The sequence below is a fragment of the Tripterygium wilfordii genome, chromosome 2 (assembly GCF_013401445.1).
Source record: "Tripterygium wilfordii isolate XIE 37 chromosome 2, ASM1340144v1, whole genome shotgun sequence".
In the NCBI taxonomy this organism is placed as follows: domain Eukaryota; kingdom Viridiplantae; phylum Streptophyta; class Magnoliopsida; order Celastrales; family Celastraceae; genus Tripterygium; species Tripterygium wilfordii.
In genome coordinates this window covers 1,886,433-2,009,484 of record NC_052233.1, presented here as the reverse complement: position 1 = coordinate 2,009,484, position 123,052 = coordinate 1,886,433, and the positions used below count along the sequence as shown (strand labels likewise).

The 123,052-nt window shown below is 37.0% G+C and overlaps 9 protein-coding genes, 1 non-coding gene and 1 pseudogene across 15 annotated transcripts; 5 read left to right on the top strand and 6 right to left on the bottom strand.

The window, feature by feature from the left end:
• Positions 1 to 17,429: 17,429 nt before the first annotated feature.
• On the top strand, positions 17,430 to 35,431 carry LOC120008894 (CDPK-related protein kinase-like). Of its 2 annotated transcripts, XM_038859269.1 has the most exons (11): positions 17,581 to 18,078; positions 20,589 to 20,719; positions 20,847 to 20,888; positions 20,985 to 21,093; positions 21,741 to 21,819; positions 21,914 to 22,210; positions 22,287 to 22,399; positions 24,351 to 24,458; positions 24,554 to 24,616; positions 24,711 to 24,878; positions 34,892 to 35,431. In XM_038859269.1, exons 1-11 carry the CDS (start codon positions 17,581 to 17,583, stop codon positions 35,030 to 35,032), a joined length of 1,749 nt encoding a protein of 582 aa, XP_038715197.1. In that variant the 3' UTR covers positions 35,033 to 35,431. The 2 variants fall into 2 exon arrangements, with proteins under 2 accessions (XP_038715202.1, XP_038715197.1); XM_038859274.1 differs by lacking the exon at positions 34,892 to 35,431 and having other exon boundaries at positions 17,430 to 18,078; positions 24,731 to 24,878.
• A 2,139-nt stretch (positions 35,432 to 37,570) lies between these two features.
• On the top strand, positions 37,571 to 40,645 carry LOC120012996 (pentatricopeptide repeat-containing protein At5g39710). The gene is made up of 2 exons (XM_038864590.1): positions 37,571 to 40,155; positions 40,503 to 40,645. Exon 1 carries the CDS (start codon positions 37,645 to 37,647, stop codon positions 39,892 to 39,894), a length of 2,250 nt encoding a protein of 749 aa, XP_038720518.1. The 5' UTR covers positions 37,571 to 37,644; the 3' UTR covers positions 39,895 to 40,155; positions 40,503 to 40,645.
• Positions 40,646 to 41,550: 905 nt separating this feature from the next.
• On the bottom strand, positions 41,551 to 43,893 carry LOC120013005 (protein ALP1-like). Its single transcript, XM_038864600.1, has one exon. The coding sequence runs from the start codon at positions 43,634 to 43,636 to the stop codon at positions 42,278 to 42,280; it is 1,359 nt and encodes a 452-aa protein (XP_038720528.1). The 5' UTR covers positions 43,637 to 43,893; the 3' UTR covers positions 41,551 to 42,277.
• Positions 43,894 to 44,312: 419 nt separating this feature from the next.
• On the top strand, positions 44,313 to 49,489 carry LOC120011449 (zinc finger protein ZOP1-like). 3 transcript variants are annotated; one of them, XM_038862574.1, is made up of 6 exons: positions 44,313 to 44,455; positions 44,574 to 44,774; positions 45,857 to 45,953; positions 46,553 to 46,648; positions 46,762 to 47,155; positions 49,258 to 49,489. In XM_038862574.1, exons 1-5 carry the CDS (start codon positions 44,447 to 44,449, stop codon positions 47,121 to 47,123), a joined length of 765 nt encoding a protein of 254 aa, XP_038718502.1. In that variant the 5' UTR covers positions 44,313 to 44,446; the 3' UTR covers positions 47,124 to 47,155; positions 49,258 to 49,489. The 3 variants fall into 3 exon arrangements, with proteins under 3 accessions (XP_038718502.1, XP_038718495.1, XP_038718509.1); XM_038862567.1 differs by lacking the exon at positions 49,258 to 49,489 and having other exon boundaries at positions 46,762 to 47,300; XM_038862581.1 differs by lacking the exons at positions 46,553 to 46,648; positions 49,258 to 49,489 and having other exon boundaries at positions 46,762 to 47,300.
• A 5,151-nt stretch (positions 49,490 to 54,640) lies between these two features.
• Positions 54,641 to 55,973, bottom strand: LOC120005823. Its single transcript, XM_038855672.1, has one exon. It carries the CDS (start codon positions 55,896 to 55,898, stop codon positions 54,933 to 54,935), a length of 966 nt encoding a protein of 321 aa, XP_038711600.1. The 5' UTR covers positions 55,899 to 55,973; the 3' UTR covers positions 54,641 to 54,932.
• A 6,130-nt stretch (positions 55,974 to 62,103) lies between these two features.
• On the bottom strand, positions 62,104 to 67,915 carry LOC120014237 (polyadenylate-binding protein RBP47B-like). Of its 2 annotated transcripts, none has more exons than XM_038866161.1 (6): positions 67,361 to 67,915; positions 66,027 to 66,519; positions 63,554 to 63,636; positions 63,349 to 63,479; positions 62,988 to 63,073; positions 62,104 to 62,468 (listed from the first exon to the last, which is right to left on the bottom strand). In XM_038866161.1, exons 1-6 carry the CDS (start codon positions 67,706 to 67,708, stop codon positions 62,449 to 62,451), a joined length of 1,161 nt encoding a protein of 386 aa, XP_038722089.1. In that variant the 5' UTR covers positions 67,709 to 67,915; the 3' UTR covers positions 62,104 to 62,448. The 2 variants fall into 2 exon arrangements, with proteins under 2 accessions (XP_038722089.1, XP_038722084.1); XM_038866156.1 differs by having other exon boundaries at positions 62,977 to 63,073; positions 67,361 to 67,913.
• A 7,300-nt stretch (positions 67,916 to 75,215) lies between these two features.
• Positions 75,216 to 75,322, bottom strand: LOC119983885. The gene has a single exon (XR_005464773.1). It is a non-coding gene; the product is annotated as a small nucleolar RNA R71 (small nucleolar RNA).
• Positions 75,323 to 93,139: 17,817 nt separating this feature from the next.
• Positions 93,140 to 94,358, top strand: LOC120005688 (probable carboxylesterase 12). The gene has a single exon (XM_038855478.1). The coding sequence runs from the start codon at positions 93,276 to 93,278 to the stop codon at positions 94,236 to 94,238; it is 963 nt and encodes a 320-aa protein (XP_038711406.1). The 5' UTR covers positions 93,140 to 93,275; the 3' UTR covers positions 94,239 to 94,358.
• A 3,463-nt stretch (positions 94,359 to 97,821) lies between these two features.
• On the bottom strand, positions 97,822 to 98,918 carry LOC119980800 (annotated as a pseudogene).
• Positions 98,919 to 104,302: 5,384 nt separating this feature from the next.
• On the top strand, positions 104,303 to 105,735 carry LOC120008978 (cyclin-dependent kinase inhibitor 7-like). 2 transcript variants are annotated; one of them, XM_038859401.1, is made up of 4 exons: positions 104,303 to 104,654; positions 104,967 to 105,016; positions 105,108 to 105,260; positions 105,401 to 105,735. In XM_038859401.1, the coding sequence occupies exons 1-4, from the start codon at positions 104,361 to 104,363 to the stop codon at positions 105,465 to 105,467; spliced, it is 564 nt and encodes a 187-aa protein (XP_038715329.1). In that variant the 5' UTR covers positions 104,303 to 104,360; the 3' UTR covers positions 105,468 to 105,735. The 2 variants fall into 2 exon arrangements, with proteins under 2 accessions (XP_038715329.1, XP_038715320.1); XM_038859392.1 differs by having other exon boundaries at positions 104,308 to 104,654; positions 105,105 to 105,260.
• A 3,484-nt stretch (positions 105,736 to 109,219) lies between these two features.
• LOC120007268 (protein CHROMATIN REMODELING 25) lies at positions 109,220 to 119,848 on the bottom strand. The gene is made up of 21 exons (XM_038857473.1): positions 119,613 to 119,848; positions 118,730 to 119,104; positions 118,299 to 118,385; positions 117,950 to 118,190; positions 117,758 to 117,883; positions 117,603 to 117,659; positions 117,417 to 117,503; positions 115,734 to 115,829; positions 115,512 to 115,562; positions 114,239 to 114,313; positions 114,035 to 114,121; positions 113,157 to 113,248; positions 112,933 to 113,065; positions 112,330 to 112,449; positions 112,111 to 112,224; positions 111,918 to 112,001; positions 111,741 to 111,818; positions 111,603 to 111,661; positions 110,591 to 110,774; positions 110,405 to 110,503; positions 109,220 to 109,814 (listed from the first exon to the last, which is right to left on the bottom strand). Exons 1-21 carry the CDS (start codon positions 119,807 to 119,809, stop codon positions 109,458 to 109,460), a joined length of 2,799 nt encoding a protein of 932 aa, XP_038713401.1. The 5' UTR covers positions 119,810 to 119,848; the 3' UTR covers positions 109,220 to 109,457.
• Between the last annotated feature and the right edge of the window lie 3,204 nt (positions 119,849 to 123,052).

The window sequence follows — 123,052 nt, the reverse complement described above, 5'->3', positions numbered from 1 at the left end:
TAAATTTTGGGCGAATTTTGAGGGACAAAGTGATTTGAGAAGCAAGAGAAAATCACGATATGACTAGTTACCAGTCAAGAACAACCAAGCTGGGCAATTGGCCATTCAGTTAGTCATTCTAGTTGCAATGAGCTTGGTTCTTACTATTGGCTCTGCTTTAGGTTTTGTTTTTTTGGTTTTTGGGTAAGAACTCTGCTTTGCTTTTAGGGGTTTGGCCTGCAAGATAGCAAAATGTTCCCTAGCTGGTTAGTGAATCTTCCCTTAAAAGCACCAAGCACAATGCGTTCAGGATTTAGGACTTCTGTTGATGTCTCATTCACCTTCTGCTAAGCTTATGAGTTATGACCCACAAAGTGAAAAACATAAAGTGCGTGTCTGTTTGTACTATTACAAGGTCAAATCAACAAAAATCTCCTCCCGTGCATTAGTTATGATATTTACTGAAGGCTTTTGCTTCGAAAAGGCACCTGAATAGTCCAAGCCACTGGGTTCTAATGGATTTTTGCTACTTGCTACTACCTTTTGAATCTGACATCCATGATTTCTTTACCACATGCTGCATTTGTACTGTAAATGTTACCTGAATTGCATCCATGTGCTCCTATTTTACATCCAAATAACAAATATTGAATTATTAGTCTGAATTTTTGTGGTTGGAATCATCTTTATTATATGTCTGATGCCAATGGTCTTATAATTGGATATAGGGTTCCATACACCCTTTATGATGTAGCAGAAGGCTATGATTTGTGTGGTCCTTCTCTAGTGAAAGTGATGAAAAATGTGTTGTGTATTGAATATGGTGTGACTGGCTGTCCCTATATATGCCAGTATTTTTAGATGGTACGTAAAGTAAGGTTCCTTTCTATATTATTCTCTGGGACCGTATCGTATGTACTCGAAAAAGTTTTTTGAGTTTGATTCTTATTGAGAGTAATACTCTTGTGGCCGTACGCTCCAATTTATCATGTCGTGAAATGTGGAGGAATTTTTTGCGTACAGGTTTAAACTCCTATTGTTCTCTTCCTAGGTTAAAATAAAAGTCTGTGTGGGACCGTATGTGCATCGCACGTATACCCATCATGTATGGGGGCCATTGATTCATCATCCTCATCAATTTTATCATAATGTGGTGCGGATAGAAACAAATAAACAGCAAATGCTATCATACTATGTCAATGTGTGAATGTTTGACCATATATTAAAATATATATATATATACAGAAAATACGCATCATTTTTTAAGGGTGTGGATGAGTGAAATGATAATTGAGATTCATTGTTTTGGGTTCTACAGATTTAAGTGCGTAATTTATGTGCGTATAGGAAAATTACTATATATATAATTATGTTTGTGTGTTTTCAATAAGGACACAGGTTTTTAATAATCTTTGTCTTTTTGTTAATATGTGTGAATTGTTATATGTTTGTGTGTTTTCAATAAGGACGGAGGTTTTTAATAATCTTTGTCTTTTTGTTAATATGTGTGAATTGTGATGTTCAAATCAAGAAAAAAAATAATTTATGTTATTGTAAACAATGTCCCAATGAAATGTCTTCCTTTGAAAAAAAATATTAAACCAATGAATTGACTAAATCATTTGATTTTGTTGGATCATATGGAAATTAAATTTGTTCAATTGCTCATATATATGGGAAATGATAACCAAAATTCACTCATAATGCGAAATTAGGAGAGATTTTAAAAATTGTGAGTTTGATTCTTATCGAGTTTCGTAGGTGAAATTTTTATGTGTTTTGTTTGATACGAGTGATTTGCGAATTATTGTGTGAGACTATAGATTTATTTAGTCTACATAAAAAAAAGTAATGTTTGCGGGTCTCATACATTGTCAGAAATTCACACTTCATACATGTTAATTATTATCCGCTTTGGGATTATGGTTCCCGTTGATATATCATATTACTCTCACGGGTTTGTTTATCCGAAGCCTTGCAAGTGGGCTAAGCCCAACTCATTAAATTTGGGGAAAGGCCTAGATGACAAGTAAGGAGTGAGCTTGTCCTTATTAAAGGTATTATATCCACAATCTATTTGATGTAAGATTCTAACACACACACACATATATAGGGTTTCTCAGGTGCGGGATCTCACACTTTATTTAAAGTGCGGGATCCATCTAACACCATTCACGCACGGACCCCATCACGTATGAGGGTCATACTTACACATAATGAATAGTGTTAGATGGATCCTTCATTTTTTTAAATAAAGTGAGGGAATCCCTCACTTGAGAATTTATATATATATATATATATATATATATATATAGATCACCCAAAACTTTACAAGAAAATATTCCTCCTTTAATCTTGCATTGATGAAGTTGCAGAGACAGTAGTGGTGTGGTGGATATGATCATAATTTTAGATGCAGGTCAAAAACATGTTGATGAGTGAGAGAATGTAGGTGGTGCATTCCACTAGCTCTCTCAATAAGGGAATTTCTTAGTTGGGACTTGGGATCCCACTCGTGTTGAACATAAATTATGAATAATCATGATAAACGCGAGTGAGTCAATCTAAGTATACAAAAATTTTATATGTAATTATATTATAGCAGTTGAAGATAGAGGTTTTAATTAAAAAAATTGAGGATAGAGGCTCGTTGGACAATGATTCGACGGTGTCTAGTGTAATATGGTGTTGTCCGACAATGTCTAACGATGTTCAGTTTAATGTTTGTGTTTTATTACTTTGTTCTTGTTTTTTTAGTTCTTAAGTTGTATTCCACCTTTATGATGGCCCCGAGTGTCTACGGGCTTTGATTACTCAATTTATTGGGTAATCTAAAACAATGAGGTCTAAATCAACATAATTATCACAAAGTCGCAATAAAAACCAATAGCATCAACAACTTCCGTTTTAAACATCTAAATCAATATAATTATCAACTTCGCTTTGTCCCTCTCCTCTCTACGAGAGACTCAATTCAAGAAATTAAAATGTCGCATGAAGCCTTATCAATGTCTAGACCGACAAGCCCTTTGAAAACATATTTTTCTTGGAGAAATTTCAACGAAACGATGTAACAGTCTTCGGGACTAAAAATATCTTCCAAATCAACGATTGAGCTGTTTGGAATGTGAAGTAGAAGATTCCAATGACGCTTTATTCAAATTTTTAGTAACCCGACGTGCCACCAGGACGTCTCTGACTGCTCCTCGCTCGCGATGAAAAAACGCAGTTGCACCGTATAAGTCACACGGGTTCCGACCAACGTTGTTGATGGCATGATGATGATGTGTGTGAAATGAGAGTAATGAGAGGTGAGAAATGATGGATTGTGGAGTGTTATTCATATATGATATATATGTAATGAGATGTTAATTGTGTCGATCAAAATACTCTAAAAGCTAGCTTTTTTTATGTTGGTCGAGGTATTTTTGACTTCTTGCATTTTAAAATTCAAAATTCGAATGGGGGACTCACTCACGGGTTGGACCCAATTGGGTGGGTTTTATTTTATTATTTTATTTTTTAAATTGTATTTGAAATAACACTAAATAAATTAAAACTATACAAAAATTAATTCCGTTCAAAATAAAAAAAATAAACATTTTCTCATAACTTTATTATTTCATTTGCGAAACCCTAAACTTATTTATTTTTTATTTATCTATATTTACCAAAAGTACACAAATACCCCCCTCAAACTAGTTGTTTTTTCCCAGCACTATATAATATATAGGTTAAAATTGAATCTTTTTATGTTAGTTGTTTATGGGTTTAACAGTTTGACTTGAATTAACTCTCCACCGATGACCCCATCACCCATGTCTCGACTGCAAAACGAGGAAGAAGAAGAAGAAGTAGAAAGTGGGAGAGGAAGAGACGAGGATGAAGATAATTATTTCTTAGCCGTTAGATTAATCTGACGGCTAGGATAGTCCATTGATTGAGTCTAGTGTTTTTCAATACTGGACTTACTCCCGATTCAACATCTTCAACGTATATATTGTTGGTTTGCATGCATTCTATGGAAATAACGCAAGCATATTAAAAATTTATGTATGGTTTGATTGAATAATTCCAAAATCTTGAGATTGTCTATATCTGACCTATAGAATTTTTTTTAGATATGTTAACTTTTAATAACTCAACACTCATAATCATATATCATCGCAGGTCATGTAGTTGACCTATAGAATATTTCTTTCGATCTTAAAAGAATCTTTCAAACTTTGAATGTACTCCTCTATTCCATCCTCTTATTTTTAATCCAAATAGTTACATTTTAACTAATATCTCCTTCATCTTGAAAAATCGAGTGAATATATTTTTTACTTTTTTATTATTCCCCTCCTATTATGTTTAAAACTAGTGCATGCATGCGTTTATTTAAGTTTAAAACACACACATATACATCCACATATATATATAGTATATATAAATAATCATGTATAATATATAGGTGTGTGTATTAATATTATTATCAAATTCATTATTATTTACTCGAAAGAAGAGATTATTTTTTTTTAAAAAAGAGGTCATAGACCTAATTGCATTAAGTTACCCAATAAATTGAGTAATTGAAGCCCGTAGGCACTCGGGACCACCATAAAGGTGGAATACAATCTAAGGACTAAAAACTACTGTCCAACGAGTCAGACTCCCCTGGTCTAAGCCGGGTAACAAAAACTAAACAAAAAAAATAAACACAAATTGCAACTTGGATCTACGACACGGATCTTGGTTTCCCCTGTAACAAGAGAGGCCAAACTCCCTCATATATGAAATCTCGTCACTAAAATTCTGAATAGATGTCGCCGAAGCACCGGTAATGCCAATGATCAAAAATCCGCAACAGATGAAGAAGATCGAAATCCGGAGAAGAGAATCCCTGTAAAATCCTTATTCAAAACATAAAACATCACAAAATGAAACAGATTTGGACGGAGAAATGACAGATCTAACCCATGGGAGGAAAATGTGAAAGAAGAGGGGAGAATAGGGGAGAGGAGAGGGGGTGGGGAGAGTGTCTTTTTATTAAAATGCGCATTCAAAAGAAGAGATAATGTTAATCTCTCTCTCCCTCTCTCTCTCTCTCTCTATATATGTGATAATAAGCATTCAAAAGAAGAGATGTTAACCTCTCTCTCCCTCTCTCTCTATATATATGTGATAATAATAATCTATAACGTAGATGCAAATGGTCAAAAAGTAAAGTATGGTCCCCATGTAAATAGAATTTTATAGTTACCTAGATTGAGTATCGATTGTCATGCAAATTATTATTGCTTAATCCATGCAACCTTGTTTCAATTCCCATAAAATATTACACATCTAGACGTACGACTTGTTATGCCACCAAACAACGCAAACAAAATTAATTTTTATTTTTTTAATATGTCATAATTAATAAATAACCTCTTTTAACATGCATGTTATAGAGTTAATGAAGATTCTTTTCCATGAAAAATATTAAGAAAGAATAAGACTTTACTCTAGTTTACTTTAGTTCATTTTGAAAATTTTACTGAATTGGATGCTGCATTAAATATGAAAGATGGAAGTTCTTTTAGATAATTCATTTATGAATTCGGACATTAATGTGTGGAAGAGATTTTTACATTTTAGAAATCTAGTTTCTTCTATGATTCCATAGTTAAAAATTTGTGCTTTAGGTTTGCTTACTAGTTCATGTATCAAACTAAGATTCTGTTTGGTATAACATTTAAAAAAAATACGTATGCTTCTTCAAATGCTATTTCAAAACGAAATGTTTGATTACAAAATAACATATATGCTAGAATATAGTATATATACTACTTGAAATGTTCTACAAAATGGAGCATAAGATAAGTATGATCTGCCAAAATTATCGTGATAGTATTAAAATATCCCTCTAATAGGATGTTGACATGTGTCATCATTGTACTCGAAGAAAGATATATAGATCGGATTAGGGAGCATTTCGATAAAGCTTGGTGTCATCTTGGTTGAGACCCCTTGGGAACCTAAGTAACCAAAACACCTCGGACACCAAGAAGACTGTCCACCGAATAGGTAGAAGATCTATAGATCCTAGGAGGATCTCAAAAGGAATTTTAGGGGATTCACCCCCTAGAAATCTCTCCCACAATCATAAGAGAATTCGTATTTCAAGACTTATATGAAAGGGACCTTCACTCAGGTAAAAGTCTTAATTTTTTCATTTTCAACCAGGGGCAGACCCACGCTATAATCTATGGGGTCAATTGAGCCCATTAAAATAATTTTTTTTTTCATATACTTATATACAAAAATTGAACTTTGACCCCACAAGTTTGCTGATTTTTACCCCACTAGTCATATTTTATACATCTTGGAAGGTTAGTTGCGCCATAAAAAATTTAAAAGAGCCCAATAAAATAGTCTTAGTTTTGTAAACTATTATTATTATATTGGGAAAATTCCAGGCCGGTACCTATTGTGAAACTTTTGGACACTTAAGTTCAGTCCAAAAAATTTTATCCCTCTAGGTACCACTAGTATACTAGTTACTTTCTTATCCTTGTCTTCTTCCTCTCACAATAAGTACACTTATCTTATTGTTGAAAATTTCACAATTTTTTTTTTTGAGTACAAGTACAAACACAATATACGACACACCACCAGATCAAGCCTATGAAGGTACAGGTGTCAACAGGCCCCACGCAGGAGGCACAAATCAAGCCCACGTAGGGGCAGACGAAGCCCACACACCTCCTTGTAAATATTCGGAGGAGGTGAGACTAGAACCCATAACCTCAGTCAGGGACATGCAAAGTCATTGCCACTCAACCAATGGCTCATTTGCACAATTTTTTTATTTTTTTTATTTTGGTGAAATTCACAATTATATATTCACTCACTCTCTCCTCTTTTATTGATTTGGATCGAAGATCGAGCTTTATCGAATCGATCGAGACAGAAAAGCTCTCTAATTTATTTTGATTTACGAAAAAAAAGTTAAACTTTGGTTGGTATCTTGAATTGAGAGACGAGAAGCTATGGATGCCGACTCATGGAGCGCTCGTCTTTCATCGTCCTCTAACTGTAAGCAGTATCAATCTGCTCTTCAATCGCGATCTGGTGAGCTCGATTGAGACTTCTCTTCATGTTGTTTGTTATCAAAGTTCACAATTTTCTAGAAATGATGGGATTTTGAGATGTTGATGTTCAGAAGTACCTCACCATAAGACAAAAGTCTTAGATTCGGTCGATTTTGGTGAGAATTCGCCACACCACCACTACCGTCGGACTCCCCTCACTGAGATGCACAATGCCCAACCATGTACAACCCAAAACGACAACTGGATATGGTTGTTTTAAAACAATTACATTGGTCGGTCAATGTTACTGTTTCAAAACAGTAACATTGGTTGGCCAGTGTTATTATTTGGAAAAAACTTCAGATCTGATCGATTTTGGTGGCGGTTCGTCATACCATCATCACAGTTGGACTCCCCTCACACAATGCCCAGCCAGGTACGGCCCAAAACGGTCACTGGATATGGCCGTTTTAAAACATTAACATTGGTCAATGTTACTATTTCAAATAGTAACATTGATCCGCCATTGTTACCACAAAATAGTAACATTGGTCGGCCAGTGTTACTATTTGGAAAAAACTTCAGATCCGATTGATTTTAGCGACGGTTTGCCATACCACCAACCCATTAGAATCCCCTCACTGAGACGCACAATGCCCAGTCAGGTACGGCCCAAAACGGTTTTAAAATAGTAACATTGATCGGTCAATGTTACTATTTCAAACAGTAACATTGGTTGGCTAGTGTTATAATTTGGAAAAAAATTCAGATCCAATCGATTTTGACGACAATTTACAATACCACCATCACCATTAGACTCCTCTCGTAGAAACGCATACTGCCTAGTCATATTTGGACCAAAACGACAGCCATAAAAAGAGATGAGAGAGAGAGAGACGTAGTAAAGAGAGATGTAGTAGAGAGAGAGAGAAATTCAGTAGGAGAGAGAAAGTTGTTGTGATGAGAGAGAGATGCAGTAGGAGAGAGAAAGTTATTGTGATAAGAGAGAGATGCAATAGAGAGAGAAGATGTAGTGAGATAAGAGAGATGTAGCATATAACAAGTGAGAAAACTATATTATATCTAATCCTCTTTGAAAAATGACAAAAAAGGAATAAGATAAAATTTAAATTATTTAAATATTATAAAAAATAAAAATGAACTTGTGAGGGATAAAGTTTTGGGAAATTTTATATACACACCACTAAACTACTATCTTTATACCACTTTTTAAATTTTTTTATTTTACATAAATATCCTTGTTTAGAATGACATATTAACCCTTTAATTAAAAATAAAAAATATATATATATTTACAAATTTAATTAGACAATACTCAATTTACGTCAGAATTCTAAAACTAAATAGAATTCTATCATGCTCAAATTCCCTAGATAGGGGTAGGTTGCCATTCCTTTAGAATAGCAGCCCCTGCCATCACTTAAATCCGGCCCGTTAAGAGTTATCTAAATGCTATAGTTGATGACACCAAACCCCCAAATTCTCTCTCTATCACCATCTCCCACGAATCAAGTCCAAGTAAAATCTCTCTCTAACATGCAATTCGAGTGATAGCAAGACCAAGTTGAGAGAGTCGGGGGAGGGTGATGAATCCTTGAACCTATTTGAGTTGAGTTCACCCCCTCAAGATGAAGAAGCAGACTCAGAGTTTGAGAATAAATCTCGTTTGTATTGATTTTTTGATAATCCTCATAGCTTACAATAGGAGCTCCATAAATAGCCCATGCAATAATAACTACCGGGATATTAATCCTTTATTTTAGCCTACCATATGGCTTAATTGCTTAATAGAATACATACTATTAATTGAAAAGGTCAACATCTCATTATGTCAATCACCGCCCATAATTTCAGCTTGTCTCTCATGTAATTATTGGTCAAATACCTTTTGAATTCAACTCTGTCTTCTCCTTAATTGGTGCTGAATCTGTAATAATTACTGCTGTTGATTCAGGACCGAACTGGTCTTGATTCCTACTGCTTGAACTAGCAGCTTGGGTTTCCTTAATCTTGAGTCTCCTTGCCCGATTGTAGGCCCGTTTCATAGCCTTGCTTGGATGTTCATCATTCCTCCCTCCTTGGGCTGAGTCCTTGTCCTCAAGGACTAAGTTTGGAAATTGTAACTTCAGCATGGTTAAGTCTTCCCAAGTGGACTCTTCTTCAGGTAAGGCCTCCCATTGGATCAGCACTTCCCACCTATAACGACTTCCCCTTTTTATCCTTCGATACTCCATTGCTTTAAGTGGTTGGATGATAATCTTTCCCTCGGTATTCATCGGAGGCAGTTGTGGTGCAATTAAGTCAGGGTCTCCTACCCGTCTCTTCAATTGTGACACGTGAAAAACAGGGTGGATATGTGTTTCAGGGGGTAAGTCTAGCTTGTATGCCACGGCTCCGATGCGTTTGACAATCTTGTATGGACCGTAGTACCTACTGCTGAGCTTGTACAAGGCTTTTTGTGACAAGGATTTCTGTCTGTGTGGTTGAATCCGTAGATACACTTGATCCCCCAACTCAAACTGCTCATCTCGTCGACCTTTGTCATGATGCATTTTCATGCGGTTATTCGATCTTTCCAGATTCGCCTTGAGTTCACGAAGAAGTTCATCTCTCTCTAACAGCTCTTTATCAACTTCATTATTGAAGGATCTTCCTTGTTGATAATGGACCAAAGCCGGCGGTGGTCTGCCATACAAATACTCAAATGGTGTCCGTTTGGTCGAAGAGTGATATGTAGTATTGTACCAGTACTCAGCCCAGCCGAGATGATCCTCCCATCGATGTGGATTTTGGTGGACGAACGCACGAAGATATTGCTCGAGAGAGCGATTTGTCACCTCAGTTTGTCCGTCTGTTTGTGGGTGGTAAGCCGAGCTCATAGAGAGTTGAGATCCTTGAAGTTTGAAAAACTCATTCCAAAAATTACTAGTGAAGATACGGTCCCTGTCAGTGATTATAGAGCGAGGAATACCATGTAGTTTGGCAATGTTAGAAACAAAGAGGTGTGCAATGGACTTAGCTGTGTAGGGATGCACCATTGCAATGAAATGAGCATATTTGGTGAGCCGGTCTACTACCACCAATATTCCATCGTACCCATTGGATTGGGGTAATCCTTCAATGAAGTCCATGGTAATATCTTCCCACACCATCTCCGGAATAGGCAACGGCTGCAGTAATCCGCCTGGTCGCCTAGAATCGCTCTTGATTCTTTGACATATATCGCAAGAGGACACATAATCTTGAACGTACTTCTTTAAACCTTGCCAGTGGAACAAGTGTGATACTCTTACCCATGTCCGAAATACTCCAGAATGCCCACCTTCAGCTGAATCATGGAAATGGTGCAGTATCCTCCTTGTTAGTTCGACATCATGTGGTACTACCGTCCGCCCTTTATAGGTGATATAGTCTCCACTGGTCTTGTATTCGGTCATAGTGCCCGGACTGTCTTTCATCCTTTGTTTGATCTCCGCAATATAGGGACAAGTACAAGTAGCTTCCCTGATTTCGTCCCAGACTGCACAAATCGGTCCAGTAATGGCTTGCAACTCTGGTTGTTCTGTTCTTCGAGAGAGTGCATCAGCTACGAGATTGATTCGTCCGGGGTTGTAGTAAATTTCAAAATCGAACCCCAAAAGCTTGGCCACGAATCTTTGTTGTTCCGGTGTGCCTACCCTTTGTTCAAGGAGGTGTTTAAGGGGTTGTTGGTCCGTAAAGATTTTGAACCTTTTACCCATCAAGTAAGGCCTCCATAAGCGCACAGCTTCAATGATTGCCAACATCTCCTTGGCGTACACCGACCACCCTTTCTTCTTTGGACCTAGAGCCTTGCTCAAGAAAGCTATTGGCCTCCCCTTTTGGACTAAAACAGCCCCAATTCCGGTGTCACAAGCATCAGTATAAACTTCAAATTCCTCGCTAAAATTAGGCATTGCAAGGACGGGGGTCCTAGTCATTGCACCCTTCAGATTGTGGAATGCCGTGACCTCTTTGGTGGACCATTAAAACCCTCCTTTTTTTAACATGTCGGTGAGAGGTTTAGCAATAATCCCATAGTGCTCCACAAACTTCCGATAGTACCCAGTTAATCCGAGGAATCCTCGAAGTGCCGACACATTTTTGGGAAGTGGCCATGATTGCATTGCTTCTATCTTTCGTAGGTCCACCTTGACTCCTTCACTTGAAATAATATGCCCCAAATACTCTAGTTCCGCTTGTGCGAACGCACATTTGGAAGGTTTGATATAGAACCTGTGAGATATCAAAATCTTTAACACTACCCGCAGGTGTGATACATGGTTATCCAAAGTGTCAGAGTAAATGAGAATATAGTCAAAAAATACAAGAACGAATTTTCTCAGAAAATTTTGAAAGATTGAGTTCATGGCATACTGAAATGTTGATGGTGCATTGCAAAGGCCAAACGGCATTACCATATACTCAAAATGGCCGTTATGCGTGCGAAAAGCCGTCTTATGGATGTCTCCCTCATGTATGCGGATTTGATGGTACCCCGCTCGTAGATCTAACTTGGAAAAATATTGTGCACCATGCAACTCGTCAAGCATATCATCTACTGTTGGTATAGGGAATCTATCCTTCACGGTGGCCTCGTTGAGTGCTCGGTAGTCGTTGCAAAATCTCCACGACCCATCCTTCTTTTTAACTAGCAATACCGGCGACGAAAATGGACTATTACTAGGTCGAATCAATCCACTTTGAAGCATCTCCTTCACTTGCTTTTCTATCTCATTCTTTTGAAAATGGGCGTAGCGATAAGGCGCCACATTAATTGGCTTCAATTCATCCTTCAATGGAATTCGGTGGTCATATACTCGTTGCGGGGGTAGGGACTTTGGTTCTTCTAGAATTTCTTTAAATTCCTCCAGCAAGTCTTGTACCTCATTTGGAATTTTGTTCTCCGGCTGTTCAAGATTTTCCGCTAATGGTGTTATTTCCTGGATAACAAAACAATGACTTCCACCCCGCCATTCTCGTTCCAAGACTGCTGCCTCCACAGTTCTGCTACTGTCAGGGGTTTGTGCAATTAATTTCACCCATCCATCTCCCCATAAGAACTCCATGGTCATATTTTTGTAATCTGACACTACTCTTCCCAGACCTTCTAACCATTGTACTCCGAGTACCACATCAAGTCCAACTAACGGTAACACAAAGAGATCCACCTTCATTTGAATGTCTTGAATTTTCAGCATTGTTTCTTTACAAATCTCCTTGCATTGTAGACTTTCTCCATTGGCCACGCGTACTTCGAAAGGATCTATGGCTTGGATTCCCAACTTTAATACTTTCGTCACCCTACAATTGATGAAATTGTGTGACGAACCATTGTCTATCAAAACCGTTATTGGCCTATCTCGGATCCGTGCCCCCAACCTCATGGTTCTGGGCCCTTTTACTCCAGCTAATGCATGAACTGATATTTGCGAATCATTGGGTCCTTTCTCTGGTGTTTCAGCATTCTCCTCTTCCTCCCCCGATATCACTTCTTCATCTACTGGCTCAATAAGAAATGCTTGTGCTATCTTACAACGGTGCCCCGGAATGAACTTTTCGTCACAGTTGAAGCAAAGGCCCTTCTCCCTCTTCTTCTGTATCTCATCCCAAGAGAGGCGCTTCGCCCCTGGTGGTATGTTATTGGCTGGCTGTAGAGATGGTGTTGCGCTGGCTTTCCATCCCGATGTTGAGCTGCTTGGTTTGCGTTGGTCCTTCCACTCTGGTGTTGAACTGACCAGTCTGAAAGGTTCTCCTTTCCCCCCTCTTTTTGACTCCATTAAGTGCTCGTTTTCTAAGCGAGCATATTCGATGGCCTTCCGGACACTTTTTGGCCTGTGAATTTTTACCCCACGAGCAAGTTCAGGCTTCAGACCCCCAATGAATGTTCCAACTAAGGCTTTCTCCGGCCACCCGTGCACCATGGTGGATCGCCTCTCGAAGTCTTTGAGGTATTCTCTTAATTCTCCGATTTGTTTGACCCGAGACAAGGCTTCATCGTGGTCAGTATACCCCGTCGAACCAAATCTTGCTGTCAACTCCTTCTCGAACTCCTTCCAACCAATTGATTTCTTCTTTTTACGGTATGTGCGAACTAACCACTGCCACCATAGGTTTGCTTCCCCTTCTAAGAAGAAGGCTGCATAATCCACCCTCTCCGCTCGCTTGATATTTTGGAAAGCAAAGAATTGGGTTGCTCGGCTGATCCAGGCAACTGGGTCCTCACCGTTGAAAGTTGGAAAGTTCATTCTTGGCTTGTATATCTCTTTATTTCGCCTGGGATTTTGATTGGTCTCCTCTTCTTCTTCAGATGAATCCTGCGTTGACTCTGACCCATCACTTGTGTCACTTTCATAGTAAGATGATGATGACCCTCCTTCACTCTGCTGTACTTCTTTCTCTTTCTTGCTCTTCTGTCTTTTCTCCTTTGTGGTTTTCTTTCCTTGTAACAAGGCTTCCAGCTGGGAAAACCTCTGTTGCATCACTTGTTGGATCGTTTGAATATCAGTGTTGATAGCTTGGACATTTGATTCGAGAGCCTCCATTCTTTCCTTTTGTGTTGCCATAAGAACAAGAATTCAACCGTTGTTATCTCTCTCAACGAGAGCACCAATGATGAATCCTTGAACCTATTTGAGTTGAGTTCACCCCCTCAAGATGAAGAAGCAGACTCAGAGTTTGAGAATAAATCTCGTTTGTATTGATTTTTTGATAATCCTCATAGCTTACAATAGGAGCTCCATAAATAGCCCATGCAATAATAACTACCGGGATATTAATCCTTTATTTTAGCCTACCATATGGCTTAATTGCTTAATAGAATACATACTATTAATTGAAAAGGTCAACATCTCATTATGTCAATCACCGCCCATAATTTCAGCTTGTCTCTCATGTAATTATTGGTCAAATACCTTTTGAATTCAACTCTGTCTTCTCCTTAATTGGTGCTGAATCTGTAATAATTACTGCTGTTGATTCAGGACCGAACTGGTCTTGATTCCTACTGCTTGAACTAGCAGCTTGGGTTTCCTTAATCTTGAGTCTCCTTGCCCGGTTGTAGGCCCGTTTCATAGCCTTGCTTGGATGTTCATCAGAGGGCCATCACCACCAAAATCTTCCACATTGTCCTGAAGCATGGCGGCAACCACCTGCCACCTCTCCAAGGTAAGCAAAAAACCAAAAACTAGATCTGAAAATATTATGACAAAGCTGAAATTTTCATTTCAAATGGACAACCATAAAACAAGATTGGGATCAAAACTACAAAAGGATTCATATCTGTGAGCGATGAACATTGCAAAAAAGGGCTGAGTGAAGATAAACATTCAAATATGTGAGCGAGACAATATGTATAGTCGATGAAAGTGTATAATCGGTAGGAGTAATCATTTGGGTTGGGCAATGTTGAAATCGGTAAGAGATGGTGGAATTTCAGGGGTTAGAATTGGGGTTTAGAGAGATTGTGTGTGTAAACTTAATAATAATAATTTTAATATTTTTCAAATCAGGGTAGAGTCGTCTTTTCATTATAATTTTTGTGTGTAAATTTATAATGTTTTGTTGTAAACTTATAATATTCAAAAAGTGGTGTAAAGATAGTATTTATGTGGTGTATAGATAAAATTTCTCTAAAGTTTTTTGGAGTGGACCTAGATGTCCAACAGTTTTGAAAGTGATATTAATATGTTATTTTTCATATTGTATTTCAATTTTAAAGGCCCATTAGTTATCCTCTATTCCTTCCATAATTTTTAACTATAAAACGTGTCATAATTTTTGTAGTTTTGTCATTGTATTTTAAAATATCTAAATAAAATATGCTTAGTCTTGTCATTATATTTTAGAGGTCCAACATAATTAAAAAAATTAAAAAAGACTCATCACTAGGTGAATTGATTCCAACAAAAAGCTCATCATAGATTAATAATTCATAATAGAGTCTTTGTAAAAAAGCCCAATAATTCACTTTCAAAATGTAAAAAATTATCGACAACATTTGTAGATCAATTTTCAATTATTATTTACATTTATCCCATAATATTTTGCTTTTTAGTATTATTTTTCATACTTTAAAAGACATAATTAATAAATAATTAAAAAAATTTCCACGGGACGTTGCCTTGGACCCCTGCAAATACTTTTTTTAATTATTTTTTCACTTCCTATATAAACCCGACCCCATGTACTTAGGAGGTTGGGTCCGCCCTTGCTTTCAACCATTAGCTAAGGAGAGAGCTCTCAATACCAAGTTATCTCACTAGCCTTATTTTCTACCTAACTAACTTGAACGTGGGAACGTCCCTATGAGGTACACCTATGGGATCCCGTAGTTCACGTTTATTACGTGACATCTACTTCTTAATGCCAAGTCTCATAAACTGAGCCGATTACGGAATAGCACTCTTGCTACAATTAAATACCAATATAACACTGGTACAAAATTTATTACCAATATAGCACTTCACGCCACTTTAAGTGGCGTGACTAGTGTATTGGTTTTACAGTCACGCCATTGTAATTGACGTCATCGTTTTTTGTTCATTCACGCCGTTAAGAGTGGCGTCATTCACATTTTTGTTCAATCACGCCGTTGTGAACGACGTGATTGACAAAACAAAAAGTTTTTTTTGTGTGGGTTTTTGTTAATCTCATCCCAATCAGATGCCAAAAGAAACATTCAATTGCACTTCTCACCAACAGTACTCATCACAATCATTCTCCTCCACGATCGCGACTCCCTCCGACCATGGGACCAAGTTCCATCTGGGTAAGCAATGATTTGGGACTCGGTTTGGGACTTCGATTTGGGGCTTGTTTCTGATTATTGATGAATCTCCATCGCTGCACCAAAAGCATGCTCTGTACTCCAATCTAGTCTACACCCTCTTTGATCTTCTCTGTTCCACCCCATGACCACCCAATCTTCTACCGATCCCTCTCCGTTGCCTCTTTTTCATGGGATTTTCTTTATTATTTGTCTCCCTCTCCGTGCGGGTATCGTTTGATTTGCATAGATGGGTCGGTGTCGATAAGGGAAAGATTTGCATGATGCGTGATTACAATAGGTTTTACTGAATATTAGTCATTACCGTTGAAGTTGATGATAATCATTGCAGTTGAAGTAGATGAGATTATGTTTTGCTGAATTGTAGTCAAATGGGTTTTGTAGTATCAGTTTATCAAGATAGAGAGAGGTAGGAGAATGGCCAAGCAAAAAAGCAATAATAGAGATAACGCCAACAAGGTTGGCGTGATCTAAACAAAATATTGATCACGCCAATCAAATTGGAGTGATTCATGTGTAAAACTAATGACGCCACTCTTAACGGTGTGAATGAACAAAAAACAATGACTCCAATTACAATGGCGTGACTGTAAAACCAATACACTAGTCACGCCACTTAAAGTGACGTAAAGTGCTATATTGGTAATAAATTTTGTATCAGTGCTATATTGGTATTTAATTGCAGCATTGGTATTTAATTGCAGCAAGAGTGCTATTTTGGTCAAAAACTCCACGTTTATTACATGACATCTACTTCTTAATGCCAAGTCTCATAAACTGAGCCGATTACGGAATCAAGCAATCTATGACCGAGCAGTTAGTAAGCCAGTCCGATTTTTCACGTCATCATATTAAATTGGTCAAAACATTTATTACGTAATTATCCTCTTACCACATTGGAACTTGACATATTACGTAATGCAAGCAAGATAGTAATTAATGAAACACATAAGAACAATTGGATTGACATTCACAGACAAACCGACTAAACATTATCTCTTAATTTAGTTAGATAGCGTGGGGACTAAAACCCACTCATAGCTCCAATTTTACACCTTATCCCTACATTATTATGATTTACAACCCAATCCACACTTTTATGGTTTCATTATTTCCATGCTTATTACCTAATCCCTAATTGGAATGCCTCTTTTATAGGGGTTGCAAAATTATGTTTGGTTTGGATGATTGAATTTGTCCGACCCGATTAAACTAAGTTTCAACATAAGTTATATGTTCAAAATCCAGGTTCAAACATAAATTTTTTGTTCGGTTTAAAACTAGGTTCGAGTCCGAATTTTAATCTGATTTAGGTTATTACACGATTTACTCATCCATATTTAAACCAATCTAGATTTGATCAATTAAGTACGTTCAAAATCCTATCAAGATTAGAGTCCGGATATGTAAATATTTCGTAAACATGTATTATTGTCTGATCCGAAATTGATTTTTTGTCACCCCTACTATTTTACGTGCAACAAATCCACACAAAAATAAACAAATAATAAATAGTAAGATGTCTAACTGTGAGTGCCACGTGGCCAAGTGAGATCCTCCAGCTCAGTTATCTCTCTACACTAGCCAGCATGTGACATGCCCGTCTAAACACTACTTCCTCATCTCCTCCTCTTCCTCCTCCTCTCTATCTACTCTTTCTTTCTGGAATCTTAATAAAACCAGACCAACAATGGCGTAACCGCGAAACACTGAACTATGGGAACCTGCGCCTCCAAGCCTCCCAAATCAAACCCTTACGCTGACAGAGATCAGCCAAGTGACCTTCCTGAACCTGCGCAGACTCCGAAGTCCCAGGCGGACCGGGACCTTCTCACGGCCATCAAGCAGTCTCCGTTCTTCCCATTCTACACCCCGAGCCCTGCCCATGGCGTCAAGGCTCCGAAATCTCCGGCCAGCTCCACTCCGATGCGGATCTTTAGACGGCCTTTCCCTCCGCCTTCTCCGGCCAAACACATCAAGGCGGTGCTCCGCCTCCGGAGGGAGAAGAAGGCGGTCGCGATTCCGGAGGACGAGGAGAGTGATGAGCCGGCGGAGTTGGACAAGAGATTTGGGTTCTCGAAGGAGTTCACTAGTCGGTTAGAGGTAGCGGAGGAGCTCGGTCGAGGTCATTTTGGATATACTTGCTCCGCCAAGTTCAAAAAAGGTGAACGCAAAGGCCAGAAGGTCGCTGTCAAGGTCATCCCCAAGTCTAAGGTAGGCCGTTTCCAATTTTATTGACCTCTGCATGTTTTGCTTGTATATACGTTTCGACTTTTACTCTCTTAATTATCATTTTTTTTTCTTTTCAATTCTTGGATGGATCGTTCATTTTCTCGACTTTTGGTGTTAGTAATAAAATAGAAATATTTTCTTTGAATTGAAAAAAAAAAAGTAATCATTTTTGGGTGCTCAGTATGAAGCTGGATAATTCAGAGACTTTTGTTTTAGTGGGCATGAGGGAGTGGTTAAGATTTTAGGACTATAGTGTTTGGAAGTTACTATTCGGATTCTTCTCCAGTTAGAGTACTGGTCCTGGTTTAAAAATAGATAATTCTTAAGGATATTTGAGCCTTGAATTTTGTGGACATAAAGACTTCCATTCTTTTTCTTTTTTTGTAAAGAAATTATTCCTTTCTTTGATTTTGGTCAATTGTGAGAGGATAGCTTTTGGCCCACCTGTTTCTCTTTGATGGTCTTTTGCTACTTTGCTTAAGAGCAACTCACAGCACTTTTGGTCTGATTTGAATAATGGTCGATAAAGCATGATTCACATTATTAGCTTGTCTGCTTGGCACTTGGTGAAAGTTCATACTAAAGAGCAAGGTTGAAGCTATTGTTGAGCTTTCTCAATGAGTTAATTGTAATCACTAATCACTTCATCAAACATGAAGAAAGGAGATGTTTTACTTTTAGTGGCTCAGTGGGCCTAATCTTAGTGGGATTAAATATCTCGGCTTACCATGGAAGTTGATCATTTGTAGATCCAGTCAACTAATGCCCTCTGGCCTTTACCAACTTGCGTTACGGTCAACCCAGTGGGACAAAAGCTGTGATTTGGTCATGCACCACTATCTCTGCTTGAATAGCATTACAGAGTTATTAGTCTTGATATTTTTTAGAAGATATTTTTTAGAATAAGGTATGTTATATGGTCTTACTTATTCCAAGCTAAGTTGATTTTGCAATAATTTAAAAACAGAAGATGATGCATCCTTTTCATCTATGAGAAAAGTGAAACCAGACAAGGAAATAAAGGGAAAAAGAGCCTTAAGTCAGGACGAAGATCAATTAATTAATTTTTTTTTAAACTTTTTCCCCTCAAGATGGAATGAGAGAAGAAATGAGTCATCTTTTTTTAAAGGCAAAAATATGGTAAGATATGAAATAATTCATCATGGACCGTGCTTTCCTTCATCAAATGGCTAAAAGTAGGAAATAATTTTTTTTTATGATAAATTCTCGACTAGGTTCACACTCATAACTCTGGATTTATGTGAGAAATGTTTTCTAACGTAAGAAAAAAAAAAATTATCATCCTTGTGGGAATTATCTTAACATCGATGATGAAGACTGGAGTAAGTGAATACTCAATCTGCAGTGGTGCCTTATGAATGTGACGGTACCTCACGATTGAGCACGTGCCTTGGGAGGAAATGTCTATACTTCTTTTTGGTGCATTACTTGTACTAACTTTCCTTGATATATTGTGATTTGTCAGACTAGCCACAGAGATTGTGTTGAGAATGGTGTTCTTGAGTTTTCAAGGATATTTTTCTGTTTCTTACTGCTTTGAGTGGAAAATGTTACTGGAGGGCTTTTTGGAAGAGTAAGATGAGGGGAGACTCGATAATCCAGCTTGTAAGTGGGTTTGAGGAGCCTCCTATCCAATCATAGTAGGTTATATATCAAACACCCCATATTGAGAATTTTTGGAAGTAGTCCAAAAGACTGAATCCCCTCTACTTACTCTCTTTCCTAGTCGAGGCCAGCCTCCATGCATCTTCTTCCTTCCTTCCTATTAAGGTTATCAATCCCCATTCCTTTCAATTCCAAAAACCTTTTCATAAATAAATTCCAAACCCTCTCCCTCCTTACTCTCAAGCATAGCCTTAAGGCTAGTATAGAGGCAACATTTCCTGTTAAATTGATTTTTTTTTAGTTTTATGTTATCCCTTGAGTTTCTATGCAATCTTCTGTGCTTATGTTCTTCTTCCTTTATTAAATTAATGAAAGGCATCTTATATTTGTCAATCTAAGGGGGTTGAACTGGTTAAGTGAGAGTGCGATTGATATTGTTGACTGCAATGAAGTCTAGAATAAACTTGCTAGCAACAGGGTCACTGGAATATTGTTGACTTTGTCCATTCATATTGAATTACTGAAAAAGGAATACGAAAAACAGAAAAGATTTCTATGTAAGATCGTTTACTTTATCCATTCATATTGAATTACTGAAAAAGGAATATGAAGAACATAAAAGATTTCTATGTACTATTTACCTATGGATGTATTATTCTGTTAAAAAAAATCTATGGATGTATTATAAGTAGTACAGTCTGTGTTTCTGCCAATATTTGGGATGCTGACTTTGGTCACTAAGTAATTAATGGTAATTTCTTGTTGGAAGTTTTTTGTAGTGACATATTGTAAATAATTGATAGTGCTTACTCTTTTTGTTTCCTTTTGAAATTTTGACACCATAGTGATCTATTCCTTGTTTCCAGATGACAACAGCTATTGCAGTTGAGGATGTAAGAAGGGAAGTGAAAATTTTACGCGCCTTGACAGGACATAACAATCTTGTACAATTCTATGATGCATTTGAAGACCCTGAAAATGTCTATATAGTTATGGAGTAAGTTTGAAGCATTCACTTCTCACATGATCATCTCACGTTGGGCTGTTCCTTTTCTTTTTTTGATAACCATTGAGTTATGCTGTTACATGTAGTATTAGTTAATTAACCAATATGGCTGTTTCAGGTTATGTGAAGGAGGGGAACTTTTAGACCAAATACTTTCACGGTAATCTTTCAGTAATAGCTGTGATGATATTTTTCAAACTTTTCCTTTAGGCTTTCATTATCTTATTGTCTAAGCAGATGTTATGTTGTTTTTCAGTGGTGGGAAATACTCAGAAGATGATGCCAAGACTGTCTTGATGCAAATACTTAATGTGGTTGCATTTTTTCATCTCCAGGGTGTGGTTCACCGAGATCTCAAACCAGAGGTAGGAGGCGTTCCTTTTCTTTTCCCTGTATGGTAAAAGCATTGTATGCCTGCTATAACTTTTATTTGCTCTTAACAAGGGCTGCAAGGAAAATGGGGGTGGATTTACATGTTCTTGTTCTGCTTGGAACTGAATATGAATTGATGGAAATGCTTGTTTCGAAATATTTAGTGGTGCATCATGCACATTTTACTTCCCTTGCACTTTTTAGTTTGGAAACATCAACTTTTGTTTGATTCGGTTGGCAGGACCATTTGCAATGGGTTACTGTTCATAAAATAACACAGAACTGGCAGCCTGATTGTATATCTATAGATGAATGAGTTGTAAATCTTTTGATCTGAAGGTGAGAGAAGTGCAAGGGAAAATTGATATTTGGTGTAGCTTTTAAAACTGAAACATTTGATGGTATCTAAAGTGTAACTATGTGAATACTTAAACCATTTGTTCCTTTCAAAAAGCAATGTTCCTTTCTTAGGCCCTGTTTTTTGTAATCTAACATGGTTCTATTGATAATCACTTTAGGCCAAGTCATAGTCATATGTTTGGACTGTTTGAGGAGTCTGAAACTTTAAGCAATGTGTGTGTGCGCATGTGTAGTTCGTTTATCTTTCATATCATCCAAGTTTAATCACTTTCTGGTCCAGAACTTCTTGTATACTTCTAAAGATGAGAATTCCAAGCTGAAAGCGATAGACTTTGGCTTGTCAGATTTTGTCAGACCAGGTTTGTCCCTTCTGTCCAGAGCCATGAGTTACTGCTCCATGTTATCTTCTGCCGTTTGGAGTTTGAACATCTTTGATGCTTATGTGTTCTGCAGATGAAAGGCTTAATGACATTGTAGGAAGCGCATACTATGTGGCCCCTGAAGTTCTGCATAGATCTTATAGTACAGAAGCAGATGTATGGAGTATAGGCGTAATAGCATACATTTTATTATGTGGTAGTCGTCCATTTTGGGCTCGGACAGAGTCTGGCATTTTCCGGGCTGTCTTGAAAGCTGAACCAAGTTTTGATGAAGATCCTTGGCCTTCATTATCTTCAGAGGCGAAGGATTTTGTCAAGCTTCTATTGAATAAGGACCCCAGAAAGCGAATGACAGCTGCTCAGGCTTTAAGTGGGTGTCAATTTCTTCCATGTCATAAGCATGTCATCCTCATTTGTCACTGACTGTAATTTTTTTTTATTTGCAGTTCATCCTTGGATCCGGAATCATCGTGATGTAAAAGTTCCGCTTGATATTTTGATACTTCGACTCATGAAGGCATACTTGCGATCATCATCTTTGCGTAAGGCTGCTTTAAGGGTGTGTATGTGATTTATTGCGAGAGAAATATATTTTTGTTTTCCTCTACAATATCCCCTTCTTAGCATTGATTATTTAATTTATTTTTCATGTGGTCTCTGTGCTATTAGTCAAAGTTATTGGACTACTTTTCTGATCCTGTAGATTTTATTTTATCTTTCTGAATGTGGAGTTGCCTTTTCTCGTTTTTATTCTCATTTACAACATTGGTATCACGATAAGTTTTCCTCCTTAAAATTGTTTTAAATTTTTTGTTAGGTGCAGATTCAGTGAAATTATAGAACACTGTTCAGTTGATGACTTCCCATTATATTTTGCATTTTTTAATTTCTGAAATCAATCATTGAGGAATGCTTTTTTTACCTCATTCCAATATTGTTGTTGGTAACAGCAAAATTAGGTGACTCGTTGAATTTTAAGCTTGTGTTTATTCTTTTGTCTGCATAGAATTCATTGGGTTGACAAGAAAAATCTCTCTTCCAAAGCTTATGTGACACTTCCGTTTCACTGCTTCAAGTTGTTTTTAGTCCTTTTGGTATTTTGATAGGGGCTAATAATATGAGATGGAAAAGGAACCAAATATGAAAGAAGAGATGAATATTGGCAGCAAATTGTGCAAGAATCTTAAACACAATCACAACCAATAACCAGTCCGTTAGGAGAGGACAAAGCTCCAATAGATAATATTAACAATGATGTGATAACCTCCTAAACAAAGCCTATAGTTATTTATACTAAATAGACAAAAACAAACTCCTAGAAAGCAGGGAACAGTTGATGAAAGTGGAAGTGGAACTGCTGCAGTTAATGAAATGGCTTGAGTGGAACTGCTGTCATTGTGGGATGATTATGGAGGGACTTGGTTACTTAAAAACTGATCTCCATCTTCAGCACGTTTTCTCCACCTTTTTCGTGAATAAGTCCGCAAAGGCGGTTCTGTATCATATTTCTTGTCCATTTTTTTCTTAAGGCTGTTTTTTTTTAGTTTCTTTGATTTCTTTCCTTTTATGTGTTTCTCTTCAATATTAAACACGTCTTTGGTGTCTATTCTTAAATACTATTGTTATAAAGATAAAATAGTTTATTTTTGGGTGACAACTCTTTGGCACATAACAACCTCCTTGAGTCCTTGGGCGCCACAAAGGTAAGGCTGTACGCATCTGTGCTCCCTATATCCCAGAAGAGCTGAAGCCTTTCGCTTTCAGTTCGCCTAAGCTAACCCTAAACAACCTGGGTGGAAAACAAATTGCTTGTTGGAACTAATTTTCAGAATATGAATTTTTTCAAGTGAAGCAGTTCCCATTGTACTCTTCTAGGTGCGTTGACTCATGCCCTCTTGGGATCTTGTTCTACATTTACTTACTTAACCATGGTTTATTAGTCATTTTCTTGCTTTAAAGATTCAATTTGGGAGCATTTTTATTGTTACATTTGCTTGTTTACGATTGTTTAGAGTTGCAGGGTTGCAACCTAGAGGTCACATGTTCAATTCTTAGAAACAACTTCTCCACATATTATGTGGGGTAAGGTTTGCATGCATCTTGCCTGTCCTTGACCCCGCCTACTGGAGAGTCTTGTGTGTTTTTCCTTTTACGATGTATTGACAATCGACTATATACAAAAATGGAACTTGGCCGTCTTTTTTGAAACTGTCAAATTGTTTGTGTTCATCCATGTTTGTTGGATGACATTGCATGGAGAGTCTTGAGCTTAAGACGAGGGATTATTTATTTCGTGCTAGTGGATTTAGAGAGAAAGAAATAGATCCACTTTTCTAATTCTCTATGTGTTGAGAAGTGATTGCGTTCAAAACATGTAAAAAACCTACTTCCATTGATTTGACGAAGTCTTTCTTTTTGTCAGTTATTTTAAACCAACAAAATATTTGGGTTATTTTTCATAGTTTATTTATTAATCCTAAATTCCTTATCAATCCTACTGTTTTATGCAGGCTCTGTCTAGAACGCTAACTGCCGATGAACTCTTTTATCTGAAGGAGCAATTTGCATTGTTAGATCCTGAAAATAATGGTAGCATAACCTTAGAAGATATTAAGATGGTTGGTTCCTTCTATCTTTCCCTCTCTATCTCTTAATTGAGTTTGGGTAGCCAGAAGTATCCTTTGAATTCATATCTTTTATCCCTCTTTGACAGGTTCTAATGAAAAATGCGACAGATTCGATGAGGGAGTCTCGCATTATTGATTATCTTCTTTCGGTATAAGTTGTTGATCGCTTGAGCCTTCTCGTCGTATGTTTATTGGCTTGTTGCTTATATCTATGCCTGCAACCTATTTTTTATTTGGTAACAGCTAAATGCACCTCAATACAGAAGAATGGACTTTGAAGAGTTCTGTGCAGCTGCATTAAGTGTCCACCAGCTGGAGGCACTTGATCGCTGGGAACAACATGCCCGTTGTGCATATGAGATTTTTGAAAAGGATGGGAATCGGGCTATTGTGATTGAGGAACTTGCTTCAGTAAGTTGAAATTTTTTTGGATGGTAGAAAAATTTCGTATTATTTATTCAGCGTACTATTTTGACCTCCTAGCACATTGTCTTATGCATGGGACGTAACCATCATTAATAGTGAATGGTGTTCTCTTCATGTCTTATATGCTGGTACGCAGAAAAGTTTTCTGTAGTTGGTTTTTCATGAATGAAGTATGATCAGTACGTACTTAATAAAGGGACCATTATGGAGGAAAGACTCTTATGTAAACTAATCTTTTTCACATTCGTATGGGGCTAGTGACCAAAATTTCTGAACCTAGCAAAGCTAGAAAGATTAAACTACGGTTGATGTAGTTTTTGAACTATCGATGTAGATTTTGTGTAGGATTGAGCCAACCAAAACCTTAACCCCCAAATTAAGCCCAAAAATTAAGAACCCTAGGACAAAATTCACAATTCCTAGGTCTGAAATTGGAACAAAATTCTTGGATTTTTTTAATCAAACAAAAACGACCCGGAATCTCTCAGGTAGGGTTGGATAAACTCACCTTCCCCTCTCAGCCTCTCACCGAGCGTGTCTAAGGAATCTCTCCTTTAGCAAATTTGTATAAAAACTCTCATTATTGAATTCATGACTTACATCCATATATATAGTCTTCTAGTAATCCTAATTACATAAGAAACTTCCTTCAAATAAAACTAGGATTTCTAAAAGTAAACTAATATGACTCCAATTATAACTATGATTTGACTTAGGAAAAATAACCTAATAAAGGACTCATAAAACAAATAACTAATACTAAATTCGAAATTCCAGCACAAGCTGAAATTCTGACAATACCCTTACTATGAAAACTAAAAGAAATTTAGTTAAAATAGACCCGATAAAAGACTAACTTATAAAAGACTATATTAGTGGTCCTCCTGCATCAATTTCCTCTCTCCCTCAAGAACTCGACTCCGGCGAGTAAATGGAGAAATAATTGTTGATGTGGCACTAGCTTGTTCCAGCAACTCGTCTTCACAAATCCAGTTGTAGGAATGAACTCGACCCACAACCATAATCTTCGTAACCTTCAACATTGTAAAGCTTAGTTCTTCTTGGAGTTAGTTCCAAAAATTGTAGTCTGTCGTCCATAATTTCACTCAAGCCAATAAACTCATCTGGAATGACAAACTCAATAAATTCTATAGGCTCCTTCAAGTTGATTTGATTGGCAGATTGAATCTTGAAATTAGGTCCTTGCATCTTAAGCATCTGTAACTTGTCATCACTTTCTTGTAAGCTTAATCTAAAATCAGATTCTGTTATGGGTAACAATTCTGGTTTGTCCACTTCTTTCCACAAAAACTCACTTTTCAACGCTCTAAGACTGATTCTAAGATCTGGTTGGAAAATCTTTGGGATGACACAATGTTGTCCAGTGGTATCTTTCATCAAAATTTCTTCCCCAACAAAATATGCTTCCTCACCAGCCTTGTTTTCTTGAAGTAGATTTTCATTGTAAAGCAAATTTGAAGATTTTTCTGCATCAACAGCTGACTGTAATAATGCTTCAATATGTGCTCTTGCCTTTTCTGTGGCATCGTTCTTGTCCATGATGTGCTGGTAAGTTGATTCTGGGTCTACTAATTCAAAATCAGCCTTGGTCAGTAGTAATTTCACCCTTTTATCATCTTGAACAAGTAAATCTTGAGGAATGACGCCTGATTGGGTCGATATTTGATTAGTAAACATCTTTTCCGCCTCAACTCCAATGTCATCAATTTCAATTTCTGTACTTGTGCATTCTTGTTCAATCTTTTGTCCAGAAAAAGTAGTTGATTGTACAGTGTTGGCATCACTTTTATTTACTCTAAGCTGTCCGAACTCAGTTTCTGTCACAGCTGCAAAATTTTCCTCTATAGCTTGTCCTTGAGATCTCAAATTGTAGAATTGTTGTGTGTACTCAGCTACATAAATAGGCTCTTGCTTCAAGACTGCATATTTTCTATAAACTTTTCTGTGAAAGTTTGGTGGTGAATACTTTTCCTGTAATAGTTTCTTCATGAGCTCCCATCTTGTGATGTTAAACCCTTTCTCACGCCTATAGTCTGATTCTACTCTGTCACCATTCACTAGCTTCACCCTTAAGTTTCGGAATGACAAATAACACCATTTGATCTTCAGGAAACTTTGAGAAGTTGAAGAAATCTTCGATGGATTTTAGCCACTTTGTGAAGACTTATGGGTCAGTAGAACCATAGAAATCTGGTATCTCTAACTTCACGTACTTGTTGGCTGCACTGTTAAAATTCCCTCTAGGTTCATTATAGGTCTCAAAGTTAAGCCTCCTAGACGATTCTTGCATTCTGTTATGACTGACTTTGTCCTGAAATTCCAGTTTATGAGTTCCTTCAGCAACCCTTTTGCTACTGCCTGGTCCCTCTTTCTCAAAGCTAGCTTCTTTGTTTGGCTCACTAACAGATTTGCTCCACAAGTGGTCTACAAGCTCTGCAGTGCAATTCAGTTTCTTTACCAGGTAGTTAATAGATGTTGCAATAGATTCTAGCGTTACATCTAAGGACTGTTTCTCCCCCTCAAAAGACAGTTTAGTCATCAGCCCAATCTGAAAATCCTAAGTCAGTCATTCCTTGTTAACATAAACAAGTTAGAGAAATTGTAAGTTGCTCGGAACCATGCTCCGATGCCAACTGATGTAGTTTTTGAACTACCGATGGAGATTTTGTGTAGGATTGAGCAACCAAAACCTTAACCCCAAATTAAGCCCAAAAATTAAGAACCCTAGGACAAAATTCACAATTCCTAGGTCTGAAACTGGAACAAAATTCTTGGATTTTTTTAATCAAACAAAAATGACCTTGAATCTCTCAGGTAGGGTTGGATAAACTCATCTTCCCCTCTCAGCCTCTCACCGGGCGTGTCTAAGGAATCTCTCATATAGCAAATTTGTATAAAAACTCTCATTATTTAATTCATGACTTACATCCATATATATGGTCTCCTAGTAATCCTAATTACATAAGAAACTTCCTTCAAATAAAACTAGGATTTCTAAAAGTAAACTAATATGACTCCAATTATAACTATGATTTGACTTATGAAAAATGGCCTAATAAAAGACTCATAAAACAAATAACTAATTCGAAATTCGAAATTCCAGCAAAACCTGAAATTCCGACAATACCCTTACTATGAAAACTAAAAGAAATTTAGTTAAATTTAGTTAAAATAGACCCGATAATAGACTAACTTATAAAAGACTATATTAATGGTTCTCCTGCATCAACGGTTCAGCTTGCAATTATATTTGTTCAGAAATAAAATTTCATTCACCTCAAGCTCAAGCTACCTTAGTTGAAACCTTTTGGAGATATTGAGCATAATAAGAAACTAAACCCTAAAAACATAAATGCAAAAGATGGGGAATGCTACGCGCGCGTGAGATTCTCTGAAAATGGCTTCGTTCCCATTCTCCCTCCCCCCTCCGTACCAAATCACACCATACCCATACCCACCGCTGCAAATTTACCCACCATACCCAAACCCACCACCACTATGCCCGCAGCCGCAAATATACCCGACATACCCCTCACTTTATTCTCATCCACAAACACAGATCTACCCTTTTCATCATCAGATTCCTTCCTATTACCCCACACATCCCCCACTACCAACATCCCATGTACCTCCACCACCACAGCCTTCACAAGCCCTTTCAAGACCTATAACTCCAACGCCGACATCCCCACTATCCCCAAATACAACAGCCCCACCACCAATCACAAACCCAATTATGACAGAACCACCCATTCATGATCAGCCCATTCTACCTCCTCTGCCACAAACCACCAATCACACTCAGCCTAGAACTGATGCGTCGTGGGCATCTCTTCTATATAACTCTCTTGAAAAGCTAAGGTGGGAGGGGGGAAAGGAAGCTAAGGGTCGTGTGGAGCTGCCTCAAAAGTCCTGGGTCAGTTCAGGGAAGAAGGGAGCAAGGAGATTTGTTTCGATAGAGCGAAAATCTTTTGACCTTGTTTTAGAAGGCCGTAGTACTGATTCCCTGCGTATAACCGAAAGATGTAAAGGCCGGAGAGTCTCAGTGTTCTTCAGTGTTCCTGGTCTGCATTGGCTTTGTATGTGCTTGGATGATTTCAGAAGTATGTCCCCCAAGTCTCCCTGGTATCGCAGCCATAGAATAGGTGATAAAAAGTGGGTTTTCCTCTTTCAGACCAACCACCAAGGTAGGTTATGGTCAATTACCGAGATTCTAGGGGTTAAATCTTGGACTATTCTAATACCGGAGGGCCCGGGAGGTAATGGCTGGAGGGAGATGGAGAAGGCGGTTCAGGATCTGGCTATGCTGGTTACTGGTGGACCATCTGATCTCTGCAATAGCCAACCACAACCAATAGGAAAACAAGTGCATAATTGTCCCAACTGTGGGTTTCAGCTAATTGATGCTTATAAATGGCCTGCCTTGGGCAAGGAGAACTACCAGCGGATTAGAAATCATGTTCTGCCGGATAAGGATGCCGCCGGTGAGGGAAGAGGTGGTACAAAGCCTCCGCCTGACAAAGGTAAAGGGAAGGCTACAGAGTTGTACGGAAGAGGTGTTCGAAATTCAAATCATCTTACAGATAAGTTGTGGGCCCCTAGAGTCCAAGCCAAAAAGATCTGGAGGCCCATTCAGGCTGGAGAAGGCCCGAGTTCTAATATGGGTGTAGGGCCAAGTTCTAATTTGGGATCAGGCCCAAGTTCTTTTGGACCCTCGTATACCAACCTCTCGTTTGCTATCAATTATTCAGGAGATAAGGAGGTTGGTAATCCAATCAACAGTGATCAGATTGGAAATCAGGGTGGTGACGATATAGTTCTAGTCGATGAAGAGGAGATAGGAGGAAGCACAACCAACGATGGTGATCTCTCACAAATCAGTACTCCTAGATCTTCAAGGTCTATAGAGCCAATCTCTGAAGTGGGCAGTGAGGAGATACAGCCTGCGGTGGTAAGCGAAGGATGGCACTTTCGGGCCAATATTGAAGATTTACTCGAGGATGTCCATGAAAATAATTCCAAGCTAGTGAATTCTGGGGGGAGAAAATCTTATGAAGACTGGCGACTTTTCCAGCGTTATCTAGATCTCCCGCAAGAGGATCAACTCTACATCACCAATCAGTCTGATATGGTTTGCACTTTTCCTGACAAAAGCCTTGAGCCGGTGCCTATTAGAATTGATACTTCCAATGCTATTTATAGGCGCCAGAACAAGAATTTAGGCCAAGAGCTTCTCCTCGAAGCCGGACATGATCTTGCTCTACCTTGGGAGAACGACGCTATGGTCCCAACACCGCTGGCCATTATTACTTCTGAAAATGTAGAAGGTAACCGACTGTTGAACAGGGAGAATCATTCAAGATGGATTATACAGAAGCTCCAACATATGAGGAAAACTCTGGGAATTACCTATTATGGTATGGAGGATGATGCTATTGCTCTCTTGGTTGAAATTGAGCGGAGAAGAAATTCAGATAAGGATAAGAAGGCGGTGACTTCTGACACCCAAAGAAAATCAAGGGATAGAAGCAGGGAACTAAAGAGACTGGACTGGTCAATAAACTATGAGAGACAGTATAATAAGAAGGAGGGATTTACTGAGAAGGGCCAAACTTGTTTCAATGCATATTAAAATCATTAGCTGGAATGTTAGAGGTTTGAACAGCCAAGATAAAAAGGCCATCGTAAAGCATTTTTTAGGTGATTGGAAGGGGCAGATTGTTTGCTTACAGGAAACTAAGCTTACAGAGTTTGATTCCTCTTCTCTCCGGTCGATTTGGGGTATTAGTTCTGGTGATTGGCTCTGCATCCCAGCAAAGGGAGCCTCTGGTGGTGTTGCCTTGATGTGGAATTGCAACCAGTGTGAGATCATTGATCATAAAATTGGAGAGTTTTCTATTTCAGCCATCTTTCGATCGAAGGATGACTCTTTCGAGTGGGCTTTTTCTGGTGTGTATGGGTCTCCTTCCAAGAGGAATATTGTGTTATGGGATGAGCTCTCTATTTTCAGATCTTTGTGGAATGGACCTTGGGTCATTGGGGGTGATTTTAATGATGTTTTGTACCCGCATGAGAGAACTGGTGCTACTGGTGAATCAGCGGATATGAGGGACTTTCAAAACTTTGTTTTCAATAATAGTCTCCGGGACCTCCCCCTCCAACATGGAAAATTCACATGGTCAAACCTGCGTCTTCATCCTTCCTTCTCCAGAATTGATAGATTCTTCATTAGTACTGATTGGGAAGATCATTTTGGGAGTGTTGCGCAGTCCCTCCTTCCTCGACCTACCTCAGATCATTATCCAATCCTTCTAGAGGGTGGTATCATGAATTGGGGTCCCACCCCCTTTCGGTTTCAGAATCATTGGCTGCATCATGAAGATTTGGAAGATCTCATTAGAGAGTGGTGGAACTCTTCTCATATTAATGGTTTTGCTAGCTTCAGGTTGATAGCAAAGCTGAAAATCCTTAAAGCTAAATTGAAGGAGTGGAGCAAAGCTACTTATGGTGATGTTAGTTCGAAAATCAAAAGCTTAATGGCTGATATCAATTCACTGGATGAGCGAGAGAATAGGGAGGGGAGTCTCACGGTTGATGACATGACTTTAAGAGATGCAAATAAAAGAGTTCTTTCAGAGCTCATTAGGGTGGAGGAGGTGGCTTGGAGGCAAAAATCCAGAATCAAGTGGCTCAAAGAAGGGGATAGAAACAGTAAGTTCTTTCACAAAATGGCTTCTATTCACAGAAACCGAAACTATATCAAGTCTATGAGCATTAATGGGAGAACCATTACTCAAGAAAGGAACCTGAAACATGAAATCCCAGCCTTTTTTAAAGGGCTTTTCGAGGAAAACTTTAACTGGAGACCCTCTTTTGATGACTTGCATTTATCTTCTTTGAGCATGGAGGAGGCCCAATGGCTTGAAAGACCTTTTGAAGAGGAAGAAGTCAAGGCTGCATTAGACAGTTGTAATGGGGAAAAAGCTCCTGGTCCTGACGGTTTCACCATGGAGTTCTATAAGAGATTTTGGCTAGTCATCAAGGCTGATATAATGGAGTTTTTCAATGAGTTCCACAAAAACGCAGCATTTGTTGACTCTTTGAATACCACTTTTATTACTTTGATTGCTAAGAAAGCTTCAGCTCATGACATCAGAGACTTTAGGCCCATTAGCTTATTGGGCAGTGTGTATAAATGGCTGGCAAAGGTTCTCTCTAAGAGATTACGGGCTGTTCTGGGTGGTATTATCAATGACGCTCAGCATGCTTACATTAAAGACAGGCAGATTCTTGATGCTTCTTTGATTGCAAATGAGATTGTGGATCTTTATTCTAAGCTCAAGTTATCTGGTGTCTTGTGCAAGTTAGATATGGAGAAAGCCTTCGACAATATGAACTGGAATTTTCTTCTTAAAGTTCTCGAGAGGAAAGGATTTGGGGCAAAATGGATTTCTTGGATCAAGAGGTGTCTGACTTCTGCATCTTTCTCTATTTTAGTCAATGGGGCTGCAACTGAGTTCTTTCATTCCTCCAAAGGGGTTAGGCAGGGTGATCCCTTATCGCCCTTCTTATTCATTCTGGGCATGGATATTTTGAGTTGTATGTTGGATAGAGCAGTTTCGCATGGTCTGCTTGATGGAGCCAAGATTGAAGGTAGAGCTAATTCAGTCTCAATTTCTAATCTGTTGTATGCGGATGACACGTTGTGTTTTTGTGGAGGCAGTGTGGAGCAAGTAGCTAATCTTCGTGCCATCCTACTAGGCTTTGAAGCTATCTCTGGTTTGAAAGTTAATCTGAGTAAGAGTAAAATCATCCCTGTTGGAAACACTCCAAATGCTGAGCTCCTTGCTGAGGTACTTGGGTGTGGAGTCTCCAACTTGCCTTCAAGCTATCTTGGGCTTCCCTTGGGTGCTAAATATAAAGACCAGAGTATTTGGAATCCCTTGGTGGAAAATTTTGATAAAAAGCTTTCAGGATGGAGGAGGAACTATCTATCTAAAGCAGGGAGGCTATCTCTCATTAAAAGTACACTATCTAACCTCCCTGTCTACATGTTGTCTATTCTCCCCATCCCCTCCTCCATTGCTGGTAGGCTTGAGTCAATTATGTGTAGATTCCTTTGGGGCGATTCAATGGAGAGTAGGAAATTTCATTTGGTGAATTGGAATTGTGTTAAGCTCCCAAAAGAGGTTGGAGGCCTAGGGATAAAATGCTTGATCACATTTAATAAGGCCTTACTGGGTAAATGGCTATGGAGGTTTGCCATCAACAAAGATCAGTTGTGGCGGAAAATTATTGCTTGCAAGTATGGCACTGGTATCTATGGATGGTCCACGAAGCAGATCAAAGAACCATATGGCTGCAGTATGTGGAAATATATAATGAAAGGTTGGGAGGCTTGGTCTTCTCTAACCCGCTTCCAAGCTGGCAGGGGCAACTCAATAAGTTTCTGGAACGATCATTGGGCAGGAGACACCTCTCTGAAGGACTCTTTTCCTAATTTATACACTTTAGCAACACAGAAAGATGCTTCAATTATCCAATTACTTCAAGTCTATGATGGAGGCTTTTCCTGGAATATCAATTTCATTCGTGAGGCACAAGATTGGGAAGTGTTGACTTTCACAAACTTCTGGAGCCTTGTCTATAGTGCAAAGATCAATCCTGTTTGTGAGGATAAAATTTGTTGGGAGGTAGCAAAAAACAATCTTTTTTCTGTGAGTTCATTCTATAAGGAACTTCTGAAAGATAAATTGCACAATGGGCACTCTCATTTCCCTTGGCAATGGCTTTGGAAATCTAAGGCTCCCCCTAAGTGTGTTTTTTTCTGCTGGGAGGCTGTATGGGGTAGAATCCTAACAATGGATAACTTGCAAAGGAGAGGCATTCCGTTGGTAAACCGATGTTGCCTTTGTAAAGCAGGTTTGGAATCTATCAGTCATCTTCTTTTGCACTGCGAGTGGTCTTCTAAAATTTGGGCAAATGTTCTGAGGCTGCTGGGCATTTCTTGGGTCACTAATTCTTCAGTGGACAAGGAATTATTGGCTTGGAAGGGCGTAAGCAGGGACAAAAGGCTAGGAAGTTTTATCCAATTAATTCCAATTTCTGTGATGTGGATGCTATGGCTGGAAAGGAATAACAGAGTGTTCAAAAGCAAAGAATCCTCCATAGACACTTTCTTAGTCACCTGGTTTGATTGCCTTAGGTTCTGGGGCACTTCCTTTTCTGGGAACATTTTTGATCATATGTTTATCCCCCCTTCTAATTTGTTTGGGTTGCACCCCCTTGGTGCTTGAATAAAACTTTTTTTCATTCAAAAAAAAAGAAACTACAGCAAGAAAAGGCTCACAAGGCCTCCCATTCTCCCAGTGTGAATAGTGGGCCGATCTCTTCCACTCTTGGGTTCGGATGATTTAAGCTAAAATGTAGGATGAGGCTAAGGTTGCGCTTAGTTAATTGTTTCTAAGAGGGAAGTCCCATGGATTTTGTAATTCAAGCTCTTGTAGCTTGTACACCAGCCTAGAAAGTAGTCTTGGGGGCTTTTGGGTAGTTAATGAGTAATGACAGGACCATGGTAACCTATCTTGGGATTGTATTGCAGCCATATGAGGTTGATTGAGTTTCCCTTTCATTTTCTCTAACACTGATACAGTTACATTTTCATAATGAGTGTTGGCTTTCCTGCCTCTTAATCCTGAAAAATGAGGGATGTATGCTACTAATTTATGTTCTAACTTCAGTTAAAAAGCCATTAGTTTCAATTATTGAAGTAGTCTGGTGTCAATTGTCATGGATACTGCCCCTATTATCGTACCTAGTGAAGTGACTCCTCATAAAGATTGACAGCCGTAGACAAAATAAAATGCATGTCTTATTCTTCATTTTCTCGTCCTTTATTGACAGAAACTTGCAATGTTCGCTAGATCCTAAGACTATTAAACCAATTCTGATTGTTTATTGAAAAATTTCGTATTCAGGAACTTGGGCTAGGCCCCTCCATCCCAGTTCATGCTGTTCTCCATGATTGGATTAGACACACTGATGGCAAGCTAAGTTTCCTTGGTTTTGTTAAATTGCTCCATGGTACATCCAGCAGAAGTGGTACGAAGCCACATTGAAGACTTACGGTTTGTTGCTTGTAAGAGAAAATAATTGCTAATACTTCTTGGCAACAAGTAATGTACAAGATTGGTCTGCATGTTCTGCAATTGGTGCTTCCAGGTTGGGATCTTGGCAAGCGTAGTCCTTTATGACCATTTTCAGTAAAGATTACAGGTGATCACTGTTTTCAACAATCTATTGGAGGAGCCAGAACGTCCAGAACTTGCAGGGCTGTCGATTGTTTCCTGAGAAGCCATGAAAATCTTTGGCTCTAGGGTGTAAAGATGTAGGGATAGTGTTGCCTGAACAGGTGAAAAGCATTCCACTTTTGTTGGCTGATAATGCTTTATTGTTTATACACTTTCCATTTGTCCTGTCTTTAACTTTTGCTACCTGCTGGACAGCTATATGAGAAACTGCAGGCTACATTCATATAGTATATCACATTCCTTGAGGAAAGAAGGCACAAGAGCTGAATTGATTTTCTTTTCTGTGCACAGTGAACTATGAAGTGATTGTTTTGTTGGATCTAGGTGTATGAGAAGAGGGTGAATTGTGTCTCCAAATTCCAAATAGGAATCTCCTAAACTCAATTAACAAGGAAAATAGTAAATAACACAACAAACAAGGCAAATAATGAAAGCAAGCAAATCAATGAACACAAATATTTCAGAATTGTTGGAGCAAAGTCTCCTATGTCCATCACCTAAGTTCACTTAACTTTAAACTTGCCACCAAGAATTGAAGGTCTTACAAGGCCATCTACAACTTCTAGGCTCTCGCAAGTTCATCCCAAAATTTGACAAAGATTTTTAGATCTCCTTAAAACTGGAAGTTTCACAAAACTTCCCAATTTATCACACTAGGGTTTATGCTCACCCAAAACTTTCACAAAACCTCACAATGGTTGGTTGCTGGTTAAGGCTTTACAAGTGTTTAGCTCAAGGTAGTTCACTTATTGTTTGCATTCAACAACCTAGGAGGAACATCTAATCTCTTACAAGGTGAAGGTCTCACAAAAAAATATTTAGGATGAAAAACAAAGAGAAGCTCATAAGTTGTATGAATTTTTAGATGTAGCACAAGTAAAGAAGAATGGCTTGAATAGCTTTGATTTGAGATGAAGAACATTTGATCTAATTCTTGAGAGAAGCTAGTCGAAGAATGATTGATATATGAGAGTAAATATTTTTCGATTGATATATGAGAGTAAATATTTTCATACAATTTTTGCAAAAGGCTTCTCCTAGAAGATGTTGGAAATTTGAATTGGAAATTGATTTTGGTATTCATGTTACAAAGCTTGTAACATTTTTTGTATTTAATGGGATTTTACAAAATATATAACTGACCTAATAATCTTATCAAAAAAATAAAAATAAAAAAATAACTGACCTAATAATTCCTATTTAATTTTGATATTATTACCTTGATTTTCAGTTTTATTTTAGTGTTATATAAGGCTATGTTTAGAGGAGGCTATGTTTTGATTTATTTTAGTCTATTCTTCTCGAGAGAGGGGCACTAAGAATCTTGATTTGCTGTTACACCATTATTTATTACCTACCACAGGTTCTTGTAGTTGTTACACAATATCGTCTCGCAGGTCTACTCAATCACACACCAATGATAACATAAAACAATGGTGTAACAGTGAATCAAGATTCTTAATGTCCCTCTCTCAAGAAGAATATACGCATACAAGGAGAGGAGAGAAGCAATTCATTGGAAACTCATCAGTTTGCAATCAAGATTCTTATGTGGCATTTGATTTTAATTAAATCATCGAAAATCTGAGCCCAAAGGTTCGAGCTCAAGCTCATCACCTCCTAGGAAATCATATCCACCTTAACAACAATAGCTTGAAATTTTCGTCGTTGATCAAAACAACAAAACTCAAATGGAAGAAAAGTCATAGAGATCCCAGTAAAAAACATACCAGTAGTGAATGTGTCACTATCTTATTCAATCATTAGGTTTTGTGGACCCTTATACTTACATCAATTAAAGGACAAAATCCACTATTGGGACGATTGAAATGTTTTTTACTGGGATCCCTAACATTTTTGTAAATGGAAAAGGAAAACCAAGTCTCAAATCAAATACGGATTTTTAGGAACCCAAGCATAAATTTTTTATCATTTATTTATTTTTCAGATAAAAATTATTTTAAAATTTTATTTTGAATTGTCACGTTAGAATATTTATGTTTGATTTTTTTTAAAACAATCCACGTCACTAAGCCACATCAGTGAAAATTAAAAATCAAATGCCACATAAGTAATTTTCACAGAGGATTGCCGGATTTTGATAAATTGAAATCTGATTAGATGATAAAATTTAAACTTTTTAAAATTTAGTAACTAAATTGAATTAACTATGATAATTCACTGATTAAAAATGATGTTTCTTCTATTTCTAATTATGGGTTTAAAACCAAAATACGAAACATATAAAAATTATGGGTTTAAGACCTAAACCCTAATTATCATATTGGTTTTATTATTATTATTATTTTTTGACCGAACAAGATAATAAAAAAAATTGGAAAAAAATTATCAACTGAGAACTTCATCTTCCCCGATAGTTCTCAATCTTCGGTGACCTAGCTCCCCAATCCATCCCCGAAATGTCTCTCTCGATTCCTCGCCGTTCACTCTCTTCTCTGGCGTCTCCCCAAGACACCCTTCTCGCAGACAAAGCTCTCACTCTCCTTAAACGCCATCCTTACCATCTCAATTCCGTCTCTTCCTATTTTACCCCTCAAGCCGCCTCCCATTTACTCCTCCGTACCCAATCCAACAAATCCCTAATCCTAGAATTCCTCAATTGGGCTCAGCCCCTCCCCTTTTTCAATCTCCATTGCAAGTGCCTCACCCTACACATCTTGACCCATTTCCAGCTATACAAAACTGCACAGTCCCTAGCAGAAGACGTGGCTGTCAATTCGGTTGATGATACTGGAAGCACTGTATTTCAATGCCTAAAAGACACATACTACATGTGCAAGTCAAGCTCCTCGGTTTTTGATTTAGTGGTAAAATCTTACTCTCATTTGAACTTTATTGATAAGGCTTTGAATATCGTTAATTTAGCTAAATCTCATGGCTTTATGCCTGGTGTTATATCGTATAATGCAATCTTGGAAGCGGTGGTTAGGTGTAAAAAGCCGGTTAAGTTTGCTGAAGAGGTGTACAAGGAAATGATTAGTAGTGGGGTCTCGTTAAATGTGTTTAGTTATAATATTTTGATTAGAGGTTTTTGTGTGGCGGGGAATTTGAAAATGGGTTTGCGATTCTTTGGTGAAATGGAGAGAACAGGATGTTTGCCTAATGTGGTTACATGTAATACTTTGCTTGATGCCTATTGTAAGTCGAAAAGAATGGATGATGCGTTTGGGTTGTTGAGGTCAATGGCACTGAAGGGTCTAGAGCCAAATGTGATTACATATAATGTGGTAGTTAACGGGTTATGTAGAGAAGGAAGGATGAGGGAGACTAGTGAGGTTCTTGCAGAGATGAGTAGAAAGGGATATGCACCTAATGAGGTGACTTATAATACGCTTGTCAATGGGTATTGTAAGGTGGGTGATTTTCATCAAGCACTTGTTTTGCATGCGGAGATGGTGAAAAATGGGTTGTCTCCAAATGTTGTGACATATACTACATTGATTAATAGCATGTGTGAGGCTGGTAATATGAACCGAGCTATTGAGTTTTTAGATCAGATGCGTGTTAGAGGACTTTGTCCAAATGCGAGGACATACACAACATTAATTGTTGGATTTTCACAGAAGGGATTTTTGAATGAAGCTTACAGAGTTCTGGATGAGATGACAGTGAATGGATTCTCACCTTCGATTGTTACTTACAATGCCCTTATTAATGGGCACTGTGTTGTAGGAAGGATGGAAGAGGCTATTGGAGTCTTACAGAACATGAGGAAGAAAGGCCTGGCTCCTGATGTTATAAGTTATAGTACTATTATATCTTGGTTTTGCCGAAATCATGAGTTGGAGAAAGCATTTCAATTGGAAAAAGAGATGGTTGAGAAGGGTCTGTCACCCGATGCCATTACCTATTCGTCACTTATTCAAGGTCTATGTGAGAAAAGGAATCTCAGTGAAGCTAGCTATCTTTTCGAAGAAATTTTGAGTAAGGGTCTGAAGCCTGATGAAGTTACTTATACATCCTTGATCAATGCTTACTGTGCAGAAGGGGATTTAAAACAGGCTCTTTATCTTCACAATGAAATGATACAAAAGGGACTTCTTCCTGATGTTGTTACTTACAATGTTCTTATTAATGGACTTAACAAACAAGCTCGTACAAGAGAGGCAAAGAGGCTTTTGCTCAAGTTGTTCTATGACGAATCTGTGCCCGATGATATCACATACAACACACTGATAGAAAACTGCAGTAGTATTGAATTTCAAAGCGTGGTAGCTCTCTTAAAGGGTTTCTGCATGAAGGGCTTGATGAATGAAGCTGATCGCGTTTTTGAGTCAATGCTTCAGAAAAGGTACAAGCCTGATGAAGCAGCTTATAATGTCATTATACACGGTCACTGTAGAGGTGGAAATGTTCTGAAGGCGTACGATCTCTACAAGCAGATGGTGAATTATGGTTTTGCCCCTCATGCTGTGACTGCGATTGCTATGGTCAAAGCACTTTTTTCGGAGGGTATGAGTGAGGAATTGAGTCAAGTTATTCAGAACATGCTGAGAAGCTCTAGTATTACTGATGGTGAGCTTGCAAAAGTACTTGTGGAGATCAACCACAAAGAAGGAAACATGGATGCAGTTCTTAATGTGCTTGCTGAAATGGCTAAGGATGGCCTGCTTCCAAACAGTGGACGCACCAGTTATGCTGGAAAATAAACTGGAAGATGACCACTGGTGGTCTCTGTCGCTGTCTGCTGTCAGCGACAACTGAAAAGGTTTTTGTATTCCGTGGAGGTGATTGTGAACGGAGCTTAGCTCCAAGAAATATGACCAATTCTTCTAGATGTTATGGGATCCATCTGAAGAGACGGTCATTTATTTTGTTTCCATTCATCTTTGATTCTGTCAGAAAACTGCAATGGCACTGGATTGCTTTTTTTGTGCCTGGCTTTCCCTTGCCAGCAAATAAACAGACATGTAAGTGAAAACATTGTTGTTTGCTATATATTCTGACGTGTACTGTGTTGTTTGAGCTATCTTTTTCCTGCTTGCATTGCTACTGAACCGAAGTAGTGTTAGTATGCATAGAGGACTTAATTATGTTTAGATTCTTAAATGTGTGGTATTTTTAAGTTGACACTGTTCCACTTGCAGAATATAGAGACTAACTGCAGAGTACCCATATTTTCTGCTGTTTTCTGCATTTTGATGAAAATAATTCCTTCATTTTAGCAGCTAGCATATTCTACTATGGAGGCCATTACTTTCATGTCTCTATGCTGTTATGAGCTTTAATCCATTTCATTATGTGCTTGTTGTTGCAGGACGCTTGTCAACTTGTTGGGCCATTATTCAAAATGTGCAGTTATTCAGTTGTTGCAATTGGCATAAAGTTTAGGAGGAAGGCTATATTGATACAGGAGGCATCGCCAGCTTCACGCCTCAATCTTTGCGAACAACTCTGAAAATTTTGGGTGCAATGAGAGTGGCTACTCCATAATCCTGCATATTTTTCCTGTTACTAATTCAGAGAAGCTAATACAACCTGTCACCCTAACTCATTTTCAGTCGTCAGCTATTGTTGTCGCTCAGATCTCTTCGGGTCTCGAAGGACTATTTAGGAGCTCATCAAGTTTAATGCAGCTCCAAAGAAAATTAACGCTTTGTAAATGAGTTGGTTATTGCTTGGCCTGATGTGGCCGATCGGGATCTGAGGAGCTGCCACAGCTTGTATGCTTGATGCAGAAATAGATTTAGGGATAGTGCTTGATAACCTTCGATTTCTTATATTGGTATCGTTCATTGACAGCTAAATCTCATAAAGTTTTGGTTTTCTGCAGATTGTAATGTATTTGTAATTTCCTAGAAGACATTAATCTTGCCCCATCTTGATGTTCTTGGGAGGCATCTCTAATTAAAAAAAAAAAAAACTTTCATTAAAAAAAAAAAAACCTGCTAATTCTCATACCATCCACATCTCAGAAGATGGAAAAGAGACCACAAAAAAAAAAAAAAAAAGGATGGAAAGAAGAAACTCCAGTAACATGAAGACTTTGTTGATGCATATCATGAATACAATCTTCACATGGTACGCGTCTAGGAGCCCAGGAAATTTCCAGTCTGCACTGCAAGGTACACAACACTTTGTCCCCAGCTCATAAAAATCAAGAGTTGAACTACATCATTTTCTATTCCCTCGTTCGTTTGGTTAACAAATAGGGCACCGACTTTCCCCATCAAGCCAGACATGCACCAACCATCAACCACTTCCCATATGCATAAATTAAAACAAGTGCTCTATTTTACCCATGTGTACGGAAAAGAGTTTTCAATCTAGAACCAGATATCTATTCAAAAAATTTGAACCGGGTCTCTAGAATCATCAGTGACAATTCAGTCATCTTAGTGTATTTTCATCAGCAGAGAGTTTATTCAAAATGGTGATGGCAACAAAAAGCAACAGCAATGTTGGAAGAGAAAAGTAGCAATTAGGAGAAGAAGGTTATATCATACAACAATGGAGTGCATGCCAAAAACTGTATTTTACAAGGTAATGCTCCCTATGCTCCTCACCATAACAACAAACCCCCCAACCTTCCAGTCCTCTTAAATACTAAACTCAAACAGCAAGTTCAACTAATGTTCACAGTCCAGTCGGCACCTGATTTTTATTACAAGAAATGCAAGAAGTTCACCTGATTTTCCTTCCCTTTGCTGGTCAGTTTCATGAAATCATCTTACTGCAAGTTCAGAGTAAACCTTTTTATCATATAAGACCATCAGTCACTTCTACATGGCAGAGATGTCAGATGAGATGAACAATGCCCAAGAGCTATGAAAATTGGACGATGCCATTTTCTCAAAGTCATACCTGTTCCTGATTTCATTCCTAAGCTGGCTTGCCTATCAACTACAATGTCAAGTTGTCAACTGGTCAAATCACTGCTTCAGGTTCCTCCGGAAACAATAGAGTACATTTGCTGCTGCATAACAACTTTACTAAATCAAAGAGAGATGAATTGACGATGTACAAGAAACTCAGATATCCTCTGGCCCTCCTTACAGTTGCGAGGCCAACAAAGCCCAAAGCTAGAAGCTCCTATCTCGATGAAAGCCTTTGGTGCAGATCATCAGCCAAAGCCTGCCTCAAACTTTCCCCGTAATAATGAAACGACTTCTCAGTCTCCATAACCCTTGGAATAGGTCCACCCTCATCGGGCTCCTTCGAGGGCTCCGGCTCTGGCTCCTTGGCAATCTGGCACAAGTTATGCAACACACAGCAAGCAACAATAGTCTGTGGTGCATGATTAAGATCCACATTCAAATCCTGCAAAATCTTCCACCTCCTCTTCAACAACCCAATCGCGTCCACCACTACAGACCGCCCTTTCATCAACATCCCATCAAACAAGTTCTGTGCTGGTGTCCCCATCCCGTTGGGCGAAAAGGGCGTCATCAAGAATGACAACAAAGGGTAACACCAATCCCCAACTATATACGGCCTCACATGGTGTCCCCTCACATTAATCACCTTATCCCACACAACATCACCTGAAATCAGCCTATTATACAACAAACTATCCCTCAAATGCGCAGCATCGCTGGTTCCACCCGGTGCCTTCACGCACACATCCCAGAATATCTTCTTATGATCAGCCACAACCTGCAGCAAAACCGAATTATACCCATATTTGCACCTATACGAATTATTCATTTGATCGGAAGATTGCCTTAAATTATGGATCTTGACGGGGCTCCCATCAATGGCACCACAGATGTTAGGCAGCGAAGTGAGCTCTTCAAATGCTTGCGTCGTTTCAATCAAACGACTACGACTCACAGGAATCTTGACGAACTCAGCATACAACTTGGTGGCCAATAAGCGAGTGACCATGTTCGTGATCTTGGATATCAAATAGGGCTCCAGAGAGTATCGAGAAGCTAGGGTTTTGGCGGAGTAACCATGGGCAAGCCGTGAGAGTACCATCGCGACGGCGTAATCGGAAGGGAGGGAGAGATTGGAGGCGGCAATGAAGGGCTTGAGCTTGTCAACAACGGTAGTGAAGACAGGGTAAGAGAGTCCATACAGGGATCTCCATTGGGCGTCGCGAAGAGGGGGATCGAGGGACCAGATGTGATCGGTGGAGAGAGCACGAAATGCGGAGACGGAGTAAGGAGTGCCGGAGTTATCAGGAGATTGGGGGGGTGAAGGGGATTTCGATTTGGGGGTTTTGGAGGAGGCGAGGAAGGAGAGGAGTGCGGCGAGGGTGAGGAAGAGGAGTGGAGCTGGAGAGGAGGAGGAGAGGAGAGAGGTTGGAGAAGAAGGGGATTGGAGAGGGGAGGAGGTGCCTGTGGTGATGGCGGCGGTGGAGGTCGTGGAGATGAGGGAGGTGGTCGGGTCGAGCGAGTTGTGAAGGTGGAGGAGGTTCGATAGCATCAGCAAGAAAGATTCTTCCATCTTCGCTTCTGTCAATACGTCTTCCACGAAATCTCTCTTCACTCACCTGAGATTGACTTCGCCGGTGGACGAAGGAAAACAACAATCGAGAATTGCAGAGAAAAATTCTCTGAAAGGTTCACAGTACAGAACACAGTTTGGGTTGAGTTGGTGACTGAACAATGTTGACAGGCTCCTGGGCCTAGTTTTTCCTAAAAAGCCCAAGAAGCCCAAGCCCAGCCAAAAAGAAGCCCGTTTGAGTTGTTTTCCTCGTTACCGGGTTTGGTTATGGAACATACACTCCGCTTCCTCAAAAGATTGATAAAATTCTGTCCGACTTGAATGATTGAATTTGCTCGATTCGGATAAAATCAAATTTGATATTTGATCTAGATGACCAAATTTATCCTATCCAAATTAAACTAACTTTAAACATAAATTATATATTCAAAATTTGAGTTTAAATACAAAAACTTTTTCACTTTAAAACTGAATTGAGTTTCATAACATATACATGTGAATTTTGTCTCAACTCTAATCTTAATTAGATTATTTTTGATTTATTTATTTATATTTAAATCAATATGAATTTGATCAATTGAATACATTCAAATTCAATACGAATTAAAATCCATGCGGTCAATTAAATATTGCGTAAATAATTATCCACCCCTAACTTTCACTCTTTCAGTTCAGTCCGATCTGAAAGAGATACAATGCACAGACATTAATAGAAACACAGAGGTTGTTAGGGTTTATATCTCGCGTTAATCAACTGAATTTTCTTTTTCTAATTTCTGGGTCTTCGTAAGCAGCTCGTAATTTGGAGCCATGACTGAGGTATGTCATCATCGCCACACCTAAATTTTCGATTTTTCGAACGCTAATGGCGATGTATCATATTATGTACATGTGCTGAATATTTTTTTTTCGCGTCTTCCTTCTCCTGTATTTGCAGTATTGGGTTAGCCAAGGTAACAAATGGTGCGACTTCTGCAAAATCTACATATCGAGCAATCCTTCCAGTATAAGGAACCATGAGCTTGGTCAACGTCACAAGGATAGTGTGTCCAATCGTCTTACTTCTATGAGAAAAGAGAAGGCTGCAAAGGAGAAGGAGGAGAAGGAAGCTGTGCGTGCGCTTGAGCAAATTGAAGCAGTAAGTGTGCATTCGCATTTTTCTGCATTTTAATAATTGAATTTGTGTCTTTGAACAATGTTGGTTGTAGTCCAGTGTATTGTAGCATCATTACATTCTTGGGCTTATGCAATTCGAAACCTCCTGTGATTATGCTTTTCTTGCTGCTTTGATGTTTTGCCATTGCAATCTTAAGATTCTACGTTGATCGTTTTTATATAAACCAAAATTTGCTTCCTTTTCCAGCTTTTAGTATGTTAGGACGCGTATCTTTTGAGGTTCTCAAATCTTCTGATAGAGAATTTACTTTTCTTTTGTTAGTGAACGCTTTTGGAATACCTGTTTTAATTTTAATATATTCTGGGTATTTTGAAGGAGGATTTTTAGTATGGTCGTTTGTAGGCAAAGAGTACCAATCAGCCGGTGCTGCGACACATAATGACATTTATAGTGACAAAACTATGAATACATGATGACGTCTTTCTCTGTAGTCCAAACTATTGAATACATCATCTTGTGATTTCTTCAATCATTTTTTCATTCAGCTATTATTGTAAGATACCTAAAAACCACGTTCCTTGGTTAATTTTTTCCTAACAGATGATAATTAAATAACATCAAGAACAGAACTACTAGAATTATTTGGTGAAAGGAGACAAATTTTGGTAGTTGAACTTTTTTCTATGTTATTGTAGCAAGTTCATTTTTCTCTTCCATGGTACATCAACTATCCCGAGTGTTATGTACATATGAATGAATTTCCCAATTCCCACGCACTTTTAGTGGTGAAAGTAAATTGGTATAATTAGACATTAAGATTTAAATTTTGTCATAGTTTGCCGTTTTAAACTTTCTATCAGTATCGTATAACATTGTAGGGTTTTCTCAATAAAAGTGCGTGGTACGTTAACATTTTTTGCCTGTTTGAAGTATGAATATTAACATTTGTTATTGTTGACAGCATTTTTATTTTTATGTTCTCTTATCCTTTCTTTGCAATTTTCTTTGTCTCCTATGCACAATGTCATACGTAAGGATATTTGGGCTATGCATTGTTCTATTTATCCTAGATGCTAAATGTTATAGTCATAAATATGTCTCAGAAAGCAAAGCGCAGCTATCAAAAGGACATAGCAAAAATTCAGGAGGCCAGAGAGTCTAATGCACATGCACCAGATTTTCTAGGGGATAACGAGGAGGGTAAGTATGAAGCCTTGTATTGTTTTAATGTTAGCTTTATTTGAATGAATAGTTGTGGAATGGCCTTACATTAATCAGATAATTCATGAATCCTCTACTCAACTTCTGGGCCTATTTTCAAGAGTTTCTCACTCTTATGAGTGTTTGATTATCTAATCTTTATTATATTATTTGTGTCTATATTTCTTTCTATACCTTTGGTGAACATAGTCTAAGGCTATTGTTCTTTTCCACTTATGCATGATTGTTCAGGCTCGTAATGTCTTGATAAATTTGAAATTATTAGGTCAATTATTTCTCATAAATATTTATACTTCTATGTTGTAACATCAGTTAATGCTTCAAAAGGCAAGGAGGAAATTTCTCTGTTTATATTGCCTATGTGCTAAATTTCTAGCTGGTACCTATTAAGTGAGCAAAATGGATATGGCCTTGAATTGCTATCCATTTGTCCATTTTGTATATGTTTTAATTAATTTGTCAGATATTTTCAAATTTTCTAAGCACCATAAACTCTAATTGGTTTATACACACACACACACACACGCATTTTTCTTGATTGTGGAAGTGTGCAAACTTATACAACTTCATGATGACAGATTGGCAGTATGACAGCTCGTCTGGTTATCACTACAATTCAGGGAATGGTTTATACTATGATCCAAACTCAGGCTTTTATTATTCTGATGCTATAGGTATGGAGATATGCAACATTACATTAGCAGTGTCTTTCTTTTTTTATGTGCGCATTTATGTCAATTTAGTTATATGTTGAGTACGGCCTTTTTTCCTGTAAGGGATGCAACAGGCAAGTGGGTGACACAAGAAGAGGCATATGCTTCAACTGTGGTATTGCCAGACTCTAGACGTAAAGAATCCACTTTAAAAAAGCCTACGTCAACATCAGAGGCGAGTTCAGTTAACGCAAAGAAAGGTCCTGCTGGAAATGGACCTGCACCGGGTCCAGTTGTAGCAGCTTCCTTGAACCCTATGAGATCTGTCAAAGGTGTTCCTTCATCATTTGCTGTTAACAAGCGAAAAAGGCAAGATGTGAAGGTTAAGCCAAAAACCATTTCTGAAGAAGAGAAAGCTGCACTTAAAGCTAGGGAGGCAGCAAATAAGAGAGTTGAGAATAGAGAGAAACCATTACTTGGTCTTTACAAACACTGACACAGATCCATGCTGTTCCTTGAGCCAAAAAGGTGGTATGCATTCAACATGTATGGTTGACCATTTCTACTTTATGTTAAGTTGAATAATGAGGAGATGTGGCTTCTTTTTGTGTTAACATTTTATTCAATCAGCCACTTCCCTTTGTTGCTAAGCTGATTTATTTTTAGTGAGCAAGTTTTTTCTCGGGACTGTCATTTCTTTTTAATTGATTTGAAGAAGGCTTATGATAAAGTTCCTGAAGTATGTGGTGGGGTTTCAAGAAGCAAAGGGTCATGGTTATTTGTTAATGCAATAGGTTTAAGTGCAGAATCAGTATTGAGTCCCATTCCATTTGCTACAGTGATGAATTGGTTTACAAGATCCTTTCAAGGTGATGTCATTGTTTGTTGTTCGCAAGAACATTGTCTTCGTAGATGAGACCATAAGTAGAGTTGGTCCACTGTTGGAAACATGGAGAACTACCCTGGAATCTAAAGATCTTAGAATAAACTTGTTGGGAATAGAGTATCTGAATGGTAAGTTTAGTAAAGATGGTAGAGGAGATGGGAATCTGTTTATAATATGTGGGAAAGAGTGTTAATTTGGAAATGACAGAGAGATTGTGGTAGTGGATCCCATAGAATTAAAGCTGGTTGGCGAACTGAGAGTATAACCTCATATGATTGAAAAACAAAACCTGCTTGAAAGTATACCTTTCATGAAAAAGAAGAAAAAATAAACCCAAATTTAAGTTTTCAAGGAGCTCGAATTGTCCTATTGGTGAAGATTTTGACTGGATTTTTTAGAACACAAAAAAGGATGGTATAAGAAATAAGACCACTCAATCTAAGGTATATGTAACTTCCATCTAAGATGAGAATAAATTGTGTGCAATGGTTTAGGAAGTACAGTGTAGAAATCTTCATGTTCCAATGTGGAAAGTTGAGAAAATTAAAGTAGAAAATGCTAAAAAGATAAGAGGGATGCTTGAAAAGAATTGCATAAAAAAGCTATAAAAAATGATATTGAAGCTCTAGAATTTGTGTAGATCTTACCTTCAGATTAGATTAAACTGAAGGAAAATCCATGCAGTGGATCCCAACTAATTTTTCTTACTTATTCGTGTCGCCAACCCCAATAGGTTTGGGAGTAAGATGTTGATGAAAATGATGACCTCTGTCTTTACTCTATATACGCTGCAGGCTTCACTCGATTGTGCGTGTGCCTTGTATTACATGAATTCTAACAGTTGACGGGTGGGGTTGATATAGCGTGGTGGCTTGTTTGTTGCTTTTTTCCCCATATAATTTACATTTTATTTACATCGAGAAACTGAACCCCCTGTTATTGTTGGATTTGACCAGTGAATTGAATTTATACCTTTTCATCATGTTGTTAAACCAGAAAATCTCCCGCTTTTCTTGTAGCAGGAGAGGTATACTTAATTAAGCTTGATGCATGTTACAAGTAGAGATAAAAAGTAAGAAATTAGATGATTGAAGGGGAAAAAAGGAGTACTACGATCCTTACATTGTAATTAACCATCATAGTTTTGTGAGGTGTTGTGGCGCTGTTTTAGAACTATAGATTTTCTAGAGAAATGTAGTTGGCGGTTAGAATTTGGGGTAAGACATGTTTCTCTGATTTGTATCTGAATTGATGATATTAAGTTTCTATTTGTAGTTGTAATAAATCATCGTTGAAGTTGAATATGATGCCAGATATAAGAACTCATCTGACTGCTAAAAAACCAGCTTGAGATGCTGTAGTGCCTGCCTGCACTGTGCAACTCATAATCTTTTTTCTTTTTTCTTTGCTTGGAGAATACTTGACGACTGTAAGAAATTGTAAGTGCAATTGTTTTCTTTTGGAGAGGAAAAAAACAGTTTTGTCAAGAGGCCTACAATTGCACTGTACTCTGGAATGGTTGACCTGGGACTTGCTAGTTGTTAGTTCTACCGATGGTGGATAAAAATATTATGGCTACCTCACACTGTATGTTACTTTCCAGCTGCTGCTGCTTGTGCTGCTTTACATGTTCTTCATCACCTTTGTTTTATTTCCTCTTTCTTGTTTCCCTTCTTTTTTAGATATCATTATTTATAATTTTTATTTCTAGATTTGCTCCTAAGACTTCATTTACATGTCACAGAAAGGTGGAACTGCCACTCTTTCGCTGCATTGCACTGCTATCTTGACAAAGAACATTGAGAAATGAGGACCTGATCATTTTCGTGGCTGACGCCTGACGGTGCAGTTTCTCAGGCTGTCTCTGTCCAATTTAGTCGACTGCATTTTACTGAAAAAAAACTCCATTATCCTCCTATTCGAAATTTAAGTATCGATTTGTATCATATGATTGTTTTGCTGTTGATCCCTTGAGAAGCTTTGTAGAACGGATCTGGAAGGAAACACATAATACTTTGGTTTACAAAATCTTTTTTTTTTTTTTTTCTCCTTTGATAAAATTCCCTCCTTATTCTGCTGTGATAACTAATGAGATCACAAGATTCAATTTTGGTTGTGTCTTAATTCCATGTATTATTTCCATGTTCTTTTGTTGTTTCCTACTACGATATTTTTGTGTGGTGTTAGAATATTTGTGAATAATGTGAAATGTCTCAACTCAATCAATTAAATTATTAGATTGAATGACAAAGTAGCATCAGAACGGAAAGGTCTAGAGTTCAAACTTAAACCCCCAAGTGGGGTGAGGGCTTAGCCCTAGTATAGTTGGCTTTTGGTTAGTATTTAGTGAAGAGGGCAAAATTGTGAGGGATTTTATAAATTCAGTTGGGGCATTGAAGTCCATTATGTACCACAGGACTCCTGCAATTGTTGAAACGGGCCATAAAACCCAAACCTTGTGCACACATCAAAGGCACGGACTTGCAAATTGCAATCAATGAGTCCGACACATATGAGCCCTACATCTCTCTCGTATTCACTGCACATCATTGACTTGGCATGCAAAGTTTGAACTGTAAGAGTCATAAAACACGGCTGGGCCAGAGAGACCAAAAATTAGTGGAAGACATGCCCATCTGTAGTAGACACGCCATATTGACTTGTTTATATATGCTGTGACCACCTTTGTAGCTTGTCACACCGTCAATTTACAAATTACAAGAATGTGGAGACTAGTCAATAACCACAGCTTAGGTTAGACAAACACTTTGCATGTGTTCTCTGACACTCTGCATCTTCTTGTAATCTCTCAAAGTCTCACACAAAGAATCCCAATTACACAAGATTTCTCATAAAGCCTTTCTCTACCTTCATCTCTCTAACCCTTCTAGAGAAACAAAACAATAGGAATAAAAAAACTTACAACCCTAAAAAACAAGTTTAAACCTATCCGGACGCCAAACGGTCTGTCTTGACTTTTCTAGGATCCCTGTCCGGATACACCTGTACGAACAATTCTTCAACCTTACTCAATCCAAATGTTCAATAAGGGTCTTCTGCCACTCCACGCACCAGAGTTGTCTGGATGACTATAACCCCCATTTGGACGGCAACTCTAGAAACACCACCATACAACAACAGAAATAGCCTCCACACTCAATCCGAACTGACTCGAATTTATTGATCAATCCTAACAATCTCCACCTTGATCGAAAAATTCCATAGCTTTCGCTATAACATTGTCTTTATCAATAGTCACAACTCTCAACACAGAGAATCGTCATACTCCACCATAAAGAGAACAATACCCACTCAAAATTCATTATTGTAAGAATTTTCCTTCGGCTCATTTCGAAAAACTTGCTGAAAAATTTTGGTGCAACCCCCACATTTGGCTTTCCCGGGAGTTCGCCAACCCTCGACATACTTTTTCACCACACACCTTGCATCAACGCTAAACCAATACCCGTGTGTAAATTGTGGACCCGCTAACAGTAACACATCCTCTTTCATGACAATATAGAGATAAATCAACATGTCAGAAGGATAATCAATCTCTTATGGAGAAAAGAGACTCACCGTCAGCGACAATATCATTATCTTCATCTACTGACTTGGAGCTTTTAGTCGAACATGCTTCACCTGATAATTTTTTTTTACAAGTGTCAAGATTGTCCACACCTCTTCAATGAGTCAACCTTTTCTTATAAATTCCTGGTTTCGCCCCTATAGCTAATCATATTTAGGCCACAGAAATTTTTACGTATCCTTCGAAATAAAGCGAGACACTTAACACTCTACAACTTGATACTTGAGGAGAGTGAGAAGATCTAAATATTTGAGAATTTACGCAAAACCATTAAAGCAAAACAGGAAGTTAATATATTACTCTTTATAATTTGGTCTTTCATTTGTAGAACCATTTATGACTCGTCAAAATCATGATTTTGGTCCCAAATGCTTCCTCTAATATATCTTTTAGGTTCAATCATATGCATTTCGGTCTTCTTTTTTTCACATGAAGATAAATCTTCAAAGGAAAGTAGGTCAAAAATTTGCAGTCCAAGCAAAGTGATGAAGAGGATTGATCTCTAAAAAAAGTAAATTATGAGGGTGAACCCTCACTTTACTTTGTGTTTTATTAAGCGTGATTATGTCTTTGTCAAGCAAAAGAAGATAGAGATGTGCTCGCTCGCATGTCATTGATATCATATATGGAAACATTTCCATATTGATTAAAGTTTGTTTGGTTAAATATTTTTGGCTATCAATTCCCATCAACATATGGAAGCCATATTTCACCTTTAGCATCGAAGATTTTAAAATAATATTTCATGTCCAATGAATATGTTTTTCCTTAACGTTTACATAGTAACACTTTGTGCGTTTTGAGTAGTGATTCATAGTGATCCGAAAGACTTTGTCTTCCTAGGCCCAACACCAACCTACATTAATTTGAGCTCAAGAAAAATACTCGTTACCAGTTTGGAAGTTTGATCTATTATATTATGTATTTTACATCTTTTCTCGGACAATATGAGACAAGAAATTTAGGTCCATCGTCACTCAGTAACTCGCTCAGTACCACCAAACTTAACATTAATTGTAGAGGTTTGTGATCTCACCAACTTGAGCCGGGTGCTACACTCATGGTTCTCCGGTTATAAAAATAAATTAAAAAAAAAAACTGTCATTTGTAGTAATGGTAATAAATAATTGGATTAGAAGTTGTTATCACCGATCCTAAGAATTGGACAACATAGCATAGGGTATAGAATTAACAGAAGAATTAATTGGACTCCAAATAAGAAACATGCACTAATCAACATAAGCATTGTCGTTATCACCAACAACCATACAAAGTGGTAAAAAGAAATTTTAAAAAAAACCCTCCAAACATCACCACACATATAAATATATATATATATACCAATTATGCGTACCAATTTTACGCACTCGAAATCCAATGACTGTAATAAAGTGGGGACCACACATTTGTCGTGAGACCACTGCATCTATGATTAAAAAATAGATAGGTATAGTTGGTGTGTACGTGAAAAGTGTTATATATGTGTATTTATAAATATATATTTATAAATTATTTATTTATATATGTAACCATCATTGATGTCATCACTTCTTGTAAGTGAGACAAATTCAATTGATACTCGTCGTTTCATTCAAAATCATAATCTTTTCTTCTCCTAACTTTAACATAGCTTGCTTGCTTTTTCTTGAGGATTTTGGTACTCTTAACAACCCTCAAAGAATAAAGTGGAACAAAGAAAGCAAAAAGAAAAAGTGGGAATAATTAGAGGATTTCATGTGTGGGTCTCCTAAAAATAACATGCAGTGTGACATAACTAGCCTTTTTATAAAATCAAAGCTTACTTAGCATGCATGGTTGTTTCTTTTCCCAACAGGACATTGAAATGCATTAATATTTAGAGAAATCATGACAATTAAGCTGTATATATATAGATATATGATCATGATATCTGTTTCTCTTTAATTTATTTTCCTTTATTTGAGACTTCATTTCTGTCTCTGAAATTATGCATGTGGTCCAAAATATGCAGTAAAATCAAAGTTAGATAGGACTAATTAATGACATAAATATCTTTTAAACAAAGAAGTTTTGTTTGGATGTTTGGTATGGTGAAATTGACTGTGGTAACTCTTTACAAATGCAGTAGGTCGTAAGTTCAATTTACACACCCAACAGTTTCGATGTTATTTCCTTGAAAGGCCCATGATAGGCTTTCCCTGCACAGGATTCGACCTAAATTTCCTGTCCGATGTTCAGTGAGGAGACTGGGTTGGTGGCCCGAGTTTAACAGTACTAGCCTAATTATCTAGTGGACGTGTTGAGTTGGAAAATTCTCGATTACCAAAAAACATTAAATATATTTTTATATGGTTTTTAACAAGATAACCACATTCTTTTGATTTTAATTATCCTTTTGGTATTAATTTATTGATTTATCTCTCTCTTTTGCTTTCTCCCACCAGTGGAATTATTTACAGAACAGAATTTTAGTTTTTTTTTTGAAATACCGTTGAAAGATTATACTTCTCATTGAAATTAAATCTTGGACACACATATGCTTAACCCAACTGATCCATGTGTTGATGCATGTGTCTACTTCGCCAAATAAAAAAAATAAAAATCAATTCTCATTCGAGTCACCTCTCGTTGGTAACAGATTAGGGTAGTTGATTTTCCGGTATTGCACATGTAAGCAAAAATAAAGTTTGAATAAAGAAAGGCCTTCTTCCAACACTTGATCATTATAGTTTGACACCATAAATGAATTATAAAGTGCATGCAAAGACTTTCCAAATGTTTACAGTTGATTAATTAATTTAAAAAATTTCTGTTTTGTTTGAGCAATTAGTGCATGTCACCGCAGATTACTCAACAAATAACCTTTTACACTGTATCATCATCATTATTCCACAAACCCAATCATCATGCCACATTTCTCCCGCTGTTCAAACTTTATAATTATGCTCTCTACCCTTCTTAATTAATTAATTAATCCCTATTTTTTAATTCCTAATCAGTTTATTTAATTCGTGCACGTAATGAATATAGTGTAAATCAAAACAAAGATTATTCTTTGGTTTAGCAAAACTGCAAAGCATACGAATGTTTCTTTCTTTCTTGTATTATTCTCTTTTTCTTTCAAAAGCCTTTGCCTCCAAACGTTTTAACTTGTGTTATTATAATTTGAAATTCAGAGGGATAAAAGAAGAAGAGAGGTTTTGTCCAATCCAATTCACTTGAGATATTGTCCGCTCTTGGCTTAAGAACCGCACAATTTTGTCCTTTTAAATAACTCTCAAGTGTTTGAGGTTGGACATTATTTGACACACCACATCACTTAGGTTTCATCAGATCTGTATTTCTAGTTTTCAATTTGAACAAACTTGCTTTGCCAAAACCATTTAAATAATATTCTAATTATTGAATCTCTCTAGAGTATATAGACTCAAGAGATTCTGTGTTCGATTCCCACTAGGAGCAATTACACGTTGATTTTTTCATCATATTTACTTATATCAGATGTCCAAAGAACAAGTTTGTATGTTATCGTTCTATAAAATTATTTTGCCAACTAATATTAATTCAATGTTCTTATCACATTCCATCACAAACCAATAATAGTCATTTACTAGATACATATGATATGCAAACAAAAATAGCACCCTGCCAGACATTACATTTTTTCCAATTTGTGATCCAGTGTATGTCCTTTTTTTCATTCATTATTTTGACTTCAATTTCATGCAATTAAATCCCTGTCATTGATACTGACCCCATTAATTTATAAAAATCTAGCTAACAAAAACTAACGTATTATATACGTTTGTAAATTCAAAAAAAAAAAAAAAACTCCTTGAGAGGGATCTGGATCATCCACGTGTCAAGGATCCAACCCCTCTGGAAATGTCATGCATGCCCGCCGGATTGAACCCCAAGCAACCCAACAACCCACGATTGTACGGCAAATACGTCTTCCTCTTCAACTCCTCCGAGACCGCCCGGTTCGTCGTGTAATGCAGCTCGTGAGCCGAAACCGGTGGTCCCCTCCTTCTCGAAACCGAACCAACACTACCTTCCGTGGACCGGAAGCTCGCATTCTTCGCATCTGCGGTCTCTGGTTCTCTTCTGTTCAGAACAGAGTATTTCGTCAGTGGCTCTCTCCCCTCCGACGCGCTTCGGAATAGAAGATCCTTCAATTTCCACTTCTTGTAACCTTTTGAGAAGGAAATCGCCGACAAAATTGCTGATGCGTACGATTTCGAATTGCTTGTTTTGGATATAACCGCTTTAGTGTTCTCTGTTATCTCCTCCTGTTCGATTAACACATCGGAAACCCTAAGTGGAGGAAGAGATCTGCTCTCCCTCCGCGAGTAACTTGAATTTGACGGTGTAGAAGAAGACGAAGAGCCAGAGCTTCGTTGTCTTCCACGTGTTTGTGTATTTTCCTCTGAGAGTGCGTCCTCTGTTTTTCGAGTCGAATTGGCTGCAAATGAGTGTGGTCTGAGAGGTCGGATCTTACCGCCGTCGAAGAGTTCATCAGCTGCGGATATTGAAGGTACATGCAACGGTCCACTGAAATTGAACTCGAAATCTTGATCATCATCGGTTAATAATTTACCTTCTTCTTCTTTTGCTTTGTAGATTCCAGATTGTTCGGGGAAATTACAGTACAAATTGGAAGGTGCGCGGGCGGAGGGGCTGGTAGGTGCACTGAAGAAGTAATTGCCGAATCTCTGAGGACTAGAAGGAGCAGTCATGTAAGGGGAGGAGCATGTACTGTCGAAGTTAAAGTCCACGGCGGCGGGCGGCCCAGGTACCATTACTTCCACCTCCATATCTGAATTATACGTATAGAGAGAGAGAGAGAGAGAGAGAGAGAGAGAGAGAGAGAGAGGAGAGGAAGAAATTGACGGGGAGAGAGAGGATTAGCTCTAGTGAGGAAGAGCCGTCTCTTTATATAAGTAGATTTTAATTTACTAAAATGCTGGCGTTTGATGAATGCGATAGGCCCACTCTCTTTGAAATTTCTTTTTTTTTTTTGTATTTTTTTTTTCGTTTTCTTTTCCTCCCTCTTTTATACCTAATATAGGTTGTGAAAAAATAAACAAGATGATTACAAGAGTTCGGTTTATTTATAAACAAACTTGATTTGTTTATTTAAACGATCCCAAACTAGGGGTTTAGAGAAGTCATGTTTTTACGCTTTCCTCCCAAATTTACTTTTATAGAAGATTTGGTTGGCATTTCGAGGGGGAATGACGCGATATGAAGGTGTGATGGTGTGAATCATCCATTCCCTTGTTTGATTGAGTTTGAGATGGTGAAATCCTAAATTCATCTCACCCTCATTCTCCCCTTGTGAAGATTAGTCAAACTCACCAAAAAATGATGAGATTGACTAATTTCCACAAAGGAGAATGAGTTTTGATATTCAAAAGATTATTCTACCCCTTATTAATAAGTCATCACAACCATTAAATTGTTATATTCTATTCTTATTTTTATGTACAAAAAATTGATAATATGGTTTGCTTCACCCTCGCACTCGCACTCATACTTGTCTCATTGGATTCACAACCAAATGCCCCTTTAGGACGTGTTTGGATTGAGAGAAGGGAAGGGGAGAGAAACTCATTAAAGGAAGATAAGAGAATAGAATGGAAGGTAGAATATTTTTTTTGGTTATTACTCTCTCATGCATGTTTGGTAAATAAAGAAAAAAAGGGACAAGATATGTTGTTTCTCTTGTTAGGATAATAATCATAAAAGAAAATAATGAAATAAAATTGGTTTACTTTACTAATATATCATTAATTTTATATTAAAGTATTATGTATAAGGATAAAATATATTTTTAACCTATAGATAACCTAATTCAACCCTCTATGCAAATGATCCCATTTTGGGAGGAAGTATTTTGATAAAAATTTAATGAAATATTTCCTCATTTCTCTTCAAATCCATCCCTTTATTTTTTTCCTTTCTAAAATCGGAAGCACTAGATTTCCATAATTTTGATATCCATAATCTATGTGGCATGAGAAGAAGTGTAGATGACCATTTTGTATTAAATGGTCTCCCACACTTCTCCTCATGCCACCTAGAATATGGACAATTATGGACACCAAAATTATGGACACATATCATTTTAGTTATAAAATATCCAAACTACTAAATTGGGAGGAAACTCATTTCCATTATCTTACCTTCTCTCAAATGTCTCAATCCAAACATACTTTTAGAGAAATCATCTTGTGTCGTGTCCCCACCCGCACCCCCTTTTTTTTTTTTTTACTCTCTTACAAGTTTTACCGTTCGCTTAGGGGCATTTTGTCCTTTTATGGTATAGGGTAATTAACTTTTATCCAGTTATAGTTCTTCTAATGATTGTGGGGTTATGTTATTTTTAATCATACAACACTATGGTATTATAATTTTAGGTCAATGTATTTATAATAATTAATTTGATTGCGATGTTTAGAAGTGGTCAGCAATGTATGGCTCTTCCCTTGGCATTAAAAATTATGCCTTCAATATAATTAATATAATATAATATTTTGGTCCAATGGAAGTCATATATAATGCAATTTACTTAAACAAAAGATAATAAAAATAGCCATTAATAAAGAGTTGGCTTGTGGGCTATCAATAAATCATAAACGTCCGTGAGAGTACTTGTCAATTTTTTCTTGTGATATTTTTGAAAACATATTGTTCACAAGTGACAAAATAATCTTGATACGAATTAGTTGACAATTATATTCAGATTACTATTGCAAATTGTTTTGTTTTGTTTTGGTAAGATTTAAACCGAGATACACTCAAGTCACTAGTTGGAGTGGTAAGGATCGTATGTATCACCTTGATGATCAGGGTTCAAATCTTCCCTTCTCGTGTCCAAAAAAAAAAAAAAAACCGGGAGTGATACACTCTGACAGCCAGTGTTCAAATCAAATCTCTCCTCCTCGTTTGAAAAAAAAATTAAAACGATATTTTCTTATGAAAGCATTGTTATTCTTCATGTTGTGGTAGGACGAAATTTAAGACAAACTAAACCAGATGACTTTAATTCCATTGAGGAAAAAAAAGAAGTTGTTAAGACTTTTCATTTTTCAAGTCCATCTCTCTCGTTGGAGAATGGAGTGTGAGATGTTTTGCCAATCACATAACTAAATTAGCGGCACACACGACTTAATTTCTCACATAAATTATCATAATTCGTCATTGTCTACGAATTAATTGACATTTTTTACAAAGTTTATGAACAGATTAGAAGGCAAAACGTAAACATCGCGTCATCCTCACATAATTAATGTATAAAGACTCTATAAACATATAGATGTTAATACTGATTTGATTCTAAAATTCTATTCCAATAACATGTATCATGTATGTATATATATATTGAAAAAAATTATTTCTATATACAGAAATTTGTATTTTGTGTTGGGAATTCTCCTGTATTGCGCGGACTCCATACTAATTAATATTATTAATATTTAACAATATATATAGATAATACATTAATATTTATCAAATGTAAAAAAAATGATATGATACGTCTAGGTTATTTGGATATCTGGTGGTTACTACTCTCTCTTAATTTTGATTGTTAGATCAAATGTATAAGTGATGAGAGAGTATTGGAGTGTGAGTGTTCAAATATCAAATTCGTTGTTACATTGTCTAGTGGACTCTAGATGTTTAGACGATCACCCGAAGACCCTTGATAGATATCAAGGTTGGTTTGATTGTTTGATCTAGGTGCACACCCAACAAGATCGTCATGTGAAAAATCCTTGATGGATTATGAGGTACAACAAAGGTAGATTCCTATTGTGAGAAATATGCACTGGATTAAGGTGGGTAGTGTTAGAAGTACTAGGGTTCTACACATTGTAATCTTTTTCATTATTAGTAGATTGTTTCAAGATTAGTCACTTTATAGACTCGAGATTTTCACCCTCTTGAGTTTTCTCGTAAAAAATCGTGGTGTTTAATCTTTGTTTATTATTCCGCACATTTTCCGGAACAATTTTTTTTTTTTGGTATGGATTAATGGATGTAATCTAGAAGATGTGAAAACATAAAAAAATGTGGACTGAATTTACACTAAAAGACACTAATGTAAGATTTATTGTTGATTTTGTTTTGACAAGTAAATCAAGTACAAGCAATTAATTGAGACAAATGTCATTTCGCCAAACAAATGACAAACGGTTGTTGGTGCCGCCGACTGACATACAGTTTAATTAACAAACTGTACGTTGAGAGAGCTCTTTGGGTAGAGGAATATTGGTTTTATGTTTTTTTTAAAATTTTATTAATTGAATATTAAACCTATTTTTTATTTGAATAATTTAAATATTTTGTACAGGAATCTAAGATTAGGTCATCATTATATGAACTGGGGATTAACTCCTTCTTCTTTTTTTAATCTAATTCTCATCATCACATCGGCACATCCTTCATTTCCAATGTGGTTATTTTCTTATATTTAATTTGATTAATTTAAGTTAAAATATGCTTATTTTCTTTTCTTGTGCGTTCTAAAAGGTTGAGGACATTTTAAAATACTAATTAGGGATCATTAAATGTCCCAAAATTTTATTTCAGATTCTAATTAGCCACCAATAATCGCTTTAAAGTCATATAAAACATATATATATATATATATGCTAATATGCTACCTTAATTGCGCTAGTGCAATTTGTTTATTTGACTTTGGGGAAAAAACGGTGGGTGGCTTGGTACATCAAGGAACAAATATTCTCCCATAATTGTTTGACCCACAGAAAATATATGAAATATATATATATATATATATATATATATATATATATATATCAAGTTATATAATTAATTAAGAACATGTGTTCTGTTATTTTATGTATCTTTCTATATATGCCAGCCAATGTCAACGTCCACTGTGGGTGGGTGTGCATGAACCTTATGTTTTATGTAGGAAATTAGTTAATTAAACATATAATAACTATTTTTGGAATTTCTAACTCCAAAGGAACCTTCTATCCAATTACGATTGAGCACCATTTCTTGACTAAAAATCAATTTAAAACAATACTAGTCTTTGGTATTTCTTTGTAATTATCTTGATGTGTGTGTATATATATATATAATCTCTAAAGAAGCTGCTAAGGGGTATCCAACAAATGACTGTGAGGACAAGTTGTGGATCACGCCTGGGATTCCCAAAGCTTGAACTGTAAAAGTCGATGTCCAATAAAAATCAGCTGCTGAATCCAACTTTATTTCAAGATTTGTGGAGCATAGTTTGGATAGCAAGTCACTGCAAAAATGTTTGTTCAAATTGGGACATTGTAATAACATATTTTTGGAATTTCTAACTCCAAAGGAACCTTCTATCCAATTACGATCGAGCACCATTTCTCGATGAAAAATCAATTTACAACAATACTAGTGTTTGGTATTTCTTTGTAATTATCTTGATTGCGTGTGTGTCAGGAATTCTCCTATGAAATCTTAAAATGAGGTCTTAAAATGAGGTATTATTTTTAGGGTTCATAATATTTTTTAAAAACTTTAGAAAAAATATATTTATATTTTGATTGGTCTTACGAACGCAACGATATGTTTTTTGTCCAAAAGAAAATTAAATTCAATATGAAAAGTGCGTATTAATTCTGAATGGTTGAATACAAAACAAAAGACATTTCATATACATTTTAACTTGTATTTGATTATTTTTGTTTTAAACAAAAAAATATCATTGGGTTCGTAAGACCGATCAAAATACAAATATATTTTTTCCAAATTTAAAAAAAAAATGTTGAACCCTAAAAATGAATCCTAAAAGTTAGGACCTCATTTTGAGACTTCATAAGAGAATTCCTCTATATATATATATATATATAATCTCTAAACAAGCTGCTAGTGGTATCCAACAAATGCCTGTGAGGACAAGTTGTGTATTTCTTTCACGCCTGGGATTCGTAAAGCTTGAACTGTAAAAGTCGATGTCCAATAAAAATCCGCTGCTAAATCCAACTTTATTACAAGATTTGTGGAGCATAGTTTGGATAGCAAGTCGGCTCAAGGGCAAAAATGTTTGTTCAAATTGGGACATTGGTGCCCACTAATACTATTTAGTCAGTCCCACCGGGTGGACTTGAGAGCTAGGAAAATTGAATTGCCGGTTGAAACTTGAATAATTTACTTTCAAGTATAAAAAATAAGGCTAAATAAGTCTCGAAAAATTCTCAGATGTAAAGTGCGCGATTCATTTAACACCCCACATGTGATGAGGCCTGCGCATGGATGTAGTATGTTCAGCCATGCCTTTCGGCAACCAAAATCACTTGCATTCCACCGGAAGACGGATAGATAGAACTCACAAGAGAGAAATCTGAGTGCGGAGGGAGTTGCACATGGAAGTGACCAAAATTCTGAACGTTCAGAATTTACCCTAGAAGTATTTGTATACAGTACACTCACCTCTTGTTCATTCTTCTCGAAATACCTGGTTAACGCACAAGTGACCAAGGCACGAAACAATCGAGAACATTTGGACATTTTGTATGTAATAAAAGGTATGAACCAAGCACCAGTTATAATTCTGAAAACTAGAGTCGGCCATTGTTTTTACCCACCAACATAGCACCAGTTGCGAAAAACTTGGGCGGACATCTTATAACCTTTTCCCTCATTTCCATTCCAAACAACTCAGAAACTTGAAGCTCCACTTCAACCTATCGAAGTTCAAACTCTCAACAAGACAATTTTGCAAACTAAGATAGATGCATTGTACCAACAAGGTCACACTCTCAACAACATGTCTTATGCGGACTTAAAGTAAGAACATAAAATACAAACCACTTTTCAAGGGCGAGGATAACTAAAATAACAAGTGGAGCCTTTTTTTTTTTAAGTCCCACATGTTTTAAATCAACGGCGAAAACATAAGTCCGAGTTGTATGTCCTTATTTTAAGTCCGCATGAGAGAATTACTCTCTTTGATATATATATATATCATTCTTGTCAAGTTTAGATATTAAATTTTAAGTAAATAAAATCTACCACTAATTAAGAAAACTCCAAAATTCTAGAGAAAAAAAAAATACCGATACAATCCTCAAAAGAACTCTTGAGATGTTTGAATTTAAAATTCTGCAAGCAATAGACATAGCCACCTAAGCAGCTAAGTCCATCCTAAGTTTGGATCAAGACAATGTCTAGCTTAGATGCCTTCAGCGAGTTCAAAGTACAAGCAGTAGCGAATTGCCCTACCCTGGCTACGAAACACCAGAAGCTGCGGCAGTAGCATACATATTTGGAACCTGATTTGAGGAAGCAGCGTATCCATAGCCACCGTAGCCTTGCCCTCCATGGTATGCCCCGCTCCACTGGTTAGTAGAATCTCCTCTCCACTATCAAAACCAAAATAATGATATAAGTAAAGTAAAGGAGACAGATTATAAGACAAAAGAATAACATGGGTAAGGGTGGTCATTTGAAGTCCTGATTTTTACCAGAGGAACAAACATTCGACTTTCATATTCAATAACAGCTCTAGGAACAAGTCAAAATAACTTTGATAAAAATAAGGGGGAGTTGGTTCATTGCATGAGGCATAAAAAGGTTCAAACTCCAGAAATAGCCTTCCCAGAACACAGGAGTACGGCCATACACATTTTCCATTTCCATAGACCATCACCACTGCTGGAACCTTGTGCTGTTGTGCATTGGGGTTGATTTTAGAGAGAGTGGGCGGGATGGGGGGCACATATACATATTATACTTTGAAAGAGGTAAAGTAGTCTTTCTAAAATTAGACACACGTGTCTTATTCTTCAAGGCAAACACCAAAGGTACTAAATGTGACTGTACCCTAAACATTATCATATTAACAACACATGCTTAAGTTGAGAAAAGTACCTGCTTGTTACCTGGATTGCGACCCCAAGAAAGACGAACGGTCTGGTTGCCAATAACTGTACCATTCAAATTCTGCAGTGCATCCTCAGCACTTTTTCTGTCAACAGGGACAACATGGTGGATTAAGGTCAAGCTCATTGTATCGCTGTTTTTTTAATACAACAAAGGGCTTTAAAATATCATCCTATAACATTACTTGTCAACATAACCAGTTAACCAAAATATCTGATAACTACATTTTCCTATAATTCTGTTCCTCATCTTGATTAGTACTAGCAAGAAGTTGTCAACTTTGTTACAGCATATTGATTACGGCTGAAATAATATTTCCACATACATTGAAACAAGTGAAGAAATGAAAACTGAAGTTACCTGGTAGCAAATTGCACAAATCCACATCCCTTTCCAACCGGTATTTTCACAGAGACAACTTCACCAAACTGCAAAAAAGGCTGCCTAAGATCCTCCTCCATGACATTAGAGTCAACTCCTCCAACAAAAATCTGCAAGATATCACGCTCGATGAAATATGGGGTACAATATATAGTCAATAATACAGAATAGAACAAAGACCCACCGTTGTGTTATTCAACTCGCCATCAGATTGGGATCCTTGACCCATAGAACCGTTTGCAGCATGTCCACCAGCCAAAATCACAGCTAATTGAACAGAATATAGATATTGTTTTAGATCCATCAAACTAAAACTGTAAATACGCATTCAATTTATCAATTTTTAGCAATCTAAATCTAACAACCTCTACAGTTCAAAAAGTTCTCCAAAAAACAAAGAAGGAAGATATTACCCATGCCAAAGGCAGTACCATGTCAAATGAGATCCAGGAACTAATCCTTGTTTAACTAGCAAATGTTGGATCCAAGAATTTTATCATTTTTTAAAAACATCATTGAGACAATGCACAAATGACAGACTCTAGGCCAGGCTATGCAAAATCACAGCCCAGTATGCCTTCTTGAGGGTCAACTGTTTGTACAATTTCAGAGTACTCTCCTTTAGACAAAATATAATATCTTCCCCCATCTAAGGTTGCTAAACCACAATAGCAGTTTTTCCTTCTGAAGTGCCAGCCCTGTCAGGCATCCCAACTGGCCAAGTCAATCCAAACACTTAATAGCATGAGAATACATCGATATGAAACTTTTAACTGCAGTCATAAGAGTCTAAATTCTGGATGGTGGTGGACGCAGACTTAGAGGATGATGCACAAGTGCTGAAGTGAACCCCACGGTCTCCACACTTGGGAAGACAGGCTAGCTCCATCAGATCAAAGCAAAACATTTCCAGAAACACATCAATATTTTTTTTTTCCTGTTCAAAATAGAATAACCTAAAAGGGGTGGAAGTGGCCACGTCAATGGAAGAGAGAGGAGTACACAAGGAGGAAGCAAGGGGATGGATGGTTACACTAATATATGGAGAAGTGAGCAATACCAATAGCAATACAGAGGGAGGAAAAGTGGGAAGAGAGAGGCAGAATGAATGGGTGCAAGTTCTAATGTAGGAAGACGATATTTTGCAGAGGTGATGTGACTTTTTTTGTTCTTCATCATCAGCATCAAAACTAATATTGCAAACAATTTGGGGTCTCCGACGTGAATCCGTACGAAAAAAAAATTCAATTGGAAAAACGGAAGTTGCATTGATCAGAAACTGGTGCCACCCAAAATACAACCTAAGAGCTTTATCAACATAATATCAACTCAATTACATCAAAAAGGAAATTCTCATCCACAAAACAATTCCTATTAAGCCAATAGTAGATGGCAAAAAGCCAGCGATCTTTTACAAATTTAAAAGGAATTTATATGGCATCGAAGGCTCTCTTGTTTCCTTTTTTCTACACAATCCAAAAAAAAAAAAAACAAGAGGGATCATAAAGAAAAATTTAGTTAGAATTCACTAAAAGGATTCTCATTAGCCATTCGAAGTTTCAAACTGTTTTGTTGGTTCAGTTTCTTTTTCCTCAGATAAATAAACTAGAAAGCTTCATTACTACAGAGCTTTCCGGAGCACCCTCATCCATTTGTCTACTAATATTTTAACAAGAAGATCATAGCAGTCAAATTATGAGAGCTAAACAAAAGCTAAATGAATTAGTTGTGGAATTTTAAGGCACAGAGAGAAAAATAAGTGCAAAAAGCAATGCATCACCAAGCTTCATTATACAGAACTTTGCTTAGCATACATCATCCACTTTGTCATCTAATTTTAACAAGAACATCAGAGTGGTCCAATTATGGAAGCTAAACGAAATCTAAATGAGATGGTTAAGGAATTTGAAGACACGAAGAAAAACCAAGTGAAATATAAGTGCAAAGCAATGCATCACCAGTAAAGGTTTAACATCATACAAAGCCAGTTGGCTTTCTGTTTTAAATGGTACGAGTCCCATTCACATGGCTAATTGGCTACCCACAGTAGAAATGGGGGTTGATAAAGAGTCAGATGTACACAACTTCATTCCCATATTGTAAACAGGTTATTTCAAGAAATTGTTAGTAACATAACTAAATGTGGAGCAGTGGTTTCCAAAAATTGAGCCTGTGACCCCTTGCAACTCAATAGTCCCTAAAAAAACGCAATATGGAAAGCGGAAAAAAGAAAAGTTGGGATGGTTTGGGGAGCAGAAATTTGAATAGTAGAAAAAAGAGCATGGTAAGGATGCTGCACACAGATAGGTATAGCTGACATCTGGGCCATAAATGCATTAAGCACACAAGTTAAACCTAACTACAAACCATGGGAAAGAAATTTGACCTTTTACATGTAATATTGAATGTGACCTTATTCATATATTAAAGTAACAGATCCAAGGAATTGTTAGTAACATAACCAAATGAGTATATAGCTCTCTACCAAGATCTCAAGCGCCAATGAACAAGATGTAAAAGCTACACCCCCTCCCCAAGTTCCCAAATCCCAAATGAAAGAAACCTCCCTTTTCTTTCTTATTCAGATAATATCAGTAGGAGCATATCCAGGAAGACAAGGTACTAATGGTTAGTTAAGCTAGAGCATTACTACATACCTTGTGAAGAATATTGTTGTTGATATCCAGATGATTTTTTTGGGGTTGCAACACCTATGCGCATGGGTCTACTCGAACAATAAACACCATTCATCTCAGACATGGCCCTAGTCTTCTCATTTTCATCACCAAACCTAACAAAGCCATAACCCTTTGAACGGCCAGTATTCGAATCAACAACAACTTTTGCACCTTTGATGGATGAAAATCTGCTAGCAAAGGTTTCCTGCAACATAGCATCAGTCACATCTGGTGCCAAATCTCCTACAAATATGGAAAGATCAGGAGCAGCATTTGTGCGCTTATCACCCTTATCACCGGCACTAAAACTTGCCCAATTCAGGCGGAAGGGATGCTCTGTATTTGGCATCATCATAGAGCCATTGTAGCTCTGCAAAATTTTCTCAGCAGCTGCCCGAGAATAAAATTCAACAAATCCATACCCTTCTGGTTGACCAGTTTGCTTATTGCGTATGATTTTTACAGAAGAAACCTGCACATGTTACAACTTCAAATATCAGAAAGCAGATGTGTGGTCAGGGGCTTGAACTGATAGAAGCAAATAACAACATCCAAGTTACATATTTTTAAAAAATTTGTGAAACTATGAAAATCAGATTCTGGGTCTCCATAGAGTAGGGATGCAGCAAATATAATCCTTTATGTGAATATAAAAATTCAATATTGCTACAATTTCAGTGCTGCCGTAGTCAAGGGAAGGTTTTGTTTATGTTAATCCTACTTTGCAAAAATATGAAGACTTTATACTTCCTGTAACTCTGGAATTCTCATAAATTAGTATATCATAATCTCACTACATTAAAAACACATGCATACGACGCCAAACCATTCAAAATAAAAAGCAAACTGACAGCAGTAATTGGAAGCAAGACTTGTAAAAACTAATCAAAGTTGTTATTAATGTTCAAGAAGGGTCATTAATGTTCATCTTGGAAGGGGGGAGAGAGAATGAAAGAAAGAGAGTTCTTTAAAGATCCCTAATCATAGTTCGCGCCTTAATTACGCCAATCAACATAGATCCAAAGATTTGATAAACTCTCAAGTCACCTACAACTCAAATGGGTAAGAAAAAACGACCTTTAGGAGGGAGATTGGACAGATTTCCTGAATCATTAACAACCGTATAGATCCCCCTTACATTTTATAACACACACGACTTTATTTATAAATTGCGTGCAAAGATCTACATCGTAGTATTCCAGGAGTGCAAATCTATTATACCCAATCCCGTCGCCCCAAACTATCCACCTCTAGCATGACAATGAAAAGGACAGAGAAAAAAAATTGAAATGAATAAAAGGAATAGATTTTACCTCTCCGGTGACTGCGAAGCAGCTATGGAGGTAAGTTTCATCCATCCAGTGTTGCAGGTCACCGACCCAGATAGTTCTAACATCTTCGTCAGATTTCGGTTCTTCTTGTTTTTGAAAGCTTTGATGTCGCTGTTTTTGGTGATATTGCTGTTGCTGCTGCTGCTGATAGTAGGCCATGTAATGCTGCGGGTACATCATCATCTGCTGCTGCATCATAGACATGGCCGCTGCCGGGTACGTCATAGCCGCCATCCATTGCTGCTGCTGATGCTGCTGATAAGGAACCCACGGATGCTGGTGCTGGGATGGAGGTGGTGGGTTTTGATCACCGCCGTTGGCTTGCTGCATCCTTGTAAGATCTGATTTGAATCAAATTCGACCGGGATTCGATTCAATCTTCCTCCCTCTCCTTCTCTCTGTATTGCACTGTTCGTTTTCGACGAAATTACGCAGAGAGAGAGGAAGAGAGAGAGGGGTAAGAGAGTTTGGTGAGGGGGTTTTACGAGTGTTTATAAAGGGTGGCTGAGAGTGAAATGATAGATCTTGGTCTTGGTGGGTGCGGGGAGGGTGGTAGGGGGGGTTTAGAGAGCCACCTCGTTTACAACGACTGTCGTCTCTTGTGAGAGGTGGGTCCCATTCTTCCAAGTTGGGGTTTTGGCTGGCATTGACGGCTCAGATCCAATCTCACTTGACCGACTGTTCCAATGGCATGGCTATGGAAGACATTCACACAGGGAAATTGTTTTCTTCCTTTTTTTTCCCCCAAAATGGTTAGAAATTATTCTGATTTTATAAATTGGCATTTCTGCGGGAAAAGGAAATAATTGTTTTTCATTTTACAATTTTTACTTAATTGAGTACGTTTGGTAGGGGTGTCCAAATCCGATTCGTAACCGAAGAATCAATCTCAACCGTTACTATTCGGTGCGTGTATGCCAACGCACTGTTTCGGGAAATTTACCTGTTTTGATGTATGGTACATTGGGGTGGCACCACATTTTCTTGCGCATAACGCATGAATGCACTTTTGCTTTAAAACACGGATTTTGACGTTAAAACATAGACTTTTTTTACCTTTTTGTCCACGTTAAATTTTAATAATTACATTTCTTTCTTGATAAATGTTAACCCTAATTTTCGACCTCTTCCACTTGTTTGGTGGAGCGGAGCCGCTTGGCAGTTCCGCCCCACCAAACAAGTGGTACTTCTCGCAATCGCTTTGCCATCATCATCTCTCCCTCAAGCACACGAATCTCCTATCAACCAGCACACATATCGAATCCTCTTCCTCTATCATTTCTCTTCTTTAATTCATTTTCAAGTTTAGCAAATCAACATCGTCATTTTTTTGACAAACAAGGTTTCCAATCATTTGGTTTGATTCGGTCACCATTGAAGCTCCACCTTTCGAAACTCGCATGGAGTCTCTTCTAGCTCGGTGAGGCTCTGATTTTAACTTTTATTGTTGTTTCTCCCCTCTTCTTGTTAGAACCCCTTTCAAACTTAAGCCTAACACAAGAAATGAAAATGATAGTAGAAGGAATTATAGAGAAAATGAACAACAAATTCTGTATATTTCATCAAGACTAAAGCCAAACAAGACACAAGGGTGTTTTTATACTAAATCTCCTAACCGACTTAACACCTAAACAAGAGTACACATGACAATGTTAATTGAGTTCATAACAACTACTCCTCCCTTGAAGATCATTCTTGTCCTCAAGGATACCAAAAAAAGGACAGTAACACAACTGAAAATCAGCCACTATCTCGTTATTCCAAAGCATTTGAGAATTGCAGTGTTGAATCCATTACACATTATGCTGCTGTCAATCTATATAGAGCAAAATATCATAAGGAACAAGAAGGTAATATTAGAGTTATTATAGAAGTAATGTGCCTTGAATCCATTAGCAATTCCTCAGAAGACAAAGTAGTAGCTGAGAGAGATCTAGCTTTTTATATGAATTGGTTCTTAGAACCAGTAATACTAGGAAAATATCCTTCAAAAATGAATCAGATTCTAGGTTTCGATTTTCCTGCATTTTTGAAAAATGAAATGGAGAACCTGAAGAACGAGGTAAACTTCATTGGCATCAATCACTATACCAGCTTTTACATAGAAAACTGCATACTGAATATACTCTGCATATGAACCTGGACTAGGAATTTCCAATATAGAAGGTCTTATTTTCCGTACAATATTCATTACTAAGGCCACCAGGATAAAAAAAATGACGAGTACAAATCCTCCTCCATCATCTTGTTGCAAAGAATCAATTAAGAAGATTGGACAAGATGTCATACTTGATAGAGGAATTATATCAAACATCATGTGTGCACCTGATTGAGAAATTTCATCAAACACTTTGATAACATACTTTTGCCACTCTTGTTCCGTTAGCTAATGATATTACTCGAAAATTATTGATTGTAAATCCGACGTTCGATGTCATCTCCCTTCTGTCTCATCAACTCAACAATCTTCTCTATCATGATTTCTCTTGCGATCATGTCGATCATGCGCCCTATCTTAGCAATTTTCATCACAATCTTCCTCATCAGAAATCCTCTAAACACCTTCTGAATTATCAACGCTGAATCAGATATGAGTCGCTTTGACCTAACGAATTGGTTTGGAATTGAAATTACATTCGGATCTGGATACCACGCATCATAGTGATTAACTAAGAATGATTTCTTGTTTTGTTGGTGAATTGAAAAACCTAGTTGTGGATCTTGATCATTTTGCACCAAATTCACGTCGGATCTTCGCAAAACCAGCAACCAATTGTGCATCTATTTTTTATTCCAAAGAAGCTATGAAGTTTGATATCAGAACACTAACACTTTCCAACTTCCCTTCGATGATTGATATGCGATTATCAAGTTGAGCTTGATTCTCCATGGCAGTGGATTGTTGGTGATGTGGAATGCGTAGAAAGGGAACAGTAGGTTTAATGGCAGGATCAAAGAGCTTCGATACCAATGTTAGAACCCCTTTCAAACCTAAGCCTAGCACAAGAAATGGAAATGACAGTAGAAGGAATTGTATAGCAAATTAACAACAAATTCTATATATTTCATCAAGACTAAAGCCAAACAAGATACAAGGGTGTTTTTACACTAAATCTCTTAACCGACTTAACACCTAAATAAGATTACACGCGGCAATGTTAATTAGGTTTGTAACACTTCTATGCTCATAATTTGTAATGCTCTGTCAACACATGATCTCTCTTTTATAAATTTTGTCATGTTCAATTAACATGCTTCACCATTATACCATTTGAGATTCATTTAATTAAATTTGTTCATTCTCGAATGCCAACATTTAAACGAATGTGATTAGGTTGTTTTTGCTTGGGTTTGTTCTGTCAATTGCTTGTATCAAAAGTGCTTTGCTTAATTTTTGTATTCTAAATTGTTGGTTGAGTCTACTTTGACCAATGAATTCTACTTACGTTTGAACTATGGTTAAACACTGACCATTTGTAATGACAGTGCTTTGAGATTTGGCTTAAAATGAGTTTTTTGAGATGTGGGATATATCATTTATGGGTTTTGCTTTGATTCTTTAATGTTTGAATGCTTGTGTGTCTTGTTGTTTTAATATATGATTTTAGATTGTTTAGGAATAAGTCAACCAATGAATCAAGGAGGTGATGATGCCAGCCAAACAAACAAAACGCATTAGGATTAGCCTTTGACAATAGCGTTTGTGAAAATTTGTGTTGATAGATTTATGGCCGGTGATAGGCCAAAAACGCACTTCACTTGCGATGATCAAAGGAAAATCATCTTTTTTTTCAAGAAAACTTGTAAGTTATATGACCAACCGCAATTTAAGAACAATTGGGACAACTTGAGAAAGGATTGGTGAGTGTGGGAGAAATTAATTTTAGGTGAGACCGGTTTTGGTTGGGTTAGCACGGGTAAAATGGTGGTTGCTAACAACTAATGGTGAGAGCGAAAAATTAATGTAATCTTCATTATGATTGAATAACTTTGTCAGTGCTATACATGTTATTATTATTTGTGAATAATCAAATTAGTTAAAAACATACATGTGATTAAGTACAAGTGATTAAACAGACTAGTTAGAAACATATGTGTGGTTAACTCTGCCAGTTTTATCGTAATTTTTTAAAACTTTGACAGATTTCTATGTTCATGGCAGCAAGATAAAAGGTGCACAAAGTTTCGAAATAATGGCATCAACAATCGAGAGTAACTTCAGTATCTATTTGGGGATAAGAAGCGACGGGTTTGTATGCTCTCATTCCATTAGCCACTAAACCTCAAGAAGCACAAACTACAGAACAGGTAGGAAATCATTTTAACTTTCTCAAGATAACGAATCAAGTATTCCAAAATACAATGTCTGGTGTTGTTGATGATGTTTAGTGTAGTTGATGTGAGATTTCAAATCACTAAAATTATAGCGATTCAAAACTCAATTTATACTCGCAAGTGTACGAATCAATGGTAGTATAACTTGGCAAATACAAGTGTTGAATCCACGAGGATTGAATATTAATCTATTATAATTCTAAAATTTTACCATAATAATCATCGAATAAAAAAAAAAGATTGTTTATGGTTGTAAAGTGCTGAAATTTAAGGTGAAAATTATGAGAAAAGTGCAAATAATAAAACAAATAGTTATAGGAGAGATCAAGTTGATGAAAGCACTAGGTTTTGATTTCACCATCTTTATTGTACTTAAATCCTTTAATTGTCAATTATCGATTCCTTCATGTATGTCAAAGACCAAGACCCCTAATTCATGTAGTAGTCATGACATCTAACTTACTACATCTATTCTTCATTTCCAATTATCTATAACATTTAGATTAGTTTAACTAACAATAACGCAATTAGATTAATGACAACTTATATAACGATCACATAACTCCTAGAATATGACATCTATGTCTAGGCAAATATGGTGTTAATTGTAAGAATTTGTTCTCAATTTCAGCATGGGCATCTACTAGAATTTGCATCAAAATAATCAAATCTAGATGGTAGCTAAGCATCACATGAAGAAATCAATAATTAGTCAAACTAATCTCATTAAGCACAATCAGGAGGCTACATCATCCCCCAAACAAAAAGAGTTTAGTTACTAATGTCAGATTCACACAAGAAAATATATATGATTAAACCCATAGAAATCTAGGAAAGAAAACACAACAATTCTGGAACTCAATTGCCGAAATTACTTTCTTCTTGCTTTCTCTTCTCTTTGCCGTGAACTCTGTTGTGTACAATTCCCCATTTTTATAGTATTAAACCAGTCAAAAAATTCCTTCACGATTTTAACTTCCTTCCCCTAATTTCCTTTGTCGAGTGCAGTAGTGTTAAATATCCCAAGCATTTTTATCCCAATCTTCTGAATCCCATATGGCATTTCACATGAGCATTCCACCTCTATTTAAACACTCCCTTGCACTTTCTCTTTCTTCACTTTTCCACTTTTTCTCTCCTCTCTCTTTTTCTCCCTCCCACTCTCATAAGAGCACCACCACCACCACCAACCAGAGCTCCTCTGTCTAGCCACTGATTGGAGCTGCCAATCCACAGAACAGAAACGCTCGACCATCACGATCATTTTTTGACCTTCCACACCACCCATTGATAGGTGTGATAATACCTATTGTTTTTGGTAGGAATTTCCCCCTCTTAAGCTTCCTTTAAATAACTAATGAGTGTATTTATGTGTTGATTTGTATTTTGATAGGTTGATTGTGGTTTGGATGAAAAGTGATGAAAAAAGGGCTGAATTGAAGAAAATGTCCACCGACCTTCGTGTGTTCAAATACTTATAACTTTTTGTCATGTTATCGGAATTGAGCAAAATAAAAGGCATTGGAAACTAGACATCTCAAGTTTTCCGTAGATGCTAAAATCGTGCAAATCGGACGTCGTATGGAGATTTTGGAATCATTCCACGCCTAGGCGCAATATTTGTGCACGCCCAGAATCACTCCTGCACGCCCAGTCCAGAGAGATGGACTTGAAAGTGAAGTGGTGCACGCCTAGGATCGCGCCTAGGTGTGCGCCTAGGCGTGGTGAGCCTAGGCGTGAATTCAACATGCCTAGGCGCAAAAGGCAGATTTTGGGTGTGTTTTAATTGGCGATTTTCCCGAGCGGAAGGAACTTTTGACCTAAAAACTGATTTTCTGGAGAGCGAAACCAGAGGGGGAAGGCGAATCTTGGAGCTAGGAGGATAGATTCTTCAGCTCAACTTGGATTTACTCAACTAATTGGGTTTATTCATGATTTTCTCATCTCTCCTCTTGTGTTTTTCTCTCATTATGTGTAACTAAACCTCTTTGCCAAGGCTAGGTTGAAGCCTTGGGTTTGATGACTTTGTTTATGACTTGATTTACATATATATGAGTTGATTTGGGTATAAATCTTGTGTTTCTATGTTTGATTGCAATTTCTTCATGCTTGTGGTGTTTGGCCAACACTTTAGGTTTTTGGATGAAATTGTTTGGAGAATTTGCTTAGACAATAATATGTCAAGTAGATTATGCTTCTTGAAACACTTGATTATGAATGTGTCTCCCTTTAATTAGGTGACAATTTGTATGAATTCTAATCTCCATAGAACTCCATGAATTCCTATGCATGTTTAGACCAATAAGATGGCTAGAATGTATTTAGGAATATCCGACCTAGACCAATAAGATGGCTAGTAATCGATTTTAGGGAGATTTGGCTTAAGTGCGCTAAAACCGACTTAGGTACGGATTCGTTATGCCCGAATTAGCAAATATGTGTGTGAATTTGTGTCATTGCAAGTCATTTCCCAAGGGGGATTCCAAAGCCTTGGTGTTCATCTCATTCATCTCATTTGCATTAGTTGCATCTGTATTCTAAGAAAATACCAAAAACACTTTGCTATTTGCTTGTTTTAGTTTAATTACCAAACCAAACAATCTTGAGTTGAACTTTACTTTTGATTGCATTGTCCATACATACATACAAATATACATTTGGATTAGACATAACACCGTCCCTGTGGATTCGACCCTTGCTTATCATTGTGCTGTAGTCGCCGACTAGTACACTTGCTAGTAAGGTTAATTTAGACCCAACAAGTTTATGGCGCCGTTGCCGGGGACGGTTGCTTATATTTGATCCATTCTTGTTTATATACATAGATACTTACATACTTAGTTTAGTTTTTACTTACTTGACAATTAGTGATCCTTATACGATTCCTTCTTGTTTGTAGTTCATGCAAGGAAGGCGTTCTCAAGATACAGAAATTCTTCCTGTTGATCTAGACTTGGAACGTGCACGAAGGAACAAGAGAGACAAGGACCCCCTTGAGGAGCAATCTTCCACTCGGTCTATCTCTCCTACATTCAGCTCTAGTTCATCTAGTGACAATACTTTGGGAGAACATTCTGAACAAGCGAGCATGGCTGAAAATCGTGAAGAAGTTGGCAACAATGCCAACAATGCAAATGCTCCTGTTACCATCATGGACTACTCTATGCCACAATTCTCTACTAGACAATCTTGCATCGTATTACCAACCATTCCGCCAAATCTATCTTATGAGCTTAAATGTCATGTGATTAACATGCTCCCATCATTCTCAGGAGCGGAAAATCAAGATGCTAGTGATCACATTGATAATTTTCTGGAGATTTGTGGCACTCAAAAAATTCAAGGCATATCTGAAGAGTTCATACGGTTGAAGCTATTTCCTTTTTCTCTTAAGGAAAGTGCTAAGATCTGGTTCAAGACTTTGCCACCAAATTCTATCACTTCTTGGGATCAACTTTCTGCTAAGTTTATTCAGAAGTTCTATACTCAGTCAAGGACACAGAGGCTTAGAGATCAGATTTTCCATTTCAGGCAGAACAAGGGAGAACCACTTTTTAAGGCTTGGGAGCGATATAAAACTTTATTGATTGGTTGCCCACATCATCAATTCTTGCCATGGCAGATTATATCATACTTTTACCAACATCTGGCTGATGAATGCCGCCATAGGTTAGATGCAGCTGCTGGAGGAAATATTATGGCTAAGGAACCGACTGAAGCCAATGAAATTATTGAGACTGTGGTAGCAAATTCCTCACAATGGGATAATCGTGATCTTGATGCTCCTAGACACATGGTTTATGAGGCTAGTGCTTCAAATTCAGAGATGGCATCTGTGGCTAGGAAATTGGATGCGGTAGTAACTTTGCTGAGCAGAAATTTGGAGCCTTGTGGCATTTGTGGAGGCACCGATCATCCTACTCATGTATGTTCTAGAAGTGGGACATTTCCTGAAGCTGAAGTTAATGCAGTTCAACCTTTTCATAGGCAGCAGAATGATCCATTTTCTCACACATATAACCCAGGATGGAAGAATCACCCAAATTTCTCCTATGCTTCATCCCAGAATTTCAATCAAGGGCCCAGACCTTGGCAGGCTCCACGACAAGGACCACCTTCTCAAGATGCAAAGAAGTCTGCTATGGAGGACCTTATCACCCAACTTGCTCAATCACAAGTCACAATGCAGCATTCCCAAGCAGAGATGAGCAATTCAATGACTCAGTTGCAACAAACTGTTTCCAGTAATACTCAGTCCATCGCAAATCTTGAAATGCAAGTAGGACAACTTGCTCATGCCTTGAGTGAAAGACAGCCAGGAAAGCTGCCGAGTCAACCTGAGGTAAATCCTAAGCAGTATGAGGATGCTAATGCTATTACTGTTTTGCGAAGTGGGAAAAATGTGGATAACAAGATTGAGTATAAAAAGCTTGAAGGTGAGAATCATGATGAGCCTATAGTGGTGGAGCCAAGTGTTTTCAAAATACCTCATGTTGAGAAGGAAAAGCCGGAAGTAGAAGAGTATGTTCCAAAAGTGCCTTTTCCATCTCGTCTTGCACCGGCTAAGAAAAGCAAGTATAATCGGGATATTTTTGAAGTTTTGAAGAAAGTGGAGATTAATATTCCACTCATTGAGGCAATTAAGTCTATTCCCGCATATGCAAAATTTTTGAAGGAGTTGTGCACTAATAAAAGGAAGATAGGTGATCATGAAGAAGTATTTCTCTCCGAAGAAACGAGTGCTATTTTACAAAAGAAGCTCCCGCCCAAATTAAAAGATCAGGGTAGCTTTACCATTCCTTGTATTATTGGAGAGAAAGAAATTGAAAAGGCCTTGATGGATCTTGGTGCAAGTGTAAATATCATGCCTTATTCTGTTTACACTACTTTGAAGATAGGTGAGTTGAAACCAACTTCAGTCACTCTCCAACTAGCTGATCGCTCTTTAGTGCATCCTTTTGGGTTAGTTGAAGATGTTTTAGTAAAGGTGGGTGAGTTTGTTATTCCGGTGGATTTTCTGGTGCTTGATATGGAGGGTGAACCTAATCCGACAAGAGATGTACCACTCATTCTAGGCCGCGGTTTTATGGCTACCACAAAGACCATTATAGATGTGGAAAAGGGCATGCTCACAATGACAGTCTTTGACAAGACCATTGAGTTCAAAATTTTTAAGGCTATGAAGAGTCCGGATGTCATTAGAGAATGCCTTCATGTTGATATGGTAGGCCATGAGAGAGAAACGGCTTCAAGTGATGAGGGTGTTGAATATGTGGATGGTGATAGCAATGAAGGCAAAAAGACCCCATCATCGCCAATATCCAACGAGCTCGTGGCTACTTCCCTTGTTACTAGCAAGCTATCTCCAACTTTGAAAGGCGTGCGGACAAGAGCAAGAAAGTTGAAAAAGGCACGATCCAAAACAATGTTGAGAGGTAAAGCGAGTGCTCCTTTTGAGACATTGAAATTGTCTATCCATGGTACTTTCACGATAGCGAATTCTAAGATAGAAAAAGGGTGGAAATTTGTGGCTCGCCAACTTGAATTCTGTGGGCCAAATGTTTCGGGGATTTTGAATGGAAAGTATCCTGTGCACCATCCTTCTTGATTTATTTCCCAAGAATTGTTGTGAAGGTGTTGAGGCTTGTGGTGATTTCTCCAAATCAGGTTGTCTCTCTCCTTATCTAAAACAAGTGTTGTGTTTAAGCTTTCTCCCTCCCTTTATTTATTTGCATTGATGACCATGCATGTTCTTAAAGTTTGGGGTGAGAGTTTGCTTAAATTGTTAAGTGTTAATGCATACATGGTTGATTTTGTAGGTACAACTACGTCTGGCTGAAGACATTAAACTTAGAGCTATTTGGGAGGCAACCCAATGCAGTATATCCTTTTGTGTATTTTTATTGGCAAAATTTTGTGTGGATGTTAGTTTGCATGTGCTGGAATCTGGCCGCAGGAAAATTGAAATTTCTAGGCAATATGTTACAGCCAGACCACGCCTAGGCGTGCATATCCACGCCTAGGCGTACACATCCACGCCTAGGCGTACACCACGCCTAGGCGCAGCTTATCCACGCCTAGGCGTGTATATAAAAAAAAAAAAAACCAAATCTTGATTATATACCACACAAACTGTACACTCACTCACATACCCACGCCGAGCTCTCTCTTTACCGCGTGCCTAGGCGCACCTCTCCAATCCTCGCCTAAGCGACAGTCTAAGCGCATCAGGTATGTAATAGTTTCTTCCACATCTGGTCTTTTGTGATCTTTGAGTTCTAAGCTTGCTCTATTCCAAGCAAGGATTGAAGTGAGAGAATTGCCAAGTTTGGCAATGGCATCTCCTAATTTTTGGAGTTTAGGGCTACAGTAAGGGATATCTTGGTTGATTCTCTCATTCTGAGTCATGTAGGACGTATGGGCTGCCTGATCTGCTGTTTTTGTATACAAACTGTGGGATTTGGAGCTTGAAGCTCGGGTTGCCATGGCAACCTATGCGTGTTGGGGAAGAAGGGACCATGCCTAGGCGTGGTTCCCTCACGCCTAGGCGTGACTTCGCCTAGGCGCTGTTCCCTCACGCCTAGGCATGACTTTGCCTAGGCGTGGTTCCCTCACGCCTAGGCGTGAATTCACCTTTCATTATTCCATCGTTTTCATCTTTCTGTGCAGTAATGCGTTTATGATTATCCCTGCGATTCTTAATTGTTGTACATTGCTTTTGCAGGAATTATGCCGCGGCAAAAGATATTGGCAACCATGCGCAAGAAGCGCACTTCTCAGTCTACAACACCTCAGCCACCTCATGCAGCAGAGGGGTCTACTTCTGGAGCTGCCACTGATTACTTTGACATTGCTACTCTTGTGCCGGAGATATATTTATCAGCTGATCTGTTGAACAAGGTTGGGGTAAGAAGTGAGCTTTTCGGCCGGCTCTGCCACTTTTGTTCTTTCATTGCTACCCCGGATGTTTCTGCTGCTGATGTTCCGGTCTATCCAAACCTGGTGCGTGCATTCTATCGCACCGTGGAAGCAACAGGGACTGGCCTCTACCAAGCTATATTGCCTTCCGGGATGATTACTTTTTCTGCTGCTGATGTTAGTGCCAGTATTGGACATCCTACTTCCCAGCCTCCTGATAGTGGTTTCCAGCCACCTATTCCTTCTGCCCAGCTGGAAAATCATGAGTGGATTGTCCAACATTTTACTGGTCGGCGGGGAAAATTTGTTCGGAAATCTGCTCTTCCACAGGTTATGTATCTTGTGGACCGGCTAGTGCATGGAAACTTATGGCCAACTGGGCACCAGAGTGAGAGGAGGGAGGAGGCATTGGAGATTCTTTATTGTATCTGGACTGGTACTTGGTTTGATCTCGGCCAATATTATATTCAGTCCTTTTTGGCTATCCGTCGGAGCGTGGAGGACACCAAAGTAAAGGTGAAGAGGCTCTTTCTGCCGCGGATCATCACTTGCTTGCTGAAATATCTCCAGGTGCTACCTCTGACTCTGCAGTCTGTCCCTCTTCCCATGGAGGCGTATGATTTGAGCAACTGGCGTATTAGTATAGCTCGTATTTGCTCTGCCCCTGCTGGGAGAGCTCGATATGCTCCGGGTGTTCAGCAGTTTGCGGAGGAGGACGAGGAGGATGACACCGCTCAGAGTGATGCCGATGCTGCTGATCATGATACTCGGCTCAAGGAGATGAGCGACCAGCTGACTCGTCTTGAGCAAACCTTCCAGTCTCATGCTGAGTATGTCCAGCAGCAGTTCCAAACTCAGGGTCAGCAGATTGTTGATGTCCTATCCACGCTCCAGGAGATGCGGTATGACAAAAATCTCACTTATGTTCGCCGCAAGACCTCTGGTGGCCCCTCTCAGTAGTTTCCCCTGCAGGTTGTATTGTTCTACGCTTGTCCTCCATTTTATTTTGTTCAGTTTCTTCCTATCTTATGCTTTGAGGACAAAGCTTGTTCTAACAGTGGGGTGGTTGGGTAGTCTTATTTTATGCTGTTATTAAGGTCAAGTACTATGGATGATGCCCACTTATTTTCTGTTAATCTGTGCTTGGATGGACTCCCTTATGTTTCATATTTAAGTTGCGAACCCATCTTATCCCCTTATATGCTTGAGGAATCATTGATGTCTACTTGATTATTTACGAAATTGATTCACTTGCATTGAAATGTAGTGGGGTATGACTTGGTTGGATATATGTGTGGAATATGGATTTTCTCTTAGATGAGCCAGAACATCATGTCAGTAATATCATTGGCACTAGTTATTTGTATACAATTACACCGAAAAAAAAAAAAAAAAAGAAGAAGAAGAAGAAGACTCGAAAATTGATGAAAATCATGTTCCGCTCATGTGTTTTTGCTGAGTAACCGGGGCTCTTGTCTAACCAACTTGAGTTTCGCGTAAAAAGGTGAGGCAGTCATGATGAACATACTAGGCCAGCTTAACTTCGAAACCTTGTCAACTCGAGAAATTGATCCGAGGGGTGCTTTGTCACCTAATGCCCTAAACCAGCTGGTTGGGAGTCATTGGTTGAGAACTCGCTACATGGGTTGACTAGAAAGTTTAATGGAGTGAGCATTGCACAGTCCTAGATAAAAAAAAAAAGAGAAGACATTTAGACAGAGTAGTATGTATATAAATAAATGTGCCTTGGTATCATTGCTTGGTTGTTCTTGGGAGTCTTGGAATGTGACTATGTTTCGCATGTATAAACTCTTGGAAGCCACATTTTTATGCATTTCCTCTTAGCACTGCATGCCATCTAAAAAGATTAATTGAGTAGGCTGAAAATTTTCCATGAGTATATCGTGCGGATGAAGTGTGGGGTGCTTGATATCTTGAGACTAAAACGTTTGTGGGTGTCGTTCTTGTAAGCCCTCAGGAGACACAACTCCTCCACTAGGGACACCTAGGGGTTTAAAGGCTTGTTGCATATGCTAAATGCAACCGCGATTCCTGCGTTAGTGAGTTAAGATGTTAGTGGTACATGTACTTAGTCTAGTTTTACTTGAAGACAAGTAAGGTTTAAGTGTGGGGTGTTTGATAGGTGTGATAATACCTATTGTTTTTGGTAGGAATTTCCCCCTCTTAAGCTTCCTTTAAATAAATAATGAGTGTATTTATGTGTTGATTTGTATTTTGATAGGTTGATTGCGGTTTGGATGAAAAGTGATGAAAAAAGGGCTGAATTGAAGAAAATGTCCACCGACCTTCGTGTGTTCAAATACTTATAACTTTTTGTCATGTTATCGGAATCGAGCGAAATAAAAGGCATTGGAAACTAGACATCTCAAGCTTTCCGTAGACGCAAAAAATAATGCAAATCGGACGTCGTTTGGAGATTTTGGAATCATTCCACGCCTAGGCGCAATATTTGTGCACGCCCAGAATCACTCCTGCACGCCCAGTCCAGAGAGATGGACTTGAAAGTGAAGTGGTGCACGCCTAGGATCGCGCCTAGGCGTGCGCCTAGGCGTGGTGCGCCTAGGCGTGAATTCAACACGCCTAGGCGCAAAAGGCAGATTTTGGGTGTGTTTTAATTCGCGATTTTCCCAAGCGGAAGGAACTTTTGACCTAAAAACTGATTTTCTGGAGAGCGAAACCAGAGGGGGAAGGCGACTCTTGGAGCTAGGAGGAGAGATTCTTCAGCTCAACTTGGATTTACACAACTAATTGGGTTTATTCATGATTTTCTCATCTCTCCTCTTGTGTTTTTCTCTCATTATGTGTAACTAAACCTCTTTGCCAAGGCTAGGTTGAAGCCTTGGGTTTGATGACTTTGTTTATGACTTGATTTACATATATATGAGTTGATTTGGGTATAAATCTTGTGTTTCTATGTTTGATTGCAATTTCTTCATGCTTGTGGTGTTTGGCCAACACTTTAGGTTTTTGGATGAAATTGTTTGGAGAATTTGCTTAGACAATAATATGTCAAGTAGATTATGCTTCTTGAAACACTTGATTATGAATGTGTCTCCCTTTAATTAGGTGACAATTTGTATGAATTCTAATCTCCATAGAACTCCATGAATTCCTATGCATGTTTAGACCAATAAGATGGCTAGAATGTATTTAGGAATATCCGACCTAGACCAATAAGATGGCTAGTAATCGATTTTAGGGAGATTTTGCTTAAGTGCGCTAAAACCGACTTAGGTACGGATTCGTTATGCCCGAATTAGCAAATATGTGTGTGAATTTGTGTCATTGCATGTCATTTCCCAAGGGGGATTCCAAAGCCTTGGTGTTCATCTCATTCATCTCATTTGCATTAGTTGCATCTGTATTCTAAGAAAATACCAAAAACACTTTGCTATTTGCTTGTTTTAGTTTAATTACCAAACCAAACAATCTTGAGTTGAACTTTACTTTTGATTGCATTGTCCATACATACATACAAATATACATTTGGATTAGACATAACACCGTCCCTGTGGATTCGACCCTTGCTTATCATTGTGCTGTAGTCGCCGACTAATACACTTGCTAGTAAGGTTAATTTAGACCCAACACCCATCACCGCTCATATCGTCGAAAGAGAATATGAAATCATGAAAGTAGGAGATAAAATAGGGAGTTTGATTTTCAAATTTAAAACAAAATAGAAGTGGGAAAAAGAAGAGTGAAAATTGAATTTTAAATAATGTTCCATGTACACATAGTTTTCACGTCAGCAAGCCTAGAATGCTCCTAGATATGAGATGACATGGGACAAAAATAGTTGAGATATTTAACATTTTTTATTGGAATTACAGCCAGCTCCCTCAAACAATTTTTTTCAATTTTTGATCAAATTCAGTCAAACAGAAATAGAACCCAAAATAGTTTTTTGCTCAATTATTGTGTTCAATACCCAGTTCATCATTTTCTGTGAAATACCGTTTTTGTGCTTATGGGTTTTGCTCTTTGAGCTGAAATCATATTGGGTTACTGCAATGAGCTTCTGTTTTAGTTTGGAACATTTTATGGATTCCCTTATTGATTTTCATGTGGGTTAGCAGTTTTTAACATTGGGTAGTTCTGAATCACATGATTCTTTCCTCATAAAAGGTCCAAAGAAGTCTCCCTTGGTGTTGAGGTTGATTGTGTTTGGTGTTTGCAATGGTTTGTGGCGTGTATATATGTTCAAGTTGCCTAGAGCAAATTGACACCAACAATACAGTTGGATTCTTGAAGGTTGAACTGGTACAAAAGCCGTGTCTAGAACCTACCATTGAACTCTGGGAGGTGGACTCAGTCTCTCGAGCATATGAGATCGGGTTTATACAGCAACTGAAAAAATTCTATAAAAAAAATTCACAATATCTTCAAAAGTATGGAAAACAACATTAAAAATCAAAATATTATAGGATAAAGTAAATAATAATTGAAAACTAATTTATAAATGTTGTTGATAATTTTTATATTTTTAGAGTGAATTATCATTCAAGAAACAAAGTGAAACTTCAAACAAAATCATAACTGCTCAAGCTCAAGTTCTCATGTCTCATCTCTGCTCTCGAGCTTACTAAGTTACAATCCACAAACACAAAAAAGTATCAAAACCCAAACTCCAAATGATATATATATATATATATATATGTATATGTATATGTATGTATGTGTGGAAATTTTTTTTTCCACTCATGTCTCATCTTTGCTCTCGAGCTTACTAAGTTACAATCCACAAACACAAAAAAGTATCAAAACCCAAACTCCAAATGATATATATATGTGTGGAAATTTTTTTTTCAGTGGAATCAGTTGACCCACTCTCTATACCTTGGGTCCACCCCTGCCTGGGAAGTACCATATTTTAGAACATCAACTAAGTATTCCATTAATTTTTTTATTTTTCTTCTTCCTTCAAATGCCAAGCAGAGAAGGTTGTATTGGAAACTTATTTAGAACTAAAAGTTGCAGTTCTCACTTTTCAATTTGTCAACTATACGCAGTTGTTGTTGTAAGATTTGTATGCATAAGTTTGAGCAGAAGTGATACTTGTTTCAGTGATCCCAGTTGTTAAGCTGTATAATCAGAAATTAAAGAGCATGTGGAGTCTATCTTATCCTCTTTAAATTCTGACCATACTTGTCCTAGTGATTCCAGTTGTTGAGGTGTATGGTCAGAAATTAAAGAGCATGTGAATCCATCACATTCTCTTTAAATTCTGATCATACACCTCAACAACTGGGATCACTGGGACAAATATTATTTTCTCATTTTGAGAGATTTTACATCAAGAAGCCAAGTAGTAGTTCAAGTTATGTTCAAATCAAAGGCTTAAATGACAAAAAGCCAAAGTAATGAAGGCAGAAGTCATAGCCATATTGTGCTCGAGTCTCTACACTGCCAAGTTTAAAAAAAAAAAAGTACTGGACTAAAGTCATGCAGAAGTGGGCATTGGGCGGACTGAGACAAATAATTGAATAAGCTTTCCTTGTGAAGTTGTCCTGACAATAACAACATCTTCTTCAATTTGTCTTACAAACTAATTGGTCGAATTCTTCAAGCTTGGTGCTAATGGATATGGAATCATCCATCTAAGGCATTCTCATGCCGAATTCTTCAACCTTGGTGCTAATGGATATGGAATCATCCATAATCCTCCACAGAGGGATTGCTCAAGGGCAAGACTGGGCAGGTGATGAGATCCAATTTGAGTCTGCTTTGGGTTTAAGGGGCTCGTTTTACTGCCATCACATTCTAGATGGTCTCTCATTTCCTTCCAATATAGTGTCAATGCAAATTCTCAAGAATGGCCCTCACATTGTCATAAAGTTTTCTCAGAATCTTCCAGAATTCCGAATCCCTTATTGGCTTTATAATTGCTTTAGACATGCGATATAGACTCTCTAGCACATTGTGTAACTGTCGGTGACCTTTTTCGCCAGAGTGTTGAAACCGATCATGCACTGTTCTATTGAACTCGGTCTATTCGCTTCTTTATCCATTGGAACCAGTCACAACATCTGCATATAATAACATTGCATTAGTAGTGTAAGGGCTATCAGATTAAGATTTAAAAATTCCCCACTACTAGAAACTTGCCTTGAATCCGAGACGAAAGGATTTACAGCACTTTAGAGGACAGAACTTTCAGATGTTTAGAATCCAGCAAGTATCAAGAATCCTTTTCTTCCGTTGGGATTACGTTGAGGGCAAATTTGGCAAGTTAAATCAGCAAAACAATAGGGGTATTTCAAAGGAAACTGGGAAAGACGATGCCATTCCTTCATTTCTTCTTCTTCTCACATATTGCATTTCTCAAACTTTCTTTTCCCCCATCTCTCTGTTTTTTCTCTCACATTTCATCATATATAAAATTATTTCAGTATGACATATCAAGCCATCTCCTAGTCTTTATCTCCTCTCCTCTTTTTTTCCCTTAAATAATATCATATCTACTTAATTAAGGTAAACCACTAAAAAGGAGCGCGATGGGGTATACCCTTCCTTCTCCTGGAATTCCGATGATTGAAAATGGGAGGAGTCGATGGAGAAATGTCAGTGGCCTCGTCTCCAGAACTGGAGTACCTCTCTCCTCCATTACAAGAAAGTGTGAGTCCATCCATCAAACGGTTGAACATACGCGTTCTTTTACAACAACATATAATAACATGCCGATCAACTCTCGAGGCCCAAGATTGAGTGAACTCACCAATCCATAATTGATTCATCTAAATACACCCTAATTTTTACTTTGTACACCCCCTCCCTTTTTTTTTTTCCTCTATACACCCCCTCGGTCCCACCATTGACCCCACCTCTGTTATATTTTTATAATTTTAAATTTATTTGGCTAAAATACAATACTATTAAAATACAATATTATTAAAAAATAATACTATTTCAAAATAATACTATTGAAATATAATATTAGAATTTGATTTTAATACTTTGTGTTATGATGTGAATTCTTTTGTATATTTATAATTATTTTAATTTGATTTTTTATGATGTGAATTTTTTTGTATATTAATAATGATTTTAGTTTGAATTTTTAATTGTGAATTGTTTTTGAATGTTTGTAATTATTTTAGTTTACATTGAATTTTTATGATGTGAATTTTTTTGTATGTTTGTAATTATTTTACATTGAATTTTTATGATGTGAATTTTTTTGTAGGTTTGTAATCATTTTAGTTTGAATTAATTTTTATGATGTGAATTATTTTGGATGTTTGTAATTATTTTAGTTTGAATTTTTATTATGTGAATTTTTTTTTGTATGTTTGTAATTATTTTACATTGAATTTTTATGATGTGAAATTTTTTTGTAGGGTTGTAATCATTTCAGTATGAATTATAATTTTTATGATGTGAATTCTTTTGTATGTTTGTAATTATTTTAGTTTGTATATTAAATTACTGTAATACCCTTTTCGAGTATTATAAATACATGTGTTTGGTATCATTTTCTCTACATCTTTCTTTTGGTATATTCTACTCTACATTTGGTTGTAGATTAAGTTACTCATCCACTATAATTTAAGTAACTTATCTACAATATTTTTCTAACATTATGGATGATTATATAAGTTTAAAAAACAATGGTACAAACAATAATGTATGAAAATACCTTACTTGATCCTCCACTAGATAATCTTAAGTCGTCGGCCCATAAACTTATATAATCATCCATAATATTAGAAAAATATTATAGATAAGTTACTTAAATTATAGTGGATGAGTAACTTAATTTACCACTAAATGTAGAGTAGAATATACCAAGAGAAAGACGTAGAGAAAATGATACTAAACACATGTATTTATAATACTTGAAAAGGAACATACAAACTAAAATAATTACAAACATACAAAAGAATTCACATCATAAAAATTATAATTCATATTGAAATGATTACAAACCTACAAAAAAATTTCACATCATAAAAATTCAATGTAAAATAATTACAAACATACAAAAAAAATTCACATCATTAAAATTCAAACTAAAATAATTACAAACATACAAAATAATTCACATCATAAAAATTATAATTCATACTAAAATGATTACAAACGTACAAAAAAATTCACATCATAAAAATTCAAACTAAAATAATTACAAACATACAAAAAAAATTCACAATTAAAAATTCAAACTAAAATCATTATTAATATACAAAAAAAATTCGCATCATAAAAAATCAAATTAAAATAATTATAAACATACAAAAAAATTCACATCATAACACAAAGTATTAAAATCAAATTCTAATATTATATTTCAATAGCATTATTTTGAAATAGTTTTATTTTTTAATAATATTGTTTTTAATAATTATTTTATTTTAATAATATTATATTTTAACCAAATACATTTAAAATTATAAAAGTATAAAAGAGGTGGGGTCAATAGTGGGACTGAGCGGGTGTATAGAGGGAGAAAAACAAAAAAAGGGAGGGGGTGTATTGAGTAAAAACTAGGGTGTATTTAGATGAACTCATTAATTAATCATCTGCATCATTAGCGGTCTCCCCTTTCAATGCTTCCTAGATCACATTCTTTATATTTCTTGACTTCATTTTATCCCGTCTTGAATCTTCTGTCCACAAAGTCTGACTCAACTCGCTTTGTCATTCTCCCCATCTTCAATTTTCGTTTTTTTGAAACAACTCCGAATACCAACGTTATGTCATTTTCTGTCAGTTAGACACTCTCCTTTGTTAGGACGAAAGCTCACTTCTTGTCACATGCTAAGTGTCACCGGGATTCCTGTGAAAGTAAGTGAAATGTTAAATTTTGTTTTTTTGATTCATGGCTTGTTTTACCTTTGTTCGAGAACTTGCAAAGTCTAAGTGGGGGTATTTGATAAGTCAATAGTATATATATGTGTGCTTTTATATAGACTTTTGCATGTTTATTTGGATTTTTCCCTATTGCTTTGGTCAATTTTGTACTTTCGTAGATTCATGAACAAATAGTCTCACTGTGGGCTTAAAACATGACAATTGACGTACAACTATTTGGATGCCTAAAACTTTTGAAACAAATCTCCAATTTCAGTGTTTTCAGAGGCATTAGAAAGTAGACTTCTCAAGCTTCCGATGGACGTCAAATTTTCCTAAATTGAGTCACAGATGAAGGAGTTACGAATCTTCAAAGTTGAAGCAAAAATCTTGAACTGTGCAAAAAAATCAGCTCAATTTTCTTGTGGTCCATTTGAAGCCCATCCAAGGCCCAGTGAACTCAGCCCATTAGAGCAAACACAATGGTAAAATTTTGTTGGGTCAACAAAAATGTATTATATTTTGTATTTTATTTATGTGACTGTATTGGAAGACGTGTTTTGCTAATGTGGTTGTATTGAGAAATGTTTTTTGTTGATGTGATTGTATTGGAAGACGTGTATGGGATGAGTTTGCGGATAAAACCGACCCATTGTCATTGCATGATGCATTGAAGATAATCGACATGTAGAGACACAATTGAATTTCGGGAGATTCTGAATACTCCACGTTTTTGCATATATTGACACTGGACCCTCTTAGATTAATTCATGCATGCACATAACACCATCTCCTTATTTTTTGGATTTAAGACAAGTCGGTGAATGGTGATACGTCTCGTGACTCTCGTCTATTGTGGATCAGGCCCATGTGATTTTGCAATGTTCTCTTTTGCGATGAATTGAGTTTGGCCATTTTAATGGTCAAGATCATGATTGGGAGATATGGGAATTCAAGTTTGATTCTCTATATTGGCACCTGTGATTTAGCAAAAAATGTTTAACAGTGAAACCGTCGAAACATCCGAAGATTTACAAGTGATTAATTTAAACTGTCATATTTTACTGCAATATATATATACACAATACTTTAAAAAGTGAAATGTTTAGAGTTTATACGTTGCATGGTAGTAAATTTTCTTTCTTAAATATGAAAAATAAAAGGAAGTTGGTTGATATATCACGCTTTCAAGCTTTCGCACTCACACCAACGAGAATTGGTTTGGTTGGCAATCGTCTTGGTTAGGCATATGTATGTTAAATATTTGATTTCAACCGTAAATATGAAAAAAAAATTCGCACTCACATCATGCACTCTTCTTTGACTAATTAGGCTCTAACAAATTCACAAATTTGAACAAAACAAGCAAAGCTTGTCTCTCCTCACAACCTCTACCTTGCACCACCAAACTCCTAAATTTCTCTTTTTTCTTGCGTGTTTCACTTTCATTTTTCGTTTGTCAATGGATACTGAAATCTCCCTTTACGGGTCGGGTCAATCAGGCTACCAGAAGGTGTGAAAAGTGGGGGTAATTAGCACAGTATTGTCACTAAACAAGGTCCAACATAAATATAAGAATTAACAAAGTATTGTCCGATTCGTGGAGATAAAGGATTCAAAGTACTATTAAAATGAATAGTACATGACCAACGAGAGTTGGCCTGGTTGGTAATCAGCTGGGTTAGGCATATGTGTGTTCAAGGTTCGATTTCAATCACAAGTGTAAGTCTCTACGGTATTTAAAAAAAAAAAGAATAGTACATGATGATACAGAATTCACCAGCCAATTGAAAACCGAGACATGGCGTCATCAGAATAGTTATTCAAAGATTCATCTAGACAAACCATATTTCGGCACAGACTTAGTATTCATAAAAGGGAAAAGATCCCCACAGCTTTGAGTATACCTCGGTCGATCGGTAAGCTTGGGACAGAACAATCTCCAAAATATATATTAGGAATTCTTAAGAAGTAGACTTCTAAATTAATAGAACATCATAGGTAGAAGTCTTTTAATTCGAACAGGAGACATATCACCGACTCCAAACAGAAGTAAAACTCTTTCAGGTATTATATAAAGGGGCTAAAAGATTCATTCACAATGTTCCGATTTTTCTCTAAACGTTCCGATTTTTCTCTAAGAGTTCTGATTCCCAGAGTTCTTAGTTTTCTCTTCTTGTTTTTCTTATTTAAGCATTGAAGTGTCTTTCCCAAAGAAAACACCTCGGGAGAGACTCTTTAACTTTCGTTTGTTCATATTTCAATTCAGAAATATTCACCAGTAATATTGGAATCTGCATAGTTTGAATCGACTTTAGTCAGATTTGTAGGTTATCAATACAAAAGACCCTCGTTGGTTTGGGAAAAAAATGAATGAATTATTGGAGTTGGTTTGGAAAAATTGCTTTGAAAGTGATTTTTATAGCATCAATGATTTTCAAGGATGGGCAGCTATTGATAGCATCAATGATTTTCAACGACGGGGCAGCTATTGATGACTGTTGATAATCCATCACTTTCGATTATTTTTAGAGATTTTTCAACCACACACACACACATATATATATATATATATATATGACCCTGATTGTTTTCTTTGTGTCGACGGCCATGATTACAATTTACAAAATCAAAACTTCTAGATGACAATAACATTATTGCCTCCATTTATAAAAAAAAAAAAAAAAGTACAAAGGTGGGAAAATATTTGTATTCGGAATTGGTGTATTACAAATTTTTATTAGCTAAAACTAGGGGGTTCGATGAAAAAACTTGATAGAGATTGTTCAAGTTCGTTCACCAAGTGTTAGAAATACAAAGTCCCACATCGCTTAGGTGATACCAAGTGATGTAGTATATAATTATACCAAGCCTAAAAGTGTAATTTCGCACGATAAAATTTATTCGTGGGTCTATTAGTTTGGGCCGAGATTCCCGACCCAACCTGTGAAAGTAAATTGGATCGGGACTACCACAATCCGTGTACTCAGGAAAGTGGGTTGTGTTGATGGGTTCATGTTCCCCCATCGATCCCACTTTACATCTCGAACCTAACCTCACATGCTACGGTGCCTTTTAAATGACAAATTTGTATAGATCTTGAGCCTAAATCAAACAATACTTTACAAGTTACTATCTAAATCCGGTAGATTTTTACAGATTGATGAGCACACGTTTATCTCGTTATAAGAAGGATTCTCAAGTGCGGGATTCCACACTTTATTTAAAGTGCGGGATCCATCTAACACCATTCACGTGTGGGCCCCATCACGTATGGGGACCACACTTACACATAATGAATGGTGTTAGATGGATCCCTTATTTTAATAAATAAGGTGAGGGATCCCTCACTTGAGAATTTTCACTCGTTATAAAGACTCTAATTCATATAATTTTAAGTCATCAAGCATGCTTGCTTGTTTCTTTCTTTCTTCAGCATTCATTGAATGGTACAAAGTCACCATCCATTTGGAAACTTTGGAATTGTCAGGAGATTTTTTTTTTCCAGATTAATTAGATTTTTTTTTCAGAAATCTAACTTCAATTCTTCAAAACACCGTGCAATTTGTCAAAATGTTGAAAGAAGAAAGTACAGCAATACAATTTTAGTAAAGCATATCGAAAGTAGTAGATATATTAACAGAAATTGTGATAGTAGAAATATTGGATAATTTTAATTGTAGATGTGTTGTTTGAATGGTTGATAATGTTTGGTTCAACTTTTGTTGGTGACATATATGTTGTGTAATATTATGTGATAAATTACGTACGTGGGTACTATGTACTTTAGTTGTATCATATACAAAATACTCCCTCCGTCTCTATTTGATAAGCTGCTTCACTTTTTCCCAACAAAATAAGGGAACATAATTAATGAAGTTAAAATAATAAATTTAATCAATAAATTTCCTAATTTACCCTTAATTAACAAACCTCCACTCACACACCATTCTAGTTACAATTAATGTCATTTGTTGATTAAATTGCATATTAAATAAGGGTATATTAGTAAACTACTGAATTTAACTTTCTCCTAATGAGAGAAGTGATCTATAATTTGGGACATCCCAAAATAGAAATGTGGCCTATCAAATAGGGACGGTGGGAGTAATAGTCAAATAAATAAAAAAATTTATAAAATAAACATAAATATTTTAAAATATCCTTCCACCACACAATTGACAAAATAATTTTTTGAGGTTGTAATTTTGTATAAAAAAAATAGCATTTATTTGTTTATCTCTATCAGATCGGGCGCCAACCCTACCCATTCCCTTCCATAAATATTCACCAAGGCTTTGGTTGCTTCCATATGTTCCACAAATATCGCTATTCAGATGCTCATCTCACACTCTCGGGTACGACGTCGGATAAGGAAAGAGTAATCATCATTTGAGTTTGTCTCCCTCTTGATTAACTCCTTCGACTCCATTGGCATCGTTGAGGGCTGTGACCAAGATGGCACAACGAGATCTCCTGGATCCACACCTGAATCGTTGTTGATGAGAGAGCAGCTTGTCCGATCGGGTCAAGAAGAGAGAGGTGAAAGTGGAAGAGGAGAGAGTGAGGGTATTATGGGTAGTTCAATATTTAGGTGAGGATAATATAGGACTAGAGACAAACATAAATGCTAGCAGAAATGTCTTACCAAACGGGACAAATAAGTAAGGATGGTAAAAAATTGGTTTCAGGTCAGACAACAACACGCGTTTACGAAATATTTATATGTCTGGACCCTAACCCGAATTGGATTTCGGACGTACTTAATTGATGAAACCCGAATTGGTTTAAATCTGGACAAGTAAATCGGACAATATTTTTGTGTTTGGACCTAGACCCAATTTTAAACCAGACAAAAATTTTGTATTTAGACCCAGATTTCGAACATATAATTAATGTCCAAACTTAAATTTAATCCAAGTCGAACAAATTCGATCAACCGGACCAAACAGAGTTTTGTCATCTCTACCGCCAACCATTTATCAATGTTTTAAAATATCGATTGAACCGAAAACCGAAGGGATCACCTGTATGATTTAATAAAATATTAGTTAATTACCGATTTGGTCAAATACCCGTTCAACCAGCCGGTTTCCGTTATAAATACCGGTTGTCCGGTTTTAAAATTTTCAAAATTAAGAACTTTTTGATAAAAAATAACAAAATATGAAAATAAATAAGTAGAAAAAAAAAACTAAGAGTAAAAGTTGAACCTAATTGAGATATAAATGGTTATGTTGGACTTGGACTTTTATAATTTATATGATTTTGTTGGACTTTCTTAAAAGAATGTTTGTTGATTTGATATTGAATTTGATAATATTGTGTTTAATTTGAGATTGAGAGTGTTATTATTGTGTTTATTATTTAAATGGATTTAATTTATAGTATTTTTCTAATAATTTACAAGTATTTTATAATTTATTATGAATTATCAAAATTTAAATTAATTAAATCAAATTGACCGGCCGATTAATCCGGTTGAACCGTTTATCGACACAATTCGAAATCCGATTTTTAAAATATTACCATTTATGCAACATAAATACATGAAAATCTTATCTACGAATCAGGTAAAAAATGAATTCTGTCCTAGTCTTAACTGTACGAATTAGGTAGAAATTTAATTCACAGTTTCCAAAAAATGAAGCCGATGTCTCCACTCTCAACAGTATGCATGCATACCTTATCAATTGCTCTCTTTTTTTAGTGGAATTTTCTCTACCACACATTTCATTTTCTTCAGCGTTAAAGCCCAATCCTCCAACCCCTTCTATATGAAACCAAGCGCAATCTCTAATACTACCATCCCTTCTCCTTCTCCACGGAAATGGAATCAACCCAAGAATCTGAAATTGCCCAAGATTTCTCTCCATTTCTTCGCATATACAAAGATGGTCGTGTTGACAGAATTATAGGTGCAGAAATTGTTCCACCATCGCTAGATCCCAAAACCAATGTCCAATCCAAAGATGTCGTTTACTCCCCAGAAATCAACCAATCTGTTAGAATCTACATACCCAAACAACAAAACCCAGAAAAACTCCCTCTCTTGGTCTACTTTCATGGCGGAGGCTTCGTTGTCGAAACAGCATTCTCTCCCGCATACCACAATTACCTCAACTTGTTAGTTGGAAAAGCCAATGTCGTCGCTGTCTCCGTCGATTACAGGAGAGCCCCAGAGCATCCTGTGCCGATTCCGTTCGACGATTCTTGGACTGCGCTCAAATGGGTTGCGTCGCACGCCAATGGAAACGGACCGGAAGAGTGGTTGAATGATTTTGCTGATTTTGGTAAAGTTTTCTTTGCAGGTGATAGTGCTGGTGCTACTTTAGCACATCAGATGGGCATAAGGCATGGTGGAGAGAAACTAGATGGTGTTAATGTTAATGGGATTGTCTTAATTCATCCATATTTTGGGGGAATAGACCCAATTGGCTCTGAGGCTGAGAATTTGCAGGGGAAGGCCATGGCAGATGGGGTTTGGCATTTTGCGAGTCCTAAGACAAGTGGGTGTGATGACCCTTTGTTTAATCCTGTGCTTGATCCGAAATTTGCGAGCCTGGGCTGCACCAGGGTCTTGGTTTGTGTTGCTGAGAAGGACTATTTGGTTGACAGGGGAAGGTACTACTATGAGAAGTTGAAGGAGAGTGGGTGGAGAGGAGAGGTTGAGTTTGTTGAGACTAAAGGGGAAGAACATGTTTTCCATCTGCAGAAACCTGATTGTGAGGGTGCTGTGAGTATGCTTAGTAGCATTGTTTCTTTCATCAATCAAGATGTTGTGGTCTCTTGATTGGAATTTGGTGTTTGGTTTGGTATCTGTCTTAGTCTGTACTGATTCGCAGTATAATAATGTAAAATCTAAATTATGGTGATTATTATCAAACATGGTGCAATGACTTATTTTGGCATAGTTTTTTTGAAATAATGCGGACTAATATAATTTTCATTGGAATCGAACATTGACTACACATATGTCTAAATCAATTTATTGTCAACCGAGTCACTTCTTATTGATTGTTTTAGCATAGTTGTATTGAAGTAAATAAGTAATTGAACTTTGATATTTTGTTGCTATGCTTAAACTAACAAGTTTTTTTTATCAATATAACACTCTTAGTATAATTATATATCAATATAACACTGCCTTTCAATCAAGGGCGGATGTATTAAGAGACCTCACTTTAGGACTTTTTGTTCAATGATAGATCATGGATTATAAAATAATTGGGCCTATTGAAATCTTAGCCCATCAATACTTGAAAAGATGGGTTAGAAATTCAAACCAAACTCTTGATCTTCTACCCAAAAGATTCTACGATCCATGTCTTTCACTAAAATTACAACTTAAATCAACTACACATTTTTAAAAAATTTATCTATACTTTACCCTTTTTTATGCTAACAATCATAATGCGACTCGCTGAAAGTATGATACTTATAAATTATGGAGCTTTGGTCTTATAAGATGGATTGGAGGCACATCTTGATCTGGTCGGATACTTAGTTGTGAACTTTGATAAATAAATTTTTGATACTATTTCAAATGAAAATATCATAGAACGATTACAAAATGTGAAAAATCGTCGAGCACAGTTAGTAAATCAATTTTCAATTATTACTTATCGAATTATAATAACTTCTGACTTTTAGTGTTGTTTTCCATCATTTTGAAGTCATAATTAATAAGTAAAATAAATAAATTTCAGGGGCGCTACCCCCTAACCCCCGTATGATTTTGCCCACCTTTAATTAAAATCCTGCATCCGCCCTACTTTCAATTATTTACCAACATAGCACTTAAATGTCATTGTGATTCGCGTGATTAGTGTCATTTTTTCAATCACGCAGTAGAGATTGGCGTGATTGAATTTTACCAAATCACGCCATTGACGCCACTGTTAATGACGGCATTACAAGTGTTATTTGATCACGCCGTTTACAACGGAGTCATTTAGAGAAAGCTCCATTAACCAATTGATGCAGCAAGCGAGAGGTATGAAGTCATTCCCAAACCTTACAACAACACTGGGAGAGGATGGACAAGGACTTGGCTAACGCTATAGCTTTGCAAGGTAAGGAAATGTTCAACATAAGACAATACCTGCTCAGAAAGTACGAAAGAAAACCCAACAAAACAGAGAAGCCTTTCACCGCCCAGAAAGCTAAAATCAGCAAGGGATGGTTGAAGCCAGTTTGTTAGAGTGTGTTTGGATTGAGGGATTTGGAGGGGAGGGAAGAGAAGGGAAAGAGAGTTTCCTTCCAATTCCCTTGTTTGGATAGTTTATAAAAAATTGAGGGGAGTGATTTGAGGGGATTTGGGAGAAAGATTTCATTAAATTTTTGTCAAAATTCTTTCCTCCCAAAATGGAGTCATTTGAAGGGAAGAGATTACTAATTAAGTTACTTAGAAGTTTAAAACCTATTTTACCCTTGAACATAACACTTAAACATAAAAAATAAGGATAAACTAGTAAATTAAACTATTTTTCTTTCCTTTCTTTTTTTTATCTATCCAAACATGAGAGAGGGAAATATAATTTCCCTTCCATTCTCTTCCCTTCTCTTCCTTCCCTTTCCCTTCTCTTCTCTTCCCCCAAATCCCTCAATCCAAACACACTCTTAGTCTTTCCTCCCCTAAAAGCGAGACGACCATCAACAGGTTTCAATTCCACTCTCTGATGATGCTGGGATGGAGCTCCCTATGATTCAAGAGGCTTGTCTTTGGGTTTTGGTGAAATTGGTGAGATGATGAGGCAAGAGGGTTAATTGCAGACTGAGAGGAGTTGTTCTCCTATAGGGAAGATTTGGAAGATGAGGAGTTCCAATTCGTGGTTGACTGTGATGAAGTTGGGAGTTGAATTCACCCCAAGTTAAAAATGTTGGTCATGCCATTGTTATTGGCGTAAATCAATCTGGTTTTGACGTCGTGATTGAACAAAAAAAAATTATGGCATTTACACTGGCGTGATTGTGTGCTAATGACATTAAGTGCTATTTTGGTAATATATTTCGAACCAGTATTATACATGTATTTAATTATCTCAACTCTCAAGTGTGTTATTTTGATAAAAAACTCCTAGAACCTCGATACAATTGTAGTTTTGAACAATAAATCTTTAAAAAGTAGAGTTTTACTATTCAGAACTCCATACATTATTATATATATATTTTTTTCATTTTCTCTTTCTTCCACTCATCTCCCCAAATTCATGATTCAACAGCCACATTACATATTGATTATTTATAAATATATAAATATTATATTACATAAAAATAAATATTGAATAAAATAATTATTATAATTTTTCATAGGATATATTTAGTTTTGGAGAAATATTAATGTCAATTTATTTATTATTTTAATATGATAGGATTTTATATTATGATAGTTGTGAAATGAATGGAATTTAAAACAATAAAGAATTATTATAGAAACGAATATTTAAATGATTTAGAGTATCTGATGCGTATGGTGATACTGTTATGCAAACTATATAATTATTTATTAACGTTCCATAATCATCAGTTAGCTTTCCTATTAAGTTCATAAATTGTTCTTATCTCTTCACCTCTTTATTATTATTAATTTATTTTTATAAGAGAGATGGCAGTCCTACATCTTCTTTGCTTTTTGATATCAATAATTTTAAGAAAATTAGCAAAAAATAATATATAATAATTATTAATGATTTTGAATCTAATGATGTATTTTTATTGAATAAAAAATCAAATTAATTAAAGGAAGTGGGTAAGAAACATGAGTGGTTTTACACTATTCGATGCAAAGTTGCGTAACATGTTATCTTTTTCTAAAAGATCCAACTATTGAATACATGATCCAACCGTCAAAATCTTACATTCTATTTATTATATTTTGAAGATTTGTTAAAAATATTTTATATCTAAAAAATGAGAAAGGGTAGGGGCTGTTATTATTTTACAATAACAGCCTACCCCAATCCATTTTTCCCTTTCCTACCTTTATTTATAAGGAAGTAAATCCTTCATGAAATAGGCCTTGAAGTAAATGTAGTTTCCATATCTATAACTATTGATAAACCCTAACCATCAATTGACTTTCCTATTAAGTTCACAAATTGTTCTCATTCCTTCACCTCTTTTTATTTTTATAAGAAATATTCATTTTATAGATTAAAAGTCCAAAAATAAACTTAGATCCGTGCTACAAGCATCAAGCCAACTAGTATCCAAAAACATACCCAAAAACATGATAAAATGATCAATTTCATTACAAAAATGATAGGGATCCCTGTAATGGGATCTCAGTCATCCGAGTGACTGACATGTCACTCTCTGATTCAATAATCACCACGTTTTGTGAGTCTTATGTTTACATCAGTTAAGAAACAAGATGAATGACTGAGATCCCTAACATTTTTTATTTCATTATGCCGAATAGCAAAAAATGTTGGGACTTTAAAGAAAAAACTACAAAGCAACACAAAAACTTAAAATGACATGGCCCTAAAACATCCTATAATTAATCTTGATTCAAGAAAGAACACAACCTCTTCATCAAAGCCACAGCCTTATCACAATCTGGGTTGAATAAGTGGAACACATGCTGTTCCCCTTCAGTCTCCACAATCTCCACTTCTCCATCCCATCCACTCTCCTTCAATGCCTCATAGTAACACAGCCCTCTCCCCCTCAAATTATCTTTCTCAGCAATGCAAGTCAAGACCTTACCACACCCAAGAGTCCACAGATGGATTAATTCTTGTGTCACCATGCCCATTTGTTGTTGGACACACATAGACCCAATATTCATCCACATCTACACCTTCTTTTCTCCCAAAATATGGGTGAATCAGACAAATCCCAGACAACTTCACCCCACACAGATCTTCTCCTAATCCTGCTTGGAGTGCCAGATTGTGCGCAATGTTGGCTCCTGCGCTGTCGCCGGCGACGAAAACTCGGCCAAAATCAGCATAACTTTTAAGCCAATCTTCAGGACCTTCGACATTATGTGAAGCAACCCATTTAAGTGCAGCCCATGAGTCTTCATAAGCTATGGGGACATGATGTTCAGGGGCTAATCTGTAATCAATAGACACAGCAACAACATTGGCTTGGGCTACTAGTGAAGAAACAAAGTTGTGATATACAGCACAAAATGGGGAACTAATAAGGAATCCTCCGCCATGAAAATACACCAGGAGAGGCAGCTTTTGGTTTGGCTTGATTGAGTTTGGGATGAATATACGCGCCGACACCCCAGTTTCTGGATCAATCAGGACATCTTTGGTGGAGACAGTAGTGTGTGTATTTGTTGAAGCAGCAACTCTGTCTGTGCCAAAGAATCTCTCAACACGCCCATCTTTGTATGCTCGAAAATATGAACCAAACTGGAATGCTATCTGGGTTTCGCTTGCATCCATTGTTTGATGATCAATTACAATTCTTGATCGCAGTATATATATGTGGGTGGGACTCTGAAAAATCGTTAAGAGAGCGTGAAAGCTTTTGTCACAAGGTGAGTTCCTGGAACTTACGTACATTGCCAATTTGAATTTGAATTTGACTTGGGAGTTGACTAGAGCTGGCGAAAGACAGAAAGTGATTTTCGAGGGAATATTGCAGAGATGCCTTACCTTTTTTGTTTTGGATGCTTGTCGCGTAAAAGATGATCAAGACCACGTGAATCACTTGGCATGAATTAGGAGACAGTTTTTGTTCAGATTGCGATTTTGATTCCTTGTTAGGAGAGATAAAACGTTATTTTAACTTGAGCACGTACTAATACTGGCCGGATAATATATGATGCAATGAATGAGGTCTTGAATCATCCTCACTTTAGTGCAGATGTATGGAACCATCATGTATCAGAGAAAAACCACCTTGACACCTGTGGCCTGTCACTGTGGGTGTGTGCCAACTGCAAACCCTTCACGGTGCAGGTTGGACCGTGAAAATGGCTATCTATTGACCCTCATAATTAATTTTCGAAGAAATTTTATTTACACACCAAATGTTAGGGATCTCAATTATCCCAGTAATCAATTTTGGTCATTGATTGATGTCAGTATAGGGACATGTGAAATTTTATATACGCCAATCAAGGGACATGATTGATTATTGGGATAATGGGATCCCATTTATTGAAATCTCTATCATTTATGTTAAAATACTAAGTTTACACTATTTTTGAATTTTTTTTACGTAAATGTCCTTGTTTAGAAGGACATATTAACCCCTTAACTAAAAATAAAAAGTAAATTTATATTTGCATATTGAATTAAAAAATACTAAGTCTACACCATAATTCTCCAAAGAAAAAAAATTAAAGTTTACACGCCAAGAAACTTTGCAAAGTAAAATCGATTTTATTGAAAAATTGTAAAAAATGGAAGATAATATGATCAGCTACATATTTTCTTCTCCTCCTCTCCTGTATTTTCATGGGAGTATCCTTTTGACGATGAGGTTTTTTTCTGGAAGTTCTGTTATTGGAGTCCGGCGGTTCTAAAATTTTTTGAGGTTGTTGAGATTTTTGGGTTTAATTCTCTTTGTTGGGCATGGGTATCGTGGTCTTGCATTGGGTCGGTGGTGGCATCTTAACTTTAAGATTTTTTTTATCTAAGGATTATAAATTTTCCTTTGCAATTTCTAGAGGATGTGGTGGTGTTTATTGTTTCTTTGGATCTTTTGATTAAGGTACACATTTGAAGTTTAGGTCCATCCACATGTATACAAAGCCACACATACTTTTCTTTTTTTATGTGAGACTTGGAACTTGGATGTGTTCCAATTTCTAACACTCCTCCTCACATACAAGTCTCATAAATTCCCATCCCACTTGTCATATCAAACTTATGCTCAAAAGTGTTCATCCACTTGTCACACGACCCATTTGCGTGCTCAGAGGTGGTACACTTGTCATGGTTGTGTTTGTGTGCTCATCAGAGGTGGGAGGCCTTTAAATTTTTATTTTTCAACGGGCCTCTTTGTCGAGCCTCAGACACACACTCCTACAACTGGGCTGCGATACCATGTTAAGAAATTGGATCAAAAAATGACATATTAGTGTCCACTATATGAAGGTTGGATACTTGGGTAAAAGAAAAAAACACTTCGCCATATAAGTATCTATTTTAAAAGTTAATAATTACATAATCTCACATTTGCCCTTATTCTTCAATAGGTATGGATCTAAAAAAATACTTAGATCTAAGACCCCTGGTCTCCATCTTCACCATTGCCACGTTTGCCTCCATCTCCACCACTGCCACCGTTCGCCTCCATCTCCACCACCACCACGCCACCGTCCCTCCTCCACCACCATCGCACCTCTACAATTATCATCTTCATTTTCTTATTTTTATTAGTGCTCGTCTTCAGCTTGTTAGGTCTGCGATGTAATATAAGACTTGAGATCGTAATATGATATCTGAGATTGTAATCTAAGTTCAGATATGAGATTATACAGATCTGAGATCGTATGTCACCGTTTCAATGTTACTTTTTGAAACAGTAACATCATCATGTTACTGTTGCAAAAATTAATATTAGACTAATATTTATTTACATTATCATGTTAATGTATTGGCGTTGTGATGCAAAGCCATGTACTATAGATTGGGTATTTTTTTAAGGCCATTTGCTCCAGAAAGGAATATGACAAGGGTTTTGTTTATTATGAAACAATAACATGAACATATCTGAATGATTTTCCAAAACCTAATAGATTACTTATTTCAGATTCAACACTCATGAACTTAAGAAAATCCCGAACGAAAATCATGTACCCAACATCTACACCTAAATGAAAGTAAGGAAGACAATAGATCTAAAGCTTTTTAAGCTTTAAATTGTGAAAAAATAGATCTAGAGAGAGTGAGAGAAGAAAGAGAAGAAGAAGAAGAAGAAAGAAAAGAAGAAGAAGAAAAGAAAGGGAAAGAGAATAAAGAAAAGAAAGAGACGAAGAAAAAAGAGAAAAAAGAGAAAGAAACAGAAGTGGGAGAAAGAGAAGAAACAAAGACGAAGAAGAAATAAAGAGAAAAAAGAGGTTGGGAGTATAGATGGCGACGGATCGGGTATCCTTCCAATTAAGAAATACCAAAACCATTTCCATTTAGGATACTCTATACCAAAACCCTTCCAAAACCATTTTAAAAACCATTTAAATTTTCAAACCCAGAACCTTTTCATAACCGTTTACCATCGGGTACCCGTTTATCATTTAACTTTCAATATTTTTTATTTTTTTCTTTGATGATTATATTAATATAAATTAATATTGAGTATGATTTATATTAATTATGATTTTATAATTCAAATTAGTCTAATTTATAGTTTTATTAGTATGCTTCTATAAATATATACGTTCTAATATGCTTTATCATGTTATAATTTAGTATCCTAGTAATATACCTTTATAGATGATTTACAATATTATTACTATAATGAATCTTTTTATTAAACGGTTCGGGTACCCTAAACCCGACATCAAAAACCAAACCCGACCCTAAACTATGACGGGTTTGAAAACCAAAACCAAAACCGTTTCCAAAACCTATAGGATCGGTTTTCGGGTTTTAAACGGATCGGGTACCCTGTGGATAGTGTTTGGATCGGTTTTTTTTGCCAAAGGTAAATGATCATTTCATGGGTATTTTTATGTCCATGTGTTTTTTTTTTTTGTTGAACCTCGATGTCCAAAAGTATACTAATAGATACCGGCTTGGCATTTTCCAAAGTTGGATTGAGGGTGAACCCACATTACATGGCCCTAAAATGAGTTTTTGAACACATGAGAATGGATGAATGATGGCCCATTTTAACTCAAATTAACTAGCTATAACTCATGAGTTTGGGTCCATCCACATGTTGAAAGCCACACACCTCTTTTTTTTTTCAATGTGAGACTTGGTTCTTGGTTGTATTCCAACACATACACATAAGGGGCGGATCTATGTGTAAAGTAAGGGCGGCAATTGCCCCCCTTTTGTTTTTTGAAAAGTATCCTTATATTATCAATCTTTTCTATTTTGCTCCCCTTAATTTTTTAAAAATATCATATATACTATCCATTTTTCAATCTTTCCCCTTTAAAAAATATTTTTTCCAAATCGGTCCCATTAAATTTATTTTATTCTAAATCCATTAAACTTACCCTTAAACCCACTCACTTTGACCTCTCTACAAAATCTCCAAAAAAACAAAGGCACAAACCCATTTAACTTTGCTCAATTGTTCTCTATCTTTCTCCGTCTCTCGACTCTCAACACTCAAGTCTCAATTACAACAAACTGACAAAGTTCGTCAAATGACGGGGATGACCTGATTCCATGACGAGTGAATTGTGAGTTTACAAAAACAACACTTAGTCCTAAGAAAAAATTCAGGGGCGTTGCCCCTGAACCCCTGCTAATTTTTTTGCTCCCGTTTGTCTAAAATCCTAGCTCCGCCCTTGTTAGAAAAAATCCAGGGACGTTGCCCCTGAACCCCCGCTAATTTTTTTGCTCCCGTTTGTCTAAAATCCTAGCTCTGCCTTGTACACATATATATATATTGATTTGGCAATTCAACCGCACAACAACTTATAGGTGTTAATGACTATTTGGAATTCTTGTTGGTGTGCAACAAATTTAACAATATTAATTTGCCTCCTTTGAGACCATAAATTGGACGTGTCTGATTCCTTCTGAATTCTGATACACTTGTGTTAATGCTGTCGCCGCTGCTATAGATCTGCCTTGTATTATTATTATTATTGGATTAAAGTCCAATCAAGCTTAAACAAAACAAATTAGGAAACTAAATCAGGAGATTGTTCAATGTTCATTGTTGCTGAAAGAATTTAAGCATCGAACTTTTGACTCTGTGTACCATAATAAATCCACAAGCTGGATCTTTATCTTCCATATCGTTGCTTTTAGCTTCTAATGCTTTGATAAGCGGCTACTAGAGTCCTTATATTTTTCCACGCACCAAATCTCAGAGTTCAAAGACGATGACTTTAGCGAGATACATTCTATTGTACACGTTTATTGAGTGCTATTGTGAATCAAAAACGAACAGTTGCAAAAGGAAGATTGACGTAGAACAGGTTGCAGATGAGTTCTATAAGGCTTAGAGTCGAAAGTAAGGGTCTTTGACCCATGCTCACTGAAATGACCATCACTTCGGCCTCGAATGTTTGTTTTGGATCCATAATATATCAAATCGAAGTTTGTTTCGTGCCCAACAGCGTGGGGGCTAACTAGGCATCATTTTTGGCCTAAAAAATGGACGTTTCGATGGGTTTCGACTATTTTTTTTTTTAGTAATTTTGGTGTATCTTTAGGATTTTCCTTGTTTTGTTGCTTTATTATATTATTTTCTTTTTAATTATGTTGTAATTAGGGTTTACGAATTATTATATAAGGTATTGTAACTTCTTTGGGGAGGTAGCTTGAAATAAAATAAACACACCGTTTTAGGGTTTTCTATGAGTTTACTTGTTATTCAAGGAATTGATGATGATCGTACCTATATCAGTTTTCGTTCTGCGTTAAAGACAATGGCTTTAGTTAAAACAGGGTGTAATATCATCAACATTTCATGAATTTTTGCATTCTCTAGTCCGGATTGACATTTGATTTGGTCGAAGTGAAATCCATGTTGAAACGGTGCGTTTTTAGTACTGAGCAAAAGTTTGCATGTGCGTTTCGCCGGGATCATGCAACCGGAAGATCTTCTGTAACGGCATCGTTAACGGAATCAGGACCACTTGACAATAAAATAACAAACTCTGCTAAGGGGGAATAAAATCCTAACCGTCCATACCATCAACGGCTTATACGGACTAGCTCCATTTTTAAGCCTCCCTCTCTCCGCGTCAAATACTGCATAAAGTGAAAAAAACGAAAGAGCTAGAGAGAAAAGCTGCAGAGACAGAGACGCAATGGGGGATAGTGTGAGAAATTGTAAGCGAATTGCAGAGACGGCAGAGTCTACGACCACATACGTCACGAAGAAACCGAAGATTTGTTTCGATTTTGAAGAATTGCAAGTTCCGTTGTCGAATTTTGAACTGCGAAAAGACGGCGCGGTTGTGGATTCCTCGGAGAGACCGTCGAATTCTTGCGGAGCTGTGGATGGTGATCCTTGCTCCAGCTCCAGCTCTTGCTTCTCTCAGACGTCTCGCTGCTCCAGCAGTAAAATCGTGGAGGAATGCTCGAGATTCGTAGATCGAGAGGTAAAACGAAATTCAAAATTTAACGTTCTGATTTTAAATTTGGTGCTGTCATCCTTGTTTGGAAACAAAAAGAAACTTATGAAAAACAGATAGGATTAGAAGTTCCACATTCAATTTCTTTGTTGTTCCTTGACCAAATCGAGCTGGCTTTGTTTGTATGTATGTATCACCTTTTTCACGTTTTGTTTCCAAGCAAGCAAAAGGAATATCCTATTTATTATCAATTACTCCTTTCTTGCTGAAACTTTAATTGCTTGTGTTAATTAGTATATTAACTCACAATAATTAATCTATGCGCGGTTTAATTTGCAGACTAAAAGTTTCGAAACCGAAGACTCAACGTGCATCACCAGCAGATTAAGGTTTATCTATCAAAAAATTAATTTCTATATATATATTTATGAAAATCTTCCATTTAACGCTTCGTCTTTTCATAATTCTCATTCGTAGTAGAGAGGCGACTCCATCTAGCGACTTCTTTGACTCACCAGTGGCGGAGAAGAGTCAGCATGAGAAGCCTGTGGGGACCGAAATGCCGTCGCAGGGAGAGATCGAGGCGTTCTTCGGAATATCCGAGAAGTTGGAGCAGAAACGATTCTTTGAGAAGTGAGTGGTGTTGTGCGCGTGTGTAATAATTATTAAGTTTTTGCAGGATAAGGAGCGTGACTGCAAGTGTGTGTGATTTGGCGTGGAAGGAATCAAATCAAACCCTAACTAACCGAAACATATTCTCGCCTTTTTTGCAGGTACAACTTTGACGTCGTGAACGGCGTGCCACTGGAGGGTCGGTTCCAGTGGGTTCCTCTGAAATGAAGGAAGAGAAGGAGAGAGAGGTATTGCTAAGGTGACATAAAGTAGGATGTGATTTTAGCATATTTTAAGTGGTTGTTTGGCTGTTATTTATACATCTTTCATCTGTTTGTGGCGTCCTTTTACTAGTACATCCAAAGAAGCTTCTTCCGGCATATTGTTTATGGAATAAAAGATTCAGAGTAATTTAAATCCTAATTTTATCTATGAGAGGAATCATCAATTATGAGTGGAATCATCAATTATGATTAGAGTAATTCGTCAGGCTCTATATTTATGGGGGTTTTTGATTCTTTGTGGTTTGAATTTGGTATTATATTTCAAAAGGGTTTTTATGTTTGAGCTTTCTTTTAGCTATTTTGTGATTTTCTCTTTTTGATATAAGGTTTTTTTTACATCTGCTTCTACTACTAGTTTCTCTTTCTGTTACATTTTCTCTCACCTTTCTCATCAACACTAATTTTGGAATATTCTCTTAAGTATCATTTCGAATATGGGATTTGTTTGTATGTGGGGACCATTAATATTACCCATATAAAACAAGCAAAAAGCTTTATATCCTTCCACAGCCTTCTATGATGCCTACACATCACACCCTTACCCTACAGAGTTTAATCATATTGAGCACTAGCTAGATTACTTAAGCATTTAAAAAAACTTGGTTGTCAATAACTAAGATTAGTTGCACAGAAATAAATGCTTGAGTTGTTACTTGTTAATTTCTCTCTATATATGGTAAAAAAAATTAAAATTAATGCACACTCATAATCATGAATCATGTGCTAATTGAGTTGTATATGCTCAGTGAAAAAAGAAGAAGAAGAGAATGATTTAGTCATGTTATGCATATGTTCAGTGAAAGCATATCACATACGTACTCTGATTCATTGTTGATTCACTGTCCCTCTGCAACCCTACACCATTGGCTGTTTTCTTTTCTTTCTTTTTTTCTGGTGACTGGTGAGAGTGAGAGCCGTGTGAGAGGGTATTTTTGGAGGGCCAGGCCAGTTTGTTGTTTTAGAAAACCCAACTTTTCTAACTTTTCTCTGAAAGATAAGAAAGTGTCACAAACCGTCTTTCTGAAGTAAATAAAAAAAAGAGAGATTGGGTCATTGTTCATACAAAATAAAAAGAGTGGCAGAGGGTATTATCGGGATAAGAACAAACAAGGTCCATGCACATAAATCATAGATGTACACGTGTCAAAATTGTTCCATGTGGGGGTACCGGAACCTACCTTCTTGGCTATTTTCCTCCTCCAAAGTATTCTAAATTACCAACAATCTTTTCATTCAAAGTAGTTTTTTAGTAAAAAAAATAAATAAATGAGAATGATAATGTGTGTGGACATTAGATAAATATGAAAAATATGCATTGTAATATGAAAAAACTATGTATTGTAAGTTTAAAATCAAGTACGAGAGTATTTATCGCACATGATATACTGTGATTTGTTATAGTGAATTCTTAACAAGTGTTATGGTGCACGTTATCTATACCCAAAAATAAATAGTAGTAATGTATACAAAAATAATAAAAAAAAATGATTTAAGGAGGAGACCTTGCACGTGGAGTGGTGGAGTGCGTGTCTCCTAATTAGTTGTTGCTTTGGATCTGATGAACATCTTAATTTAATGGGAGTGAGGGAGGGAGGGAGAGTCAATGTTGTGGGGATAGAATGTTGCTCATAAATGAATAGAGTTAGGTTTTAATTACTTGGTGTGTGTGCTTTGATTTTATTTTTTCTTTTCTTTTTCTAAATCGTCATGAGACCGAAATATATTCATTAATTCAGATTGGAAAGAGTATTTGAGGCCCTAAGTTACTTGAGTCACCATAAAGATGGATACAACTGAGAGGACTAAAAATGAAAAACATAAAAACACAAATACAAAATCGATCATCACCAGACACCCCCAAACAACCATTTTGTATAATGACATCCCCCATATCAACTAAAGTTTTATTTTTTTCTTTCTACCAGAAGTGAATTGCATTTCAATTGTCCATTTTCCAAGCGGTATTGTTGTTTCCCACAAGCAATCTGCAATTTCTTCATAGTCCTTGAATTGAAACTTATCATGACAAACATGTATGGCAATACCAAAATCATACCATCAGTCCACTAATTTGGTCACTGATGTCATATGTAATTAAGAAATCATGTTGATATGCATACGAGAAACCATGACAACAATTTCAGTAATCTCTTGTACAATCATATTTGCCTTGTTAACATTCTCAGTCTTCTGTTTCTTCCAATGTCTACAATCACGCTTGAAATGTCATTTCTTTCCACAATGGAAACATATCTTGCCTTCCTTAGTGCCAGACTCAATATAATTCACTTTGGTACCAAACTCCACTAATTGTGCTTTTTCACGAATTCTAGTTTCCTCTTCAATTCGAATATGTTTAAGGAGTTGGTCAATAGTAAAATCCTCATAAGCATGAAGGAGTTTTTTTCTGTAATCATTCCAAGATACTGATAATTTTGCAATAACAACAACAACTTGTAATGGTTCAGAAACCTCCACCTTCAAATCTTTGAGTTTGGACACTAAAACTTGCTGTTCATCCACTTGATTCATGATAGATTTGTTGTCATTAATACTAAATTCAAAGTACTTCAAAGATAAGAATTTATTTGTACCTTCCTTCTCAGTTTTGTACTTGGATTCCAAAGCGCTTCAGATTTCCTTTGGTGACTTGATGGATCGAGACAAATTGTATAAACAATCTGATAAAGTATTCAGAATGTAACCCCCTACAGAGCACTTCGTCTTTCTCACATTTCATTTGTTGTGTTTTGATTGCATCAGATTCATTGGTTCGTGGTGCAAGAATTTCTAAAAGATTGGAGTCCAAAACATATATATAGGAGACCTTCAATTCTGTTAGCAGAAATTTCATCTTGTCATTCCAGCGAGTAAAATTTGTTCCGTCATGAAGTCTTGATTAATCAACTTGACTAAAGTTTCTCTTGCCTAAGCCATCTTCAAATATCACCTAAACATTGTATCGAAAATAGATGACTTTGAGGCATGAAAAATCACTTTCTTTTAGGTGATATTTACCTCCACTATAATAGTATGCTACTGGGTTAAAGGCAAATCACTCTCAGGATACAACAAAGCCTGAAATCTTACAGTCAGCAAAACTAAAAGTTTTCCAAAAGTTCTTGTTGATGTTGCAGAGAAATAGAGATTGAAAGAAGGGTAAGAAGTTTTTCTCAATACTAGTTTATATATATATTTCCAAGAGACATGTCTGTTCATTCAAAACTGCCGACAGTTATTTGTCTGAACAATAAGTGTTAAACTGCTAGCAGTTATTTGTCTAAACAATAACTGTTAAACTGCAGAGAGGCATATTCAACAGATATGACTTTTTCATGTCTCAAAAAAAAATATATATATATATATATATATATTTAATTAACTCCGAAAATTATAAAAACTGATATTATTTTTATGCACGTGCAAGTGTCAGGTCTTTGATAGAGGCTAAAGAAGAGTGCATCATGAATCTGCGTTTTCAGTATTTATCCTATGTCATGTTGAAGTTTCACAATATTTGAATGGAATTCTAAAGTTTGAAAGCTCAAAGACAGGTTACAATCTAATCCAACAATCCACTTCACTTAAGAAGGAACTAGTGTTTGTGTGTGTGTGCACACACACCATCTGCAAAATCCTTGCAAGTTGATGAAGAAACTAGCTTAACCAGTGTCTCATAAAAAAAAAAAACCTAGCTTAAGTAGAGATAATTCCAGTATTCCACGTATCAATGGCTTCCATTCCATAGTTTTTTTACCTACAGTACAAGGAGCTTCCAACCTATCAAGTCCAAAGGCAAACTCTAGTACATTGGGAGATTTGGTGATACTCAGATACATTGGGAGTTGTATCCATTTACATCATAAAAGACTACATGGTACAAAACAAATTGGTTGAACAATTGAAAACTATAAGGTATATACTATCAAAAATTTTATTCAAAGTCATCATTGTGACCTGCAGTATCAGGGGATGATCTTTTGATAGGTAACTGATTTCCAAGATAAAGTTTAGGCTTTCGAGCAGTTCGCGCACCTTTCAAAGTTCTTGTTGATTTCACAGCCATTTTCTGCATTGGCTTGGAAGAGGCAGATGAGCTGCGCATTGAATCCCTAACAGGAGAAACAAATTGTGGAGTGTTTTGATGTTGAGACAACTTGGAATTTCGTTCGAGGTTCCCTTTGACTTTGAATTGGTCCTCGTTTCTTTCCCTTCCCTGAATCTTTTGAATATCCATCGACTCTATAGGTACAAGCTTCCCATCCACTTGGTTTGTAAACACAAAAGTAACCTGCAACATCGCGATTTCATGAGTAAAAATATTTAACACTTCATGTTGGATAAAAATAATGCTTATTTTGTGGATTCCAGACAATAGAAGGTATCTATTTGAAGGAAATCTCACAGAGCTGTTACTCACAAATTTCAAGTTCAAGAAATTTGACAAGATATATATAGGAATTTAACAAGATATTTCTTACAAACGACAGAAGTTGCACCTTTGTTCTCCAACATCAGCTCAGAAAGGTATGTTTTCAATTATTTTCCACAGCTTATTATAGTTTATTCAGGATGTATTATTATCTTATAAAAAAAAATAAATAACTCATGCGCACAAAGTTCCCAGAGGTAGCGAGGTAGGAGACAAGCAAGATGTATGCAAAGGTTACCTCATATAATATATGAAGAGACTATTTCTAGAAATTGAACCAGTGACATATAGGTTATACTCCTACAACTCTACCACTGGGCCACATATTCGCCTATTATTATTATTATCTTATGGATTCTAGAAAATTAGCGGAAATAAGAAAGATAATGTAAAGCCACCACAATGTCGGAGAACAACCAAACAAGACAATTTTTTCGGCAGAGGCACACCTCATCACCAGCTGAAGCTTGAAGTATGGCATCAGGCACAGATGCTGCATTAAAATGATGTCCCCAGCTCCCTAAATCCTCTTCCAGAGGAGTCCCTACCTATAAAAGAAATAGAGATATATACAAAATCAGATAATTCAAAAAAAAATGAGACACTGCTACATTTATTTAAATGGTATAGTTTACCTGATTCTCTGAGCTCTTTAACCTATTCAAGCATCCAGTAATTCTTGCAAATCCACCTATATCATTAACCTGTTGGTCAGCTTGACCACAATTCACTGATTTGTCTCCGTTTCCATCTTCACTCCTCAGCTCATTATCATGAATTTGGCAACGGTGACAGTTCATCTTTTCATGAATTTCAGACCTACGTACAAATTTAAAAGTCAAAATAGGAAATGGTCAAAATACTAGGCCACACGCTATTCATCAATAGGTAGATACATTTGAACCCACTCACTGAATTTTCACAAAAAAAAACATGCGATATGCAAAGCTCCTGCTTTAGGTGGGACAAGGTCCATGGAGGGCGGATGGCATAACCTTGCCTTGCATTGCAGAAGGCTGTTTCGTAGTTTGTATTTGTGACTCTTAGTTTGCAATGAAAAACTCATCATTGGGCCAATATTACCCTTGAAACTTGTAGAATTAAAAGAACGAAAGCACCATCCAGTGGCACGTATTCATCTCTTGCCAAAGATTTAATGTCCAACACTCCAACATTATATTACTAGAATACCATATGAAGAAAAGGAGTAAAATATAATAATTCAATTTAATAATATCATGCATTATTACTTCTTTTTGTAAGAAGATTAAAATGAATACTACAAATCAAATTGTACAGACCATCAGTATTCTCTTGGTGATGATATAAAATGGAGCTTTATGTAAATGCTCAATTCATTATCACTATCGTTAATTGACTACCAAAGGAACTAAAGTGACTTCTCTCTTGTCACCATTCACTAGATAATGAGGGAAATAAATTGACTTCCCACTCTCTTTCTTGTTTCTACTTCATTCGCAGGCTAGAACTAGATTATGCATCCACATTAATAGAAGTTATGCCCGCTTCAAATATTTAAGCAGAAAACGTAGATCGGAGTCATTAATACTAGAAATATTCTATTCACCAGAGCCTTTCAATGTAGATAATCCATGTCATAGTGGATTACTAAGTAAGAGAAGTTACCTAACATTTTCATGAAATGTAAACAGGTCACGTAAGTTTTCCGTAGAAAGAAAGTTCCCCTGCAATTTGGATAGATTTATGGCCTGCATCTAGGAGTCAATGCTAATCACAAAGCACACAGAATAGCAAACAAAGAACCTGTGTGGCAAGGCTATTTGTTTGCTCCTGTTGAATAACTTTCTGAAGCCCTTCTTTTGACATTTGACGCTGGTAGACCTGCAGAATTAGAAGAACGTGTCAATGCAGATGGAAGCCACTTGATTGTCTATAAAGAAAAAGGCAGACACAGAATATAAACTCTATTAAATCTAGTACTTTTTCTTCAATCGTTCCAGTGCTCAGAAATCTATAGATGTACACTCTTTTCTTTTGCCCATCCCTCCAAACTCTCGCAGCAGCCTGATTATTGGGAGTTCACGTATGCAACAATTAAAAATAATGTCATTGGAGATCAATAATGGTCCTTAGGATCAGCAGTATATGAACATGTTAATTCTTCATTAGTTACTTGTTTGTCATTAGCAGGATTCCAGTCTGGATCAAACAACACAAGTCGGTTTCCACCAATTAAATTGAGGCCACAACCGCCCGCCTTGCTGCTTAGAAGAAACACAAACTCATCCTGCAAAATGCTAAGTCGATGGTGTCAGTCCATTAGGTTACTGTGAGATGGGGATTTGCAAAGAGGGAGGAGGGAGGGCATTGTCCAACAAAGAAAACATTTCACCTTTGATGGGTCATTGAAGCGATTAACCAACTTTTGCCTCTTACCAATAGATGTGGTCCCATCAAGCCTCAAGTGGGGATATCTTCTCTCACGACATAATTGAGCAAAAAGATCCAATGTCTGATGCATTACAGTCAATCCATATCATGAGAACAAATAAATCCAGATTCCCTAGATAAAAGATTAAAAAAATTCACAAAAGTCTAATAAAATGGCTTTAGTTGCAATAAGAAACCAATTTGTTAAAAATAAAAGAGGCTTGTCCTTACATGGCTGATTTCAGATTTAACAAGCATAGCCAGCCTATAGAAATGACCTATGCTTTCTCTAGACTGTGGTATCTAAAAGAAAACTGTCATATGATACAATCTTAAGATGTAAGTTACACCCTTCGGCCAGTAGATTTTTCAGCAGCCACACCCCATTAACTCAAGAAAGGGGTACAGATCCAATATCTATAGCACGTTTATTCAACAATAGCCAGGCTGGTAAACCTATCTGTTTTTAGGGTATCAGATTGGAAACAAACTAGGCAAGGACAACATTGATATGTACATACACTACTGGAAAAGTTATGTTAGAAAAAATCAAAACCTAGAATACCTGGGTATAGTTTGAGACAAGAACAATCCGATCGTCAGTTCTCTGACGTAGGTGGGCCAGTAGTCGAGCCAAGACATGCATTTTACCTGACAGTTCAACCCAAGCCCCATCACCACCAGTCCATGATCCAGATCTGCCAATAGAAGCAGCAAAATGCTCTGAGAAAAATGAACGTATATGATATAACACAAGATAGAGTGAAAAAAAAAACCAAAAATGCTCACCTCTTAGAGAACATCTCAGCAGGAAAAAAGTGCAAACAGTCCTCGAGCCCTGAAATTCCAGGACTTCCACTTTTTCCAGTATCATAAATAAGCTACAAAAGATACATATCTTTCAAGAGAATGGAGGTAATTCCAAAACTTGGATAAAAGCCTTCACCAAAAATTCGATTAATGTAGATGCCAAATGTATAGTGTGAGGCAAAGAACATTATTGAAGGAATCAATAGCACCAAGAAATTAGATAAACTAGGGATGCCTTATATGATATAAGAAATTACTTTTCCTCAAAGGCTCAAACATCTTCTTGAAGAAACAGGGTGTTTCAATTTAAAATTTGAGTAACTGTGTGATAAAATAATCTGGATGAATTATTGAAATACATGAGAGCGCATCAAAAGCTCCATCAAACTAGCTACGAAGCACGATGAACTGGTTTCATCATGGTCTAATATTTTCTAATGTAAACACTCTTAAGGCAGCTTTTGGCACTGGATTCACCTAGTTCCAGAACATCAGAAAACTGGTCTATTTAATAACCTATACAGTGTCTTGACATGATTATGATTTATGAGTGACGAAACCTGACAATTAATACACACAAGGTAGCCCAAACAAGTTCAATACTCTAAGACGGAACAGATTGCCATCTCATTCTCAATTTCCAAATATGATAAACAAGAGATTTGGGCCCCACAAATATTTTCATCATTCATCATAAATAAATCTAATATGAAATGCCACTATATAATGTTGGTAAACGATCCACGCAGTGCTTAAATACCATAGACCCAATCTGAGAATGCTCCATCTGTACAGGTTCACAAAATTGAATGAACAAAAGCAACATCCAATAATTACTTTTCTTCACAATTTTATACCTTTGGATGATTGCAGAGCTTTTTCAGTGCGGTAATGTATGCCAAAATCTTTGATTGCTTTGCTTCTTCAGTGATTGCCTGTTTAACCTATTTTCAAGAGCCGCAAGATGGCAAAGCTCTTCAGTGGGGCATTCTTGTTGTAACAGATAATACTAATATTTTTCACAAATTGTACATGGGGACCCATTAGGAATGAAAACATACATTTTTGGAGTGCAAAAAATGGTTATACAGCACCAACTGCAAAGGAGTCAACTTGCAACAAACAACTTCAACTATCTGCAAGGGAGACCAGGGTTCAGAATCCAACAATGTCAATGCTAATCACAGTCACAAATCAAGAGCAAGGTAGTTAATTTGGCGCAAAGAAACTTCTATCAATCATCTTTTGCAAAAAAAAAAAAAAAATTGCATTTGTTTGTCTGAGGGAATGTGAGTGCAGATAATTACACCACCTACTTCAACCCCATAAAACAAGACATTTGAAAAAATATAAAGCCCTGCTTAAATAGGCACAACATATGCGGAAGTGTACGGAAACACAATGGGCCCCCGCATTATCGAAGTTTGCAGTCCACAACAAAGACACCTATATAGGCCATATAAAAAGGATATTTTCCTTTCTAGGCTTTTGTTTGCTGTCCAAATTTATCAAGGCATACAAATGCCCAGAAAAACATGATGGTATATTCAGTTGCAAAGACATAGTCCCCCCCACCACACACCCAATAGCTTTAAAATAAGTCTAATACTGGTGAGCTTAGCCATGTGTGAATCACAAATTCTTTGTACCTCGTAGTGCATGAGAAGTCAAAGTCATGAGCTTCAATTAATCTTCCTAAGAACCAAGAAAAATACAGTTTCATACAAAACACTATCAACTAGACATGACAAAGATTAAAACGGTCGCAAGTTAAGCAGAGTATCTTAATTAAATTGAAGCTTTCCCCTATTCTTCCTTTTTTTTTTTTAATTTACCTTCTCTTGGAGTACCATAAATCTTCAAATCCTAAATCTTTCTCCTTGGTCCTAGAATCCCAGAACAATCATTTTGGTTAATAGCCAATAAAAAACTATAATAAGTAATAACAAAAGGTTCTCAGTCAAACCGAATACCCCAATTATCCATTTGCACATATTAAGATATAAGATTACTACTTTCCAGTTTCCATTGCGGTTTGGCCTACCGAATGAAAAAACATTGGCAGTTCTATTTGGCCTTAACTAACCCTCCTATGTCACCCCAAAGGAGCAAATCAAATATGGGGTCAGAATAGTTGGGCCAAATGACATCTCACATAAGAATAAGTCCAGGCAAATGGCATAAGAGACTGAAATGACATACCAACTAACCTCGTGCAATACAGCACTCTGCCATGTTAAAAGTAGAAGAACAGCTAAACCATAAGCTTATAGAGAAAAATGATAATTTTTTTAACTGAGGCGTAGAGAATATAGATCAGAATATGGAGTCTACCTTTGGTGGGAGGTGATTTGATAGCAACGCATTGGTCCTTCTCAATATAAACTACACACAAATATATCAGTTAATCGTTAATATATTCATCAATCAAAACAAGAATAATATCTTATTTTGGAATTCGGAGTAAATCATTAATTAACAATACCCAGAGGCGATTCTTGCAAAAGCCAGGTTGTGCAATTATATCCAACTCGGTTGAAAAAAGGATAAAAGTACCTGATTTACTTTCAAACTTAGTTCTGTAGAGCGCTCAGCACCTAGCTTCTTCTCTTCTTCAGTAGCAGTTGGTTCTCTACCGCAAATAATTGGTGTCTTCAATATTGTTATGCCAAAATAAAAAAAAATAATAATAATAATAAGCAACTCTTTTAATTGATTGCAAAAGGAGAATGAAGAAAAGTTACTTATTATTCATAAGATAGGATTTCAAAGACAAACCAGCCTTAAAAAATCATATTTTTTCCTATTCCAAGTCATATTTTTAAGTTCATATGGTCTATGATAACATCAATATAGCTAGGGGGAAAAATCATGCCTTATTGTCTCCTGCAAGCTTATTAAAATATCAAGATGACAATTACCAAGCACATTGATAATTCAAATGATGCAATAACAAAATATTCAGATCAATTATGAAATTTCTTTTTTCGCCATGGAATGTTGATGGGTTTGCTCAACTTTTATGTTGTTTTGCTGAGTGCCAGCTCTATCTGGAGTCTGGACAAGAGGTTCAATGAAATATATGGACATACTCAAGCAGCCAGACCTCTCAAGAGTTTCAAGAGCATGGATGTGATAGAACAAATATCAGTTATTCACAACACTACTAGCGCACAAAAAGTATATCCAAATGAAGAAATAAAGTGCCTACTTTGGCATAAAAGAGTTTTCACTTTTCAGTAGAAATACCCACTTGGACAATCTATGATCTATCCAGGGTTCAATAAACTCATGCAGAAGACGAAACAGAGATTTAAAATATGATTGACCTAATTGTTTGAGAGAAGATGTCATGTCAAGCACATCTTGCAATATAGCAGCCTCACAAATTTTCCAAATATGAAATAAGGCAGCCAACTTATCCAAAAAACAAACATAAGGGTCCCATTTTAAATGTATTATTACATGTACTAGATGTCTCATAAGTTAAGATTTGATAGCTCCATATATAAAGTAAACAACTCCCATGCAGTGGGTAGGATTGGGGACTCACAAGGCTCTCACAATGGGTGGGGTTGGGGACAGACAAGATGTATGTAGACCTTATCCCCACATAATATGTGAATAGAATTGAACATGTGACCTATAAATTGCACCCCTGCAACTCTACCACCTGGTCACATGCTCGCCTGTGTAAACATCCTTGATTAGTGCATATCATGTGCCAATGCAAGGGTTTACAAGACAAAAGTGGAGCCTCAAGTCCTAATAAACTTCCAGCATGCTAATGAACATACAATTGGATTTATTTACAAAGCATGCTTCCAATTTTTTCTACTAGGTTGTGCACACCTCTTCTGTGTCTTTCTGTCTGTTCATCAGTATCTTCTTGCCGGTAAATGAGGATTGCATAAAAGGCTTGACCCATTTCTGGGCTTTCCAAAATTTTAACCCTTAGTTTTCTATAGGACACACATTTTCAAGTCAAAGCAACCTATAGTAAGTACATGTCATTTTCATTTTTGTAGCAACTAAGTTTAATTCTCAAGAGTCAAAAAAATAGACAGAAATAGTGAAATACAGAACTAGATCCAATGTGGAATCTTAAAGCTTGCGAGCAACATATACATGCAATTTATACTATGAGCAGCTACAGAAGTTTATTATTCATGATTTGGGCATGGCATGTTTGTAATGTTAAAGTTCTTTTTGTTATATTTTATACAAAGTACAGCTTACCTCATAGTAACGGCGAAAATACGAAGCATCTCCCAGAATTCCTGGATTTGTAAAGTTAACCATGGCGAAGAACTCTTCTAGGTCATTCTGCAGTGATACAAATCAAGATAAAGTTACAATTAAACAGAAACGGCTGTTATGCATTAACCATAGCACAAAATATTGCTTCTCAGAAATGGTTGTCACCTGCATTGGAGTTCCAGATAACAAAATACGGCGCTTGCACGGTAAAGCGGCCAATGCCTGAGTGAATGTGTATGAATGATTTTAGAAAATGGAAGAGAGAATGACATATAACAAACTTGATTGCATTAGGAACCATAAAAGTATACTTAGCATACCCGGTTTGTTGCTGTCTGGTCATTTTTAAGCCTGTGTGCCTCATCACATATGAGAAGGTCACAAGAACCACTGTGGCTAAATTTTGATGAATGCATTCGAAATGTTTCATATGAGACAATCAATACCTAGGAAAATAATATTTAGTTAGCACATATGTAATTCGAATTACCAGAACTATAGTGCAAAATTACCTGTAAAGAACTCTGGGGGCTTGTGAAATTGTTGATTCCAGAAACAACATCATCTTTGGTGCTTTCACAGAGAGCTATAAGCTGAACTCGTTGTCCAATCCATTTTGTTATTTCAGCCTCCCAATTACTTACAAGACTGGTCGGTGTGACAATGATGGCTTTCCTAACCATCGGTTTTCCATCAAATCCTTGACGAAGAAGAGTGTACAGTAGAGTAATTGACTGCAACGTCTTTCCTAAACTACAAAATGAACCAAGCACACAAACATTTAAAAAGTAAAAAAAAATGTCGTCAACAAAAATAATAGATACTGTCAGACCATATACCCTGAAAGGGATGAGTTATTACCCCATATCGTCAGCAAGGATGCATCCATGCATGTTGGCTGCAGTATATGACCCTGATACACATTGAAACATGAATTGAACCCCTTCTCTGCATGACAAGGAAAAGAGTTTTACCTTATCAATGTCAAAACTAACCACAGTCAAAAACTAATATGATCAAACATATGCATTGTCTTTGTTGCGATGCCTGACATAACAGTGCAGAACACAGCAGAACACACTTCTCTCAATAAAAATAATAGAACTGACTGACAGAATGAATGCCTCTAGAATCACTTTTGGATGGTTCTGGAAACCAATAAAGCAATAACTTTATTAATGTAGAAGAGATTAACATTACATTATACATTATACAACTCTAGGAGAAGCTGTCATTATTGATGATTTATACAAAGAATGGCAGAGCTTCCATATTAAACAATATTACAATACCTTTGATGAGGTCGAAGGGAACGCACAAGCAAAGGATCCACCATTATAGGCACCAAATTATTTCCATCCTCAGATTCATCAGGTTGCCACAAAACCAAAGGATCAACCCCAGGTGGCAGAGTCACACTTTCTTCTTCTGCATCTTTCTCTACTGTTGGTACATGCAACTGATTGGTTATTGTAACCAACACTGGCCTAGAAGAGCCCCATGGAACAAACCGTTTGCGGGCACAAAGACGACGAGCAAGCTGTTCATTCCCATCGTCATAGCCATTACAACTGGGTGGCTTAAAAGGCTTCCGACAAAAAACCGATCCTTCTGTCACTGAAAGAACTCGCGGAAGCAGTGACTGTCTTCTCACAACAAGGTTGCCTCTAACAAATCCAAGTTCAAATGTTCTTTGAATTAAGTGAATTGCACCCAAATGTTGAAAAAAAAAATACATTATTTAAAATTACAAAAACCACGTGTGAACAACTCAAAGTAACATCGTAAGAATATATCAATTCGTTGATGAGCTTCAAAGTAACAAAGGAAAAAAAAAAAAAACCCTTCCTAGATGTGTCTCTTTCTACATATTACTGTTCATTAAGAAAATCTCTGATTTGTTGCCCGGTCAAAACCCTGGATTGACCCCATAGATTCAAATATCAAAATTAGAGGCCATATCAGGTAAATTAAAGAAGAAAATTACGTAACTCTCAGTTAGTTCCTTCTACTATAAGGCACCGCCGATATTTTCAGAGTTCGGTAGCCAAAATCCTCAACTCCTACTTGGGCGAGAGTATCAGATTCTACTTCATAAGGAAATGCCTTCCTTTGCAAAAAATTCAGATCCCGAAATAAAATTAGGTGTGACCTGAAACTAATTTCAAAAATTACCTCACGAGAGCATCGACATTCTGTGATTTCCGATCTTCATCAGGCGGCGGAGGAGATCCCTCATCGATCTCTTCGTCATCGTCGTCGTTTCTGTCTTTGACGGCATTATCTTCCTCATCTTCTTCATCAATGAAATATTCATCGCTAGAATCTTCAGGATTGGATAGCGAGAGAACTTCTTCTTCCTCGTCTTCCATGGACGTAGAACGTTGAGGGGGTTTAAGTGCTCCTTTTAAATCAGGAGGATTTGGCGCGTGACGGAGGCGGCAGCACTGCATATGCTATATGTAAGGGCAAAAAACCACCCGGGCCCAATAACTGCCAAAAGCCCGTCAAAGGCCCAGGTGGGAATTTGGCCTGTCAACTTGGGTCGAGGACCCGTGTCTTCGACGGTCAAAGAGCCCAAATGCGTATGTCGGAGCCGAAGTCAAAGTCGAGCAGCCTGGCGACGTCATCGCTATCTCCTTGGTTGCAGATTCCCATTATTTTGGTTCTTGATTCCTTAATTTCTGTGAGCTTAATTTCTGTGAGGGAAGCACTATTCCAACTCCCTACTTTCAACCCCCTACCTTCTCTACAGTTACCTCCTAGTTTCAATCAATCCATCAAAAGGTGCTGCAACACTACTTTAATGATTTTTTCCAATCTCATCCGTTGAATGACTTTTCAATGGTTTGAAATTATCCACGTTGCAAAGGCATTACCTTTTGCTTATTCGTCCTTGCACCGTAAAACTCGCCAGTACCTGTTCTTGACCGTTCATGTATTCAATCCACCACTCTCTCATGGACTCCAACTCAATATGTATTTTGAATAATTGAGTGAGCGTAAATTTTTTTATAAACATAAATTTTTGATTGTCAGAACAGTTCACATCACGCTAATAATAGATAAATTAAGCCGAAGTCCATGAGAGAAGGAGTCTAGAAATGAAACAAGCCCTCTGTATAGTATATAGAATATATTCTCCATCTGTACGTGTGTACACATATATGTCTGTATGTACACGCCAAGCACTATTAAAACCCCCTACTTTAACCCTCTATCTTAGACCCCCCTTTTTGTCATGTCATGCTAACATACATACATACATACACACACAGTATATATATTTATATATATAATTTTATCTATCTATCAATTGTATATGGGTATCCATTGTATATTATGTCCTAATATATTCTCTATATAGGATAGAGAATATATTCTCTGTATAGGACAGAGAATCTAGACAAAGAATATAGTACATAGAATATATTCTCTGTATGTACATGTGTACACATATATGTCTGTATATACACGCCAATCACTATTAAAACCCCCTACTTTAACCCCCTATCTTAGACCCCCCTTTTTGTCATGTCATGCTAATATATATAACTTTTCAATTATATCTATCTATCAATTGTATATGGGTATCCATTGTATATTCTCTATCCTAATATATTCTCTGTATAGGATAGAGAATATACAGAGAATATATTCCCTGTATAGTACAGAGAACATATTCTCTGTCTATACATGTGTACATATATGGCTATAAATTGAGAAGAGAGTATTTGAAGAAGCTGCAAGAGATAGCAGTAGTGTGTGAGAAAAAAACGAGAGAGAGTCTTAAAGTAGTCTGCTGTTGAGATAAAAAGAGAGTGAACCTATTGTGGATATGGATTACTTTAGTGATATTTTTGACTACCACTTGTCAAGTTGTTCAAGTGAACAGGTAAATACATATACTGATGTAAATTATATTGTTGTTTTTTTGTAAATACTCAGTGTAAATTATATTGTTTGTAAGGTGATTTTATCTCAGCCGAAATAATGCAAGAAGACGAACATGCGGACGAGATGGTCGATAATATCAAAGTTAACGATAGATGTGAATTTGAAACTGATCAGGTGTTCAAATCGCGACAATCGATGATCGAGTGGGTTCAACAAACTGGACACAAATTGGGATATATCATCATCATTTATAGATCAGATATTGGTGGGTTCGGCAAAAAACACAGATTACAATTCAAATGTAATCGCGGTGGCAATTACCAGAGCAAGAAACCATCAACGAAACAGACTGGCACCAAAAAAATAGAATGTCCGTTCAAATTGAGAGGGAGGAAAATGAAGCTAGACGATGATTGGATGTTGGAGGTGGTGTGTGCGGAGCATAATCATAATCCTACATTATATATGGAGGGACATCCATACCCCGGTCGACTTTCTGAATCTGAAATTCAAATTATGGTTGACATGTCTGCACAAAATGCCAAGTCACGAGACATATTGGCGGAGTTGAAAAAGAGAAATCCGAACAACGTGAGCACCATCAGAACCATATATAATGCATGCAAGAAGCACAGGACCTCTGAGAGATCGGGTCAATCACAAACGCAAGTTGTGTTCTCATTCCTCAACGATAAACAATACTTTTTCGATTATCGAGCAAACCATACAACCAATGAGCTCGAAGATTTGTTCTTCGTACATCCTGACTCGCTAGATCGATTGCGTGCATTCCCACACGTATTGTTGATGGATGCGACATATTAGACCAACAGGTATGGGTTGCCTCTCCTTGAAATTGTTGGTGTTACCTCAACTAGTCGGACTTTTTGCATAGCGTTCGCATATTTACACTCAGAAAAAGAGCCCAGTTATACTTGGGCTTTGGAATGTTTGCGATCCGCAATGCATGGATGCACTAACCCACGAGTTATCGTTACGAATAGAGAGTTGGGGCTGATGAAAGCCTGTGCTCAGGTATTTCCAGAGGCTTCGAAACTACTCTGTAGATGGCATATCTATCAAAGCATTTTAACCAAATGCAAGCCATCAATGCAAGACAATAGAGTTTGGAATGCATTTTACCGCATGTGGACTACGGTGATCGAGTCTGAAAATGAAAACGCGTACATGAGTAATATGGCATGCCTTCAAGTAGTCTTACAGAAGTTCCCGGCAGTGATGAAATATCTGAAAGATGTGTGGCTGACACCATATAAAGAGATGTTTGTATCTGCCTGGACAGACAGATATCTGCATTTTGGGAAGCACACAACTAATAGGGTCGAGAGTCAGCATGCCAAGCTGAAAAGATATTTGTGCTCGTCACAGTCAGACTTCGAGAGATCCATGTCATGGATTCATCAGGTTATCTTGTCTCAGGACATAGCTATCAAAGCTAGCATTGAGAGAAGTCGAACCATCATCCAACACCGATTCAATATACCGCATCTTCGGGATTTATGTGGTTTTGTTTCAATCGAGGCGTTGAATTTGATGTTGATTGAGTTTGAGCGATCAAAAGATGTTGGATAGATTGCTTACAAATGCGGATGTCACCTTCGTAGGAGCTATGGACTACCGTGTGCTCACGAACAAACCATGTACGTGAGCGAAGGTCATACTGTACCGCTTGATGCCATTGATAAATTTTGGAGAAA

Coding starts and splice junctions, on each gene's coding strand:
- LOC120008894 (XM_038859269.1), top strand. CDS start 17,581: ATGGGAACCTGCGCCTCCAAGCCTCCCAAATCAAACCCTTACGCTGAC. Junction 20,889..20,984: donor TTAGACCAAATACTTTCACG/GTAATCTTTCAG, acceptor GTTGTTTTTCAG/TGGTGGGAAATACTCAGAAG. Junction 24,459..24,553: donor CCTTAGAAGATATTAAGATG/GTTGGTTCCTTC, acceptor CCTCTTTGACAG/GTTCTAATGAAAAATGCGAC.
- LOC120012996 (XM_038864590.1), top strand. CDS start 37,645: ATGTCTCTCTCGATTCCTCGCCGTTCACTCTCTTCTCTGGCGTCTCCC.
- LOC120013005 (XM_038864600.1), bottom strand. CDS start 43,636: ATGGAAGAATCTTTCTTGCTGATGCTATCGAACCTCCTCCACCTTCAC.
- LOC120011449 (XM_038862574.1), top strand. Junction 44,775..45,856: donor CGCTTGAGCAAATTGAAGCA/GTAAGTGTGCAT, acceptor AATATGTCTCAG/AAAGCAAAGCGCAGCTATCA. Junction 45,954..46,552: donor TCTAGGGGATAACGAGGAGG/GTAAGTATGAAG, acceptor TCATGATGACAG/ATTGGCAGTATGACAGCTCG.
- LOC120005823 (XM_038855672.1), bottom strand. CDS start 55,898: ATGGAGGTGGAAGTAATGGTACCTGGGCCGCCCGCCGCCGTGGACTTT.
- LOC120014237 (XM_038866156.1), bottom strand. CDS start 67,708: ATGCAGCAAGCCAACGGCGGTGATCAAAACCCACCACCTCCATCCCAG. Junction 63,637..66,026: donor ACAACAATATTCTTCACAAG/GTATGTAGTAAT, acceptor CTGTTCAATTAG/CTGTGATTTTGGCTGGTGGA. Junction 63,480..63,553: donor GCGAGTTGAATAACACAACG/GTGGGTCTTTGT, acceptor GATATCTTGCAG/ATTTTTGTTGGAGGAGTTGA.
- LOC120005688 (XM_038855478.1), top strand. CDS start 93,276: ATGGAATCAACCCAAGAATCTGAAATTGCCCAAGATTTCTCTCCATTT.
- LOC120008978 (XM_038859392.1), top strand. CDS start 104,361: ATGGGGGATAGTGTGAGAAATTGTAAGCGAATTGCAGAGACGGCAGAG. Junction 105,017..105,104: donor TGCATCACCAGCAGATTAAG/GTTTATCTATCA, acceptor TCTCATTCGTAG/TAGAGAGGCGACTCCATCTA. Junction 105,261..105,400: donor CAGAAACGATTCTTTGAGAA/GTGAGTGGTGTT, acceptor CCTTTTTTGCAG/GTACAACTTTGACGTCGTGA.
- LOC120007268 (XM_038857473.1), bottom strand. CDS start 119,809: ATGGAAGACGAGGAAGAAGAAGTTCTCTCGCTATCCAATCCTGAAGAT. Junction 112,450..112,932: donor TTGTCTCAAACTATACCCAG/GTATTCTAGGTT, acceptor GTAATGCATCAG/ACATTGGATCTTTTTGCTCA. Junction 112,225..112,329: donor GCTTCAATGACCCATCAAAG/GTGAAATGTTTT, acceptor AGCATTTTGCAG/GATGAGTTTGTGTTTCTTCT.